The sequence below is a fragment of the Setaria viridis genome, chromosome 2 (genome assembly GCF_005286985.2).
Source record: "Setaria viridis chromosome 2, Setaria_viridis_v4.0, whole genome shotgun sequence".
Taxonomy (NCBI): domain Eukaryota; kingdom Viridiplantae; phylum Streptophyta; class Magnoliopsida; order Poales; family Poaceae; genus Setaria; species Setaria viridis.
Window position 1 is genome coordinate 31,002,547 of NC_048264.2, and position 136,866 is coordinate 31,139,412.

Sequence of the window (136,866 nt, forward strand, 5' to 3'; positions counted from 1 at the left end):
AGGGACATCTGACATTTCTGATTGATCACGGATGTACCGACCATATTGAGATTGGCGAGACGTGCGCGGGCGCCCGTTTCCTCCACCAAAAACTTGAGCCAACGAGTTAGCGCGGGAGTTGGGGCCAAATCCAAACGTGCCCTCAGTGCTTGTGCTTCACAAAATAAGCACGATTGAGACAATTCCCTATTTAACACTAGTATAAAATTAGTGATTCTTTTTTTCCTTCAAAAGTTCAGCCTCCCCTATTTGATAATGGATTCAATTTTCATTTCCTACACGACATTCTGTTCATTCTCCATCCAATGCCTGTTAACTGCGACGTGAAATGACAAATTTGACCCTGTGGTCATCAAAGGCCAGCGCGTGAGACATCATCGGCCACAACTTGAGCTACCGAGGCAGTGCTGTTGACTTCAACACGAACAGCAGCAACAACGGCTCTAGCGGCGTGAACCTCAACGTGCGCTGCCACTCGACGCAGATGCTCTATGCCATCCTGTTCATCCTGATCTCCGCCTCCACAGCCCTTGCATCGTCAGCTGAGCCACCCTCTTGCCGCGCTTCTCCTTTTCGTCATCGCCAGCCCAAGGGCCGTGCCGCTTCCTCGAGCAGGCAAGCAGGGGCGTGCGTCTCCCGGGAGGGCGCATGGTCCCACTTGGACGGCGTCAGCGCCGTCGTCTTCACTCTTGCGTGCGCACGCACGGAGCAGCTGCGAACTCGAGCGGGCGTGAGGGCAGCCGGAGCTTGCGTGCGCGGAGGCGCAAACTTGGCGGCCGGAGTCGGCGCAAGCAGAGGCTCAGGCCGCTGGCAGCAGTGACTGACGGAGGCGTTGTAGATAGTTTCTGGCCGTAGTCTCGAGCTATAGGCGGCGGCAAAGGAGCGGCCGGATTTGCGAGCTGCTGGCCGGAATCGTGTGCTGCTGGCCTGAATCGCAGGCCGCCGGGCGGAATTGCGAGCTTCTGGCTGGAATTGTGAGCAGCTGGCCGAATTTGGCGTGGGGGCGGATGCTGGCCATGAGCAGAGAGATGGTGCCGTGGTTTGGGATTGATTGGAGATTGCGTACTTTTTTTCTTTTTCTTTTTTTGCGTGGTTTGGAGATTACATACGGATCAGTTTTTCACCTTTTTGCTCAGGCAGTCGAGCTGCAAGCCGCGGCGGCAATCTGCGGCGGGGACGGGAGGGTAGGGGAATGGTTCTTTTCCATGAGCATGGTTCTCTGTAAATTTGTCTTTTTACATTGCAGTCAACGGAGAAAACCCAACCAAATGTCATATAGCAAACGAAACTTAAATTTAACTTAGTGTCAAACAAGAAAGGCTGAAATTTTGAAGATCAAGAAGGAACCACTCATTATTAGTGTTAAATAGGGAATTTCCTCATTTATATAGCCAAAGTGATCCCCAGAATTGTTGCCGCACGCAGGAACTCCGCTGAATCCCCGGATTCATCTGTGCAAGGAGAGATCCTCCTCCCTCTGATTGCCGCACCATCTTCTTCCTCGATTGCCACCCGCGGACACCTCTTTCGCGCGTCAAAATCACAGTACAAAATCCTGGTTCGTGCGCCGCCCCCGACAATCCACAGGAGCCCCGCATTCTCGCCGCTGGAGATGCCCCAATCCTTCACCGGTGACGAACCTGACCTAGCTCCAACTTCCTACATCATCCCCACAGTTGAATTAGCTCCCCTACATCTGCCTGGGCCATTCGTGCAGAGTTGCTGCCACCACCGTGCCAAGCCTGGGGAGTTCTTCGCGTTTGGTTGACCCGCCAATCCCCCATCCAAGCCAGTTGGAGAGACATGTATGCATCTATACAATTCTGCCTTCCTCATTCATTCTGGAGATGATTCCCTTTGGTTTAGGAATTAGGATTATTGCTTCACTGTGCATGCATAATTTTTTAGCGTTCGATTAGATTTTTTGCTATTCACTATTCATCCAATTTTTAGCGATTTTCTGTTGGTACGAGATGAGTAGCAGCAAAAATCCGCCTTAGAGCAGCTCCAGCGTATAGTCTTTCCCAAAACATGTGAAGTTGGACATGTCATCTAGGTGCTAAGCCAAACAAAATGGTCTAATGTATAGGCTAAAGCAAAGCTAACCTCATAAGACAAGTAATAATGGGCAAACAAAATATTATTTTATTTGAAGCACCGAGTGCAAAAGTAAGAAGCATAGCTAATGTGGTGCTTGAAAGCAACCCCTCTCCTACGTGAAACTCTAGGGAATCTTTCTCCGACATCTTCTAGTACCCCCTTAGCAACTCACACTGGAGCTGCTCTTACTAATTCAAAATCGATCAGGTTCTCAAGGTCCTGGTTGGGCTATTCTTAATGTCTCGATTCCCTCTATATTAGCAGTCGATCGTTCACTGCAAATCCGGTTTTAGTGCTTTTCTGTTGGTTTGTATTCTTGCAAGAAACTGGTAATTGTTGTTGTATAACTATCATATTAATATAAATTTGACTGCAGCACTTTTATTTTAATATGCTACAAAGTTATTTCAAAATGTGTGTATAGTAAATGTCATTCCCTAACACTTGTTATTTTTTTATGTATGATCGTACAACTCTTTTTATTTAGATATCGATCTGATGCATGAGGTTATCGTGTTTGCCCTGACCCCCTCCCACAACTAACAATTCCTGAGAGCTGGAGAGCTTTAGGGTTTTACCGCTTAATTCTTTACTTGACTAGGTCCTTGTCCGTGCGTAGCAAGATAAAAAATACAATTAATTCTTGGAGAAGCAAAGCAAAAAAAAAAAACACAATGCAAAAAAAAACACAATGTGTATGACATGTCAAGTACCAAAGTAATAGTATCATACGGTGGTTCTGCAAGTAAAGAAATCATAATTGTAGCAAAATGAAATTCTAAAAAACATGAAGAGGATGCCTATGAATTAAAAAAAATATAGCTGGCTCATTGGCCGCTGCGCCACCGTGGCCTGATTCAGGAATTAAAGATCACTCAGGGCAAGGCGCCAATCATGGGTAAATACACTGAATTTTTCCAAATGGTCAAAGCATGAAGTGAGATATGATCTGTTAGCTTAGTATACTCAGAGCTCCCTGCACTTTACCGAACTTCAATGCACATTTGTTTGAGACAATGAAGAAATTCTTCATATTACTTCTGATGAATCCTCTCATATGAATCAAGTCAGAAACTCAAGCGTAAATAATCTAGGGGATCAGAAACTCGCTTCACAGCTCAGTTACTTTTCTCATAAAAATCATACTCGTAAGGTTGTCGTGCATGGACTACAATTGTTCCAAGCGCATAAATCATTTGATAAAATACAATCCAGCTTCAACAAAATATGAGAAAATAGATCATGTTTCAAGTGATGCATCATGTTTCAGGCTACAACTTACAAGACTGAACACACGACTACAATCATAAATCACGAGCTGCTGGTTTCCATTGCAGATTGGGTGTCACGCTTGCCAGGAAGGAATTAACAGAGGGTGGTTGCAGTGATCATCTTAGGTTCCTATTGGAGACATGAGAACAACCGATGTGTGAACTCAGAACCAATGTAGTAACTGAAGCATGCCTGTAATATGATGATTGGTTCTCATATTGATAAAAAGAACTGCGGATGTCAGTTATTGCCAACAACCAAATGAACAATTACTTTTTCTAGACTGTTGCTTCAAACTCTACCCAAAATCAGGATAACAGGAATACAAAAAAAACCTTACATGACTAAGTCATCTGTCAACGTTCATGAGTGATATTATGCAAGTGGTCACAAGTTATCAAGTGACTAAGCACATATTTTCCCAGATCCTGTCATTGATCTTACCATGAAAGAATGGGTAAGAATACTCCTGCAGCTTCAGCATCTTTCTGTTCTCTATCCCAGTCCTGATCAAATGATAATAGGCTTTTTCATGCACCCATCAGCTGATATACATGACTGCATTGAAAATACAAGATCAAATTATTTTGAACAATTACATAAAACAAAAATCAAGATTATAAACAATGAACAACTCCTTCAGGAGCATCAAAGTAAAGAAATTCAAATTGAAGTCTAACTACTTGTCATTCTATTAAGCGGCACAAAGAAAGTCAAATTACATTGCACAGCACTTTCTGCTATAGGGGAATCCTATGCCTTATGGTGAGTTCCAAGCAGAGATATGAATTGTAGCTGCATGTTAAATGAGCAAGAAACAGTAATGAAACAATACTGTCCAATTGTTCCATACTGTAATTAACCTATAAACAAGCATCTTCTTTGCTCTTCCATAGCACAAATGAATTTCAACATCCCTGTAGGATATTATTTGTGTGCTGCATTGACATCTAATCTTTTTCTTCAGAAGACAATGCTTGATGCACTCACAAAACACACACGTTAAGGTGCTGTGCCCATGAGGTCAGAATCATTGTTTTAGCCTCCAGTAAGATGCAAGGGATATTATTTGCAGGAAAAAAGGTATTCCTCTTATTTTACAGGCAGACTGTGCATGATGCATCTAATGTCATTTTGAACTAAAACAATGGCACTAAATTTCTTGTATGCTTCACAACAGACTCCAAAAATAAGCCTTTACAAAGAAAAACCTTACAACAATTTTATAAATCTGAAAACAACATCATGTCAAGATTCGGGCAAAAGTAATCATAGTCTACAAACAGGCGTTTGTGATTCACATGTTCTCTTCAGCATTAGTCATCTTTATACAAAATTGATCAATATGGGTGAATAGTAATGTAATTTAAACTTGAGACCTGTATAGCACACAATGGCATAAGCAAAGCATCATTTTGAAGTGTTACATGCCTACTGTTCAGTATCACATCAGAAAATTTAGATAGTCATTTTACAGAACACCTTACTAAAAAAAGCTGAACATTACCTGGTTTTGATTAATGGGCCTATACCATTTGAAATAACTGAAACTGATTGTATAGTCCTTGTGAAAATAAGTTTGATTTATCTCTATTTGGCAAAAGATCGTCTCGCTTCTGCAAAAGAAGGTACAAATGCAGCTCATAACGCATTGCTAGCATTCTGAATTTTTTACCTGAACTCAATTTGAAAAGATTGTATAAATTCATAATAAACCCTAGGCAGAACTATAAAAAAATGATAATGGTTCTTAACAACTGATAGACTAATTATCTAGTTAACAACTTTGGGTCAACAGCCCCTTCTCTCTCACCAACTTGCACTGCCTGAGGCATCTGCAGAACAAAAGGAAGAACAAGAAAAAAAGAAGAAATTAAATAAAGAAAACAAGAAAAAGTAATATTTGCCTAAGAGGCTACCTAATAGCAGTTAACAAAATGCAAGTGTTTTCTATTTCCCCGAGTTATTTGCCGGCATTATGAGATGCACTGTTGCACTCCCATTCAATTCTAAACAAAGTGAATGCAGATGACGTTGGGGTGTGGTTTTAGTATTTCAAGCTCATCTAAACAACGTCAAACTTATTCAGGCAGGACAACATAGATTCTCTATCGTGCAAAACCAAACTAAGGAAACAACCTGCAGACTTCAGAGCACGCACTTGGTGAGGATTGGCAACCGGAGAGAAACAGAAAGGGAGCAGAAGCGTGGAGAAGAGAAGTACGTGATACCTGAGCAACTGAGGAGCCTTGATTCTTGAAAAATCTTGCACCAGCTTTCCTTCCTTGGTGGAGTGCTGGGAGGTGAGGGAAGGCCGCTGGAGTGAAGGGAGGAGGGGGTCTGGCCCGGCAGGCGCCGGATTTGGCCCCCAAATTCCGGCGGCGGCTAGGGTTTCCCCAACCCCACTAGAATTCAATTCTCCCTAATCCTCCCCCAACTGCTTTTTCTTTCCTCTCCTTTGGAAAAGGCACCCTTTGAACTCCAGTTGGGCGCCAGGATGGAGGCTTCGGACGCCTCGACGGCGAGACAACGCCATGGCGACGTACGGAAGACTCAACTTGATCTCCAACCTGAGCGGCTGCAGCAAACACAAGTAGAAAAGAAAAATAATCAGATCTCCGCGCATAGATCGTGAATTGGGCTCGAGATAAATGGCCATTGGATTGGAGATTCGGGAGCGTGCGGGGTCTGATCTGTGTACCATGGAGTAGACGCCAGCATAGGTGAGGCCCGAGCTGCCTCATGGCGTCGCGTGCCGCCCAGCCGTCCGCTACCGCCGCCGTCGAGGCGCACCAGCGCGCGCTCTCTACGTCTGCCGCCGCCGCCGCCGTTGGGCTAGATGGGATCGAGCTGCGATGAGTGGATGGGGATGGAATGCCGGTGGTGGAACGGAGCGAGGGGAGGCGGCTTCGGCCGAGCGCCGAAGGGTGGAGATGGAGTGAGGACGGCGGCTTTGTCGAGCGGTGGGGGTGGCGGGGGATGGAGCGAGGGAGGCGGCGGCTTCTATTTTGCGAGGGTTGAGCGGCATGCGAGGAAGGGGATGAGCCGATGGATCGCGGATGGGCGGGGGTTGCCGCGTGCGGCGCGTGATGCAGGGGGAAGCGGACGGTGGAGGAACGAGGAGGGATCAGGTGGGGATGGCAACAGGCGAAGAAAATCGGAGGGTTCAAATTTGTTTTACCGCGGGACGAAGAGGCGGAGGGTGAACGACGTTTTAATCTCGGCTTTGGTTTGTTTAGATAGACTGCAAAAGATTCCCAACAGTTACATCTCCCCTCATATTTACGGGGAGGACCCTACTTAACTTGCAATACATTCTAATGACTTGAACTTACAAGCAAAACTATCGCTAGACTCTTCCTAATCCATAACCTAGGCAGGCACTGCTACGCTACAGTACTTGCACGTAATCTTCACGCGGGTACTGTTCACCCATGAACAGTAGCGCTGCACGCCCCCTCTTTGGGCCGACTCTGAGGCCCTACGGCTCATGTAGCCTGGCTAGACCCTCTAGACCTGTAACATCTCCCGCCGGATTTATTAGCACGTGTCCTCACGCTGAGTGGCACCCATCCTTCAATTCCTGCTGGCGGGAGTGGATCAGCTGGTCAACATGTAGTGACAGTCATGTGCTAGGACTCCCTCCAGACCTGTAACATCCCCGCCCCCCAGTTTAACTTGACGCGCTGCATTCTCCTTGTGTTGCCGCTGTTGAGGTTGATGTCGTTGGAGCCACCTTTTATTTCTATAGCCATGCCATGACTCTCTTGTTGAAGCCGAGGTGGGGGCCTTGGTTGCTGCCCAAGGTAACCATGGTGATGTTGAGCTAGGGTGGTGCCCATGAACAGTACCACGCACCCCTCTTTGGGCCAACTCTGAGCCCCGGCAGCTCATCTGGCCTGGCTAGATCCTCTAGACCCATAACACATACATGTCACACAAGTTATCTGAGGCCTTTGATTCACATGATATTTGTTGGGATACCATAACTACGGCATTGACTAGAGAATTATGATTACCATTTATTGATGTCCATGCCATTCTGTTTGTAAAATATCAATTCATTGTAGTCTCAATTAGAGTTACATGCCATTCTATATACTAAAAGGAGATTTGCTTGATGCTATTCATTGTAGTCTATGAGACTTGTCTTTTCTAGTTGCAATTTATAAACTGCATTGACATACAATTTTATTTTGAAATAAACGATAACGTACAGTTTTTTTTATACAAATCTAGTCATCTTTCCTATAATAATATTTGCTACATTTGGCAATCATAATCAAAATTTTAAAAGTGTTAATTGCTGCTTTTGTTTCCTATGTTAGTTGTGCATATGGCCTAAGAATATCATGGCTTTGCCTTGGTATCGTGTTCATACTGTCGTATTGAATGATCTTTGCTAAGGGGACCTTTGTTCTAACTGGTTTCATTGTGTCTGAAAGAACAAATTCCCATGGCTGTTGTGATGAGAAACCTGTAGAATCTTTCTTGTGATATCATTTGATTTTTAATTGTTATTATTGGCATTTATTATGCGTTCTTTATTAAATTGGTCTTATATCAGATCATTGATAATGGTAATGGTGCAGGGTTTCCAAGATTGAGTTCATCATGTAATGTTTCTTGCTATAGTAGTGTTATTCAAGATAAAATGGCCTTTCAAGTATCATGTTGGCTGCAAAACAGTGTCTGTTTCTTAATTTCATAGTTTTTCTTCCTGAGTTTCCTCAAAAAAGGGTTCCAAGCAAGAGGAGAAACAGGAGTTCTGTTCTGGTTGTGATTTTCGTATGTGTTTGCTATTTGCAGCATGACAACATAAGCATATATAGGTGTTGACATATGCGGCATCCAAATCCAATTGATTTGTGTAGGCTCTTCTATTTTTACTGGAGAAGCTTTTTTTTCAACTCACAGGTTTCTGAACTATAGTTTTTTCTTGTAAAATGATTGATCATAATAGGAGACCTGCAGTAGTTTTTTGGCAGAACTATACCGCGGAAAAGGTAACATGTGCATACCTGGGTAACAAACCTTTGAACCCTTATGGTGTGACTCGTAAGTGATACTAGACGTGGAGGCAATTTGTGAGTAGCTTGCAGTTGCATTCATACTGGGCTATTGGAGCATATTATGTTACCACTGAACTCATGATAGTAATTTTATTCATCTTTCACATATCGCCTGTATGTTTATTCTGCTAGCCTCTGAAACTTCCTTCACTTAACAGATTGCAGTTCAAGCTTACTATCCCAAGTTGTTTGTGTCACCTGAATCCTTTTTTGGGTCGGTCTTTGTTTTGTCAGGTTACTTATGCTTTGCATGTGACCCAGCATTCCTATTTACTTATGCAACTAGTGTTGGGTCAATGTTAGTACTAGTGACTGATGACTACTGGTGCTATTAACATCTTTTGGTAGTGTAGGTGCCTCCTTGTAGCTGAATCCGAGAAGCATGTGTTGATTAGATCCGAGTTTGGGCTTTGACTTTTGCTGTTACTCGTACCATTCTGTTTTGTGCTCATTGTGTTATACTGTTATAGCTGTGTGTCTATTAATATACCATGTCTAAGTCCATGAATAGATTACAGAAGAATGTATGTTGTAGACGAATACTAAAAGCAAAAAGAAGGTGTAATCGGTGAATTGTTTGCGTGGGTGTGCTTTAAGACCAGGGAGAATCCATGTTGAACACCACAAACTCTGCAAGTGAATCAAGTATGCGGAATCAGTGAGTACTATAAGTGTTCATGAAATTGTAATATTCCTTTCGCTTTTGCTGGTGGGACGATCATCAATTAACAAAATGAAATTTCTGAAAATTGATATATGAAGATGAATGTGATTCTCTAAACAAATTATGAATGGATTTTGTTTTCTTGGAACCTCTGATAGATGGAGCTTTTTATTCTGTAGATAAATACCTCCTTCGTTACAAAATGTAAGAGATTTTAGTTTTGTTCTAAGTCAAATTTCTTTAACTTTGATCAAATTATAGAAAGATTATATTAACACCCACAATACTAAATAAATGCACTAGCAAGACATATTTCATGCTCACACGTGTGTTGTGTTGTGTGTTGGTAGAGACGAGTACCGGAAAAAAGAGCGTGGCGCGGACAAAGCCGAAATGCAAAGACGCACCCGCGCCAGTACTTAACCGTAGCTGAGACTCTGGCAGATGGATCCCACTCCCACCAAGAGATTCCTAGCCATCTTGGCGCTAATCGTGAATGCCGGCCCACCTCTCAGTGAGGTATTTCCTAGGTAGGGAGAGTATAGCCGTGCAGGATTACGATTACGTAGCAAGGGTTGAACTTCCAGGGCAAAATTGAGGTGTCATTTTTTTAATAAAGATTTGAAGTGTCATCACATGCAGAGGAAGGGGCAGTCAAACACGTCACAACGACCCGCGTTGGACGACCAGAGCTTTGTTCCTCTTGGGTACCATAAAACAGGATTCCAATCGGAGTCTGATCGGATCTCGGCCTGGCCGCCTGGGTTAGTTGCAAACTTGCAATACGGACGGACGTTCCAAAATTAGCAGTGCACGGGGAATGTCAAGCAGCCTCCTCATGCAAGGTGGCGGTGGCGGTGCTGTGCAAATATGCATCGCCAGTGAAGAGGTACAGGAGAGTACTGCCGAAACGGTTCTTTATCTTGAGTATGGGACAGTGTTTATTCGGCTAAGAACTAGAATTTGGCGAAATCAGGTGGCCAGCATCCGGGGGCATAAGGTTCCTCCTTTACCCGTCATTACCAAGCACAAGCCTTTCCTCCTTTTTTTTCCTGTTCAGACGTATTATTGCTAAAGTTTAGCTTATCTAAAGTTTAGCACTTTCACCCATTAGCACTTCCGTTTGGAGATATAGCTAATGGATAGGGCTAAAGTCCATAAAATGTCACTTTTGCCCTTTATCTCCTCACCTTTTCCCTTTCTCTCTCACACTTTTTGTCTTTTCACAAACCATTAGCTCCTCCCCACCAGCTAATGCTTTTTGCACTTTTTAGGGTGGGCTAAAGTTTAGCCCTCCCATTTGGACGGTGTTGGGGATTGCCAAAAAATGACGGTCACCCTCGAGGTCATTTCGCTCGGCGTGAACCATCTAGCATCGCAAAATTATCAACCTTGGACGAAGGTCCCTAACCTCGAGGGGCAAATCTAGTGTAAAAGTCGTGCTAGCCTCGCGGCACTGCTGTAAATTTGATCTCGAAGCCAAGAAACAATCTTTGATGACTAGACTTTAATGAAGCTCACCCTCGATCACCTGAACCTAACCTCGTGCGACGAGTTTTTCTCTATGTTTTACTCAGGGTCATTGAAACGAGCAAGCCAGGATCCAAGGCACGAGGTTGGCATCTTTCCGGCACGAGGTTAAGATGACTTCGAGCACGAAGCTAAGATGACTTCCTTCACCTGAACCTAACCTCGTGCGACGAGTTTTTCTCTATGTTTTACTCAGGGTCATTGAAACGAGCAAGCCAGGATCCAAGGCACGAGGTTGGCATCTTTCCGGCACGAGGTTAAGATGACTTCGAGCACGAAGCTAAGATGACTTCCTTCACCTGGTTGAAGGTGCGAAGACATTAGAAACGTGAAGGCGTGATTTGTGGGATCGCCTGAGAACGTGATTTGCGGATTGCCTAAGGGCGTGAGAAGCGTGACTCGGTAGAGGAGACCAAGTTGCACAAGTTACCTCCAAAAGACATCTGTGTACAATATATTCCAAGAATGTAGTAGTTTAGAGAGGGTAATCGTGAAGAGTAAAGTGTCCTTTGAGACACTATAAAAGGGGAGCCCTACCGCGATGTAAATGGATGTTCACTTCTCAGAGTTGAATCGCAAGTGCTTCCTTAACTTTGTTGTGTACGAGTCTTCTCAAGATTTATTTCCCAACAGACGGGCTAATGCATAAAAATGCTAATCTTTAGCACTTTCACTTGTTATCAATTGAATGCAAACAGACCCTTACACGCTCCACACCGCGAATCACGAAATGAACGGTATCAAAAAGCGACCCCGGATGGCGGCCGATGACACTGGGAACATGGAATCTATGGAAAAGACCCTGAAAGCCTGCACTGGAGAGTGGAGAGGCAAGCGGAGGCCTGCTGAACACGTGATTTCTAATCCTTACCTTCATTTTCCTTTTCTAAAAAAACCCTTCATTTTGTCTCTGGCGTGTTTGTTCAGCTAGCTCTTATTTAAATAGAAGAGTATTGGAATAGAATGAAAAGGATTGAGCAAAAAATGAACTAATATCCCATCAAATTTCTCCAATTCCACTTCAATCCATTATCCAAACAAACTTGAAAGGGGGAATCACATGTGTTCCCGTTGAAGCAGCTTGCTCTGCTTGGACTGTGTTCAGTATATGAGATGGTTGTTGTACTGTTTTTAGCGATAGTGTAAGTTCTGATGACAAATTCAGCAAACAAAAGGATTGTTTCATTCACACTTTGGCGTTATATGCAGGCAGTTAGCAGCTGCAGGCTGCAGCAGCATCATGCATCGTTCACGGCCCATCAACGAGGTAGCAGATCAGCACGTGCAAGCAAGTCGGCTTGACCAGGATTGGGGGGAAAAAAACGAAATCAAGGAGAAGAGGTGAAGAACCTAATGACGCTGACTTGCAATGGATTCAGTACACCGCTGACATCAGATGCATTCATCATTTATGTGGTGTTTACCTCCATAGGGATGCATTCATCATTTGAAGAACCTACGGAGTAGTAACGAGTCATTACTGGATCGTCGAACGCGTATACCGATCAAGTGTAAAGCGAAAGGCCGATCGACTGATATTACGCAAGTACTCGCGGTCAGCTCCTGCGATTCCTGGCTGGCCCTTCAAAATGGCGCGCGTCAGGTCAGGGGCAGGGCAGCCACGGTTGGTGGGCTTCCAGACGGCTTGGCTGTTACTGCATCTTGTGGACAAAGGCTCCGTTTGTATCCGCTTATAAGCGTCTTATTGGTGGAAATAAGCGAGAATCCCGCCAAACGTTTTTTTTATTTCCACCGATTCACGCTTATGTGGTAAGCCGCTTCAACGATTTAAACTACGAGAAGCGAAAAGCGAGGAGCGAGAAAATCTTCGCTTAGATTATAATCTAAGCGTGATTAGGAAAAGCGTATACAAATAGAACCAAAACGGCAATGATAACTTGGCAACTGGGACGCACCTTTCAGCCGCTCAGTAGGTCCCAAGTATCGGTGACTATTTGAGCCAACCGTAGGAGTGAAGTCTCTGCAGCTTCCACGTTTCTTTTTTTGAAAGCAGCTTCCACGGTTACGGCGTTACGCCTACCTCCTGCGCGAGTTTTATAAAATCGCTGCCCTCGCAACCGTGACCCACAATTGCCGTCGTTAGTGTGACTGCAACTTTAGCAGCCGTGTTTGCGACCGTTTGATCAGAACGTGAGGGACCAGATCTCGCTGCATCTCATACCGTTCATGACGGTTGCCGTTGGAATCTTGCTGAGCATATACTGCTCTGCGTCACCTTTTCTTGTCCATGTGGCACCGATCCGAACCGTCGCTCTTCATTCCAGTGGTAGAGATTGCCTGCAGCAGCAACTTTTGCGGTTGCCGTTGAAGCTGCACAGAAATTCTCAGTCCGCGCCCTCATACATACAACTATCCCCTCGACCCCTCCGCCTCCTTGTATAAACGCCGGCACCGAAGCGGCCAAGCACGCACCCCAAAGTCCCAAACCCTCACCTCAACTCGATATCAATCCTCCGCCTCAGAATTCCTCTTCAGTCTTCACGGCGCGCCCTGACGCGAAGTCGCTGTTGGCCGCCTCCCGCCGAGCTCCAACTCCACCAGCCGGCTCTCGCCTTCGTGGTCGTCCTCGACATCGCCGACGCCGAGCTCCTCTTCCGCAGGTTGGTCTCCGAGCTCTTCCTCGTCGTCGGGCGCCAGCCAGCCGAAGGATCTCCCGAGATGGCGCTCCAGCTTGGCCCAACTGATACGGCCGGACATGATCCGGCCGGATCCGCGCCGAGATCACCGCTCCCCCTCTTCGCCGCGCTCTGCGTCGTCTTCTCGGCGGTGCTGCACGCGGAGCCGCTCGCCGCCGCCGTCGCCGATCTGCATCTCCAACCGGGCGTCGTCGCCGGCGCCGTCCTCTCCGTCGTGGCTTTCTTCAATCTCGCCATCCTCTCGCTCAACTTCATCGTCGTTCGCCGGCCAGCCGCCGCGGGACCCACGACCGCGACCGCGACCGCGACCGCCGGAGCAGCGCCGGCACCTGCCGCCTCTGCATCGAGATCTCCGGTCGCCTTCTTCATGGGGCTCTGCCTCCTCATGGGCGCGGCGCTGCACGCGGAGCAACTCGCCGACGCCGCCAAGGAGTACCAAATCCACCCGGTCGTCGTCGTGAGAGTCGTACTCGCCGCCTCCGCGCTCTTCCACTTGGCAATCCTCACCATCTACAAGTCCCTGGCGCGCCATCAAGCCGAGGACGAACCGAAGCAGCTGCGGCGCCCTCGAGGACTCCCTCTGCTCCCGTTCGTCGTCCTCGCGCTCGCCATACCCACGGCGGCGTCCGCGGATACGGTCATGGCGGCAGGAGCGACCGATCTCCCTCAGGACGCTTCCGTTTGGGCCTTACTGGCCCTCGCTGCCTCCTTCAACATCGCTATTGGCTCTCTGTACTGCTTCGTCATAGCTGGAGCTCCGCCGCCCGCCGCCACCGATGTACAGCCACGGTTATGGTCCAAGGCGGCCGGTGCCATGGTTTCCTGCACCATTGCCGCTGGTGTGCTGGTATCGTGCATGCTCCTTGCCAGTGGAGGTGCAGCAGGGGCTATTATAGCAGCCCGCAGTTGAATTGGGTGTGTATGTGTATATCAACTTGTTATTCTTGCTAGCTGCGGTAACAATAGTAATGTAGTAATAGTAGCTGCCCGCAGTAGTAATGTAGTGATAGTAGTTGTTGTGCTGGGTTTCCACTGTGTTCATAAGCTGATGCTAAATTGTGATAGTTCTGGTACTTCTTGTAACAAGTTAGCAAACAAAATCCTTGTTTTGCACACAGTTTCAGCATTTTTAGGTAGCAGACAGCATACTTTGTGCTCTATAGTGCTCTTTTGAAGATTGAGGAAAAAAAATATATGTTTGATTTCCAGTTCTTGATTATATTTAGTACATTACTAACTGCTGAGCATGCTGAGAAATTTATTACTGACCAAGTGACCAGTGACCACACCTCTGAAAATGCAGCTGCAAATTTATTACTTACTGCACCTCTGAAACACAACTGGAATGAATAGTTGCGCAATACGGAGCCAAATCTAGTGCTTTGTACTGACCTGGCTCTTATCAATAAGAATCAGGGTATAGTGCTACAAGTAGAGTTACTCAATTTGATACATAGGATGCTACTGAAAATTGAGTAGTAAAGAGTCCTCCTAAAACAAAAGCAAGAGTGATATAACATGTACACGCCATTCTTTATCCAGTATGTTGCACATTCACTTGATAATTTCTACTAAGGTCTATACTCCAAGGAAGAAGCTTGACTATAGCTTTTATTCTAAAAAATATTAATGTACACAAAGTTTCTTAATTAATTTTGCATGGGTATGGGTGAAGTGGTGACTGAGAAGTAGCAGAGGACTCCCTTTTGAAGAATAAGATTCTCAGCAATTTTGCTTTACACTCCCTAAAACTTCTTAATGCAATAGATGCTGTCAAACTGTACTTTTACTGATTATATATCCGGCAAATGCAGGCTGTTACTCTACGTTTTAAGGCCTAAAGCATCTGTGTTGTCATAGTGTTGATTAATGTTAGGGAGTTCATGTTTTGCTATGTGCTTAGCAAAATGCTGCAGAAGGGGCAATTGATCAAGATATGATTTGACCATTGGCAATCATCATTTAGCATCATACATGGCATAAGTTATCGGTTCCCTGTGATCCAGCACAGTAATTTTGGAAACAACTGCCAAGCCAGAACCAGCATTAACTACAATTGTGAGCATCAGTTCATTGAGGATGACATTCTCTAGATTAGAAGGACCAGAGGAGAAATTTTTAGTAGGTCTTTTTCTAATTGCAATTTACAAGTTTGATGACTTGCAAAATTTAGTTCTAAGAAGGCATAAACCACTTTTCCTCTTAGAGTAAATTTTGCTACTTTTGCACCCATATAATTGGAAATCCTAAAAGCATTTAAGCTTTTTATTCCCTATATGTGCATAGACTGGTAATATTTCCATCTTTGCTAACTGGGCCCATCTTCTGGCTTATTTCATTTGTCTTTTTAAGCAAATTCTCAGAATTCATCTTTTCCAACCTGTAGAATCTTCCTGATATTATTAAGTCTGCTTTTTAGTTATTATTATTGGCCTGTATATCAATGCACCTTTACAGAATTTTTCATCAGATGAAACCATTTGATCATGATAAGGTTGCTAGTTTTCCAAGTTTAATTTCATTCTGTTGTATCTCTGGACTTTCTCTGCTATTATGAGTTGTTCTGGGTTCTGGATAAAATGATATCTCTGCAGTTTATGCCTTTTGAATAGTATGTTGACCATATCAGTGACTGTTTCTGAAGTTCCGTACTTTTTCTTCCCCAGTTGATCAGTTTCATCCTAAAGGTTGCAGGAATCCATGTTATTAGAGTAGAAACTGAAGTTTTGTTAGGATCTCTGTGTATGATTGCCATCTGTTGCATGATAGCATGAATGTTATGGTAGATGTTGATATACGAGGCAGCTAACTCATTTGTGAAATTTCTTCTGTTTTTATTAGAGAAGCATTTTTTTAACTCACATGTTTCTGAATAATTATTATTACTTTTCTTTAAACAAATATGATTGATCAGAATAGAACGACCTGCAGAATATTCAGAACTATCAACTATTCAGTGGAAGAGGTACCCTGTGCATAGCTGGGTAACAAAACTTGAACTATTTAGGTGAAACTGGGCTTGGCAGCACCTTGTGAATAACTTAAGAGTCACATTAGAGCCTATTTTTGTCACTTCTTACTGCGTGATATCTGTTCAGATAGCTTCTGAAACTAACTTCTGTCAACGGGTTGCAGTTGTGGCTTGCTGTGCACAAATCTGCTGATGGAACCTGGTTCCTTTTGCCGCGGTCTTCATTTTGTCAGGTGGCATATGCTTGCCCCTTTGAGGCTTTGACCCAGCATTCCTATTTATTGATCAAACATGTATTTGCTCGAGGTTGCTATAATTATCTGGTGCTACACACTATCAACATATTATTATAATGTCAGCTCAATTTACATTTTTCACCTACAAAATTTCTAGTTTCCAGATATTGGACAAAAGAAGAGAACAAAACACTAGAAGCTTTGCGCAACCTTTAGATACATTTTCTTGTATACAATTTCTTTGAGCCAAAAACCTTGCAAATCCATAAGTTACAGCCTTATAGGTTTGATGAGAAACAGAAGTTCTGATTGTTACTGTGTATGGTTGCTAGTGTTGCATGACAGTATGCGCATGATATGGGTTTCCTAAAAAGAGGCATTATATAGGTGCTAAAATATGAATCGTCCAACTTATTTATGGCTCTTCTACTTTGATCGGTACAAGCCCTTTCTATCATTTTTGCCAATACAAGATCGATCAAAATTGAAATAACGGCAGATCATTTTCTTGGCAGAACTCCACAGTAAAGAGGTACTTTGCACACACCTAGGCAATAAACCTGAAAGTCTGGTGGTGGAAAAGGACATGGAGGCACTATATGTAGCTTGCATTCTTTTGGGGGGCTTGCTATTATTCTACTGCTGAATGCATGATATCAATGGTTGACATTTCAGTTACCTTACTTACCTACTCTATGTTTATCGAGCCTCTGAAATCTCCTCTGTCATTAGGTTTCCAGCTGATTCTTTAGTCTGCAAAGCAGTGGCTTGTGACCAAGCAATCTAAGTTATGCTTGGTACCTGCGATCTGGCATCCCTGTGCACATATAGATATGATTTGGCCGATCAATCATCATTTAGCGTCATAAATGGCATAATAAGTTATCGGTTCCTTTTGATCCAGTACAATAATTTTGGAAACAAATGCCAAATCAGAGTCAGCATTTAATCTATTATTATGAGCATCAATTCATTGAGGATGACCTCTAGATTAGAAGGATCAGAGGGGAAAGAATTTGGCAGGTCTTCTTATGAATGCAATTTACAAGTTTGATGACTTGCAAATTTTAGTTCAAAGTTATAAGCATTTTTACAGCTACCTATTGTATGTTTGTTCCGATAGCTTCTGAAACTAACTTCTGTCAATGGGTTTGCAGTTGTAGCTTGCTGTGCACAAAAATCTTGATGGAACCTGGTTCCTTTCTGCGCTGTCTTCATTTTTGTCAGGTGGCATATGCTTGCCCCTTTGACTCAGCATTCATATTTATTGATGGAACATGTGTTTACATTTTACTCGAGGTTGCTATTATTATCTGATGCTACACACTGTTAGCATCTTCTAATAATGTCAGTTCAATTTACATCTTTTTACCTACAAAAATTTCCAGTTTCCAGATATTGGACAAAAAAGAGAATAAAATACAAGAACCTTTGTGCAGCCTTTAAATATATTTGCTTGTATACAATGTCTTTGAGCCAAAAACCTTTCAAATCCTCAAGTTACAGGTTTGAGGAGAAACAGGGGTTCTGATTACTACTGTGTATGGTTGCTAGTGATTTTTTTTTTGGGGGGGTAGGGGGGTTGGGAAGACCTGTATGGTTGCTAGTGTTGAATGGCAGTATGCGCGTGATAGGTTTGTGATAGGCTTCCTAAAAAAGAGGAATTTGTAGGTGCTGAAATATGAAGCATCCATTTTATTTGTGGAATTTCTTTACTTTGATTGGAGCAAACCTTTTCTATCATTTTTGCCAAAATTGAAATAACCGCAGGTTTTTTTTCTTGGCAGAACTTGAGATTCAAGAGGTACTCTGCGCACATCTAATAAACCTTGAAGTCTGGTGGTGGAAATGGACATGGAGGCACTTATGTGTAGCTTGCATTCTTTTCGGGGACTTGCTATTATTCTACTGCTGAATGCAGGATATGAATGTTTGACATTTCAGTTACCTACTGTATGCGCATCGAGCCTCTGAAATGTCCTCTGTCATTAGGTTTCCAGCTGATTCTTTAGTCTGCAAAGCTGTGACCAGTGGCCAAGTAATCTAAGTTATGCTTGGTACCTGTGATCCGGCATCCCTGTGCACATATAGATGCAAACCTTGAATTTTAATGGTGAAACTGTGCACTTTGGGAGCAGATTGCATCCTTATGTGGGACATATCATTGGACTGCTGAACACGTGATTTTTATTCCTTTAACACTTGAGTTGCCCCTTGTATGTTTCTGTTCTGCTAGCTCTATGTTGTTTCCTTGTCGACGAGGCCTCCAACTTGGCCGGTGTGGTCGTGCAGAACGAGTGTCGCCGTCACAGTCAGAGGCGGCTCTGTCGATGGCCACCGTCAGGTATCAGTCCACAGTTGAATTGCGTATGCGCGAATTGCGACATGGTCTGTTTGACTGTTTGCTGTATTAGTGCTTCTGTTACTGTGGAAGCTGCTTGTACGGTGTTCATATGCATGATAAATTGATGTTGCTGCTGTACCGCCTTTAACATTTTTGCAAGTTCTGGAGCCGAATTCAGCAAATAAAAAGGACTTGTTCATGCATACACTTTGTCTTTTTGTAGGAAGCAGGTTTGGTGTTCCTTTGTGATCCTTCTCTAGTTCAATAGGCCGCAAGCAGCTGCAGCCTGCAGCAGCATCAGGCATGTGCAGGAACATCAACGAGGCAGTGCAGGTGCAAGCAAGCAGCTGTGAGCTGCAAAATCTTGATTCAAAACCGGCAGAGTACTTTCTTTCAAAAAAATTGGTACAGTAAAAGACACAATTAGAGAAGGAAAATATGACCTCAAGTAGAAGAACCTACTACTATTCAGTTGCATACACTCGGTAAACACCAGGCATCAAGAACGAGCAGATACTTTATCGTTCATCATCAAATTAATGCATATGTTAGTCTGTTATACAATGCCATCAAGCATTGCCCCGGGAAAAAAAAAACACTAGCAGCAAATGACCTCAGTTTCCGATTCAGGATCATGCTGTGCAAACCCACGGCGAGGAATGTCCGCAGCCACCCATATTGTCACCCACAATCTTCAGGTTCTGGACACCCGATCTCTGCCAGAAGAAGCCGGGGCTCAAGAAACAAAACTGGGGCCACCTGTCAGTCAACTGAAGTAAAGCAGGGTGAGAATTTGCAGAGGTTTTTGCACAGCTTTCCGTTCATACCGTACGATCGGAAAGAGGAAAAGGACAAGATTCGTTCATGCTCGAGTGCATCGTCATCCTACACGGGAGAGATCGAAGCTCCAAAAACCTCCCAAGTTTCCCAATCCGACGCTTTCCCAAAGCACCCGGCGGCGCAGTTCCCCAATGGCATCGGACGGCGACCTCGTCCTCATGGAATCCCGACCCGCCGCCGCCACACCGCCCCCAATCGCAGCGGCACCGCCACCCGCCCCCGCCGCCGCCGTCCCCGCGGTACGCTCTCCCCTATCCCGCTACGCGCGTCTCGCGTTCCTCGCGCTCGCCGCGCTGACCTCCGCGGCGTGGTTCGTCGAGCCATTCGCGGCGGCCGCCGACGGGCTCCGCCTCCCCTGGCCGGCTGTCGTGGCCACCGTCCTGCTCTTGACCGCGCTTTTCTACGCTTCGGTCAGCCTCCTCTGGTCCTTCTTCTTGCCCCGCTCGCCACCCGCCGCCACCGCGGTGGTGCAGTGGGAGAGGGCCGGGGCGATCGCCGTCGCCGTCATAGTCGCCGCCTTGGGGATTGCGGTCGCGGCCGCGGCCTGCATTGTTGCCGCCGGTAGATCGGCTTATGCGTACGAACCGGCTCGCAGCTGATATACACGGTGGTGGTTTCATTCGACTGCGATTTATAGATTTTATATAATAATTTTGTTGTGATTCACATTGTGGTTTCTCCACTGATACATTTGGGTAGAGTCTACAGGTATATAGAGTGTATGTGCAACATATATTATACAGTTCTGTGAGAGATAGGTATTAGGTAGCGTTTGATGGTGGAATCAGTGAGGAAGAGTATTATTGGTCTTCGTGACAATGTAATGTTGTCTTTTTTCACAATAATCATTTAGCAAAATGAATCTCTGAAGAAGTGCAGATTGAGGGGGTGTTTGGTTATTTAGAACCTCCTAAAATTTTTGTCACATCGAATGTTTAGATACTAATTAGAAGTATTAAACATAGATTAATTATAACACCAATTGCACAGATGGAGGCTAATTTGCGAGGCGAATCTATTAAGCCTAATTACTCCATGATTTGACAATGTGATGCTACAGTAAATATGTGCTAATGATGGACTAATTAGGCTTAATAGATTCGTCTTGCGAATTAACCTCCGTCTGTGTAATTAGTTTTATAATTAGCTCATGTTTAGTCTTCCTAATTAGCCTTCGAATATTCGATGTGACATGAATTTTAGTCCGGAATAAAGATCCAAACACCCCCTGAGGAAACAAAAATATGTTCAGAGTTTGCTGGTTATCTTCAGTTCTTACTGACTACTGAGCATCCTGAGAAATCTATTAATGACTTCATCTCTCCAAACATAACTGAAATGGATATTTCATATTTGTGCATTACATGAACAAATCTAGTGCTTTGTACTAGTGACCATGCTATTATTCTCTCAATTAGAATAAGGGTATAGTAGTACAAGTGCAATATATGTGCCCTAAGGGGCAAAAACAGAGCTACTCCATTTGATAGGGTAGTATACTCCTGAAAATTGAGCAGTAAGAGTCCTTCTAAAACAGTTGAGTTATAAAATCTATACACTTGAAAAAATATGCCATTATTACCCAGGATGTCGAATGAATTAATCTGTACAATCACTTGATAGTTTCCATTAAGTATTAAGGTCCATGCTAGGAGCTGATTATACTTTTGATTCTGAAAGATCTTAATGTACTCAAACTTTCTTGAATTCATTTAGCATGGTATGTGATGAACTGGTGAGTGGTGACCCAAACTCTTGTTTGAAGAAAAGTATCCTAAACAATTTCGCTTTACACCCCCTAAAGTTTCTCGATGCAAGATGATGCTGTGGAACTTAATTTATTTTACTGATGGTATACCCAGCAAATGTCAGGCCATTACTCTACATTTTAAGGCATAAAGCATCTGGCGCTGTCAGTGTTGATTAATGCTAGGGAGCTCATATATCTGCTATGTGCTTAGCAAAAGTAAGAAAATGCTGCAAAAGTGTCAAATGATAAATATTTGACATGCATGACCCTTGGTAACCACCATATGATGTCATACATGGCACAAAGTTGAAGGTTTCCTTTGATCCAGCACAATAATTTTGGGAACAGACGGCAAATTAGAGCCAGCATTGATTAGTAAATTATGAGCATCACTTCATTGAGATTATGTAACATTCTGTTTGCAAAGCATCAATTCGTTGTGGTTTCAATTGGAGTTAGATGGCCTTCTCTAGATTAGAAGGATGAGAGGGGGAGGGGGGGGGGGCTATAAACATTTTTTCCATTTTAGAATAGTTTACTACTTTGGAATCCTAAAAGCATTGCTGCATTTTTTTTTACTATTTGTGCATAGACCAGGAATGTTTCCATCTTAACTGAGCCCATCTTGACTTTTGACTGGTTTCTTTTGTGCCTTTTTATGCAAATTCCCATGATTGTCATGATCAGTTATCACTAACTAATCTTTTGCTAATCTTCTTTTGGAGTTGTACTATTAAGTACCACAAGGAGAACTCATTTGGCATGGGTATGTGGTAAATTGGTGACCCAGAAGTAGTAGAGCACTCCTTTTTGAAGAAAAAGAAGAATAAGAATCTCAACAATTTTTTACACTCCCTGAAGTTTCCTAATGCAATAGGATGCTGTGGAACTTACTTCCACTGATTGTACGTACAGCAAATGCAGACTGTTACTCTACATTGTAAGGCCCAAAGCATCTGTGCTGTTACAGTGCTGGTTGATTAATGCTAAGGAGCTCATGTCTTGCTATGTGCTTACTGCTTAGCCAAAGTAAGAAAATGATGCAGAGGGGAAACTAATCCAGATTTGATTTGACCGTTAGTAATCATCATTTAGTGTCATGCATGGCACAACTTATCAGTTCCCTTCAATCCAGCACATTAATTTTGGAAACAAATACCCAACCAGATCCAGCATTTACTAGAAAATTATGAGCATCCCTTCGATCCAGTACCGTTCTGTTTACAAGCATCAGTTCCATTGTTCTCAGTTCAGCATTCTGTTTGTATTAAAAGGACCAGAGGGGGGAATGATTTGAGCATTTGGCAGGAGGTATTTTGCTAATTGGAAAGTTTTGATGAATGCAAAATTTAGTTAAAGAATCTACAAACATTCCTTTTCCTTTAGAGTAACTTGATACATTTGGCACTCATATAATTGGAATTCTAAAAGAATTGCTGCATTATTTTTTATTTGTGCATAGTCTTGGAATATTTCTTTCTTGCTTAGTGATCCCTCTTCTGTCTCCATCCATGTCTTTTTAAGCAAATCTCTATAGTTGTGATCACAACTCCTTTATTGCAACCTGTAGAATCTTCCTGGCAGTATCAAGTCTGCTTTCAAATTACTATTGGCCTGTATATCTATGTTTCTTTTTTTTTTGTACAGAATTATTCGTCGAATGAGGCCATTTAATCATGATAGTGGCGCAGGTTTTCCATGTATGTGTTATTCTGGATAAAATGCATTTTTCAGTGGAACATTGTCTTTTGAGTATTTATGTTGAGCATACGTCAGTTTCTGTTTCTGAAGTTTTATGCTTTCCTCCTAAAGCATCCAGGTTAGAGTAGAAACAGGAGTTTAGGTAACGATTTTTTACGTGTGATTGCTATCTGTTCCATGACAGCATGAGCGTTATATTGATATTGATATGTGAGACATCTAATTTACTTGTGGAAGCTCTTCTATTTTCATTCTGGAAGCTCTTTTCAATTCACATTTTTTGAATTATGTCTTTTGCAAATATGATTGATAAAATAGATAGATGTGCAGAAAACTTTGTTGGCAGAGCTATGCAGTGGAAAAGGTAATGTGTGCATATCTGGGTAACAAAGCTTGAACTCTCTTGGTGAAACTGGACATGGAGGCACCTCACATTATGTACTGCTATACTGATGATATCTGTTCATTGACACTTCAATTATCTCCTGAATGTTTATTGAGCTGCTTCTGAACTTCCTTCAGTCAACAGGTTTTAGTTGAAGCTTACCATCCACAAACCTATTGGTGTAACCTGGATCCCTTTTGCGGCGGTTTTTGTTGTCAGGTGAGTTACGCTTGCCCATTTGACCCAGCATTCCTATTTACTGATGCAACACTTGTTCAGTCCAAGTAGATATTGCTATTATCTGACACTATCAACATCTTTTGATGTGTCAGTTCTATTTACAATCCTTTCGCCTGTATAATTTCTAGTTTTCCAAATAGTGGACTGCTGAATGTCACTGCTGTTGTTGACGTATCTTTTGTTTGTTCGGGTAGCCTTAGAAACATCTTCTCACAGTCACAGGTTTGTGATTTATGCTTGCTATCCTCAGAAGCTGCTGATGCAACTCTGACCCTTTTTGGCATTCTTCGTTTACCAGGTGAGTAATGTTTGCCCCCCAATGTAGTATTTTACTGATGCAATGTGTGTCCAGTCCAGCTCGCTATGGTGCTATTAGTATTAACGGACGTCATCAACATATTTTTATTCTAGTGTCAGTTTCACTTTACATTATTTCCTTGTTCCATTTTTGTCATTTCACCTATAAACATAAGCTCATGGTAGTTTTCCAAATATTGGACTGGAAAACGATTAGGAAATGCAAGGAACTAGCCACTTCACCAAACCATTTCCTTTTACACAACATCTTTGTGCAACAAACCTTGCAAGTCCAAGCTGGACTTTCATCACACTATTCTTGCATACCCTGTACTTTCCTAACACCTAACATCCACTATCGCTATCAAGAAGAAAAAGAAACAAGAATCGCAATCTCCGAACTAATCCAAGCCAATGTGACATTGTGTCACATCTCTAGTAGTATGTACACACACACACCCTTTTTAAAAAAATCCTACTCGTCACTTCCCGCTCCTGCCTCCTACGCCCCCCTCTCCTGGCGGTGGCTGGACGCCCTCCTCTGCCGCCGGATCGCGCCAGTGTAATCGTCACCGCCGACCATCCCATCCCGGCTGTGGAGCACAATGCCGGCGTGGATCGACGAGTTGGGGTACTTCTGGCGGTGCCTGTCCTGGTGGCTCTGGTGCTGCTGTGGCCGGTGCGGCTTCTTCTCCTCGACCTCCACCTTGACGCCCACCACCTTGTCATCCTCCACGCTGATGGTGAACACGAACGGGCCGGCGGGGAAGAAGTCGTCCATGCCGAGCACGGGCTCCAGGGCCTTGACCACCTCCCGCATCGTTGGCCGGGACTTGGGGTTCTGGCTGAGGCACTTGTAGGCCACGATGGCGGCCACCTCGGCGCCCCTGCACGAGTACTGGCACTCCAGGGCCGGGTCCATGACCCTGTACAGCCTGTCGGGGTGCTTGAGGTACGGCCTGGCCCAGTCCACCAGGTTCTGCTCCCGCGGCCGCCGCGCCCGGTCCACCGACTGCCGGCCCGAGAGCAGCTCCAGCAGCACCACGCCGAAGCTGTACACGTCACTCTTGGCGGTGAGGTGCCCCGTCAGGATGTACTCGGGCGCCGCGTACCCGTGGGTCCCCATGACACGCGTCGTCACGTGCGTCTCGTCGCCCTGCGGCCCGTCCTTGGCCAGCCCGAAGTCGGACAGCTTGGTGTTGTAGTCCTGGAATCACATCAGTATGGAGGAAGATACAGTTAGGTGAAAGATCACCAACTTTTCGAAAAAAAAAGAAAGATCACTTGGATATGCAGATGTATACTCGTATACGATGCATCGAGATATTAGTGGTCTCTGCTAGGACTGTTCACGTACTAATAGACCGTGGGGTACTTGTGTGGGATAAGCTGACAGTTATGGTTCGGATATTTTGGTTAGGTGGATGATGTGAATGTAGGATAGACAGCCAGTGATTTTCTCAAGTTTGGCGTGTATCCAAGAATCTTCCGAGCTCCAATCAGGGTCAAGGCTGCCCATAATGTACGCTCTAGCAAGGTGTAAGTTCAGAAACGTGTGGCGCTGCTGGATGCTACTTACTCAAATGGTCACTTGGGTGACTCAGCGGTCAAAAAGGTTAAAATTAAGATTTATTTCAAAGTTAAAAAAGTTTATACATGCTATGATGGAACTTGGCCCCCCAGACTTTTCATTTAACCTTCCGTTGAGCACTTCGATTATTTTATCGATCACCGGTGTGACGTGTGTCAGCCTATCCCGTTTGTTGGTAACTAACGTTTCCAGATGATGGTGAGCTTGCATTTCAGAACCGCGTCTTTCTTTGGGCGACTGGCTAGTGCTGGGACGGAAAGTACTACGAGTGTCTGACGAAAGCGAAACAGGGAATATTTGCTCACCGAGTCGAGCAGGATGTTGGAGGCCTTGAAGTCGCGGTAGATCACCGGCGGGTCGGCGTCGTGGAGGAAGGCGAGGCCCTTGGCCGCGCCCACGGCGATCTTCATCCTCGTCATCCATGGGAGGGCGCCGTTGATGCCTGCAGCGAAAAGGACGTTTCGGATGAGTTTCCTCCCCGGCATTGACCAATATAGGCAAGCAGGAAATAATCCTGATATTTTTTGTTCCCGACATGAGATCTGGCATCTAATTTAATAAAGAAGTAGTTGTTCCTCTGGAAGGCACATTACAGTTCACCTAGCCCTATGACTTTCCACAAAGGAAGCAGAGACTGGAGGCAGGGGACAAAGACTATCAGCGCTATGAGCTTAAATTTTCAAATTGGCAATTTTCTTTGCTTGTTGGGCTCAAAAACGACCGAATTAGCACGCCAGACGACCAAATTGGCAAACTTGAAGCGGAAAAAGGAGCTCACTTTTGAAGAGGTGGTTCTCCAGGCTCCCGAAGCTCATGTACTCGTACACCAGCATCCGGTGCTCGGCCTCGTAGCAGTAGCCGATCAGCTTCACCAGGTTCTTGTGCCTCAGCTGCCCGAGGAAGAATACCTCGGCCTGCCCAAATTCAGCAAACGATTAGCGTTCCGATCCGACCGAGCACGTGCATTGTCGTGGGAAACTCTGTTCCGTGGCGGCGCTCACCAGCCACTCCTTGTGCCCCTGCGTGCCGCCTTCCAGGTCGAGGTACTTGATGGCGACGTCCTGCGCGCGCAGGCCCGGGCGGAGGGCCTCGTCGACGGCGCCCCTGTAGACGGGGCCGAACCCACCGCAGCCGAGGTAGTTGGCGCGGGAGAAGTTTGCCGTGGCGGCGCGGAGCTCGGCGTACGTGAAGGCGTGCAGGTTGGAGCCGGAGAGCGTGAGCGACAGGTCCTCGGGGGACAGCATCTCCGACGAGCTGAGGCTCGTGAACGACATCCGCGACGACGACCTCGGGCTGTCCTTGCCCCTCACCTGCCGCCGCCGCGGCGTCGAGTCGTCGTCCTCGACCGCCGCGCTGCCGCCAACGCAGCACAGGTACGACCTCCAGTTCTGGGCGCCGGCCATGTCGATCGAATTGATCGAGCTGAGGAATGCGATTGAGCCGCGCGTGCAGAGCAGAGGAGAGGATGAGCTCAGGGGAGGTGGAGGCTGGAGGGACCGGAGAAGAAGAGAGGAGGCTTGGCCGCTTGGGGGTTGGGGAGAAACGCAGGTGTCCAGGCCTTTATATAAGCAAGCACGCGCGGCCGGGGAGATGGCAACGGCCGGCACCGGCTCGCGCGCGTGGCCGCGCCAGCACAACCCCGATGGATGGCAGCCGCGCGCACGGATGGGCTTGACCCCGCCCCCGCCCTTCTGGCGCACACCGCACCCACACCTACGACTACGAGCTCGGGCAGCAACAGCAGCGCGGCGAAACCAAAACCGCGGGTGATGTGACGGCCGCAAACAGGGGACAACACAGGGAGGAAACAAAAGAAAACCCCACCACTAGACAACAACCCCGCACGGAGGCGTGTGCAGGGGTGGTAGCTGGGGGACGCAGCGGCGTCGTCACCGCTCGTCCGCTCCCACCGGCCTCCCAGGCTGCAACCGGGTGAGTGACTCTGTGAATGTGCTGCGCTGCGCCACACCTACGAATAATTGAATGGTCTAGCGAGCCAATAGAAAGCTGTTTTTACTGCCCTGCTACCGCTACCGGCTGATCGAGCGGTTTCGTGCGACGGCAGCCGTGGATTTATGCTCGTTTGGGGGCAGTAGTTTGTGTGGCTTTGCGGCTAGGTAAAATTAATCGCATACGATGCTTTGCAAGTTGTGGGGAAGGTGAAGTGAAATATGGGAGGGGATATGGCCTAGCCAGCTGGGGCATAACGAAATTGTCCACCGCCGCCGTTGTTTAGCCCGGATGAAGCCATAGGGGTAGTGTTAACGTCAGAACAGTTTTGCAAGTAACCTACCTCGATCATGCTTCATCACTGGTACGATGATGGGGTACTGGTCCAAGCGCTACAGAACATAAGCTAGCTGCTAGCACTAAACTAGAGGTTGGGGTCAGCCGATTGGAGGCTTTGTTCGTGTGCCGCCTAACCTAATCCTAGTACCAACTTGGAGGGGCCGGGCCATGGAATGTGATTCCTGCGTATCTTTATCTTCAGATCTCTCCCTTTCTCTCCGTGTGCTCGAACAAAGGAAACGCTAGCGGAAAGTCTACAGCAGCGCGCGCGTCGTCAGTCGTCACGTGTTGCATATCCCTGTTGGGCAACCGATGTTTTTTTTTCTGCTTTTGGGATCTTTCTGTCCCTGTCCGAGCGAAAGGGAGGGGGAAAACCTACCCTATCCTAGCCCTTGTTTAGTTGGCCAAATTGGGAGGTGCCAAATTACTGTGCTGGCACTGTAGCACACTGTAGCGTTTTGTTTGTATTTGTGAATTATTGTCCAAACATTGACTAATTAGGCTCAAAAGATTCGTCTCGCAAAGTACAACAAAACTGTGCAATTAGTTTTTAATTTCATCTACATTTAGTACTCCATGCATATATCGCAGGTTTGATGTGATGGAGAATCTTCTTTTTGCATAGTGCCAAAGTTGGGAGTTGGGGGTGAACTAAACATGGCCCTAGTATCCTTGCCAGCGGAGCTAGAGACATTTCTTTTTTATGGAACGCAAGCTAGCTACAGACACTGCAATATGCCCAGTATCTGAATTCTGAAACACCCTACACACGAGATCTCTCTTCCGGTTATAGAATTGGGGAGGATAATATTCTGTCCACTCCTACAGAGACAGCTCAATGATGAGGCCAACACATAACAGTTGAGCATGCAAGAAGCCCATGCGGTGTTGTGGCAGCAGCTGTATGCCTGTATTGTCTGTCCACGAGTTGGAACTCAACCGATTTCCCAAGATGTTTGTAGGATCAGGGACGGCCGGAGCCTGACACGTTTGCGATCTCCGTAGGAGAGATCTGGGACTGGATTATTCTAACCCGTACGACCTTCTTCAGGTGCAGAGAGAACCAAAACCAATGATTCCTGTCAGGAAACTTCTTCCAGGAAAATGTCAGGAAAAGGAACAGAAGCCACAGGTGTTTTTTCGTGCACCGGCGAGGAAAGAAACGTTCCCGTCAGCAATGGGCCGGTCTCTCCGTTTGCACAACTCAGCAGCTCGACTCGCAGCTAATCAGAAATGATTCGGTACTTGAGGCTGGGGCGCGCCAAGTGGCTGGACCAGCGTTTTACTCTAGCCGATTCTCCACCTCCAATTCCAGGGTCTTCTTTCACGTTTCCTGCCGAGAAGAGGTTAAAATAGACGATTATAAGCATTCTGCACAGAGTGGAATTTCTGACTAAGTAGGGTTTGCGGTTTCCTTTAAGCATCAACACAAATTTTTTTTAAAAAAAAATACATGGCACGTCGTCATCATCCAGTCGAAGTTTCACAAGTTTTGCTGGTCCAATCCTGATCAGGGATAGGTGGGGGGTTCTTCCATGTGGAATTTCTTACGGAGGCACCGATTTGAAAATCACCCCACGAGGCGAAACATCTAGAAGAAAATTAAATAGTGAAAATGAAATCGCATACGGCCATGATAGTAGGAGGATCATCACGTAGAACTCGCTGTCAGAGTCTTAACCCCGTGATCTCGCCATCGCTGTCCACTAAATATTTCTGCACACCGCAGCCGTCCGAACAGAGCAGAGCCTCTAGGACCAAATATACGACGCTAAGATCTGGTGGCATGATGATAAAATTGATAATGATGAGTTTCATCGAAGCCCCTGAATTTTTCTGCTGCGGCGAGTATGTGTTTTTAATGGAGAAAGGGCCCGCCGACCAGACACGCCGGGCGATCAGCTGAACACGTACGCCGTTCGTCCCCCATCATCCTTGTTCGGACACCAGGCAGGCTGCAGAGCCTCGACCAGTGATAGAGCTCGGCAAATTCAACTCACCCCACCAACGAAAAGCAAACCCCTCTAGATGCGGTGAGCAGCGCCCTCGGACGACCAGGCCACCCCCCGGACGCCACAGCCCCCAGCGCGGCAGCGCCCCTGAGCGCAACCACCGAGCGCACGCACGGGGCACGACACGAACGAAGCTGCGTGTGCGTACGCGAGTGGCGTCGGCTCGCCCGTCGCTTCCACGCCCGATACGTGGCCGACCGCGCCGGCCCGCGCGGCGGGGTCCGAGTCCGACCGGCTCTGAGGCGGGGAGGCGCGCCACGTGTTGGCTCGGCCCCGACCGACCGACCGACCCCGCCGGGGGTCTCCGGCGCCGACGGCGTTGAAGTAAAAGGGCAAAGGCTGCCGCCGCGCGATCCGATCCCTCCCCCCACCCCAACAGAACGCGTTTTGGACTTTTTGGGAGGTGACGAATCGTGGATCGCGTCGAACGGATGGATGGACGGACGCACCGCACGTGGAGCGGAGCCGGCGTTTTTCAGGTGGGGGGCGTCGTCGGGTTTGTGATTTTGTCCGTTCGCGCTCGCGCCCGTGGCTCCGTGCTAGGGCCCCGGCGGGCGGCGGCCCATGCCCGTGGCCACGGCCATATTTTCCACGCCGTCCAGGTGAAAGCGGCGGACAGCAGGGACAGGCTCGCCCAGGGAAACGTTCAGGTTACGCCGGCGATCCTGATACGACGTGTCGCTGTCGGTGTCCAGCGCACGCAGGAGTTCGGAGCGCGCACGGCGGGACGCGTCCCCGTCCCGTCCCCTGAGGTGGCTGGGCGGCGGTCGCTGCAAGCGTGAGATGTTCCAGCCACGTGGCTGCTGCGAGACGGCAGCACGTACGGGTTGCAGCCTTGGAGAGCAACCGATCCTACGGTGTGCACGTCACGTGCCTGATGAAGTTACTGTCGAGTGTAGTGTACAACCGTGCATCAGCTCCTCACGCCTCAGTGCCTCACACTCCGCGATCACGCTTTAGCTACGGCCGTGTGTCCTGCGCACTTCGGTGATCCCGGCCGTCTCGTCGCTTCGCAACGAACACAAGGTCCCAGAAATTCTCCTCACCCATGAGCCACCTTCCCGGCCGTTATGGCCGTATCATCCGGCTCGCCTGGTAGCGGAGTCCGTCACGGATCACCAATCGATCGATCGACCTCACCATCTCGACGCCACGGCGAATACATCCGAGAGGCCCAAATCTCGGCTGTTACGTGCATGACGGAACCTTCCCGGAGTGGCAGCGCGGCACGGCGGCATCTGCCTTGGCAAGCGACCGGTGCTGCCCTCACCCGCCGATCAAAATCTTACGTGTAGCCGGCCGGCCCGGCCGCCGCCGTCGCTGTCAGACTGTATCGGAAGCCAGAAAAATATCTCCGGTCCAGACCGGGTGGCCAGCGTGCGTACGTAGCGAGTCTAGCGGCGACCCATCTCTATTTCGCGCGTGAGGCTTGGCGTTTCGTCGCGGGAATTATAAAAAGTGAAAGAACCGGAGATTTTCATGACTTGTTGGAGCGGCGAGATCAGGGAGCCTGCGGAACGGCGGCGTCAGCGATTCGTCAGCTTGAAGAAGGATGAGTGGATTGCACGGGTGACTTTGGGTCATGAAGCAGCAGCACACGAAATGCTACGGGGTATTTGCATCATGCATTCGTAGTGGCAAACAAGCTGACTAATCGTCAGCAACTTCCAGTCTCTCCTTGTTCACTTAACTGTACAAGAGTGGTATGAGAAATCAGAATGGGTCCTTTGGTTTAAGAACTCAGAACGTATTCTTAAATAAAACATAATCAAATGAAGAGATGCATGTCAGCATAAGGCAAGTCTCTGAAATGTGCATGCATCCCTACATTCAGAACTAGAAAGATCCTTCGCCTCTCCTCCAACAGTTTTTTGTTAAAGACTGAATGCATCATGCGTACATGCACTGTACGTAGCCTTGTAGCTATAGCTAGGATGATAGGTTGACCAAGGCTTCATTCATCTCCTTCTCTCTCTTTTTGTAAGAGAGTTGACTGAAACCTTCTAAAATATAAACTAGACCCAGCAATATCAATCTGAAATATCCTAACTGGTACCCCTAAATCCTATGAGCTATTTTATGACGATCTGGGTGAGGCAACTAATCTACTTAAATTGGCCGACCCCGTTCCGAATCAATCCGTTATGGGATTAGTCCCGGTTTCGATTGATTCTTCGTGGGCACATTGTTGAATTGGTGGTTTCAGCCTCCAAGCACCTTAATTATGTCTCAATGTCGACCGACCAGCTGGATGCCTTGCTTGACTGACATTGTGGATATACAGATATTTGTACCAACTACTTCCGCTGACGCGCGCTTGCATGTATGTTTTTCTTTTCCAACTACTGACGTGTACATGTCGACTTCTACTAGAAAAACCATGAGGTTATTCCAATAACACCTCGATCAGGTCATCAGGTGCACAGCGTTTTGCGTCCATCTTCTTGAAGTCAGTAATACGTAAGAGCACACAAAAATTTATTTTATTTTATCTTCCTCGCAACAACTTGATCGGCCATTTGTGATGAACACAGCATGCATCAGCCGCTAATAGAGGCTTCTAATTTCGATAAGATGAACAAGTCACGTTATTGTCCATTAATTTTTTCACGTTTTGGCACGTAGATGATGACCTGTGAGGACTGAGGAGTCCCGGAATAGACTGGCAAAAATGACCTGGATGATGCTAATGCATAAATCACGCTTCCGTAATCTCGTTCGCAGTCTCACGTACCACCGTCCTAGCAACTGTTCTTGTAATAAAGAGCTATTCTGACGGCTTCTTCACAGTTTGCAGAAACTCTCGGGTAAGCATTTTGATGGGGACAAAAATATGAATTTGGAGGAAAGGAAAAGGAATTAACGGGCACGGAAATGATGTAACATAAAACCTATCATTTTCCAAGTGAACTTAGTTCTCAGAGAACAGTGGCTCTTTCTTTTCTGTAACAAGGTTTCTGAAGAACACTGTTCACCAATCCTTGTCACCTTTTCAGTTGTAAACCGAACACTAACTATGATTTGCGATCACTCAAAGTTATCAATGCTCGTGATGCGAGCAGTACTGATGGATGATGGCTAGTTCTGAAAAATCAAGGACCCGAGTTATTACTGAAAAGATCAGGATCCGAGTTTCTCATACTTGTGGCATCACGACGAGATCCCATAGTTTAAGCCGGTCAGCATCAGCCGCAAGGAAGCAAACGTAGTACCACGCTGACCTGAGCTCCGTTTTGTTTGTAAACTGCCAACTGGATCTGCAGATGAGGCGAGAGTCAGACCATGCAAGTTGCGCAAGAAAACCCCGGAAAATCGCGTCATTTCTTCGGCAGTTTTTGCTGCGCGATGCGCACGCGCCGCCGCCGCTGGTTACGTTGTGTGATCGAGCTAGAAGAGGCTGGGGCAGTGACACCATGCTGAGTTGATCCTCGAGTCATCGTACAGGAAGGAGCTCGTCTCGTTGCGTTTCTCCGCCCGGGCAGGGATGCCATCACCGGTTGCTTTCTGTGTTTTTGTTCTTGCGATCTGCGGTTTCTTGTGGGGAGCTGGAAACTCAAGCCGACCTGGAAGATTAAGCGTATAAGTCAGAACAAATTAAGGCTCGCCTTGACGAAATTTATGCATGTGGGTTGAGGACTCGGCAGGGTCGTCGCGAGATATTTTTGAAGTTTTGGTGACTACTCCATCCGTCCAGTTTTTTTAACTTTTTTAAATTCATACATTTTGTTATGAACTTAGATATACCTTACATTTATCTATGCATCTAGAAAAACCAAAACGAACTCTGATCAATATGAGACTCTGATCAATATGAGAAGCAGTGTGTACTTACTCAGTAATCAGTTCGAGAACGGGAACCGCAATCTGCAGAAGGATTACGTGAGTTCTGAGGATAGAATGACGCCAACCTGACTTAGCTTGGTGAGTTGGTGCAATCCAAACCAAATATCTGACTCGTTTCGTCTTCTTACGAAAAAAAAAGAACTAGATTAATTGTCATGTGGTCAATGTTCCCTGATAGACTAATCTGGAGCTGTATGAGGCAGGCGAGATGAAAGTGATTGGGCCCTTCTCAAGTCTACCACATGGCATATATAAAAGGGGGTTCGAGAAGTCCCTGAGATGGAATGGAAGCCTGGTTTGGGAACTGGGATTAAGCTAGTACCTCAGCAGGCTGGGGAGCAGGACCTTTTGTTCGTTTCCTCCGATCCATATATCACCTTCAGGAGCTGGATCAGGATCAAAGCATGCGAGCCATTCTTGCATCGGACATGATATGGCGGCAACCCCGCGTGCTCTGAGAAAGACATTCGCGCACATGAGAAATGCAAGCCGCGCGCAGCTGTAATTGGGTGAGTTTCTTTTTTTAAGTGTCGTAGCTAAGATCTGTATGTCTTTTGCCTTTAATTTATCTCTTCACGAGCTCCGCCACCCGTTATTGATTTATTGTGGTGCATTTCCTTGTGTTTCACACGGGAGTTTATGCTATAACAGCTCAGGGCTGCGTGCTGCATCTTTTAGATTATGATGAGATACTCCTGGCTGTTGCATTTGGATCACGTAGAATCGAAAGTTTGTTAGAATAATCAGGCGCAGAAGACCATGAAATTCACGCCAACTTTGTGCTGGGCTGTAGTGAAACAACAGTTTGAGGATCAGAGTATAAGATCCGTGCGCGTTTTTGTTTTTTATGCGATGCGAGCGCGTGCAAAAAAAAAAAAAGACAGATTCATGTGTGTTGATTGACTGTCTTGAAATAATCCTGTGCAGGTATGAAACATGCCGTCCTGTGTATGCGATAATGTTTTTTGAAAAGGCCGTATGATAAATTCTAAGAACATTGAAAGGAAATCTTTAAACAGTGTGCGTTTTCACGTGATTTGTACTTCCACACGAGATTTCGCGCTTGCAAGGGTACCAGTACGACGATCTTCGAATCTGAGCTTCCAAGGCTGAAGATCGCATATCATTCTTTTTGTTTGAGAGCGTGAGAACAAGTGAAATACATTTTTCAAAGATGATTGAGGGCTACAAATCTACAGTATATTATCAATTTGATTTAGGCCCATTTAAACTTCTGGGCTATTTCTATAATGCTTTAGTGTTTTGCTCCGGACACTCATGATTGGGCCAAAGGCCAAAAATCAGAATGGGCAATGGCAGCCCAATCTACATGGCCCATTTTTGTCTAAATAAAGATGGCCCACTAGCAGGTGCCTAAGCGCGGGCGATATTCGTTTTCATGGGCTTTTGTGGAAAACAAAGCGGAATTTCCATTTCTTCGTCACACACTCACACTGTCACACAGAAGTACAGAACAGCACAGGTTCCCCTACCCATCTCCAGGTGTGACCGTGTGAGCCTCAATGACTCTGCAGCAGATGAACACCTTGGCTCTTTATCAAAAAAAAACACCTTGATTGCCTGATTAGACGTGCTTGATTGCCTGCTCGCCTGCACCCACGCTACCTTGCACCGATCAACACTTTGCCAAAAAAATTTTACGAAACATGAGGGATGAAACCCTGCTGGATATATATTACTCAACAAAAGAACAGTTAAATTTCCAATCCTCTTTTACTCGAACGATAATCTGAGTAAAAATGATCTTAAAGCACAACATAGCACTATGAATTGACAGGTTAATTCCTTTGAATATCCAGTCATTTCTTACCATCCAAATACACAACACATGAGGATTATGATTTCCATAAAAAACTAAACTTGAAGCTGCGTTCTGAAGCTGTTGAGATGGTGTAAGGCTCATCTGACAAGTTGACACAGGCTTAAATTGATCCAACATTCTTGGGTAAAAGGGCATTCTAGGAGAAGATGGAACAGGGTTTCTTCCTTATTACGTGGACACACTTTGCCACTTTCCTCTAAAAAACACTTTGCGGCCAGCTCGATTAATAAACAGTTCGACAGAAACTAATTGACAATACCAATTGAGTGCGATTTTTTTTCAAGGAACATAGGAAGAGACTAGTCCAACATATGCATGTGATGGTATCCAACATCCTGGATTTTTTTTCCTTACGGGTTTTTTTGTTTTTGGCAACTCTCGTCACGTCCGGGAAGAGAGTAGCTCCTGGGACTGTAGAGTTGTTTTCACTATGCCTAATCGTACATGAACTGAACTGCTCGATAAGATAGCTCCAGCAAACTCCCGGACCACCTAAAACATCTTATATTGTGGGACCCAGTATGATGTTTCAGCCTTTAGGTGCATTTCCCTACTCAAGGAAAAAAAACTCATTGATGCTGAACTGCTCTCCAAATAAATGGCACGATGTGCTGACACTTTGATGGCGACCCGGTGGTGTTTGGATACACCCCACTAAAATTTAGCACCTGCCATATCGGATGTTTGATGCTAATTATGAGTATTAAATATAGACTAATTATAAAACTAATTGCACATGAAGTCTAATTCACGAGACAAATCTATTAAGACTAATCAGTCCATGATTTGATAATGTGGTGCTACAGTAACCATTTGCTAATGACAGATTAATTTAGCTTAATAGATTCGTCTCGCGAATTAGCACAGGTTCCGCAATTAATTTTATAATTAGCTTATGTTAGTCCTTCCAATTAGCATCCGAATATTCAATGTGATACTGCTAAAATTTAACAACCCCTTAGCGTCGGCGTGTCAACGTTGCTACTCCGCAAATATCTCTGCCATGGCTGCGGAATATCGCCGGCAACTCGCTGGCCGGCGGCCACGCGTCCCATGAATCTCGATCGCACAGTGCGGAGCCCTCTCGGAAGACGCAGCAAGAGAATCCACTGATCCACAGCAAAAGGGCACGTCAACATGGACACTTGTAGTAGTGTCCGAGACGGCGCTCCATCCCGCTCCGTTGCCGCCGTCACGTCGTTCAGTGTCCATTCCATTCGCGACGTCGTCATCACGCACGGCCGATGAGAGCCAATCACGAACGGCTATCCCACACCTCCGAGGGAAAAAATATCTTCGCATCCCCTGGAACTGGACTGGAATGGAATGGATTCATTGCTGCGTCATCTTGTCTGTTATATTACCTCCACTGGCCAATCAGCATATCCTCCCCCGACCCCAATCATGCAATCGCCCAATCGCTTCTTGGGCTCCAAGCGTCACCAGTGGCGTCACGGTTATAGTTTGGTACTTTGGTTCACTGCAAATGCAGGGCTTCCCAGGTTCAAATTTCGCTCAACACGTGCAACAGGAGGAGGATTCCAAGACTAGTGGCACAACAATCGTCTGAACATAATCTCAGGCTTATGCTGCGTTTGGAACGCACGGATGTTTCTTGATTTTTCAGAAACTAATCTTATTTACCACTCCATCCATTTTAAATTATAGTTCGCTCTAATTTTATTCTAAGTTAAACTTTTGTAAATTTGACCAGTTTTGTGTAAGAAAACCTACAACATCAAATTAAATTCACCGAATTCACCATAAATATGTCTTAACTTCAATTGTTTGGTATACTGTAATTTTATTATATTTTTTATAAAATTAGTTAATATTTAAAAGAATTGATTTAGAACAAAACTAAAGTGAAGGGTGGTACGGAATTTTTGTGCTCTGCACATGTACTTAGGTTAAGTTGGACGACCAAAACTCCAAGCTGTTGAGTCATAATAAAAGGATCAAGAATAAAGTGGGTCACTGATTATTTAGATTTCGGCACAAAATAGTGGGGTAGGTTAAAGTACACAAATTATCCAAAAATGAAGGGGCCCAAAGGAGTATATAAGACCTGGCACCCAAATCTGCTCGCGCCCGCCGGCCAGTGCCTATCTCGCCTCTGCGGCTCAGCCTCACTCCCTCTCAACAGACCCAGTAAAATATTTCCCATTCCGTCGGCGAGATGGCCCACCGCCGCCTGCTCGCCCTCGCCGTCCTCGCCCTCGCGGCCACCGCCGCCGCGGCCAAGTCCGGCTTCGCCGAGTCCAACCCGATCCGCCCCGTCACCGACCGCGCGGCCTCCGCGCTCGAGTCCACCGTCTTCGCCGCGCTCGGCCGCACCCGCGACGCGCTTCGCTTCGCACGCTACGCCGTCAGGTGAGCACCCCGGTCGTCTAATCCAACGGCCCAACCCGCCCGCCGTCCGCTCTCCCGTCGCGTTTCTCCTGACCGCACGAATTGACCCGCCGGCGGCGGCGGCGGTGTGTGACGCAGGTACGGCAAGAGCTACGAGAGCGTGGCGGAGGTCCACAAGCGGTTCCGGATCTTCTCCGAGAGCCTCGAGCTCGTCCGCTCCACAAACCGGAAGGGCCTCCCCTACCGCCTCGGCATCAATCGTAGGACCTTGACCTCCTCCTTCCTCCTCGTCCAATCTGCAACGCGCGCTCCAGCGCAATCCCGGATTCTCACACGTTTCTCATCCGTGGCTGATTTTTAGGCTTCGCGGACATGAGCTGGGAGGAGTTCCGCGCGACCCAGCTCGGCGCTGCGCAGAACTGCTCCGCCACGCTCGCCGGCAACCACCGGATGCGCGCCGGCGCCGCGCTCCCGGAGACTGTAAGTTACTGCTGAAACTGCTCGTCACAGAAAATCCCCTATCGTATTGTAACGTAGCGGTTTGCTCCCAAACGGGCGGGACGAGTAGGTTGCAGCCAGGTAGGTACTGTGATTTGTAACCGCATGAGTCACATGGGAGACAGGCTTGCGTGGGTTCAGTTTGTTTAGGCTTTAAAAGGGAGTTTGTGGTATGAAGCTTGTGAGTGGCTGCAGGATTTGCTCATTGCTTTCGTGCTGTGTGGTGTCAAGTGTTTGGCTATTTGCTCAGCCGGCTCCACCACGATGAGAAATGTCTTTTAGCCACTTTCATCCTTGGTCCCGGCACATGATGCAGTTACTCCTCAGATGACCCCTCTTTCTATCTATGTCAACTGAACTTCCCTACAGCTGGTTGTGTCTCCGTATTCCAAGAAAACTGCAAAACTGTTTAGTGATTAATTGACTAATTTGTATGGAAATGAGGTGGAATGGTAGAGTTCATGCTTGTCACTTGTTAGTAATTATTTTAAAGGATATTGGTGCAGCAATTCTGTCATGCATCGTACATGTAAGGTTGTGGTCCTTGCAGTTTAGATCTGAGCCATGCGAGGTAGTTACAATTAAACAATTACAATTAGTTTTGGATGCTGTAAATTTTAGACATTCTGCGAGATATGTGTGTGATGTTGCTCTGGCTGTTGCAGAAAGACTGGAGGGAGGATGGGATCGTGAGCCCAGTGAAAAACCAGGGCCACTGTGGATCTTGCTGGACCTTCAGGTAACTACTGAAAAATCAGCACCCTCTTTCCCGTTCTCTCATTTCGTATTGTTCTTAGACAAAACTGGAGGAAGAGTTTGTCATTACTGCTGTGCCTTCTTCCACAGCGCACTAAAAAGTAATCGTATAAGGGAATTATTTCTGTGATGGTTGTTTGGTGCATCCTTACTCTACTAGTAAAAGGTGCCTATGATATCCGACAGGAAGTACTAATTGGAGTCTGCATCCAAATTGCTTGCATGGGCCTCGTGTCCTTTAAATTGATCGTGGTTTTGAAAGTAAAAAGGGTGGGGCAGTTTCAAAACATGCTGCTTCTAGTAAAGAATTTAAAACTACTTTAGGTGTGGTCCACCTGTCCAGGATGGGTGCTGATAAATATATCTATTGGTGAAGCTGATAATTGCTTGCTGTCAAGAGTAGTAGTTCAGATCTTTCACCACAGAAACAATCACAAGACTATTTAAAAAATATATTTTTGAAAGAAAGAAATGATTAAAAATGTTCAGCAGGGGGATTAAACTACTGCACTCGTGAGACATGCAGGCAATTAAATAATTGGATCAACCAACCAACCCGTTCTGTTGGGCTATGCTTTGCTTTCAGATCTGTTCCAGTAGTCAACCCATGATTATTTTGTGAAACTGTTCATGTTTCCTGCCAACTAAATTCATTAGCAAATAATAGTTCTAATTTAATATTGCCAATGCATTATGAAGCTTTGTATGCATACATGCTAATGCATTATACAGTATTATCCTATAGTGCAAGCGCAGAGGTCCGTGGAGACTGCTACATAAATTACACGAAAAAATAATCAATTAATATCTAAGGAAAATTAATTGCTGCAATGCAAGTCCAACTGGCCGGTTGATCTGAATACTTTTAATAAATTAACATATTAATGAGAGCCGTTATACAGACCAGAGTCTCTAATAAAGATGCCAGTCTGATCCCCTGTAAAAGTTTGTGTTCATGGATGATATCCTTGAGGGAGTGTATTCATAGTGAAAAGTTAAGTCAGTATCACTCTAATTTTGTGCTTTGCAACATTTTTGTGTCTATCTTCTCCTTTTAGGACAGAAAAAAATCAACAAATCACAATGCAAATCTGGTAGACACAAAGTGATAGATAGATAGAGAAACAAGATCACTCAAGAGATAAATAGACACATCATATTCTTAGTGTCAGAGTATTCTAAACTTTCAAGGTTACTTTGTTTGATTACTCCTTTATTCATGTCAATTTATTCAGTGGTAGATGAATAGCATAAAGTTTTTTATTCTGAGAGTTGATTTGTAGTTTTGATTTTTTGTGATTGATTGGTCTGTATTTCCCTTCTGCTATTCCTGAAACTGAATAGATATCATTTTTGCTATTGGATTTTTCTCACCAGCATCCAGTTCCAAACTGTTGCCAAAGATAGAAATGATATTGGACCACAGCTTCATGGTGAAAAGGAATCCATGTCAAGAAACTGTGTTAGCACTTATACATCAATCCTGAAATAACCTACAATCGTATTATCAGATTTATTCCTCACAAACAAAGAGGCAAAGGGCAAACGCATGTAGGGAAATTTCATAGAATGTTGAGGCACTGTAGTGTCAACTTCTTCTAAACTAACAAAAATAATTAAAAATGAATCAATATTTCAGGGACATACCACAAAGCTGATATATATTGCTAGCTTTTGATGACATTATTGGATGGTCATGTTGCAGTTACAAAAATAAGAGATAAAGTTCTTAAGCATTTGAATATAATTCAGTTATTTTTTAAGCTGTCTACCATTAGCCATTTCTTATATTTCCTATTGCATGCTCTTTTTGCACTTTTCTTATCTGCCGTGCACAGAAATGGCCATCTCAGCATGCTTTCTGAAAGTAGGAAAAGGGGGTAGTGCAGACAAAATAATTAAATTCCTCTGATGCTTATTCTGGCAGCACTACTGGTGCACTTGAGGCAGCATACACCCAGGCAACTGGCAAGCCCATCTCTCTTTCTGAGCAACAGCTTGTTGATTGCGCTGGTGCATACAACAATTTCGGATGCAACGGAGGCCTTCCATCCCAGGCCTTTGAATACATCAAACACAATGGTGGTCTTGACACTGAGGAATCTTACCCATACCAGGGTGTAAATGGAGTCTGCCATTTCAAGGATGCAAATGTTGGAGTCAAAGTTTTGGACTCAATTAACATCACCCTGGTGAGGAGAACCTCATTCTAAATTTCAATTGAGTGTTATCTACAATGAACTATTCTGAGTTTGTACTTATTTCTGTTGTTGTGGTAAGGGTGCTGAGGATGAACTGAAGGATGCTGTTGGTCTGGTTCGCCCCGTTAGCGTCGCCTTCGAGGTGATCAATGGTTTCAGGCTGTACAAGAGTGGAGTTTACACTAGTGACCACTGTGGAACTACTCCAATGGTTAGTTACAATATCCTTGTGTCATCAACCTACGCTACTATTTGATTTGCTTATGTAGAATTTGTCTTTCAATTGCTCCTATCCAATCACGTTAGGACTTATTTTTAGATGAAGGAAGTATAACTTCCAGCCTCTGCACCAACTAAGTATACACGCAGCTAATCACGTTAGGACTTCTTGTTATCCAGTTGCTTTGATCTTAAACTATGAATTCTTTTGGCATCACTAGGATGTGAACCATGCTGTTCTGGCTGTTGGCTATGGTGTCGAAAATGGTGTCCCCTACTGGCTCATCAAGAACTCATGGGGCGCTGACTGGGGTGATGAGGGTTACTTCAAGATGGAAATGGGCAAGAACATGTGTGGTAAGTATTCCATATTCACTTCCATAACCTCTCTATACAAAGAGAGATCTTGCGTTTCAGAATGTGGTGCGCTCATGACATGATACTGACCTGACTCAAAATGTTGCAGGTGTTGCTACTTGTGCGTCGTACCCCGTTGTTGCGGCATGAGGCTCGCACGGATTGCCCCATGGTTTGCTTGGCGTCAATAATACATGTTTAGCCGGAGCATGGTGATAGGTTATATAAATACCTTGATGTGAATAGAAAATCGTGAAGGGAATGAATTAGCCCCTGCTTGTACGTCTCTCCCGTATGGTTGTGTAGGTAGATTGTCAGCTGGGGGTTCCAAACTACTCATACTATACGTGTCCATGCTATTTTATTGAGACGAAATTACCATTAATCATGGTACCATATGCAGATTATTGATCGTCATGTTCATGTCTGAATTATCTTCATTTGGGTTCAGTTCCTCTACATTGTTTTTCTAGTGGTTCGTTTACATTGTTTGATTTGAAAACGAGCTAGATAAAGGATAGAAATCCGGCTTTTATATCCACATGCAAAGACTAAGAAAGAAAGCTAGAAAGACTACGCTTCAAACTTCTTCTACTACGTCCTTGTTTCAAACTTGTTTTTATTTGTGCATCAGTCATCCTTCATATCACTCGTCTACTTCGAAACTTTGATGCTAGAATCATCCTCAAGCACCCCACAACATTCCCACCGAACACAATCGTCAACACAAGAGAAGTCACGACGGTAAGAGCTACTTACGGTGAGGGAAGCAACACCGTACATAGGATCCCCAGTAAGAACTACTTACAGTGAGGGAAACAACACCGTACATACATAGGATCCCCAAACGACGTCTCCAATAAGGTCACGACGTTGGAGACGCTGCCGCCACAATCGGCCAATCAAAAGCCGACCAACCGGAATAGAGTTTTCACTGGGAAATCCAACAATACCACGGCAAGGCCTTCGAGAAGAAAAAAGACGCCTGACAACGCCACCATTACCGACACCAGCATATTAGCATATACTAGGGTAAAACCTTTTCGCCTGGTAATTCTGCACAGTTACAATCCACCGGAAGCGCCCGACACACCATGACCACCGAAGGCCTGCTGCTAGGACCACCCAAGGTGGTGTTGAGTGGGTTCTTGGGTGCAGAGGTCCGTATATAAATTCATTCCACTATTCCAAAAGTTGTCTTATTAAAATAAAAAATAAAAAGTGGGAGTAATATGGACCAACAAACACATACGGTAACTTTTGCATGTCGTCATCAAATTGACGTGCCTACGGTCTACCCATGTGAAACAGTAGCTGAACGATTTTGGTCTATATATTTATGCATCCGCTTAATGAGCATTACGAGCGACCAAATTTGAAACCCGCTGTGAAACAGAACACGCAGCAAACCCGTGGAAGGATGCCTCTTCACCTCCCGGCTGTTCGATCGGTTCCCCACCTAAGGGAGGTGCCCCTTCGTGTGAACCAGCGCATCTTTTCACCGCGGTCTTTTTACCACACTCAACCATATATTCCTGCGTCTTCGACTCTTCGTTTCATCAATCCTGGCACCGTCGTCGCAGTCCCAACATCCACAAGAGGGCACAGCACTGATCCACACCAAACTGGTGAGTTTCTTGATTCCTACAAGTCCTGTCAAGCTCCCCTTCTTTTCTTTCTGCTACTGGATTTTGCGAAGTCCTTCCGTGAGTTCGTTCTCTGACACATCCATCCACCGCATTGAGATCATCAGTCAAGCCAGTTTTCGTGTTACAGTTTCATTCCATTCTGTTGAACTCCCTTTGATTTTTTTTTTCTGTCAAACGAATTCCCTTTGAATCTTGAAATGTTGCGTTGGCCGTGGTTCGTGCTTCGATCGTTCGATTGTTCAGAGCACCAAATCCTGAATTCCTGGTGTTCATGTGACATGTGTCTGACTGACATGAGCGGTGAGTCCATAGGCGAATTGGGGGAGTAGAAACTGTTCAACTCCAGCTGGTCTCGGCCCGTTGGGCCTGCGATCTGCCGATCTCCGAGCCTTGCGGCGTAAGCCATCGTCACCACCTTACATTAGCGCCGACTTAACCGCGATTAACTGGTTGCTTAACTAAAAGCTTCCTTGCTGGGAACGGCACCTGGCCAATAAAACGGCAGGAGATCCTACAAAGGCCTGATCAACTCAGTCGTCGGCATCCAATCACTCCCATTTGCGCGTGTCAGTGAGAGTGGGTCCCTTGCACCTTTGGTGTAAAAAGTCCAAATCGACTCTGTTTTTCTTGGAAACATTTTATTCTTTTTATTATCCTCCCCTCCATGTGATGTGACGGCTTCCTCTGGATCTCGCCCTTGCCTTGCCGGAGAAGAAACACAGCTGTGACCGCGACTACTTAACAGGAAGCCATTCTCACGCCGCAGGGCCCAAGTTAGCAAGCACTCAGTTGCGCCGCCGTTGCCTTGCTTGTTCTTGGATTCTTGTTGCAGCTAATCGCTTTAGGTTGTTATTACTAGCATGGATTTTCGTTGATTTTTCGTCTGAAATAGAAATCGATAACAACAAAAAACTCTTGATGACGATTATATGTTCGGGTTTTATAATCTTTAATTCACAGCATATAACAATCTGTATCCGATGAACGGGTTTTGATGCTTCCCTTGTTCAATCCTGGCAGGGACTGCGACTATTAGCCCCTGATTTTGACCTGCCACGATCAAGCTCACTTCTTGACGGAACCAAGCTCAGTTACCAGTCGAATCATGACGAGAAACGCGTGGTCCGTGCTGCTGATTTTGATCTGTTTATGGGTTTGCCCTCTGAGGACCAGTGGATTCTCATGGAACATCTTCTCCTCCTCGTCGCCGGGCTCGTCGGCGAAGGCGGCTAACCAGCGCGCTCCAATGATGGAGCTAGATGGCGCAGTGGCCGACTTCACCATGGACGGCGCCAACAACCCGCGAGGGCTGAAGCTGCTGGAGAACGCGCAGAGCAAGCTCGCCGGGCCGAGGAACTGCTGGCAGGAGGCGTACCGGAAGCTTTTCGCCAGCTGCGGCGACATCATGGCGGATAAGGAGAGGCAGTCACGCCTGGCCTGGCACCTCAGCAGCTGCTTCCAGGAGGACTCGGGGCGGCCGCCCTTCCCGTCCTGCGCCGAGGGCTCCAGGATGGTCCATTGCCGCAGCCGGCTGAGTGATTCCGAGGGGAAGGTGTTCCTTGAGTTCTTCCTCGAGACCAATACCCTGTGCCACCAGTTGCAGTAAGTTTTTCTCTCTCTTAGTTTTCCATTTTCAAATTAGATTTTTTTCAGTAATAAATCTGTCTGGTTGATTTGTTCAGGGCTGAAGCGTTCAAGCACAACACAGAGAGGCTCGTCAATGACCTGACAAGGACATCCAAGTCTGCCGAGGAGAAGCTCGAGGTGATCGAGGAGAGGTCAGATCAAATTATTAAGGAGTCTGAAAAGGTTCAGGACAAGATATCATCGATCGAGGAACAAACCGACCGTCTGGCAGAGACGTCGAAGAACGTGGGGGAGCAGATCAATGACGTGCTGGATCACTCGAAGGCCATCTTTGAGCAGTCCAAGGTGATCGCCAAAGCTCAGGCAGCCCTCAAGGAAGGGCAAACGGAGATGAGGGAGAAGATCGACGCAGGCATGGCGCGCGTCGAGGAGTCGTATGCGAGCCTTGGTAAAGGGATGGATAACCTGAAAGAGGAGACAGGATACGTTAAGAGGGAAATAAAAAGTGTTGGCGATTCAATGTCTTCAAAGATGCAAGATTTGCAGAGCAAGGCTGATGATATTGGGAGTGTGGCTGGCAAGTCATTGGAGAATCAGATGCAGCTGCTGGATCGTCAGAGCCGGACCATGGAAGGATTGAATAATCTCCACAGCTTTCAAGCAAAAGCTCTTGAAGAAAGCAGGTATTGTATTTGTGTGCTGCTCATTTTGTATTATTGTTCATGGGCGAATTATTAATATACATCTGAAAAAAAAAGATACTGATTAAACGAGCATTTGCAGGGAAACAGTTCAGAAACTTGCGCAGTTTGGCCAACGCCAGCAGGAAGAGCTATTGGCCCGGCAAGAACAGATCCGGCAAGCCCACGATCATCTCATCCAAAACTCGCACTCAATACTGGAAGCACAGGTTCTTATCCATCTCATTCTGAAAAATCTAAATAATTTTGTCCCATTTGGGTCTTCAAATCTCCCACCTACTTATTGAATTTTTCACCCGCAGGAAGAGTTCAGAGCAAAGCAGGCCAACATTTTTGCCGCTCTGGATAAACTGCACATCCTGCACAACGCCATCCTAGCCGAGTCTCGCTTCATCAAGGCATTCTTCTTCTACTGCTGCATCGTGTTCCTCATCTACATGCTCACTAGTGCAAAGCAAACGTTCAGCATCAGGGGCCAGCTCTACTTTGGTATGATTTCATCCCTGTAATTCACAACTTCTATGCTAGAGTTAATTTCTACATCAGGTGAATGCCCATTTTTGCTGACATCCATGTCTGCCCCGTCAGGTCTTTGCATCACATTAGTCCTGGAGATTGGGCTGATCAAGATCGGCGCCGACGACTTCGACAAGCAGTTCTGGATCATGTCCAAGGTGTTCTTGGTCAGAATGCTGTTTCTCGGGGTCGCCACTGTCCAGATCCTTCACTCTATATTCACCTACAGGTATGTCAGTATGTGACAAACGAACTGCATATTCAGAATTTCAGTAGCATGTTGACCAAAACCGTTGCTGCAATTTTAACTTGCTGATTACCCTTCAGGGACTACGAGGCGCTGAACCACCGGCTCCTCCAGACGCTGGTGGAGAAGGTCCGGGCGCTGGAGAAGAACGCCGGCGGGAGGGCGCTGCCGTACGACACGGAGGAGAGCGAGGGGAGCCTGATGGATTACTCGTGGGTCTTCGACGAGCTGGCGGACGAGGTGGACAGCAAGGTGGATCCGAGCTACGTGTTGCCGCCGGTGCGGCCGCCCCGGACGTGCCACGAGGTCGTGTTGCCGGAGGAGGTCGGCGAGAACTCCATCACCACGTTGGTGGGCCGGAGGTACAATCTACGGTCGCGGAAGTAGGCGGTCAATGTCCTCCATTGTAGTAGTTTTTGTGTTGGGAGGAGGCCTCTTAGGTGCCAAATGAGATGTTGACGAAAATTTGTTCACACGATGTTTTAGCATACTGTGATGAAGCTACGATCCCGAAATAAAGTTACGCTGGATTAATATGCATTGTCAAAATCTGATTGATTCGCCATTGTTGTTCTAACGTTTGTTGAGTTTTCATTCCCACGCTTCTTGTGAGAGATGATGATCTTTTAACAGGAGAGAAGATGCGTTAGAAGGGCCCAAGGAAGGCCTGAGTTTTCTCTACCTTTCAACGGCCCAGAACGAAAAGGCCGTTGAAGCAGCAGTCCATCAGTCGCAGGCCGAGTTTGACATGGGCCCGTTTCCTACCCAGAAAAAGGCTCATCAGTCATCACGAGCTCACGACAGGTCGACGGCAAACCTTTTTCCTCTAATAAAAAAAACGACAGTAAACTTTTCGCCGCCAGCTACTACGACTGTCGCTGTACGGGTTGATACTGTTAGAGTCGTAGAAGAAAATACCGTACCATCTCAATCGAGAAAGCACGAAGATAAAAGCTATTTGCAGGCACCAGTTACCAGCTTAAAAATTCAACCTAGGCAGTCAAAAAAGTTGACCCACATGCAGCAAGCCGAACTGCCCAGACCTGAGCCATCGCGCTCCCCAATCCCCATCGTACTATTTCCCAGTTCCCACACATTTTCCCCGTATACCACCATTCACGCCGTACACGTACACGTCTTGAGTTGCTGGTACGCCACGGAACGGCACGTGTAGCCGGGTCATCCCCGGCCAGTCGGCAGCCGCCACCTCGCGCCTGGTCCCCGGCCCCCGGCCACGTGCCGCCGCCGGGCGCGGCCGCTCCAGGAGCGCGCGCGCCGCGTGTCCCGCCGGAGCGGCACGGCCGCGAAGCCCGAGTGGGCAACGGCCGCGCACGCGCCGCGAGGTGCCGAGGTCCGGACCAGAGTACCATACGCCCATACCGAACCGTTTCGTCCTGCTCTTGCGTATTGCGGTCTTGCCCGCCGAAAACGGAAAGGAACCGCTTCGTCATGCTCCAGGACAAGGACTCATCCATGTTCTGCGAGCTCAGAAGAAAGAAGAAAAAGGTCTCCTCCAGGTTCTGAGAGCTCAAAAGAGTGAGAGCTTCAGGTGTTTCCTCTCGTAAAAAATCTCGCTGGTAGCTTCGTTTACTCACTGTCATACGCCACACTGCAATAACTCTAAGTTCCGTAAGTTCCGTTTGAATGTCGGTATTGGAAGACTAGACTTTGGTATTGAATTTAACTCAATACCAGATCGGACAAGTTTTGGAAATAGCTCACAATACCAAAACGATTATTTAGATGCCTATAAAATTGCTTGAAGGAATTCAACTAAGCTTCAAATATCCAATCTTATTTGGATATACATATAGTAGAATTGGTATTGGCTATCTTCTTCTCTCCGGATCTCTAAGCGTGAATGCATACATCCAAATGTACAGTTTGAAAGCGGAAATTAGAATAGTGGTTTACGGTGATTGGGTTCAGTCGGTGCCAACAAACTTATTCTTTAATTAACGCCTGATGGGAAAATTTGCCCTCCGAATCTCCGGGGCTTCTGCAACTGCCTATGGGAGTTTTTGGGCGTGCAGGAACAGTGGATTAGAAAATGACCACCACGCCACTCCACACTCTTCTGCCTTCTAGAGATAGTGGAGTAGCACCTTCTAGAAAATCTTTTCCTATTCTTTTTTTTTGTGCTGATATTTGCTTCGCATTGCTTTTATCACTATGATAATGGCGTATTATATTGGCATCACATCGGCCATCATTAGCTGGGGGCAGGGGACGTGAATGAAGTTTTGGATAGGGCGAACTTTAACAAAGACGCGTCTCGGTTTGTCCAATGGCTTTAGGCGTAAAGTAGGTTACAGTAACACCACCATGGATGTCATTACCCATTTCTTTTGGATATAAAAAGCCGCTACCCGAGTAGGCGTCTAGTCGACAGACCTACTTTGCAATCGCATCACAAGTAAGATTTCTACCACCAAATTTTATTCTGTTGGCAAAAACAAATCTTTCCAAACTCAGACAAAATTTACGTCAAGAACTTATGATTGGCCGTGGAAACAGGTGCCACTACCACTTTAGGATTTACCCCCGATCGTGGGTACATAGATCGCAAAGTCGGTGAAATATGAAGTGGCAAATCTTCAGTTGCAATGAATTGGCAGTTACTAATTGGAGATGAGTAGTGCAGTACGAGTAGTACCAATGAGTAAACATAAGGTCAAGCCTGCACCAAATCTAACCAGCTCAAGCAGTTTTCTTAAACTCTACTTTAGCGAGCTTGAATTTATGTCCTTGTTATAATTTTGAAATCTCTCGAAGTTCAGGGAAAACAACAGCTAGAATCTTTGATCACTCTTGCCGAGAGGACCCAGCAAAAAAGGGCCAAAATTCCGGCAACCCGGTAGAAGATTCTTCCGGGAGGGGTAGTTCCGACATTTCGGAAGCCAGCCGCCTTCCTATAATTAGCGAGGAGGGTCCCAGATTCTTTCTCTTCACGCACACGCAGCAGCCGAAGCGACGCAACCCAATTTAATACGCGAGGAGAAGAGATTTCCCCATTTCTTGGCTTTCTCCTTGCTCTTCCCGCGAGCGCCCGCCCCCAAATTCGCCCGCCTGATCGCGCCGAGCTCATTTTCCGGCGAAGAATTCGTACTCTGCAGCTTTGATTTGCCTCCAATCTCAGCCGATTTCCACCTCCAAATAGTACAGCTTTTTTTTTGTGGTTCGATTCATTGTTGTTATAGCAAGTAGAACACCAAATTCGTCGACTTCATCTCACCGAGATCAAAATCTTGGCACCGAATTCTGTGCCCCACCACGGCTTCGATCCCAATCCCGTCTGGTTACAGCTCGGAATTCCCACTCCGAACCGTTGGACAATTTGTGGTAACTGCAAGGAGTTTTGAGTTCGGGCGCTTCGAGCTCGTCGGAGGCAAACCGGATTCCGGTGGCCATGTCGTTACCCGCGATTTCCCTGTACACTAGTCCGCCAGCTGCGGTCTACTCCGAGTTCGACACGAGCTCCCGTGGTTCGTCGCCGTGCACCACCGCCGCGCCGCCGCCGCCGGCCGCCTCCCACCGTCTGCCTGCCGGCGGCGGTGGCCTCTCTTGCCTTTTCTCCTCGCCAGCCGCGGCGGCTGCGCCGCCCCGCGCCCCGGCTCACGACGAGCTCGGCGCGCTGTGGCACGACAGATCCGACGACCTGAGCGTCGGCGGCGGGGGCGGCTACTCCTACTCCCACTCGTCCTCACCGCTCAAGTGGCGGGACCTGCACCACCACCACCACCACAGCCCCGTATCGGTGTTCCAGGGTCCGTCGTCCTCTTCGCCGTCCCGGAGCCCGCCGGCTTCTTGGCTCGCTGGCCGCGACCGCGACCGCCTCTTCGCTGGCTTCGTGCGCAACGCGCTCGGCTCCTGCGTTGACTACGCGCCGGCCACCAGCCCTCGGCCGGAGGTCGGCGCCGGCGAGCTCGCGTTCGAGCTCGACGAGAACCTCGCGGAGGCGAGCCCAGCCTGCGAGCCGTACGCCCGAGAGCTGCTCGCCAGTGCCCAGGATCGCCACCGCATCTTCCACGAGGAGGTCGTCGTGAAGGCCTTCTTGGAGGCTGAGAAGGCTCACCGTGGCCAGGTCAAATCACAAATTCCAACCTCTAGCTGGAAATTGTCCGTTCCTGGATAGTTTTGTGCGTTAGTTACTGATTTTTTTTCTGCTTTTGTTCTGTCATTAGACGCGGGCGAGTGGTGATCCATACTTGCAACATTGTGTGGAGACTGCCGTGCTACTGGCCAAGATAGGCGCAAACGCAGCGGTTGTCTCGGCTGGGCTTCTGCACGACACCATTGACGATTCATTCATTGACTATGATCACATCTTCCACATGTTTGGTGCTGGGGTTGCTGATCTCGTGGAAGGGGTACGTGTTCCTTCTCTCTTGGATCTCGATCATTTGTTTTAGTGGGATTGGAAAGTATTGTAATCAAGTTGTTGGCTGAATCAATTGAAATTATTTGATCTCAATTATGATGATCTACTCCCTATATATATATATATTCAAGTCAATGATTATGTACTGAGTTCATTTAACTTGTATTATCTTATAAGCACCTAATGAGAAATGATCCATTTGGATCAACCCAATGTGTGACTTTGGTGATATGATGTGAATTGTTTAGCTAACCACTATAGCACATTGTTTAGTTTCTTGCATTGTTCCTACAATCACAGTGTCAATATATTTTGTCAATTTGCGCTGAGTTGCTTGCATTCTTTTGTTGGCATGTCCATTTGAAAAGTTCACTTTTATCTGGCACTAAGTTCTCTTGCTAGCTCCATTGTCCTTATGGTTTTTGTCTGATTTGTTCAGGTTTCCAAGTTAAGCCACCTGAGCAAACTTGCTCGTGATAACAACACAGCAAGCAGAACTGTTGAGGCAGACCGCTTGCATACAATGCTTCTTGCAATGGCAGATGCACGAGCTGTCCTAATAAAGCTTGCAGATCGCTTGCATAACATGGAGACCTTAGAAGCTTTACCTTTGACCAAACAACAAAGATTTGCCAAAGAGACCAAGGAGATTTTTGTGCCTTTGGCTAATCGATTAGGGATTGCTAGCTGGAAGGACCAGCTGGAAAATCTTTGTTTCAAGTATTTGAATCCAGAAGAGCACAAGGAGTTGTCATCCAAACTTACAGAGTCCTTTGATGAAGAACTAATTACGTCTGCTGTGGATAAACTTGATAAAGGTCTGAGGGATGCTGCTGTATCATATCACAATCTTTCTGGGAGGCACAAGAGCCTGTACAGTATTCACTCCAAGATGCTAAAGTATGCCAAATTTGCATTGCATATAATTTTAACTGTTTGATAATGAAATATTTTTTTGTGCATTTGCTAACTGAATTTAGTTAAATTATCAGGAAGAACTTGACAATGGAGGAGATACATGATATACATGGTCTGCGCCTCGTGGTTGAGAAGGAAGAAGATTGCTATCGAGCACTTAGTGTTGTTCATAAATTGTGGCCTCAAGTCACTGGAAGATTCAAGGATTACATTTCACGTCCAAAATTAAATGGGTATGCCTAGACAAAAAAATTCAGTTTGTTCATTGATGTTTGCTTGAAAGAGCACGCACTGATTTGCTTGCTACAGGTATCGATCATTGCACACTGTCGTCATGAGCGATGGCGTTCACCCATTTGAAGTCCAAATTCGCACAAAGGAGATGCATCTGCAGGCCGAGTATGGATTTGCTGCGCACTGGAGGTACAAGGAAGGTACCTGCAGGCACTCCTTTGTGCTCCAAATGGTGGAATGGGCAAGATGGGTTCTTACGTGGCAATGTGAAGCGATGAACAAAGAGCGGACTGCGTCGCTTGGCAGTAGTGATACTGTGAGGCCACCTTGCCCGTTTCCCTTGCATTCAGAGGACTGCCCTTACTCATATACCAGCCAATGCAACCATGATGGACCCATATTTGTCATCCTGCTGGAGCATGATAAGGTTAGCCTGGTTCTTTTTTATTTTGTACATGGTTCATTGCAAATGTTTATGTTTGGACCAGTTATCTGACGAACTTTGCACCGACAATTTCAGATGTCTGTCCAAGAATTCCCGGCAAATTCAACCGTGATGGATCTTATGGACCGCATCGGCGCCAACAGCCCAAGATGGAGCCCCTACAGCATTCCCATGAAGGAAGATCTGCGACCGAGGGTGAACCATGAGCCCATAAGTGACCCGAACCGGAAGCTCAGCATGGGGGACGTGGTGGAGCTGACTCCGGCCCTGCCTCACAAGTCCCTCAGCGGGTACCGGGAAGAGATCCAGCGCATGTACGACCGCGGCGGCTTCGCCCTCGCAACCCGGGGCGGTGGCTCAAGACGCTGCTGACAGTAGCAATTCAGTGTAGTTAACCTGTTGCATCACCATTGTACCATTCAAAATTCGTTGTAAATACATAGGCTAGGTCCTAGTACTCTACAGCCTGGTGGGTTCCGAAATTTGTGGCTGGCCTGCGGTGGATTTTGCACCCTGGCCTTGAACCCCCCGGAGGCTGCAGTGTGTAATAGTAGCAGAAACGTTGTGTAGAGCTGTTCGTTTCGTTTCAGGTTTCTCCCAAGATCTGTGGAGAGAATGCCGTAGCTTCAGCTGTCCTTGTTTGGGTGATTAAGATCTTGTGATGTGATGCGCCATCAAGCATTCAAGCTCTCGTGTGAGGGAAGCCGTGACATCAGACTTTGCCGGTGGTGTCTGCACGGCGTCCAGGCACACGAGCTGTGTGGACCAGAATCTGGCGGTGTCTGCTTCCCCGGTGAGGTGTAAGTTTCTGAAGAATCTTCCGGTGTGGGAGAGGAAGGTCGGGGGTGCGATTGGGATCTCCCTTTGTGGCGCTCCATGAATCTCTCGCCGTGGGAGCCACCGCGCTTGTACACGTGGTTCGGTGGGGCGCGGCCCGGGGTTTGTGTCGCTCTGCCGCGAAACTTTCCAAAAGTTTTTGGTTGGTGGCGGCAGCGGCACCCGGCGTTGAACGTGGGAGGGGGACGGTTCGGCTGGCGCCGTTGCTCACGGCTCTACCGAATCCTGCCAGGCTACCAGCAAAGGTGGACTTGTGGGCTTGTGGCATCTCGTTCTGGAAGCACACGAGGCCTAGTGGCAGTTAAAGTTCGTTTAGTGATGTTAGTACACTAATCTCACTCTCAATTCTTCACTGACTGCAGGCCAAGCAGTTCATTGGCGATTGGATTTCACTCTCCGAATCTGTACGGCAAATCGTCGGCGGCTAACCAGTATCCTGATGAGAATAGTACGCAGTCAGCGGATAAGAACGGGCGCGGTCGCCCCCTTTGCCGGCTACAGGCTACAGTTGAGGCGTAAACGTCTCGCCTCTACGCTCGCTACGTCTCCTCCACGTGGAGACGGACGGGACGGAGCGGGGCCGACTGCCTAGGCCGGAAACAGGCAGCTTTCACGGCGCGATCGCCGGCCACTTGCGAATTCCGCGCGCGATCGCTCGCGGCCACGTTCGTCGGACCGCGCCGGGGAGGTGGCCGATAGGGAGATTTGGGTGAGGGTTTGTCGCGTGCGGGTCGAGGAAATCCGTGGGAAAAGCCGCTGCCTCGCGCGCGGGTGCGTGCGTGCATGTACCTCGTGTTACAAAACGCACGCAAGGCCGCAAGGTGCCTAGCTTGCTGTCGCGATCGGCTCTTGCGTTTGGCAAGCGTATCGTGTATGTAGGTGCAAGGCCCGGTTAGAGAGTCTGTACTCCTTTTGCAAGATGTGGAAGTTAGGTCAACGGGGGCTGGGGCCACGGGCACGACGAGCACTATACGACTTCGACATGGTAGTGCTGTTTTTTTGTTCTGGAAACGTGCAGGATAGGACCGCCCGGGCCACCAACTGTAACCCACCACCCTTGAACTCAAAACTGTACTCTAGTGTCCCCCTCGAGATCTCTTACGAAGAAAAGGTCCAGACCTGGGATCATAATTCAACTGCTTCTTTTCTAGAGCAAAGAGAAGAAAGTTTGAAGAAATTGCGCCCGAAGTCTTTTTTTTTTCTTTTTTCTTTTTACGAAAATTGCGCTCGAAGTCTCGATCGATATGGCCAGGTTGTGCAACAAAAAGGAGTGGGAAACCATATCAACTGGGCCTCTGATATAGCGTGCTGCTATCTGGGGATATTTAAGTTGGGCCGAAGGCTCAGAATGTAAAGAGGACTTCTGGGCCAACAGCAAGTGCAGCGAGAAGAAGAGTAAGTAGTAGCAACAGCTCCCCCTCAACAAAAAAATTAGTAGCAACAACTTTGAGGGGAAAATTCTATATAGCTTCCTACACAACTTCTGGTGTTTGAAATTTGTGCGGATTAGGCCCTGTTTAGTGAACCAAAATCATGCAGCACTGTAGCATACTGTAGCGTTTTATTTGTATTTGTGAATTATTGTCCAAATATTGACTAATTAGGTTCAAAAGATTCGTCTCGCAAAGTACAACAAAATTATGCAATTATTTTTTAATTTTGTCTACATTTAGTACTCCATGCATGTACCGCAAGTTTGATGTGATGAAGAATCTTCTTTTTGCATAGTGCCAAAGTTAGTATTTTGGGAAGGCCTTAGAATGAACGAGCATGAGTGCACATGGCGGGAGAGTAGGCAGCAGCGTTCTGGGGGCGTTTGGTTACTTTTGCTTATTTTTAGCACGTGTCACATCGAATGTTTAGATACTAATTAGGAGTATTAAACGTAGACTATTTACAAAATCCATTACATAAGTGAAGGCTAAACGGCGAGACGAATCTATTAAGCCTAATTAAGCCTAATTAATCCATCATTAGCAAATATTTACTGTAGCAACACATTGTCAAATCATGAACTAATTAGGCTTAATAGATTCGTCTCGCCATTTAGCCTCCAATTATGTAATGCGTTTTGTAAATAATCTACGTTTAATACTTCTAATTAGTATATAAACATTCGATGTGACGGGTGCTAAAAATAAGCAGGAAACCAAAACCAGGCCAGAGTGCAAGTCCGCATGCTGCTGGTCACACGGATGAGTTGGCTTGTCACGTGGATGAGTTGGCTGGAGTGATTCCTTTTTGGATTTTGATTTTGAATCCATTTATCTTGCAAACGACAAATTCTTTCTAAAATCCGTTTAAACCATGGTGCTAATTAGAATTTATGCAACAAAACAAGACCCAATATGAATATATTTTATTTTTCTGCTTATTTTTTTTAAAAAATCAACATTTCCAACAAAGCTAATCAACATTTTCGTTACATTATTTCAACAATTAAGGCAAGAACTATTGAAATTGTTTTCCTAAACTATTGAATTGTGTTTGAAGAAATATTGAACCTAATCTAACATTTCAAATGTATTGCTCCAACATTTTAAATATACATGTTCAATATTTTTTTATATATGATTCCAACATTTTAACATAAAATGTTGAACTAGTTCATGGAAATTGTTGAACTAAGTTTGAACAAATGTTGAATATAGTATTTTAGAATGTTGACTATATTTGTTTAATTTTTCCAATATACCGTGCCATAAACTTCTTAGCAAAAATAACGAAATATTGAGCTAGCTTAAAAGAGAAACAAATGAAAGAAAAACATACATGCCAGCCACTTCTGTTATTGCTGCAGTAATTTGCATATACAATGTCAGTTTTGTATTCGCATGTTGGTTGCTGGCCTGCTACCCTTGTCCTAATTTGCTGCAGTTGTGGGCCGCCTAAAAGCGCCTAAAAAGTTAAAGACGCCCAACTGGACCACCGGACGGGGGGAGTGATTGGTAGTTTGGGCCCGATGGGCTTTATAGCTACGGAGCTTAGGGGGCGTTTTCTTCCACTAACTTATTTTTAGCACGTGTCACATCGAATGTTTAGATACTAATTAGGAGTATTAAATGTAGACTATTTAGAAAACCCATTGTATAAGACGAATCTAAACGGCGAGACGAATCTATTAAGCCTAATTACGCCTAATTAATCCATCATTAGCAAATGTTTACTGTAGCAACACATTGTTAAATCATGGACTAATTAGGCTTAATAGATTCGTCTCGCCGTTTAGATTCGTCTTATGTAATGAGTTTTGTAAATAGTCTACGTTTAATACTCCTAATTAGTATCTAAACATTCGATGTGACGGGTGCTAAAAATAAATCAGTGGAAGAAAACGGGGTCTTAATGAACTTCTAGAAGTTAGATAGGAACCCCTTTGAGGGTCCACTGTCACCTGAAAATCTGAATGCTTGTGCAAGTACGAACTTGCTGTCAGGCTAACTGTTCAAATTTAAAAGTTGAAACTAAACTCTGGTTCTCTTATCAGCCAGAATGAAACAAGTTTACAAACCAAGTTGAAAGCAACCCATACAAATTTGATAAATCATCTATATTCTCTTATCTGTTGAATTATGTGTACCTTGAAATGTCCATTTTATACTTGCAATCATGACTTTTTTATTGTGTGCACTTTACTTGAATACATGCAACACCAAATTATAATCATCAATAAGGATGCTGAGGTTAAATCATTTTTAGGGCCAGTTTGGCAGGGCTCCGGCTCCGGCTCCGTGCGCTTACCGAAGCACGGAGGAGCCGGAGCCGCACCAAACGGCATTGACCGCGGAGCCATTTTTTGGCACATTTGGGAGGAGCCGGAGCCGTTTTAGGCCTGCATGGAGGAGCTCAAAAAAGTGGCTCCGCGGCTCCGGCTCCGGCTCCGCACGAGGAGCCCCTCGCGAGGAGCCCTGCCAAACTCGCCCTTATTCTGTCCATGTAACCTTTTCTTTCAGGAAATATGAGATTTTTTTGAGATAACAATTTGAGGAACGAGGAATATGTGATTGAATTTGAGCCAAATGGGCTCGATCTGAGCTAAGCCTGAGAGCATTTGTGGGCAAGGACTATCCGCAGCCTGCCATGACCCAAAGTCCACGGATGTTATATCTCCAAAGTTAGTTTTTTCAAAAAAAAAAAATCTCTCAAAGTCCCGATCCGTTTACGTGCTAGAGAAGCAGGGATTGTCCTCCCATTGGAGGCTTGGACCCCTTCCCACTTCCTCTCGTCCTGCCACCCCCTTCCTGACAGCTGTCCCCATGTCCATTCCCGACCGCCGTCTTTTGCATCTGGACGCGCGGCCTTGAGGTGAACTCCATCTTCTCTATCTCTCTCCTTCCTCCTCCCGTACAAGATCTGGTTTTGTTCCATATGATTCTACGAATTTCTAGAATTCGATATAGACCTGCCAGATGTGGATGTTCAGATCTGATTAGTACCATCTTATTTTTGCACTTGTTCTATAATCTATTACATGATCTGAGTGAGAAGTTCCCACATATACGTTTTGCAGAACCTAGCACTGTGACTAGTGGCAGATGCAAAAATTTACAAACAGGTGTACATAAATATTCATATTTTATTTGTAAATATATATAGTTTAATATGTGATTTTACAAGCGAAATGCCTATATTTTAAAATAAAAGTAAATATTTATTAACTGCTCACTAAGAAACTAACAAACGTTTAGGAGCACACATGCTTTATATGCTTTGAGAGCGCAAGTTCATTGGTTATGTTGAGCTGCCTCATTTGGGTTACAACTCATGACACATCTCAACAGTTCTCCAGAAATTAGTAATCGATAATAATATAATTGTGCTAACCAAAATTCAAAGTATGGCTATTGCTCCCATATGACCATATTTATTTATATTTATTTTGAACATATACACTTCCATTTTTATATATAAATACCAATATATTTTTCTTTATAAAATCTATTATCTAGAAGCATCTTTACGAGTAATAAGCTTTACATGATTTCTATATTATCATTGAAGAATTATATATCTATTTAATTTCAAAAATATTGTAGAAGTATTCTTTGCGAGGTAAAGATTTTTGAGTTGACAATCGGCATGTTATGTAAAAATATAAATATTTTTATCCAATAAGGAAGGATTACCATTTATAATTTCCATTGGAATAAATGATGTATATATATATGCTGAAATATTCTATAACTTTACCAGTGTAACATACGATGATATATGGGAAAAATCATTTTTAATGAAGTTTATTTTTTCTGATCGCTTCTCTTAGGTATGTACATGTGTAGTCAGTCCCCATCTTTTGCAGATCAAGGTGCTAAGATCATCCAATAGCTGCATGATCAATGGTGTTATTCGCGTAGGCACCTATAGAGGAACCGATAATGTATATACTTATGGTATTATGGAGACTCGCTTACAACAACACAAATTTTACTTTTGTTCTCATTGATGGTGCGAATGTATGTGATATTGTGACCCATCATATCCGAGCCTAGAATGGCCTCCTTCCTTCATGTACATCCATTTGCAGATGTTGCGGTGTTGATGAATGACAACATTAGGGTACCCGAACATGGAAAGATAAATAACTTTACATTTAGGATCATACAAATAAGGAAATATATGAGCATGAAAGAATGGAATTATGTGAAATGAATCCTGTGTAGTCTACATTGCTTCCTGCACCCTCGTGTGGTGACCAAATCCATCATTTCTCAATTTGGATGAAAGAAAATGGGACACGGGCGACGCACAATAATAGGACATGTTTCCAAAAAAAAATGAATATCCAATACCATGAAAATTTGCCAAATTTCTTAAAATCCTAAATCCCAAAGTTGATGGGTTAAGACTATGGGGATCGGTTACCTTTAGGGTCTTGATGCTATCATTGTTGTTGATGTGTCCATTATGGCTCCACAACCACAACTCTACTCAATGAGCTCAACGAGCTCTCTCATATACATGTTCTCTGTATACAACCTTTCTACTATGTGGCATGCTGCATTGCACGACTACCTTGTGTGCACCTCCGGTACACTTTAGGTCATCATCGCTGCATATGGATATGCATCCAATCCCATTCATTCATTACCATTCGGCAGCTTCCATCGCTCATACACATAGAAAAATGGACAAGAATCCTAAACCCTAACAACTTTCATCTTCTTCCGATCCATTAGGCTTCCCGACACTTGCCAACATTGCAGGCGCATGCATACTCCTTCGATGGGATCTCCCGTGGCACCAAAATATATGTACACATGGATAATTTGATTTTTGGATTCAATAATTTTGAACTTTTGAGAATTTCTAAAGTTATGGGGTCTTACGATTCCTTGAGTTCATGTGTGTATTGATCCTCACGGTTCCTTTTGAAAAGTTCTAGAAATTTAATACATTTTCTAATTACAAATTGCTTTAATTTTGTGTTCTGTTTCGTGCTTGCCTTGTGTCATGGCTCGCGAGCTAAATGAGATGACTTGAGCTGCTAATGATCTAAGTTGAGGTAGTTTTTTTCTTATTTTATTAACAAGGCAAGCCGAGCCAGCTTGTAAGTCTAGCCGTGAAGGCATGAACCATAAAAAATACGTCTTTGCTGAAAGACACTAAGGGCTAGTTTGGTTTTGAGAAACATTTGGCAGAATGGCTTCTCATATTTTCCGTTTATAGAATGTGCCCTTACGAATTTGACTTATTTGTACAAATGAGTTTTAATTTTTTTCTTAATCTATAATGCAATTTCATATATAATAAAAAGATTAGTAAATAGATTAATGGATATATTATATAACCCCTTGTTTACTTCTTTCTATTTACGACATGATACCCTTTTATGTGTTTTTTTTTCACAGCAAATTTTTTTCTTCTTGACGCTCCGTTCTTTTCCATTGTTGTCCTTATCTGCTCAACCACGGCAGCGATCCCTCGTCGATCCGCCGCCATGCTTATATTGGCGGCAATTAGCGCGCTAATTGGTGAACCGCAAGTGCACATATCAGTTGTAACTTTTCTCTTAGAGTATTTCCCAAGGTTTATCAATCCCTAGACAAGTGGATTGCTGGCTCTTACTTTATACCAATCTTGCTAAAAAACTGAGTAAATGTATTGTATAGAGAGAGAAACTAAACTAAACAACAGAGATAGGCACAAGGTAGCAAAGGTTAACATAAAATAGTTAACAGAGATAGATATAAGTGCCCCCCCCGGAATCTAGGTTCATAAGAATATGCATCTACTACATAGATGGGTGCTGCCCTCACTAGCTATCACAGCGGTTACGTGCTCGCTCGGCTTTTTCCCTCCTGCATACTGTCACTATGCAGGGATAATAAACCACCTTGCTCACACACACTATATCAAAGCATCCACAGAGTTAAGCTAATCACCACGATTACCAGAAACTCTACTAAGAACATATGTTGTATAGAACAAAGATCTCATATATGTAAACGAAGCATTGCAACGACATAGACCATGATGTATTAATGGAACATATAGCAGTTACATATCAAGGACCATATCAACCCTAGGGATGAACAGAGGTTTGACCCCATGATCTTACACATATTGACACATAAAGGGGGCATGGAACATGTGGAGAACATCCTAACCGAAAACAAAGACGAGGGGAGCCATGAGAGCCTCAGGCCGATCGGCCTGGGTACCATAGGCCGATCAGCCTAGGGGTTTCCTCCCTCCTCTTGAGGTTCCCTTCGACGCCGGAGCTCTTGATCAAATCTAAATCTTATTCCTTCTCTTGTGGCGGCGGTGGAATGTGATGAATGGCCTCTCTCTCGCCTCCTCCATCTCCCTATTGAATGTCCTGGGTATTTATAGTTGTCAGCGTCGGTTGGGGTGCCTTCAAGGTGAAGTATCTGGAGAAAAACCCTAGAAACATCGTGGGCTTCCTCCTGGCAAAGGGGGTGACGATCGGGACTGAAAATGGGCCAGGCCGATCGGCTTGCCCTCCATAGGCCTCCAATGCCTGAGCGCTTCATACGAAAGCTGTAGATCTTTTCGAGGCATGCAAAGTTCAGCTCCTCCTACGGGTCTGCAATTCAATGTTCGTGTTTGGACCTTTCAATATCCAAAGTCCAGACTCAAGTCCAACTTATAGAAAAACCCTTCATTTATATCGTATTTCCTGTGATTTTGCAATATGGTCCAAAACAAAACACATATGTGAACATGCGGTTATTTCAGGTGCCAAGTGGCGGGTTAGTATAAGATTTAGTCCAAAAACAGCACTTAAATGGCACTAAAAAGGTAGCAATAATGAGCGCCAACAGCTTCGAGCTTGGCATCCCGCTCCCATCACAGCAGGCCGCATACTTGCTCTCTCGCCGACCCGCTCTGGGCCCAGGACACCACTCCCTTGCTGCCTCGCTCCGGCTCCGGAGCACCACTCCCTTGCCACCCACCTCTGCTTCAGTCCCAGCGCGTCGCTCCCTCGCTGCCCTGCTGCACCGTGGTGAGTGGCATTTTGGCCGCGATATTTGTAAACTCGAGTGGGCAGTTGGTCCTTGTGCATGCGGGGAGCTACCTTTTTCGACTCCACCTCCCGTGTGATGGCTCCACTGTCAAAGAGGAAGCTTATTGCCTTGTCAGCCTTCTATCTTAGCTTACATAATTACATTCTTCAAGGTACTTGTCAGGTTTGGACTAATTGACGTTGTAATTTAGTTATTCATAGAAATTTATTTGGAGCCTTTTACCGGACCAGGCAATTTCCTTTTTATAACATGCTACTTTATAATTATCTAAAAGCTACTTTATAAGTGGTTTATGATTTGGACTTTGGACTCTTTTAATTTAGCATTCCGTTACTGCACCATTTTGCTTTGGGTGAACCATATGTAAAAATTGAGAATGAGCCTCCTAAGATTTTCCCAAGTGGCCCATTATTTCCAACTGACCTACTTCCTTGGTTTATTCTGAAAGCTTGTTCTCAAAATATTTTACATCTTCTAAACTCGCATAGGACAGATCAAATTGAGCATGAACATACCATACCGCTAACCGAAGTGATTGACATTTGAATGATCGGTGTACGGAACATAACGCATCTGTTCAGATTAAATACAAATTTGGCAGTACAGATCACTTACCGTAAGAGACACACACAACAGCTAAATGGGTACAATCTTGACGGAGCACGTCCATCCTCTCCCTCTCGTACATCATCCTCTTGCACCCTTGCTTGGTCTGCACAGCAGCTGAGCGAAGCGCCGCCGCCGCCCCTAGCCGCGCCCGAGCCTACCGTGCGCGCAGGAGAGAGAGAGAGAGGGGGAGGGGGATCAATCTTTGCTGGAGGAAAACAATGGGGAGGCATCGCTATAGGGCCGCCGAAGCACCCGGAATCACGGCGAGTCGGTGAGCTCTCAAGTGCGTAGAGAGAAACATCCGATACTAGAAGACACAGAGCTAAAATGAAATGTACAGAAGTACCAGGGATTAAATGAAAAATGTACTGCGTGAAGGATATAAACGTGAATCACATGTTCTTTTTAGGGGTGTACGCGTAAAATGGATAGCAAAAAGTTGCCCGTCCACACCTTCTTTTACCTGTCCCCGACCTGACTCCAACCGGCTGCTGGACCCCCGCCGCCCAGTCCGTCTTCTCCAACCCGACCGGCCGAGCCGCCCTCCCCCTCCTCCCTCGCGCCCGCGTGTGCCTCGCAGCTGAGCCCCTCCTCCCCGCGCCTGGACTCCGGATTTCCTTTTCCCTTTCCTTTTCCTTTCTCTGCTCCACCCTCTCGGCCTTATTACCTAGCGGCGACGACAAGGCGAGCAGCCACTGCCAGGTTTTTTGTCGGCCGACCATCTGCCTTCGTCGGGCGCCGGCGACGAACATCCCGACAGGTACGCCCACCTATTCCCTTCCCTTCCTGCGGTGCGAAATCAAACCCCCAAACCCTGATGTATGCTATTTATATTTGGATCTGACCACGTATTCTTCTAAACTTAGAATTTTTTTCAAGCAATTATCGGGTGTACATTTGTACACCCATGTCCTAAACTGGGTCCGCCCCTGGCTGTGACCCCCTACCATTGTTATTTGGGAGCTAAATAGTTTTTTTTTTGAAATGTTATGATACTATTTTGTCATTTTTTTTGAAGTAGAACCATTTTGTCATATTTCAGTTCTTGTTTAGCTATGGAATCCTGTCGTATTTGTTCGCTACTCCTTCCTATTTTTTAAGGAGGTTTTTATAATGTATTGGTGGTTTGTTTAAACCAGGCAGGAGCCTGCGGTAGGCAGTTGGCACAATTATCAGAGAGATTTGGGGGTTGTCAGGTTTCAGCCCATTTGCAAGATGCCTCCCCACAAGATCGAAACCGGGCACCAGGATGTGGTGCACGATGTCGCCATGGATTACTATGGGAAGCGCATCGCAACAGCGTCCTCGGACAACACCATAAAGATCGTCGGCGTCAGTGGAACCTCACACCAGCAGCTGGCCACCCTGAGCGGGCACCAGGGGCCAGTCTGGCAGGCCGCATGGGCTCACCCCAAGTTCGGCTCAATGCTGGCCTCCTGTGGCTACGACGGTCGTGTGATCATATGGAAGGAAGGGGGCAAACCTGACGAGTGGGTTCAGGCGCATACTTTCACTGAGCACAAGTCCTCCGTCAACTCCATTGCATGGGCGCCTCATGAGCTTGGGCTCTGCTTGGCTTGCGGCTCATCTGACGGGAACATATCAGTATTCACAGCTCGTGCTGATGGAGTTTGGGACACAACGCGCATTGATCAGGCACATCCAGTTGGCGTGACTTCGGTTTCTTGGGCTCCGGCAATGGCCCCTGGTGCTTTGATCACTGCTGGACCTTCTGGTCAGTTTGAGTATGTTCAGAAACTTGCATCTGGTGGCTGCGATAACACGGTCAAAGTCTGGAAGCTGCAAAATGGAAGTTGGAGGATGGATTGCTTCCCTGCCCTTCAGATGCACAAGGACTGGGTGAGGGATGTGGCCTGGGCTCCAAACCTTGGTCTTCCAAAGTCTACCATTGCCAGCGCGTCTCAGGATGGAACTGTTGTGATCTGGACCGAGGCGAAGGAAGGTGAGCAATGGGTAGGCAGGATTTTGCACGACTTCAAAACCCCTGTGTGGAGGCTGTCATGGTCACTTACTGGGAACATTTTGGCTGCTTCTGATGGTAATAACAATGTGACCTTGTGGAAGGAAGCTGTTGATGGTGAATGGCAGCAAGTGACCACTGTTGAGCCATAGATGTTTAGAATGCTTGGTGTTTCCAGTAATATTGAGATTGTTATCTAATTTTGCTGTATGATTGTTTTCCAGATCTGGGCTTTGCTAACATCATTGCTCACTTTCTTCCTTTTCGTAATTGCTGTGCCGCCATGGTTGGATGGCAAGCACATTTCTGATAAGAATGATCATTTGCTAGAATGGAAGCAAGATATTTGCAGTCATCATTTTTCAGTTTTTCTATCGCTTTTGAGTATGCCCTGCAAATTGTCAAATCGAATGTGACTCCATTCTTAGATTCCTAATAGATTGTAACCATTGTCTGAAGGTACTAAAGTTAGAATGAAAGTTATCAAATGAAATTTCAAAGTGGGCAGGGAATTGAAACTGGGGCAGGACATGTTGTGTACCAAATTTCAAGCCAGCTTTGATGTACTAATATTTACCTCAGTCACTACATATATCATCATGTGTCGTTTCCCCCATGATACTTAATTGAGGGAATCCTGTTGATTATCAAATATATTGTTCTTGCATTACACAAGCCTGTGTGTGCAGATGGATGATCTGTTTGCTTGCAAATTTGCAATGGAACACCGAGCACGTACCAATAGTTTTGTTTACAATTTTGCCCATTTGTGTGAAATTCTCAAAGCGAAGTTCTTCCACTGTCCCTTGAACCATCAGATCATTGAAGAACCTTATTGACCTGTCATAAAATCTCTGGCCAAACCAAACACACATATAGGCAGGAGGTAAGAAAACACAGAATTGGAACGTGATGCCAACGTTATGAAATCGCTGTATGGTCCGATTCAAAGTCCAGACAATTTTCCGCTATCCTATCCATGGTTGGGCGCGTGGCGCGCCAGCTGACCTGTATGGAGGCTAGCCAACCTTCTCTTCTCTAGGTAGGACTCTAGGCGTGACCCGCCGGCCGGCGCACAACATGCCATCGCCGTCGCCTCCGTCCGCGCGCTTCGCCACGGGGCTCCGGCCAGCACCGGCCGGCGTGCGCTCCTCCCCCATTGGTTCGTCCCCATACTTTGCAGCCCTGCGCGGCCTCTTCTCGCATCCCAGCGCCTCTAGGGTTCTCTCCGTATCCTTCCGGCAACGGCCGGTGGCGTCGCCCTTCGCTGGAAGGTCGCGCCTGCCGAGCGCTGCGCGGAGCTCCGGAGACCCTGCCGAGGTGATTTCCTCTGCATTTACTCGATCTTAGTCAGTGGTGATGTACGAATTTTGTTTCGGCTCGTTGGGTCGGGGACAGTGCTCGCTCTTACCAGAATTTCCAATATACTAAAGATGTACGTGCTTTGCATTCGTATTTGTATTTAGAATAAGGTTGAATGGTTGATTGCATGTGGAGGATTCATTCTAGGCTCTAGATTTTAGTTTGTTGATGTGGCCAGCAATTTGTAGAAGAGGTAGAATTCTTTGTGAAAATGTGAAATCATATCTGACAGTATGGTTTCAACAGTATGTGAAGTCAGGAATCAATTACTAATTCTTGTAGGTGGAAACAGCATGTGCAATGTAGGCACCATTTGATTATCCGCTTCCTGGTTGGTAATCATGTGAACTGTTAAATTTCCCTTTACAAGAGAGGTTTAACAGCATGCTCTGTTATTTCAGTTGTGCTCATATGATGTGAAACTGTTGGGGGGCATAACTGGGTTTTTGCTACTAAAAATGCAATAGCTAATGATTTGTGTGATATAGCGTTAATGAAGAGGGTTGAGTTGTTTGCAGTTGCAGACACACTAGAGTAATAATCTGAACATGCATGTAGTGAGGTTAAAAGACAATTTTTGTGGTGTGATGTGTGTAGAGCCACTCCTTGTGCTTCTTTGATTACCAAGGTTAATTCAAGCTACATTCTGTGTAATGAAAAACATCTTCCAACCTTCGGAATGATGCTATTGTTTCAAACATATGCAGCACTTCTGCAATGCGGGTTTCTGTTGTTCTTTGTACATTTATGATGTTCCTGGTAGAAGAAAATTCCTACGATGCATGCTTATGTTTGTGTAAACCTGCATACAAGTTTAAGTAAACTGTGAACTACTTCCACCAGTAAAACCTCGATGAAGGACTTTTCAAAAGAAACTTTGATGATGAGATATTTTAGAGTACATTTGAGTGATGTTACTTAGAAACTAACTGGGCTGCATTTCATTGTTAGATCAATGTGGATAATGTTGAAGGAACTAGGCAGTCACTAGGAAGTTTCACTGGTATGATATTTGTGACATGTACAAACTTAGCTTTATCAATTCATTTCTTCATAGGCCTGATTTGATCTCCTGTTTTTCCCCTGTACAGGTTCAGGAAAGGATGGGAAGGAGTCAACCAAAAGTTTCTCATCTAAAGAGTATTCATATCTCACTGTAAATCCAAAAACTAATAATGACAAAACTATTAAGGTTTATGCTGTCTAGGCCTCATGACATAACTTTTTAAGGTTCATACTGTAGGACCTTACTGTTACATTAGAACTTTTTTAGTAGAAATTGAGCTTGCGCATCAAACTAATATGCCCTCAAAGGGGCAGAAGGCCTCACAGAACTAGAGAAGTTGGTCTTCTTGGAATTATCAGGCTACACACAAACATTAAGCAATGTTTTAGTCAAAATTTAATTCAAATAAAAGTTGGCTGCGGGTGCATTTGCTCAGATGAAAGGTTGGGGGCAAAATATGTCATTTAGAATCCAGAAGAGTGGAAATAATAATAATTGGTTATGTAAGCACTTTTATGGATCCATCTTGTTGAGGCTGATTACTAGGAAATTTCAGAAGTCATTCTCATGAATAGTAAAACCTGTCCAGGCAGTGACATATTCGATTTACTCTTTCAGTCTTATATTACAAGTGGCATTATTGATCATGTGTTTCTGCCTGTGTTGCCAGGTTGCTAGAAAAACTGAAGAGATATGGCGCTGCCGGTGTTCTGTCATATGGATTACTTAACACTGTCTACTATGTCAGTGCTTTTTTATTAGTTTGGTAAGGCATGCATGGATATGTGACATCTTACTGCTACAATATGTGGACGTTTATTTTCACTGGGTACAATACTTTTTTACTACTTCAAACTAGCCAATGCTTTGCTAATGAGAAACAGTCTATGGAACTCATATAAGAAGTTTGCAACTGCATAAGCATTGGGTAGAAAATGAATATCATAATGGTTTGCGTTTTAGGTTTTATTTTGCTCCTGCTCCTGGTAGGATGGGCTATGGTGCAGCAGTGGAGAGGTAATGATTGCAAATTATCTTTTCCTTTTTACACTGCTTTGCATGTTCCTACTGTAATATCCTTTTACTTCCTGAAGCAGATTTGTTAAATTAATGGCGATGGTGTGGGCTGGCAGTCAAGTTACAAAGATTTTTCGAGCAGGAGGGTGAGTCAAATACCTAACCTATAAACTTCAATCGTTAGGTTAAAATTTGTTTCTCATATCCGTGTAGTAAGTCTAGATGGAAACGGATTTTTGTTCGCTGTTACCTTGAGGAGCATCTTGAAGCATATCTGTTCACATTTCAAAGAATATAGATTACATGTCCTTTTTTGTGTGTCTCAGGGCTCTTGCACTGGCTCCTTTTGTTGACAGAGGGTTGAGATGGTTCACAGTCAAGTTCAACTTCAAGTCGGAAGGAAGGGTAAAATACTAGATCTTTGCTTAATTTTTCCTAGTGGGCATCCGTTCATATTTGAGCAATCTTCTTACGTGTCTTTGCATTACTCTCACTGCTATGCAGGCTTTTGCGACAATTGTAGGGTTATGTTTTGGAATTGCTGCCCTCCTGTTCTTTGGATTGACAATACTCTGGGCATAGTGCACCTGCTTTGCTGATGGATAGTGAGGAATCATGAAGAGATGCTGCAGAATCGATACTGATCCCGACCAGTAACGCGCCGATGACAACTCTGCTAATAACGTTACATTGGCTGTTCACATCTTGTATGAGCATGTGTTTTTGTGACTCGTCAGTGACCGCAAACATCTTGAGAATGCCATATTCCTGTAAGGTCCTATTAGGCGTGTGTTCATACTTGGCAATTTTGGGGAAACCAAACAAGTTATGTAGTGGGATTTGATTGCTACAAAACCTCCAAGACAAGCAGCAGCTTGATAAGCTGGCGTCAGGCTTCGCCGTAACTGCTGTAGACTACGAACTTGCGGTTGTGATCAGCAGCTGCCGTGTCCAGCAATATCTGCAAATTTGGCATGGCTCCAGCTCTGGGTGGAGCTGCTCCACTCCAGAATTTCAGGTGGAGTCAGATCCACTCCAGAATTCCAGAAATAAGACGGGATGTTTGGCTAGATGGGTACTCTCAGCTCCAAAAGAATTGATTTCAGTGTTGATTGCCATTGTTGCCCCCAATTCAGGCCCCACTTGTCATCCTCTCCCCCTCTCTTCCTCCTTTCTTTTTCCCCCTCGCTCTCTGCCGTTGCCCATTGGTCACCGTTGCCACGGTCGCACCTAGCTCCTCCCTCGATCTCCTCCTCACTTCCGGCCGCCGATCGATGGAGAACGAGCTGCCGGCGTCAGGTGCCCACAGCGTCAGCCTCAACGTCCTTTCTCCCCGCGGCCACCGCCTTGGACCCGCTGTTGCCACCGTCCCCGCCGTCGATGGCGGCTGCCACCTGGGGGAGTCCTTCGCCTGCAACTACTGCCACCGCAGGTTCTACAGCTCGCAGGCGCTGAGCGGCCACCAGAACGCGCACAAGCTCGAGCGCACCCTCGCCAAGCGCAGCCAGGACATCCTCGCCGCCGTCGCGTCACCGTCCTCATCCCCGCCGCCGACGCCGGCGCCATCGGCCATCGTTTTCCATGCTGCGCCACCGAAACACAACAACAACAGGGACGACGACTTCCTGCAGTAGGCAGCGCCACCGACACTGAGCGTCTAGATGGACATGCAGGATGGGGCGCTGACACGGCCGTCGCGGCTGATGGCGGCTGTGGCCGCCTCGGCCTCGGCCACGGCTGGAATGGGGATGACGTCAACACTCGCCCCTTTCAATGGCCTCACCACTGCAGCGACCAGCATGGCCGGGGCCTTTGGTGCCGGTGGCGGGATGGTGCGGCCGACAGCGGGGGGTTGCAGCCGGCGGCGGGATGCTGTGGCTGGTGGTGCGGCTAGTGTGGCCGGCGGCGGGGCTACGGCAGCCGACGGTGCCCAAATGGCGCTCTGCTGTTGACGGAGGAGGGAGGCGCCGGATGGGGAAAGGGGACGGGGAACAACTAGTAGAATAGAACAAAACGTTTTTTCCATAACAAGTGGTATCGGTGGGTAATTATCCACGAACTCCACGAGGAGGTTCAAAAGAGTGGTTTCTGAAGCAGCAAAAGAGGTGCTCCAAAACTCCACCTCCATTTGCACTACAGCTCCATGGAGGATTCTAGGTATATTCGATTGCATTGCTAATTTTTCACTGCTGCTTCTCTTCCTCTTCTATGCACCTGACAAATCTTTTATCCGATGTATTAGAACAACTCGAGAAGGAACCACACAGTTTGGAAAATTTGAGGTATATTTCCTTTAATTTGGATCCTTCTAGTTCGATTTTGTTGTTCTAATAACAATTCTAGGAAATTAGTTTCTTTACTTGGTCTCTTTCATTCTTGCTTTGGAACTGAACCAATCTGGGATATTTGTACGCAATCAATCTCTTACATTTTCCTGTTTCTTTTTCTTTCATATATTTCCCCATTCTTTTTTAAATAAATATGGTAGTCCCTTTAAGCTCTTTTTTATTTAGGTCAAGTTCATGTGTTTTATTCATTATTCATAGAAATCTAATCTGGTATATTTGTTTAAATTTCAAGTAGACAGATTTGCAAGTGCTTTCCACGGTAATCTCTCTCTTCATATACCATTTCTGTTATATAATTTTTATAATTTTAATATATGTTATCTACAGTGGTTTAGAAGATGTGAAAATTTCATTTAGTACTGTAAATAAAGATATACTTTAGTATGGTTTCTAGTCTTCTTGTGTATACTATATAATTTGCGGGCAAAACGTATTGAAGTAATTTGTTTTTTTGATGATTATATAAAAGATTATTATATATTGTTTAAGTTCGCATTAGAGGTACCGGTGAGGTACCGGTGACTGTTGCAAAGTTGTAGACCTTGATGACCCAGGGTATATACGTAGGCTGTATTTTAATCTAATGGGTTTTCACCATTCACAAATTATTTATTATTTGGCTACCTATAGAAAAAATATTTGCTAGCTGTTTAATTTATTTTATGCTATCCTATGATTTTGGTTGTTGGCTGCTGTTGAATATAGTTCCTTTTTTCTTTTTTTGTTGTAATTGAAGCTTTGGTTCCTGACAAGTAATTTCCCAGCTATGTTAAATCCTAGTGGATTTATTCAACAACTATTCAGTTTATCCACACACTGATTTTCAAGCTAATGTAATTTCATCAAAGGTATTAGTAACTATAGGACAATTAAATACTTTAGTGGCCTCTTATTCCTATAATTGTTATACCAAACCACTTACATGAATTTAGTCGCTAAGTCACGGTTACTGTAAATTTAATAACTATATTCTGTAATTTTTAATCTGGGTATATTCGAAGGATGTTTTTCATATGAGGGTTTCCACTATCCCAAAAATATTTGCTATTTGGCTACCTATAGAAAGATATTTGTGCAATTGCTTAATTTGGTGTTCCCTATTGTTATTATATACATGTAATTATATGGTTCTTTTGTGTTTGCTGAATTTTTTATATTTGATTATTTTTATTTTCAATTTGATACATACTTGTCACGATCATGAATCTAATTGTTCTCAAATTTCTTTTGCAAAACTGTGTTCTTGGCGAAAACTCTTTTGCTAGGAGAGCCGTTCTGATCACTCATGACAACATGTGCTACCTTGGTATCCATGATGATCATCAGGACTTTTTGGTTTTAGCTTGGTCCCAAACTGATAAAAACAACAACAGGTGGATGACCACAATTCGTGCTTTAGAAAGTTTGGTTGGCCATAAGAGACTTTCGTTGTTCAAGGTTGCAGTTGATCCAGCTCGCAGGTTTGATTTCATTCTCTACCTAGATAATCAGATCGCAGAATCTATTCATGCTCGCTATGTTGAAGTTGGGCTAGAAAAGATCTTCTTTGACTTGGTGAGGAGTATCAAGTATTTACCTTTTTACGATGATCACAATCAGCACCATAGGGTTTTGAGGTGGATCTAAACAAGTCTTCTCAGCACCTAATCAAGCATCATCCAGACATGTTGAGTTCAAGAATCTGAATTATCCAATTACTATACGTAGTTCTTTTAGATGGCTGCTGTTTGAAATCTAATATATGATGAAATCTGAACCATATATTAATATGGAGTTATCTAGATGCAGCATTCAACTTCTTTTGGTTTTGTGTAATATGCAAGTAGCAAATGTTGCACCTATATGTCTGTAATGCTGAAATGTGTGGAATGCTGAATATATGTAAACAATTTACACTATTGTAATATTAATGGTGGTTAATATGTTAAAATGTTGCCTTTTAGATTTTCATTCTTCATAAATTTTTATCCACTGAAATATGTCTGAAGTAGACGTCTCTTCAGCAATCATTTTTCATTTGACAAAAATGCAACAACAGCATTGATTTTTCCTGTGCAGTTTCTAATCGTCTGACATCGACTCGGCAGTCCAAGAGTATGCATTCGTATTCGCTTCTCCGCATTCACTGCATCAAAACAAGATGAATCTATATCTCGCTTCTCTGCCGATTTTCATTGCTTTCTCTCATTGTTAACTGCCAACGCAAAATTTAAATGAAAGGAAACTATTCAATGTTTTAAGGCTGCATTGGTTGATTGGCAAATTCTGAAGCATATACTGAACCATCTCACAGACTCCCAAAACATCATAGGGAAGATCGCCATTCTGATCTAATTTCTCCTGTAATAAGTAGCCATTTCAATCAAATTTAATTTTGTTTCTTTGCAGCAGCCCTAAGCATGTAAACCGTCGTACTCCGATACTAAATATGGTAATTATAATAGGGTTGAAAGAAAATTTTCAATAATTTATAAAATATCGATCATGTGACTAAACATTATCAAATTTTTAGTAAAAAAATATTTCAATTAAATTTATGATAAAAGATATAGAAAAAACCAGGCCCTGTCCACGCGCGCGTATCGTTCACAGCCAGTAGAAGGCGTCGAGCTCCTCGAACGCTCGAACTGCTTCAATGCTGCCGCCGCGGCATAGACGCCGGACGTCTTGGCGCGCTGTTCATGAGGCGGGCGGAAGAAGATGCCGAGCAGGCGAGCAGCATTGCACGGAAATACAACACCACAACGCGCCGCGAAGAGCCTTGGACTTGGGCACCCCGCCTCCCCCGCGGCACCCCTTCACCTTCAACGCCGGACACGGGACGCGCGGTGCCGGGCCTGGTTTCGTCATACTCAACATGCATGCGTGATGATTACATTTGCGTGCCGCGCGTCGTTTTTGTTCAGAATCAGATTTGCAGGTAGTGATGACACCTCGGGTCATTCAGAATACTTACACTAAAAATTCCTACCAATTTGTCTAGAAAAATGTCCAGTATGCGGACAGCAACATTTTTTCCCTCTTGCTCTGAAGAGAACAGAATAGATCAATTGTGCTCGCTACCATTAAGCAGTAAATTTGGTTGATTCGTGTGTGTTGTTGACGAAGTGACCCGGTTGATTCGAGGAGCACCTCAATTAAGGATATGGGCCTGCGACCTACCTTGGAAACACCCATTGTTCCACCGTGAACCGGCGCCACGGATGTGCACACGCTACGCCATATGCGCCTGCCCTGCCACGCTAGCGAGTAGCGGCTGAACCTGGTCTCGCCGGCGCGCGCGTCTTCCGTCGTCGTGACGAAAGACGGAGCCGTTCTACAGGTGTGGCCTATGGTAATGCCAGGCCCTGTCAGCGCGCGCGTATTGTCCGAGTCAGTAGACTTCCAAGTACCGGTACAGGTCGCGGAGGTCTTCGTCTTGGGGCCCGTTTTCTTCCACTGACTTATTTTTAGCACCCGTCACATCGAATGTTTAGATACTAATTAGGAGTATTAAACGTAGACTATTTACAAAACCTATTACATAAGTGGAATCTAAACGGCGAGACGAATCTATTAAGCCTAATTAGTCCATGATTTGACAATGTGTTGCTATAGTAAATATTTACTAATGATGGATTAATTAGGCTTAATAGATTCGTCTCACCGTTTAGATTCCACTTATATAATTGGTTTTGTAAATAGTCTACGTTTAATACTCCTAATTAGTATCTAAATATTCGATGTGACACGTGCTAAAAATAAGATAGTGGAAGAAAACGCCCTCACCTCGCCTCTTCCGTCCAAGGTTAGGTCCCCCTCCGTCGTCCGTGTCGCGCTCACGCGCCGCGGGCGTCCTCGCTCGTCGTCGTAATGGAGACGGGACGCGAGGTAGCGATGGCCATTCAGATTTGCAGGTAGCGATGATATCTCAGCCTCTCAGGTCATTCAGAATGCGCAATGTATGTTTCAGCTGGATAGCCTGGATGGATGGATCGGACCGGCCAAGTTCTGCATTGTCTGATCAAAATCGAACTCGGCGTTCCGGTCGGGTGCAGTGCAGACGGGTGTTTTCTAACTTGGCAATTCTCCTAGAGCTTTGCTGCCCACAATAGATAAAATGGGTTCTGCTGTTTCTTTACGTGGTCGCTGTGGGAAAAAAAAATCGCGTTGGTTGGGAACAGACTGAAATCAAATCCTACATGACTTGCAAGTTGAACATACGCAATCGGACAGCAACTATCTTTTAGCCAGGGCGGTATTGAAGACAACGGGTTAGATCAATGGTAGTCGGTGCTACCAAATATTACGTAGATTCGCTGGATCTGTCTGTTAGTTCACAGTGTGTGATCGTGACATGGTTGATTCGAAGAAGAGCACCTCATGACTCTGCAACCATGATAACGCCCACCGTTAGTTCCACCACCAACCGGCGCCATGGATGTGCATTCTACGCCATATTGCACGCTACGAGCATCTGGCTCGTCAAGGCGCTGCGCGACGCCCGGACTAGCTAGCGTTGGACCCGGTGCGAGAGGCGCCCGGCAGGCCGCCGGCACATGCACATGCGCGCGCGCCCTCCCGAAGCGAAGAGCCTTGAAGCAAGCAAGTCCCGCTCCCTGACCGGCAACCGCGAGGCAGCGCGCCCACCCGTTCGCGGCCGGCGGCCCCCGTCTCCTTCATCAAGATGGCCTCGTTGCCCGGCGCTGGCGGTGAGCCGCCGACGGTCCCGGCGGGCGGCGGCGCAGGTCCGCAGCCAACTCTGACTCTGCCTAACGCGGCAAGCGGATCACAACCACTGAACAAGAACAGCCAGGCCGGCCGTACCGCCCAACGATATTTCCGGTGGAGCCCAGTCGGCAGCCGCCCACACATTCTCTCTCCACTAGTATTCCTTCTGAGAAGGGCGGCGGAGGAGGGGTGCACGGCTCATCGGTACATTCCGTTGGGACGACGACTTGATCAGAATTAAGAAGGTCCCATCAAGCAATAATTGGCCCCAGAAACTGGCGGTGCGGGATTCTTGATCGAATCTGATCACAGTTCGATCTCGACCTCCGATCCGGGAAAAAAATAAAAAATAACAGAAGAACTAGATCCACGTGACCCCACCCCACTGGATCGTCACGCATCCCTTGCATCCCAGCCAGCCAGTAGAAACAGCTCCAAACCCCGTGTTCGTCAGCTCATGCAGCGTTGCGATCCAGTTGCCCTCTGGTTACATTCACGCGGCAACGTCAGCTGAACCTTTCCGGCCGCCGCTCGGACAAACGGTTGGTGCCGATTCCTGCCTTTCGCTGACAAGGCAAAAAAAAAAAAGAGCGGAAAATTCCGCGCCGCGTTCCACCAGCTGAGCCCGCGAGATCTCAGTATTGCCTCGCAGGAAATGGAAATCTGCACCTGCGTACGAGCGCGCGCCGACGCGTCCAAATGGCAGGACCGTAATTGCCGCGCCACGTCTGACCGTTTCCGTGCGGCCGCCCCGTCCCGGTCTCCCACCACCACGCGCCTCCCGTCGCCACACTCACACTCCTCCCCTCTCACTTCCCCACCGAGAGCTCCATTAATGGCGCCTCCCCTAATCTCGCCATAATAGCAGTATCATCATCATCAGCAGCAGGCAGCAGCAGCGGAGGCACAAGATGTCGTAAACCACGTGGGAACAACACTGGGAGAGCTTGCGCCAGTTCTGGAGGTTGCGCTGACGCTTCCCCACATGGGGTACCAGCCCATGCACGGCGGCAGCAGCGGCACCGCCGGTGCCGGGACCTCAGGAGGCGGCGGCGGGGGCGGCGCGGACCACCTCCACCACCACCACCACCACCAGCGCCTGCACAGCCCGCGCGTGGCCGGCGGGGGCTCGATGACGCGCCGGGCCAACTCGTTCAAGCGCGGCGGGGGCGGCGAGATCGAGCTCCAGATCGGCTCCCCGCGCTCCCCGAGGTGCGACGGGCTGGGGAGCCCGCCGGGGGACGCCGCGGAGCCGTCCGGGAGCGGCGCGGGCCCCGGCGGCGGCGGCGGCCTCCTACACCACCACCAGGGCCAGCAGCACCACAACCTCCGGTTCCGGCTCTTCAAGCGGCCGGGCTCAGGCGGCGGCGCGGTCGAGGCCGGCCTGGGGCTCGGGCTGGGGATCCGGGAGAGGAGGAAGCTCGGGAACATGCTCTTCCTCGCATTCTGCGGCGTGTGCTTGCTCCTTGGCGTCGGTAAGATCTGGGCGGGCGGGTGGTTCGTGCTCCCTGGCGACGACAAACACGCGGATTTGCAGGTATGGGAACGGGAAATTTACCTGCGCATTCAGATGCTATTTCGCAATTTTTTTTTCTTGATCAACTGCTCGTTGTGTTTCGTTGTGTCCGATGAGAGCTGCAAATTTTTACTCAAGTGTTCTTATCCGAACTTGTCACGATCAATAAATGATGCTCGCAGCCTACTAGTTAGTTCAGTTGCTTGCAAGCTCGGGGTCTCCAAACAGAAAACATCACGAATTTCTGAATTCATTTGTCAGTTGCCACTTTGCATATAATTTATGATCCTTGTCATTCCCAGTTGTAATATTGCATTTCCACGCGATGGGATTATGACCGCAACTATGGTGAGACCTGCTCTCTGGTTTTGTTCTCTTAGTTTCGATACTACTCTCTCCGTTCCAAATTGTAGGTCGTTTTGGCTTTTAGGTGCATAGATGTTTGTATGCACCTAGACATACACCTATGCATACAAACATCTATGCACCTAGAAAAGCTAAAACGACCTACAATTTGGAATGGATGGAGTAGAAATTAGTGTGATGAGCTGGTTGAGAGATCTAGGACACTGGTCTAGCAAAAGAAAAAGAAGAAGAAATTAGTGTGAAGAAGAGGGTTTGGAATTTATCTTCTATGGAACTTCTCAGATAGGCATGGGTGAGAAAACATGTGCACTTTGGGACAGTTTCTGTTTCACAATTGCTGAGTCATCGACTAGCTTGCTTGCTAAGAGAACGCTAGCTTTGCAGTACTGGCTAATGGCTATTGAGAGTTAGTTGCTATAGGGTGTTTGTGCATCTTCCTCTGTCAAGATACCCTTATGTCCCATGTGCGCATTTTTTTTTCTTGGCCATAGTCTTTACATGCCCTAGGTGCATATGGTAGCTAATACGATTAATCTGTGAACTGATTGTTTGGGCTTATACAGTGAGAACTCCTTATTTAATACTGCTCATAGCAAGCTGCAACCATTTTGTTATTTCTCACCATTAACTGGAGCAGTGCCCTTATGTTGCTATTTAGTCAGCCAATTAGCCATTGTTTGACTTCTCTATTCTCTACACAGAATAATTACAGGAGCTTATGATACTTTAAACCGCTGGAGCATCATTGATCTAATCTAACCATCTATTTCTAAGGGTACTTTTGTTATTAGCTTGTCAGTTTCTCAAAAATGTCCTTGTTGAGGAGCTTTAATATATCCAATTAACAGTCCATCCCCATGCTGAGCAGCCTCCTATGCCGTCAATCCAGTCCTTCTCTTGAGTCTGCTTTTCTATCAACTGGGTTATATAAATGACGGAAAACCCTAATCCATTGGGCCATTGCACTGGCTCAGTCCTGCCGCAACCCATGTGACCCCACTGCAAAAAATGGACCACGGTCGTTGTGGATGTTCCTCTTTTGCTGATCTTTACCCACAGCTTCCTCTTCCTTTGTTGCCGCTGGCTGTGCACAGTGCATAGAATAGCAACATTGCCTGTCCACTTTGAGAGGAAGACGAAGACCCTGCTTCTTTCTGCTTGATGGGTCCATATACCCTTTTGGCATCTTATTAATTATCAAGACCATTAAGCCGAATGATGGGCTCAGACACTAGGATTCCATTCAAAGTTCAAATCTGCATCCTTATATAGATTATGGCTCACCCTAACCTAAACAAGGTTAGCCGAAAACGGTGTTTGATTGAGCCAACATGCAAGGTGGTCTCGTGCCCCTGCCTCAATCCAGTCCGCCACCACCCACCAGCATTAGGAGGAAGAGGAACTCTAGGAAAGGGAACGAAGAAAATTAAGAGGGGAAAATTGGTTCTATAGCACTGAAAGATCGCGACTTCCGTAAAATACCACCAAAAGTGCTCAGCCCCGTAAAATACCAGCAAAAGCTGCAAACTTGAACTGAAACTAGCATTCCGTTAGTTTTGACACAAACGGTGTTAACCAAGACAAAAATACCCATGATCCTTTCAGCGGGGAACCAGAAAACAAACACAAGAGCGGAGCTACTAATCATACAGGCCAATTGGATGCTAGGGAGCAGGCCTGCCGTCGGCCGCCGCGCCACCCATGGTGCTGCCCTTCCGCGCCATGCGGACGCCTGGGCTCAAGGTGCCCGTTATTGCGATGCGCCGCTGCCCATAGTTGTGGTGCCTGCCGCCCGAAGCACTGCATGATAGCATCAATGGGAGGAAAACACTGCAATTTGTTCCCATGGATGTACATTGAAGCTAGTTCCAGATGATGCGGCGAGAGAACTGATAACGATAAACTTCTGCACTCATGTCTTGTTACGGAGCCACCAATCCAGCAAGGTCTTCAGGAAATCCACAAGCAAACTAGCATTACGGTCTTACACGAGTGGGGGTCTCAAATTGATGCAATTTGGGGGTGGCACACAGCCCTCCGCTCTGTCCTCCATGCATGCAGCAGAGTGGAGCTTGTGCTTGCGCATGAGGGAGGCAGCACTGCTAGCGGATAGCTCGCAGGGAGGGTGGCATCGCCCTTGGGGAGAGCTGGAGGGGGGTGGTGTCGCGGCGGCCGGTGGGTGAGGGGCGGCGGTGCTCGGAGGAGTGTGGGAGGAGCGTGCGGAGGAGAGGAGCGGCATCTAGATGAGGTCGCTGACTGGGAGAAGGATCGATCCCATCTCTGGTCTCCGGAGGATAAGAAGGGTAGAATGTCATTTTAAGTCAGTTTATGTAAGTCAAAGAGATGAAAATGAGTTTTCAGTGAATAAAATGTAATGGAATGATATTTTCAGTTAACATTTGTAACTTTTGATGGTATTTTACGGGGGCACGCTTTTTGAATGGTATTTTCCGGAAGTCGTGATCTTTTAGTGCTACATAACCAATTTTCCCAATTAAGAGGCTCCATGGGAAATAGGAAAATGATGAGCACGCGAATAGAAATTAATGAGAAAAGCCAAATGGATAAGAAAGCGAAAAGGTTGAAATTATAGGTAAATAGAAATGAACAAGAAAGCCAAATAGAGTTGCCTTTACTGTAGCTAAAATTATAGGTAAAGATTGTCCGGGCATGGATTTCTTTTCAATCATGTTATATTGTTATGTATGCTCTGAGCTTAATCAGCCTATCGTCATTGTTTGAACATTTCATGAAGTTTCTATAATTAACCCAAAATTATTGTATGATCTAGATAATACATTTAGGAAATAGATTGTTTGGTATTATAATGTAAAATGTCTGCATTTGTACATGTTTCTAGGATCTCTCTGTCTCCTTCTCCAGAGATAAAGGGCATCAAGTTGATCATCACTTTGGATTCATGGGAGGAAAAGAGAGTGACAGGACTTTGATGACAGTGGAATCTAGCATTGGTGGAAGAGAAGAAAGTGTGGCTGAGGCTAGTAATATATCTCTGCCTAAGTGCCTAGACCTGTCCTTTGGTCGGCAGTGATTTGTGGAAAGTAACTTTTTTTTGGTGCTTCATGTAGGCCTTTGATGTCTGGTCTCAGCCAAGCAGTACAAATTTTAGACAATGCATTGTTTCAAACTCCCATAAAAGTAAGTTGGTTAGTGTGGCAGTAATATGTCTAAGCTTTCTAGTATGGCAGTAATATGTCTAAGCTTTCTTCTGGTGTTTGTTAACATGATTTGGTCTCTTGTTCTTAATTTTGTAGAGCAAGATTCTCATACAAATGGCTACATCCTCATAAATGCAAATGGAGGTTTGAATCAAATGAGATTTGGGGTGCGATTACTTTCCTGTGGATCAGTCTTAGGTTGCTATCTGTATTTGATGGCTGATATCTGATGGCATTGTCATCCACATTGCAGATATGCGATATGGTTGCTGTTGCTAAGATCCTGAAGGCTACACTGGTTCTACCTTCACTTGATCATACATCATACTGGGCAGATGACAGGTTGGGGCTTCAACCACAAACTTCTTATCTCTAATCCATGCTAGACTTGTCAATCAATGCAGTCAATGTACTTTCTCATTTCTTCATTTCACTAGTGAATTTAAGGACCTTTTCAACTGGAGGCACTTCATCGAGTCACTGAAAGAAGACATTGATATTGTTGAAACGTTGCCCACTGAATACAGTCAAATTGAACCTTTGGCTAAAGCTCCGATATCTTGGTCGAAGGTTGAAAAAAGATATCTGCTGATAATTTAAATTGATAAATGATGAAAGCACTCACTAACTATTTTATTCTGGGCAGGTGAGCTATTACAGAGATGAAATCCTCCCTCTTTTGAAGAAACACAAAGTCATTTACTTCACACATACAGATTCTCGCCTGGCTAACAATGGCATTCCGAGTTATATTCAAAAATTAAGATGCCGAGTTAACTACAGATCTTTGAAATATTCTCATACAATTGAAGATCTTGGTACTACCTTGGTTTCAAGGATGCGTCAAGATGGAGGCCCTTATCTTGCTCTCCATCTAAGGCAAGACCCTTTATCTCAGGATGCTTTTATTTTGAACTTTTTTTGCTGTTGTTTTCTGTGTCTATTTAGTGCAATCATTTATTTTTCTTAATTACAACTATTTTCCTGTACTGTTGTTTTATAATTTGCAACAATAGGATGATTGGAATCATAATTTGCGTATCTCCAAAATATTAAATGGTAAAGGTTGCACTGTATGGACAGATTACCTAAATCATTGTGCTATATCAAAGCTAGCAAAGATGGAATTACTATGTTGTGTCTTTACAATGGAACATAAGTGAGCTTCGGAAACTGCAAATGCTGTGGGTCTCTTTGTAATGTTTTGTAGATAAATTGAATTGCATATATGAGTATATGGTGGATGATCTTAAATAGGCATGCTGCTTGACAGATCTTTCATGAAACCATCTTCTCAACCAAAGTTGGATTGCTTCAATCATTAATCAGTATAAAAATTTGTCATGAAATTTTAGCCATAAGTTCTTGAAACTGCAGCATCAATATTTCTACAATATAATGGTGCTAAATTTTGAAAGCTTTTTAAGCTATTCTGGCGAAGCTGAATCTTCACTTGCAATCCTTAAATAACCATACTAATTACTAAATGCAGCTTATTACTGAACTCTCTAGCTGCGCCCTAGCACATTAAGATGGTAAATCATGCATTAACAAACTGTAGTATTCATGCACAAAAGTAAGCTGCACTGATATTAAATTATACATTTCAGGCTTCGCTCAATTGGTTAATTTGTATCAGTTTTGGTATTTTCCAGGTATGAAAAGGACATGCTAGCTTTTACTGGTTGCAGCCATAGCTTAACATCATTAGAAGACGAGGAATTGCGTAAGATGCGTTATGAGGTAAGTCACTGGAAAGAGAAAGAAATCAATGCTACTGAGCGAAGAAGTCTTGGTGGCTGTCCTTTGACTCCAAGGGAAACTTCACTTTTACTCAAAGGATTGGGTTTCACACGAAGCACCAGAATTTACTTAGTTGCTGGTGAAGCTTTTGGCAATGGAAGCATGAAGGCTCTGTTGGATGATTTTCCCAATATTTATTCTCATTCTACACTGGCAACAGAAAAGGAACTTGCACCCTTCAAAAACCATCAGAATATGCTTGCTGGTCTTGACTACATTGTGGCTCTCCAGAGTGATGTCTTTATTTATACTTATGACGGAAATATGGCAAAAGCTGTACAAGGCCATCGACGTTTTGAGAACTTCAGAAAGACTATTAACCCAGACAGGTAACACCTTCTCCTGTTAGTAGTGCAACATGTTACAGTCGATTCTATTTTGCACCAAATGAGCGTACACCCTAGTGATATGTGTTACAAACAAGTGATTGAAACAGTTCTTTGAAATAGTCTTTGTTCCGAGTTCCTCCTTTTTTTTTTCTTTTTCTGAATACCTGATTCTTTGTCCTGCAGGATGAGTTTTGTGAACCTGGTAGATGAATTTGATGAAGGAAGAGTGCCCTGGGATATTTTCAGCTCAGAAGTGAAAAGATTACACAAAGATAGAATAGGTGCTCCATATTTTAGGGAGCCTGGTGAATTCCCAAAGCTAGAGGAGTCTTTCTTTGCAAATCCCTTGCCTGGCTGTATATGTGAGAAACACAGCGAAGAATGAAAATGCCTTCGTTCTGACCATTCTTTCCGGGCATCTCTTAAGTCAGAAGATATTGGTCTCTGCTTCCTGTCAGATGCTACGAGCAGCGTTGTTGAGTCATGATCAGTGAATCCATTCTAAATGTCAGTTTGAGGTACAGGGCATCGGGACATTTATTTTCAGCTTTGGCCCTTACTGGAGTTCAAAGCATTAAGGACAGCGATGTTCTGCAAAGCGCATGACTGTCAATCATTTTCACACGACCATGTGAGTGGTTATGCCTATCACATTTGCCGCAATAGGTACATAGAAGGTACATACGCGGAGATTATGCTGACGGCTTTCTTGTAATTTTCCACTACTCTTTTATTTGATTATTAGTGGAACTGCGCAGCTAGATTTGGAAATACAATATTATATACTTATATACAGCTTCAATGCGAGTCATGCAGAAATGTAGCTACAAATTTTGATTGTATCTACAGCCATACTTTCTATACTCAGGAAACAATTCAAACTTAACATGCAAATTATGTGAGGTTTAACTTCCATATCCGACTAATTTGCATGAACCCGTCCTTGCATCCCCAGTGTAATTTCAAACAATGTTTTCCTTTTGTAATATGTAATGTTAATATTTTTCTTAATACAAATATCATGGTTTGATTTGATGTTCTGTATATAGTAACTTGCATCTTTTATCTAAATTAATTAAGGATTATGTCATTATTACAATTCGGGTTTGCTCCAATTTTATCCAATAATGTTTTCATATGTTATCTGTTCTCTACCTAGGCCTCAGTGAAAACTTTTATGATATCACAAAAGTTAGGTTGCAGCAACGTCTTTCCTTCCCCTACACCATTGTTGGTGAAAAATGACCCAAAAGTGGGCTTCGTCACAACAGCCCGAGAGTTCTTCCTCCAAAGGGGTATCCTATTCTTCTAACGGTCCAAAATCGAGATCACCATAACAATAAAATGAAAAGTAAAGAAGAACATTAAATGGCATTGATTTTCATTTATTTCGGACCAACCATCCCATCAGTTACAGTGGCACCTCTATAGGGAGATCAACCACCACAAAGTACAATTACAAAATACCGTTACCCAACAACTAGATTCGAGGAATATTCTAGGGTACAATGGGGAATACGGTCTTCGTACAGACTCTTTCAGTTGGCTCCTCGTACGGCTCCTTCATTCCACGTGGCGGCCAATGTGGTCTTCCGACGCGTGCTTGGCTCCTTTGGAGGTCGAATGATTTTTTGTCAGGTCACCTTGCTCCTCCCTCCTCGGATAACTCTTGCCGAAAATGAGCGGAACGCAACAGCTTCCACCCAGGGAGTCCTGAGGGCCATCCTGCCCCCGTCGTGTTCCGAAGGCCCCTTCGTACTCATAAGGTCCTTCGTTTCCATCATCCTCTTCCCTGCACTCAGAGTTCGCCACAATCAAACAAGCCATCATGGTTAGTGGCGAGAGGACTTCTCCTCCCGAGTGGGATTCCGAAGGTTGTTTCCCCAACAGTAGCCCCTCGTGAGCGAGGGCCATCTTTTCTCTTGATGGGCTGAACTGACGACCCTAAAAACATGGTGCAACCATCCTTCGGAACTTCCCAAGATCGGCCCATTAAGGATTTTACTTTAATACCCTTTACTTATTATTTTTAATGATGTTATTCAATGTCTTTTAAGGCATTTTACCCTCATGACCGCTTTATTCCATCATGCCTATAAATACCCCCGTGTGGGCCCCGTCATTTACTTTTACCGCTATCGCTTTCATTGCCAGAGGTTCGAAGCCCCCTTCGTCCATTGCTTGGGTAACTTCTTTAGTTCTTCGTCCAGAATCTAGTTCGTCTAGTGCTCCTCATGGCTCCAAAGCGTAAGGGTCCTTCAGGCGATGAAGATGAAGACCAAGCGATACGTAAGATCATCGTCTTCGGTGAGAGCCGAATAACTCTGAAAGCATTGTTATGTTGAAAGACAAAATGATGGTCATTTCTGCCAGGGCTCCTGGTTCCGAGGTTATTCCTAAACCTGAGGACAATGAGGTTGTCATCTTCTGGGATCTTCTTTTTGCTGGTCTTCGCTTTGGATTGGATCCTGTTGTCGTGGACATACTTCATTTGTTCGATATCTACCTGCACCAGTTGACACCGAACACACTTGTTCGCCTATCAATTTATATCTCGATTTGTAGGACTACCAAGATCAAGGCTTCGGCCGAAGGATTTGCTGCTGCCCACAAGGTCCACCACTAACTGAAGTATCTTTTGGAGGACGAAGATGGCGTTGTTGTTGAAAAGGAGGCTCAATTTGGATGTCTCAATTTCGTCTCTGCACAATGATTACAAGGTTGACCTTCCTCCGTGCTCCAAAGTGGATGAATTTATCTCAATGCTCCGTCTGTTCGCTTGCAAGTATAGCACTCGCGATATTGTTGAAGAGTATCATATGGTCGGCGTGTGGCCTATATGAGGTGACTGGAGATCCATGAGACTGATTAGGCCAAATTCGATGGCCCTATCCCTTGTCCTGACTAGACGAAGTTCTTCAGATTCACCCAAGACAGTGAGTTCCTTCGTTTACGTTTGGGTTCTGATTCCTTTTGTGACGCTTTGTTGCTTATCGATCCCTCCTTCGTTTTCTTGCAGAGGTAAACGCCGTCAAGGCTGAGGAACGAGGTGACTTCATTCTTGGGGCAGAGTCCCCTTCGGAATTCAAGGAGGTGCAAGAAAAGCTTGGTGGCTCTCGAGGGAATTGTATTTTCTCCTTCATTAACATTGATGCTCTAGTTCATGAGGCGATGAAGAGGAATATTTTGCGTTCGGAGCAGAAAGCTGCGAAGAAGGCAGCCAAGGCCGCAACCCTTGGTAAGACTGCCCCTTCGTTAGCTCAAGATAAGCCTGGGGCGACACAACGTCTTGAACACACAAAGAGGGGATGCTGCCCTGGTTCCAAGCTTGCTCGCGCATTGAAAAGATCTCGTACTGACGAAGAAGCTATACCCGAGGTTGGTGGTGATGAAGAAACCCAGACCCCATCCTGGCAATGGTGTTATTCTTGCCCAGCCTCTTCATCAAGTTCATCCTCCTACTCCGCTGGTTGATGCTAGAGCATCCTCTCCTATAGAGTCTCTCCTTGTTCCGATGAGCCCCATCCAGCCAGAGAGTGATGAGGAAGAAGAAGTGAAAATTGAGTCCTCTACAGCTGAACGAGTTCCCTCTAAGTCTGTTGATCTTAGCCCTCGTGCCGCGGAGGGGGAAGCTCCAACTCCTTCGGAGTCATCTACTTCATCATTTTCTTCTGGAACTCAGCATTCTACTACTCGATCGGTGGCTGCTTCTGGTAGTCATGATTCTGAAGAAGAAGAGGATCCTGAAAGCAGTGGCATCTTCTTTACCCTAGAAGACACGAAGGTGGCTGCCCTTCGTCTCAATGCTTCGAATGATTCTAAACTTATTGGGGGCTAGATCGTCGACTTTTTGCCTCTTCGGAGCAACGGACATGAGAGGAAATTTCTCTCCGAAGCCGGCGATAGTTTCTGCTTTCCTCACGAAGAAGATAGGTTTGGTAATCTTGATTTGGGGACGATAGTGGAGGCTTGTGGGGATCTGTCTCTTAAGATTTTTGTTGCTGCTCGATGTATTTCTCGCAAAATTTCCAAAGATTAGGAAGATGCAACCTCGTCTGCTGAGGTTGCTGCACTACAAGCTCACGTTGTTGAATTGGAATCCCAGCTGGCTTCGGAGAAAACACTCAACGAGCAGGTATCATCTGACAAAGTTAAAGCCGACGAAGAATTTGCCAAGGCTCAAGATAGGATCAAAACTCTGGGTGAAGAGCTTAGTCGCGCCCTCTCATCTTGTGATGCCATGAAGAAGAACATCGAGGTGCCGACGAATGATTTAACGGAAAGAACTGGGGACCTTGAGAAATCGCAAAAAGATTTCTCTAAGTACTGCGCTTGTCACGTCAGGGGTGCCGAGGGTTTGCGCAATGACATAATTTGATCCCTCGAATTCTTTAATCGGACTCCCCTCTCGTTCAGCGTTGGATCTTTGTTCGTTCTTCAATTTAATGATTGGGTTAGTGTTTGCGCTGAACTTTTGTGCAAGAGTGGGAAGATGTATGGGGAACTTAGCGCTGCTATCGGTGTCCGAGCCCTTGCTCATTTTATGTGTTCCTTGTTCCCCTCGGATGTTCCTTCGTCGGAGAAATCACTAAGTAAGAACGACGTCTGTGTTCTTGGAAAGTCTTCCCACGTGTGGCCTTCAAACATGGAGCTTTCTCCTGAGCACATGCCTACTCTTCCAAAGAATATTGCGAAGAACTTTATGATGAATTTCTTCAAGATGAGGGGTGGACAACTTGCTTGTGACGAGTCTAAGCATCTATCTGACCATGTTTGCTTCATTTCATTTATATATTTAGCTTTCTTGCTTACTCTTCGTACTCTTATGTTCCCTTGCTCTTTGCTTTTGTAGCTGTGGTCTCACCTTCAGGCAGATCTTTCTGCCGGCCTTCGCGAGAAATGTTCTGAATGTTCTGGTGCCTCGTCTTCCGAAGGGCTTGAAGATAATTGGATCCCGTCTCTTTGTGACCCTGAAAAAACAATTGCGCTGCTTGAGGCCCCATCAACCAATGTGGATGCAGCAACTGAGCCTTCTTTGTGCGAAGTCCGTGAAGCCCCACCATTTGATGTTCTGATCTCTAATATGACTTCATTTACTCCGTCTACTGTGCAAGCTTCCCCCATGAAGGATGCTTCGAATGTTGCTAAAGTTGACCCTTCATCCGCTGCTGCAGGTGCCACTACTTCGAGTGGAGCTTCTGCTGTAGTTGAGCCCCATCCGGAGGTGTGATGCCTTTGAGAGCTGAGAGTGTTTTTTCTTTTTTTTCTTTTTTTGAACAATTTAAGTGTAAATGGATTGTAACTAACTTAAACTGATTCCTGCACAGCCCCCCTTGTCGGATTCTGCGCAGATTACCGAAGGTATGGTTCCCATTATGCTATATTACGATAACTACTTCATGTCTTCCGGCATTTGGGAGAAATTTCACGCTCATCATCCCAACATTTCTTTTAACGATTCCTGGTCTTACAAAATTCATAAATACAAAGAGCGTAACTCCAAGGCCAAGTATTTTTTCTCTTGATTTTCTAGTGACCCCATTAGGCGTTCTAACACCCTTCGTTTTCGCTCCGCTACACGCGCCATGCGGCGCATAGAGAGGATAGCTTTAGATCCCTTTAGCAGCACTACTGCCGATCTTTTGGATCCGAAACCTGAACCCTTGGACAAGTGGAGATAACATACAAGTGGAGAATTCAGCAAACGCTTCGTTCGAATAGAACTCTGATGCTCCCTTTTTTCCCTTCGGGTGCAGGGCGCATGCCTACCAATGAAGAATTATGAATTATGGCCGAAGGTATTGTTGATGTTGCTGTACTTTGTGTATTGGCCGAGGCCTGTGAACTTGTAATGAATGAGGACTGAGCTGATGTAATAAAAACAATGTATTTCCCTTTGGGTGATGTAATTTGTTGCTTTACTTCAAATTATGCCTCTCATGTTTTATTATTATTATTATTATTATTATTATTATTTTTTGTGTGAGATGTATTTGTGTCAAAGACCTTCACTTTATGCTTCGAAACTCCCCCCCCTCAGGTGTTTGGCGCAAAGGAGTGAGCATTAAAACAGCATGAAAATAAATGTTCTCTTAGCCCTTCGCGGCTTTTACTCTTTCACCGATGCCTTTCTCTAGGTCCCTCGGGTATCTCATTCGCTTCGTGCGAACGTGCCGATGCCTTTCTCTAGGCCCATCGGGGTATCTTGTTTGCTTCGTGCGAACATGCTGATGCCTTTCTCTAGGCCCATCGGGGTATCTTTCATTTTTCCACAATGCGACTAAGTAAACGGTGTCCCCTCGCAGCCCTTCATGCGGAGGGGGGCCATCTTTACTTAGCTTGGTCGTGATCAACCTCTGCACCGAAGACAACGCCGCTTCATATCGCGAAGGGGTTGATTGCTTCGGTGGTGTTCGCCTTCATTTCGAGGGTACCTTGTTTATATTTCACAAGGGGTTTACATGGGTGTCCGCCTCGTTAAAAACCTCACAGCCCCTTGGACCACTGTTGATCCTTGAGGGCTTCCCACGTGAGGAAAAGAGTATGGTCCCTTCAAAATTACATAAGGGAGATGAGCATAAATTACAATGAAAAAGAAAGTAAGAAAAATAAAACTCCTAAAATAACTACTACTCTTCGTCCATTCTCAGACGAAGTACTTTTGGAGCATGTCTTTGTTCCACGTGTATGGGTCTTCCTTGCCACTCAGGCTTCTTAGTTTGAATGCCGAGGTGTTGCTACGAATAGTCCTTCCCACTTGCAGCTCATTTTTCCTTTCATTTTCCCTTTTGGTACCCTTTGAAGGACCATGTCTCCTGATCTGATGCCCCTGTATTTTATCTTCTGGTCTCGCCATCTCTTCGTCTCTTCCTGGTATTGCTTGAGATTTTGTAATGCTTGCATTCTAACTTCTTCGATGTTGTCTACTGACACTCCGAAGTCTTCATGTTTTGGTTCCTGTTCTATTCTCCAGGAGCCCAACCTCACTTCTTCCGGAGTCATTGCTTCCTCTTCGTATAGCAGTTTGAATGGTGAGAATTGTGTTGTTCTTGAGTCCTTCGTATTGTGTGACCAGATGACCCTCGTCAGCTCATCTACCCATTTTCCATTTGGTAGATCTGTTATATTCTTCTTTATGCCTGCGAAAATGACCCCGTTTGCTCTTTCCATAGCTCCATTTGACTGTGGATGATATACTGATGCGAAACACAACTTTGTACCCAACTGGCGGTAGAATTCTTTGAAATCATAACTATCGACTATTACTTCGTAAGGCACTCCAAAGTGGCAGACGATGTTCTACCAAAAGAACTTTAGGATAGTTCCGGGTGATGTTCTGCACTGAATTTGCCTCTATCCCCTTGGAGAAGTATTCTACCGCTACAATGGTGTAGGATAAATTTCCTTGTACAGTGGGTAATGGTCCCACTATGTCAATGCCCCTTCGTGCCAAGGGCTAGATCGGAGGTATCAGTTGTATCTCATTTGTTGCAATCTTGGGGCATGCCTATGGTAGTCACAACAATTTCGAACTACTTTGTGTGCATCTGCTACTGCTGAAGGCCAGTAGAAACTCTGCCTGAAAGCTTTGTTGACCAATTCCCTTGTGCCAATGTGATGTGAACACATTCCACTGTGTATTTCTTGCAACAACTCTTTGCCTTCATCAATGGCAATACATTTTAACAACTTAGTGCAAACTCCCTTTCTATACAAGTTCTCCCCCCTCATACAATAATTTCTCGCCCGAAGTGCCAATCTTTTTCCACTCTTTTCATCCTCCAGCTCATAATACCTATTCAGGAATGCGATGATGGGCGCTCTCCAATCTTCGTTGTGTATAGGATTCATGAACTTGATAGGTGGTTCGTTCGTTCGTGTTTATTGACTTGTGTGACAAAGTCTCATAGAATACATCAAGAGGTAAGGGGTCTTTTGATGCCGCTGCTTTTGCAATAATGTTAGTCTCTTTTTTATGGCCCCTCGGCAAACTCTTTACTGTGAAACCGAGGAAGTACTTTTCCATGCTTCGTACAACTTTGAGATATTGTGCCGTATCTGGGTTCTTTACTTTGTAAGACTTGTCCACATGTCCTGATATCAACTCTAAATCTGTTAGGATCACAACCCCTTGTGCGCCTACTGCCCTCGCCTTCCAAAGGGCTAACAGCAACCCTTCGTACTCTGTTACATTATTGGTGCAGTTGTCACAATTCAATCTCAATGCATATCTTAGCTTGGTGCCCAATGGTGACTTCAGCACTGCTAAAGCCATTGTTCCCGCATGACAGTAGGCTCCCATACTGGACCTCCCACACTGGTTCGGTAATTGTGCCTTCGCTCTGTGACGATGCTAGCATCCAGTCTGCGACGAAGTCTGCCAATACTTGCGATTTTATGGCACTCCTCAGAACGAAGTTGATGACATGTTCTGCCAGCTCTGCAACCCACTTCCTCATTCTTCCATTTGACTCTTTATTCTCAAACATGTCCCAAAGAGGATACGAGGTTGGCACTGTTATGTTGTGACTTTGAAAATAATGCCGAAGCTTACGCTTAGCCATAACCACCATGTAGGCCATTTTCTCCATTTCCGTGTAAAATAGCTTCGAACCACTAAGGGCTTTGGATACATAAGAGATAGGAAACTGCGTTAGCCTATCCTTTACCCTTCATTCTTCTACCAACACTGCACTTAGAGCTGTATCAATTACTGCGATGTACAATAACAATTCTGGCATTGCCGGAGACTGCTTTGATGAGCAGCTCCAGCTACTCTTGGAGGAGATGGCTCCCATGGCTCAAGAAGTACCGAGTCAGATAGACCTTGAGTGATCTGCAAAAACAATTGTCTGTAAAACAAGTTATGTTAATGCAATTTGTCTGAAGTCTTGTCGCAATTTTTGTTTGCTTGTTGACATGTTTGAATTCCTTCAGTTTAGTACATCTCACGGACTACCTTGATATTTGCTCGTGTGGTAGTCATGAATGTCCACGCACAAGGCTGCTCCTGGGAGCCTCTTCAAATACACTATGTAGAGTACCTTTAGGATGTGACTCCTTTTTACGGAGCTCTAGCACTCGTGTATCTGGGTAGTCAAACTCTTCAGATGAGTAGACTCTTCTGGACTTCATGAACTGGAGCCTACCTTTGCAACCTCTTTGGGTTGTTTGGGTGCTGTGCTTCGAAGACCTGGAAATTGCAAACTTGTTATTTACAAGCCATGGCTAGATAGACTTATCTAGATAAAGACTCGGATAGTGTAGATAACTCCCAAGTTGTTTAACAACTTCTTTTTGCGAATGCAGTCGGTGGACAGAATTGTCCAAGGAGTTGAATAGCTCGAGTTTGTATGGGCAGACTTGCTTTTGCGCAAGTTGCTGCTATCCAACGAGTTTGATAACCCAAAAGAAGTGTGTGCAGACTTGTGAATACAAGTTGCGAATAGGCAGAGGCTAGTCTTTTGCGACAAAAAATGACTCTGCTTTATTAAATTGTAACTATACAACTATGGCTGATGGCCAATCTACATGAGTATGTAGACTATGGGTAGAATCAACACAAGTGTTCAATGTTCCACGAGTTGTTGACTTCTTCACCAGTGAGAGTTTGGAGCCTATACGACCCAGATCCAGTGACCTCGGAGATGATGTAAGGACCCTCCCAAGGCGAGTTTAGTTTGTGCAGCCCATTGGTATCTTGAATACGCTTGAGGACCATGTCACCTATGTTGAACGAACGTTCATTGACATTGCGATCATGATATTAGTGGATTCCTTCAAGGTATCTTGCTGACTGGACGAGTGCTGCACAACGATCTTCTTCAAGTATGTCTAAGTCTAGACGCCTTGTTTCTTCAGCTGCACCTTCCTCGTATTGCTCGACTACTGGAGATTTCCACATGACGTCAGCAGGAAGGACAACTTCTAATCCATAGACCAGGAAGTAGGGTGAGTACCTCGTAGGCTTGCACAGCTGTGTGCGAAGCCCCCAGAGGACACTAGGTAGCTCCTTGAGCCACTTGCCACATTTGGTGTTTCCAATGTCATGTAGTCTCTTCTTGAGAGCTTCTAGTACCATCCCATTGGTGCGCTCAACCTAGCCGTTGGCCTGCGGATGAGCGACGGAGACGTACCGGACATCGATCCCGTTGTTCTCGCAGTACTCCCAGAACTCGTGATTGTTGAATTCGAGCCTAGGTCTCTGATAATGCGATCGGGGAAGCCGTAGCGATGGACAATCTCGTCAAGGAAGTCGAGTACTCTGTCTGCCTTCAAGTAGGTTACTAACTTGACCTCGATCCACTTGGTGAACTTGTCGATCGCCACCAGTACTCCGTTGAAGCCTCCGAGCGCTGTAGGCAAAGGACCAATCATGTCTAGCCCCCAGCATGCAAAGGGCTAAGAGGGTGGTATAGCGATTAGCTTGTAGGCAGGGATGTGCTACTGCTTGGTGAAGGATTGACAACCTTAGCACTGGCGGACTAGTTCTTCAGCATCATTGAGAGTTGTAGGCCAATAGAACCCGGCTCTGAGAGCTTTGCCCACAATCGTTCTTGAAAATGCGTGGTTGCCGCAGATGCCTTTGTGATCTCCTCCAGTATGTCCTTGCATCTTCGCATGAGACGCACTTCATAAGTATTCCTGATGAGTCGCCTCATTTGTAGAGCTTATCTCTGACTAGAACGTAGTTCTTGCCACGCCGTGAGACTTGCTCTGCTTCTGTCTTGTTGGGAGACAGCTTGTGCTCCTTGATGTAGTTGATGAAAGGTACTCGCCAATCTATACCGATCATCATAATTTCCCGGTCTTGCTCATTATTGCCTCGATCGGTGGTTTTAGATGGTGCCGGCTCCGGTATGGATGGCTTCTTTAGTTCATGGATGAAGACCCTAGCTGGGACTTGGGCACGAGTAGCTCCAAGCTTAGATAAGATGTCTATAGCTATGTTGTTGTCACGAGCCACGTGATGGAACTCCAGACCAGAGAACTTGTTCTCCAGCTTGCACAATTCAAGGCAATACACGTCTATGTTGTCTTTGTGACAATCTCACTCGTCATTGACCTTGTTGATGACTACTAGTGAGTCAGTGTAGACCAACAATCGCTTGATTCTCAGTGAAACTACCAGGCGGAGCCCATGCAGGAGCGCTTCATATTCAGCTTCATTGTTGGATACTTCCCAGAAGATTTGTAAAACGTACTTGAGTTGTTTGCCTTTGGGAGAGATTAAGAGTACTTTGACGCTAGCTCCTACGAGCTTGAGCGATCCATCGAAGTACATTACCGAATGCTCTGGTCATTCTGCCGGTGCGGGTACTTGATTTTCCCGCCATTCTGCCATGAAATCGACCAGTGATTGTGACTTGATGGCAGTCCTTGGTTTGAATTCTAGGGATAAGGCTCCAAGTTCTACTGCCCACTTGGAGATTCTTCCTGTTGCATCTCTGTTGTGGAGGATATCTCCCAAGGGGAAGTCTGTGATGACGGAGATGCTATGTTCTTTGTTTTGGAGTCTGACAACACCTCGCTAATGAAGTAGACAGGCTTCTGTACTTTGTATACATGGCCTGGTTCTGGTCTTTCTACCACGATCGCGGTGCTGACAACATTTATAGTTGCGGTTATATAAAGCAGCAAGTCTTCATTGGGAGTAAGCGCCGTGTTGACTAGTGGCTTTGATAAGAAGTCCTTCAACTGTTGAAGGGCTTGTTCCGCCTCCTCGGTCCACTGAAATTTGTCTTGCCGCTTGACTAGTTTGAAGAAGGGTAGACCCCATTCTCCAAGTCTTGAGATGAATCTGTTGAGGGTGCCATGCATACAGTCAGCTTCTGGACGTCCTTGATGCACGATGGAGCATGCAAGTTGGTGATGGCAACGATCTTCTCGGGATTGGCCTTGATTCCTCGACTGCTGATGATGAACCCGAGTAATTTTCCGAAGGGTACACCGAACACATACTTTGTTAGGTTCAGTTTCCACCGGTATGCTTGCAAGCTTGCGAAGGTTTCTTCCAGATCCGCAATGAAGTCATCAGGATTTCTGGTCTTTACGACCACATCATCCATGTACGCCTCTACACTGCGGTGTAGCTGGTACTTGAAGTACTCCTGGATGGCTCATTGATATGTGGCACCTGCATTCTTCAACCCAAAGGATATTGTGGTGTACCAGAAAGCTTCATACGGGGTGATGAACGTGGTCTTGATCTGGTCTTCTTCCTTGAGGGCTATCTGGTGATGCCCAAGTAGCAATCAAGAAAGAAAAGTAGAGCACACCTAGCCATTGAGTCGATGACTTGATCAATCCTAGGGAGCCCGAAGGTATCCTTTGGACAATGCTTGTTGAGGTCGGTGTAAGCAACACACATTCTCCACTCATTGTTGTTCTTTTTTCGTACCAAGACGGGGTTAGCTAGGCACTCTGGATGATAGACTTCTTTTATGAAGCAAGCCACGAGTAGGTTGGCCAACTCTTTTTGATGTTGCTTGGGCGAATCGACGTAGTCGTTGTCACTTGGGCATAGCTTTGGGATCCATGTTTAGGGAGTGCTCGATCAACTCCCTGGGCACCCCCGGCATATCAGGCTTCCATGCGAAGATGTCTCAGTTGGCCTGGAGGAAGCTGACGAGCGCGTCTTGCTATTTGGGATCTAGCCCTGAGGCAATCAAGGTTGTCTTGGAGCTGTCGCAGGTCTCGAGGTCGATAGCTTTGATATCAACCTCTCCTACCGGCTTGACCTTGGTTGCCCTCGACTTCTTCTCTAGGATCTCGAATTCTATCGGGGACAATTACTTGGAGGCAGTGAAGACTTGCAACATGGAGTTTGGCATCTGAGTAGTTGATGCTAGCTCCACTGCTTCTGTGTCGCAGTCGTATGATTTCTTCAAGTCGCCGCGCAGGGAAAGTACTCCCTTGGGTCCCAGCATTTTGAGTACGAGGTACACATAATGTGGGATGGCCATGACCTTGGCTAGTGCTAGTCTTCCGAGGATGGCGTGATACGAAGTTACAGCCACCTCAAACCAGATGTACTCAGTCTGGTAGTGATCCTTGGTCCCGAAAGTAACTGGCAAAACCACGTGACCAAGGAGTACAGCCGCATTACCTGAGATGATCCCGTAGAATGGAGAGTTCATCGAGGTGAGCATATGTGTTACGTCGAGGCCCATCTTCCTCAAAGTCTTGGCGAAGAGCACGTTGAGGCCACTGCCGCCGTCATGAGCACTCTTGTGAGGTGGGAGCCTACGACACTAGATCCAGGATGAGAGGATAGCGTCCTGGGTCAGAGAAACTAGTCCACTGATCCTTTCTTGAAAAGGTGATTGGCACCTCGGACAACTTAAGGAATGTAGTCGTTGCTGGTTCAATGGACATGATTTCCCGGAGGGCTAGTTTTTGGGACCGCTTGGTAGCAGTACCCGAAGTGTCACCGAATATGACGTTGACGGTGTTCGACGGGTTCTGAAATTTGTCGTTGTCGTCCTCTTCTTCATCTTCTTTTGCCTTTCCCTTGTCTTTTGCCCCAGAAGGTTTCGGCAGATCTTTTATGACTCTGCGAAGGTTTATGCAATCCATCACAGAGTGCTTGGAGTGTCGGTGCCATGGGCACTGCTTCTTTAGGAGCTCCTCGAACGAAGTCCTTTCTTGCTTTCCGCCGCTCTTCTTGGAGGACTCGGACACTGCCGTGACAGTGTTGTCTAGCTTCCTCTTTCGATTTTGACCACTCGAGTAGTTGCCTTGGTTGTCATTGGGGCGATCGTTGTGGTTCTTATCATGGCATTGGCCATTACTTGGGTTGTTGTTGTTCTGACCTCTGTTACGACTAGATTCAAACCACTCGATCTCTTTGTCTTCTTCATCCGCCCAGGCTTGTATCATGGTCTTGAGAGACTTTATGTCCTCCGGGCATCTTCTGCCTAAGTCTTGGAACATCTGGCGGTCATAGAGACCGTTCTGGAAGCACTCTATGGCATCCTTCTCCGTCATGTCCACGATAGTGGCTTTCTTGTCAAAGAAACGGTGTAAGTAACTACAAAAGGTTTCGCCTTGTTGCTGCTTGACTTGCGATAAGTTGATCCTGTTTTCGGGGTGTTGCATTGCTCCGACGAAGTTGTTTGTGAACGTCGCCTTTAGTTGACTACACGAATCGATGGAGTTCCTTTTAAGAGACTCGAGCCAAGTGAGTGACCCCGCCTCTATGCAGATGGGAAGTCGATGACTTTGGTATCGTTGCTTGAACTGCTAGCGAGTAGCACCTCAGCCATTGGACTGGGTCTTGCTTGCCGTCGTATTTATTGATACTCATAAGTTTAAACTTGTCGGGTAGAATCATCTTGCGCACTCGATTTGAAAAGGTGGGAAACCTGTCCGTGTCTTCTCCCGAGTAATCAACTTCTTGTTCTTGTTCGTGTTCGTGTTTTGCCTGGTCTCCGAACTTGTGCTCCACGTATCTTCATGCCTTCGCCCACACGGCATGGTCAGGCAGACCCACCTTACTCATAAATTTACACTATGCCATCTTCATCCTTGTTTTCACCATTCCAACTGCACGATTCATTATCAAAACGGTTGTGCCTCCTTTTTCTTTCTGATTTATCGCATCGCTGCTACCTACTACTCTGCCACCATCACCTATTTATTTTGTAGTGCTGCCAGTTTTGATTCAGACATCAATGATACCTAGCTACTTGGAGGTGAGAACAACAGCGGCGAGGTGGATCTTTCAGCCAACGTTGAAGGATCTTTCGGTCGATGTTGAAGATAGAAGTTGAGGTGGTGGAGTTGGAGTCTGGTTAGAAGCCCGAGAACACGAAAAATGATGAGCACAAGTACAAATGATGATTAGTATACAACATTGATATTTTAGTACAGGAGCCACGTTTTGATGTTAGGCATTGTTGATTTGAGCAAAAAGTTCGGTAAGAATGTTAAATAACACAATTGAGTTAGCACTAAAAATCAGAAATTGCCACATTGTAGATTACCTTGTTGACCCTCCAAATTCTGACGTTCAACGTTTTTCCTTTTTCTTAGTCCCAGGTTCCATGCTTTAGCTATGGTGAGAAGAGAGTTGCTTAGGATTCAAAGAAGTATTTATAAAATCATGACCGCAATGATAAAACTTCTAACCTTGGTGGACAAGATATAAAGAGACCACTAACCTTCGTGAAAAGGGACAATTTTGGATTGAGACATTTCTTTGGTGGTCCTTCTCCTCCTCTTTGGTGGTACTCTACATAAAAAATAAGGAAAAAAATCCTCAATTGACATTGTAATATAATATAATTCCATCTATGGCTATGAAAAAAATTGATCGTCCGATATTTATGCCTTCCATGACATTGACGTACATTCTATTAGTGGATACACTCAATTTCTCCCATGGTCAATGTGAGATTTTAGATGTAAGGATAACATGCCCTTGCCTAACCGCGTTATCCTAACATCATCCCTGCTCAATCCTACCTCCTTGATCTCTCTTTCTTTTATACCTAAGAAATATTGTGGTGGCAAGCAATGGGCTCAAGTTGTGGGTGGGGAGGGGGTGGAATTGGGAGAAGCGGTTGTACACTTGGTTGCCCACACATGGTGACATGGCTTGGTTTATGCATGAAGTGGTAGCGTATGCAAAGCGGGCGGTGTGGCATAGCACATGGGAGAACATGGTGGCCACATAGATCTTGCAAAGATGGGAGCACGGGAGTCATTGGCCATGAGGAGCCCTAGTGAGCTTTGTGGAGGAGGCTGTAGTGGGCTTGGTCATGGGGAGCTGCACTAGGCTAGGTGGACTTTAGTGGCCTCAGGCTAGATGCCTACAACAGGCTCAGTCGCTTGACAAGCTTAGCCACCAAAATTCAATAGCATTGGAAATGGTCTTTTTGAGAAGTTGCTTGATGGAGTGAGGGTCAAGGAGGTTACCCTTCTTTGGGGTCACCTTTGCTAGTGTAGCCTCCACGTCGTTGCTTACCATATGCACTGTTGCTCTGCAAGGTTGTTGACAAGGAGGAAGTGGTGGGAGACAGAACGGGCACAAGAATGATGAAATAGTAGGGCATGTGTGTTTATGTCAGATATGTCAATGTCTCAATGACGGTTGGGCATTGGTGGTATTGGGACTCGGCTCATCGGTGAGAAATAGGAGTTGCTTCTTTGTATACTAGGCAGTTATGCTACATAGATAGTAGGTGGACTAATGGGAGACCAGGAATGCATCTCTAGCTAGTGTGTTGTGTCATTATTGTGATTCCAAAGATTCAAGCCATGTTTGGAACATGTAATTCTCAATACCTAGGGGCATGAAAACCACTAAACAATGTTGGAAGGAAATTGCAATATATTTAGGTATGTATCAAAAGTGGTTTATAAGGGCAATAGTGTCTATTCAAGTAGCACTTAACATCCAACCGGAAGGCAGTGTCAGAGAAGGCATAAAGGTTAGACTCAATGTAAAATAAGGGAAATTTGCAAGGCCATAGAGGAAAGCACATTTTAATCTAGTGTAAAATCAGGGAGGCAATGGGGTGGGATAGGCTTGCAGGACGCTGCCTGCCCTGATCCGCAAATTCGATTCCTTGCCCCAACCTTGATATGCTTGATGGTAGAAAATCTAGCCCCCACAAATCCTCAAAAGCCACTGCCTCGAGGATGACCGGTGAGGTGCAAGTAACAAGTATGGCCATGGGGGTGTGCAAGAATAGTCGACGAGGTAGAGTACGACTAATGGCATCATGGAAGGAGAACCTCGATGCTCATGGTGCCTTGCATGGATCACGCATAGTGCATGGTGGTAGCCGACATATGATGACTCAATGAGGTTGGGGTTGGATAGGGCTAGAGTTTCTTTTGGAACATATTTGGACGCATGCAGGGGCTATTGTTGGGCTGCATTTGGTGGGCCAAATTTACAATTGACAATGAACACCAGGTTCCCAATGCAACACCGGGGGGAAATCAATCATTGCCCCCCCTCCCCAGTACAATTCAGCCCCACCCCATTAACTCTGTTGGGAAATCTAGCCCCATTATCCCCACCCCATTTGGGGCAAACCCCCAACCCCATGGGGAGTTTTGCCATCTTGAATATCTAATAAGGAATTCTCTCATAAGAAAAGGACAAGAAATCAATGAGCATGTAGTATTATTTAGGAAGCTATGCAAAAAAGAGTAAATATAGACAACTTGTTACCTCTCAACCTTCATAGTTGCTTTCCCAATCTATGTACCTAATTGAGTCTTGTATTTGCTTGCCAAGAATATGTTGTCTATTGCCTTATTTGAGCATGTGGCCACTAAGGAACTCATCTATGCAAGGTTTCAAGCCAAAGAAGAATATTATAAATTTGATCTTTTCCCTTTATTTTGTGATCATCAATAATCACCCCTTGTTGCCTTCAAGCCCACCGTCAATCGGACCCAACCTGTTGTAAGCATGTAGGTCCACCCCGCCACCAAATGCACTAGGGTTGGGGAGAGAAGAGGGGTGCGGGAGATGTGTCGCTTCGAATGAGAAGAGTGTGTCATGGACCTAGATTAGTCTGACATTGACCTAAAAGTAGTCATGGATGGAACTATTTGGTAGTGAGAAGCGTCGCATAAAAGGTTGATAATGTCTCATATAAGGAAGGGAAAGTTTTTTCATGTCACAGAAGGAACTATGCCAGTTATGGATTTTTCTAGGGATGTAAGCGGGCACAGGCTCACCTGCCAGCCTGCAACGTCTGCCATGCAAAAATGAATTTGCGGCAATGCACATGCATTTTTTATGTGGGCTCAAGTAGTCACCGCCTGCAAAGCCCTGCGGGCTTAGCGATCAAGCCTGCAACACCCGCACAAAGCTTGCAGGTCCGCGCAACACCTCAGTTGTGCATGCATCCACATTAGCGCCGCAGTAGTGCCGCTACCATCAATCCATCCCACTTTTCTATCGATTGATCTCTGGTGCATGCATGCTGGTCGATTGATATCTGGTGCGTGCATGCTGGTCCTGCCTCTCTTCTTCCTTCTATAGTGGCCGCCATGTCACTATCGCACAGTCCTTCAACAAGCGCATGATGTCTTGCCTCTCTGCTTTCCCGCCACCATTTCCGGCGAGTGCTCTCCTCATCAGCCGCGGTCCGCTCCACTTTTCACAAGGTTGAGTTTTCTACTTGTGGGATTCCTGCAGGTGTCTTCAACCTTGGATTCCATGTTGCATTAAAGCTCAGGAGTTGAACGCGTGCAGGCTCCAGCAGGCCGCATGCTTCTTATTTTCCCCCTGCAAAGCCTAGCAGGATATTGCCGTAGTTGGAAACAAGTATCGATAGGCTCTGGAGGAACAAGTAAACTATCTAGCGGCTGATGTGAATGCCTGCGGAAGGTCCACAGGTAGGACCACCTGCATCCTTAGATTTTTCTCATTAAGCAATGCCTATAATTGAAAATCTTGCTGACCATGCACTTATATAGGTCATTTATGTATAGAACATAGCAATACATCTATTGTCATCAAGTTGCATGTTCAATACCCTCTCATGTGGGTTTCATCTTAAACTACCCTGACTTGCTTGGGACTAAAAGACATTCTTTGTTGTTGTTGCTGCATGTCCATTATCCTCCCGAAATAGAAGGTCAAGAAAATAAATAGTAGCACCTTCCTAGCTATGCTAATTTTATTATAATAACTCAATCATTTAGTCCAATGGTACCTGCAGAACAAGTAAATGGTTATGCAAAAAGTTGCAAGACAAAAGACATATAAAACAGAGTGTGAATCATCACCGCATATGCCTTGACTAAAGCACCAAGTAATTCATAATAAAAAAAAGGCTTGTTTGGTTTGAAGAGTATTGAAGGGGATTGGAGGGGTTTGGGAGAGATTAAATCCCCTACAAGTCAAAATCCCTCTCAATCTCCTCCAATCCTCAATCTCCTCGGGGAAGCGATTAACCGAACAAGGCCTAATTAGGAATTATCAATGTATATTTTTAATTCACTAAGTGATTCATTCATTCATTGAAGTATGAAAGTCAAAATATCATTTTTCTTATGGTGGAACAAGATGTAAATCACTACCAAAGAAAAGATGATTCAGAGTTATAGAGTACTAGTAGTTGGAAATGCGACTCAGCAGATATTGAGATGTACAAAGTGCAGAGGCACCCTACGTGACTAAATACATAATGGTTTTTACATCTAACTCCCCCTCTCAACAAACTCTTGTTGAGATCTACAACATGCGATCTCATGTATGAAGCAACTCCAATGTGCTTGGTAAGTTCATGCTTCACGGGATCTTGAGAAATACTAATCATAGCAGTGTTGTCAGAGCTAGGACAAAGGGGTTGGTGTAGTAACTGGCACAGAGAAATCCTCAAGTAGCCCACCGCTCAACCTCAAGACTCAAAAGGAAAATGCTACCAGCTTCTTGGTCTTCCATGCAATCAAGGAGGAGCCAAGCAAACACAATAAGTAGAGAGAGAGAGAGAGAGAAAGATCAAAGAGATCACTAGCTTAAGAATATCACAGTACACTTGAACCTTGAGAGAGCAAGAGGGAGGAAAGAAAAGGCCATGAGAGAAGGTTCCATGAAGGTATAACATAACACAAATGCAGTAAGGATAGTGGACCTAAGTTGGAGAAGAGAGAAACCGACCTAGGATGTGAATTGGGTGAGAAATGTCAGGATGGGTGATCCCAAGATATACAAGTCTCTTGACAAGGTGACGATAGCGTGTTTACCAACAGTGTGGTGATAAGTGAGAGCAGAACAAGAAAGGGTATCCTAAATGTACTAGTCCTATGAAAGGTACGCACCATAAGAAATGGAAGAGACCTCAATATCAAGGGGGTAAGGGGACCCAAGTCATACATCAAGAACTTATCATGAAGATGTTTTTTTTTTCCAAAAAGTCAAAGAATTGAGAATCATCACCGTACCCATGATAGAGAAGAAGTGATTGACCACTAGGAGAGGTGTTAACAAAGAGAGAACATGATTGTGGTCACAAGGCTTATCATTCTCTTCTTTGTATAGGAAAACCTTGAGGAGAAAGGCCAAAAGAGAGGGGATCATGAAAACGCCGGATGTTAGGAGTTGAAGTGGAAATGAAATTCTTGGGTGAGGAAAGGGTTGTATCAGGTATGGTGTGCCTGGGTCATGATTGAACCGAGGTACCTAATACAAACTTATAAGGTTGAACTAGTAATAGACAAAATTAGGAGAGCTGAGGTTAAGCACCAGCTATATCGAAGCCTAGTGCCAAGAAAAGCCCTTGATGAAAAGTGGAAAAATTTGGATCAAGCTTTGCTCTCAACCCAAGATGAGGTGGAGCCTACCCTGACACACGGGGGGGGGGGGGGCTCTCATCAGGATATTAGGCATACTCACACCAACATAGGTTGCAAACCGAAAGGGATAACCTATTTTATAGATATCCTAACCTAATGTGAGGATTGGACTTATAACAAGACCTTTTTTTGTGGACATGCCAAGGATCTTGCTTCAAGACACAAAGGGAAAGTTACATCCGACAAACAATGCCATCAACTATCTTGGAGGCAGATGCGTATAAACCTGCTCCTGCAACTCGCCATTAGTTAAGGTGGTTTTAACCTCAAGTTGAGAGATGTACCACTATTGAATGAGGCAACAATAATTAGAAGAGTTGAAATAGTGGCCATGTGAGCAAAATGAGCAAAGGTTTGCTATCATGACCTTTCTCATACTGGAAACCACACACTATAAGACGAGCCTTATGGTGCTTGAGAGAGCCATCAAGGAAAATCTTGACCTTTTAGACCCACTTGAAGGTAATGGGAGTGATGCGAGGTTGAAAGGGGGATAGGATCACAAGTGCAACTATGCTCCAAACTCGAAATCTCCTTAGCCATTGCACGCTACCACCCTTAGCAAATGCCTCCTGATAGGTCGTGGGCTCAACCAGGGCAGCAACGCTGAAGCCATAATGCATAGGAGGATCGAGGGTGGAAGCCATAATGCATAGGAGGATCGAGGGTGCTACAATCAGAGAGATCATACCAAGAAGAAGAGTTTTGAGTATTAGGTCCAAGGAGGGACGAAAAGGAGCCAAGTGGTGAAACATGCGGCTAATGATGAATATACTCATAAATGACCTCCCAATGAGAAATTCAAGAGGTGTAGAAACAACTGGATGTGGAGGAGAGGGTGAGGAAGGTAAGGGAGAGATAATAGCTGCTCGGAGGGTCGATGACAGCTAGCTAGTAACTAAAGACTATGGCAGATCAATGGAAACCCTAAAACTCTGTTAACATGTTAGGAATGCAAGACAAATATATTGCTATGTACAAAGTGCAACAAGCACCCCACTCTAGTGACTAAATAATTATATGTAAAAAATACAATATGACTAAATAATAATATGTAAAAAATACAATACAAAGGACCAACATAATTCTGAAGAATTAGTAAGAAACACAAAGGCATAATATGATCTAGCATCTCAACTTAGTACTAGACAAAGGAAAACAAACCAATATGTCACTTTGCATTAAAGCAAGATTATTAATTCTTTTTTAAGTAACTTCCCATGTTCCTCGTAAGCATAAAGACTACGACCAGTTTCACTAATGTAAACAAAAACAATACATATGTACGGTGATTTTGCTATATAGCAGCTATTTTTTTTCCACTCCCCCTTTTCTCTCTCTATTTATCTGCACACATCATCTCAAATTGCCCTCCTACTTGGTTGCATTGAACCTGTGCCAAATAAACCAACAAAGATGTGCAAGCTAGAGTTCTTTCAATTTAGCACGACAACTAGTCATAATGATGACCAACTAGTCAGACCACTATAGTTACATCTATATATCCTAACTGTGGGAGTTTGCAGCCCCTCCTATCATCAAATGCCCGTCCCAGATCCAAATGGTTATCCCCCACCTATTGTCATCTGCCATGGCTCCCCATCCCTGTCCTTGCCTGCCTACCACTCCACATCAACAATGTCACCAAATCAGGCAATGGTGCTATGCAGCTCTAATACCTATGAGAATGGTCATTCCATTTAGTTAGACATTTAGGTCCAAAGGGCTAATCGTCTGGCTGGCTATGGGATAGTAGAGTTGACATATGGTGTTGGCCACCTATTTTTTTTGCCAACAACAACAATATAAAAGCACTTTCGTACAAAAAGCGGATGTAAGGGCATAATGGACCACTCACTTTTGGACAAAAAAAGGGGGAAATAGGAAATAGATGGGAATATGTGGAAAATGAAAAATAAAGCAATTTGGTCTACTAATTTTGGATTCTGAGTGGCATTCCTCTAACTGCCATGTCCCAAAGAAAACAATTCCAAGTGACCCTAACAAGCAATTTGCATTCTTTCAATTGCAGCATTTTAATGTAGAACAGACCATATATACACATAAGGTATACCCAGGAGCTTGCAAAAAGTGAATCTATCAGGTATTCATACATGGTATATGAACATTTGTAACTATCCGTACTTATGCAGATCCTTAAAGAAAAAATTCGAGCGGCCATCATACCCATAGGAAATACAATAAATGAACATTTGCTAATTGAAGTAAAGATAATTTACCTTTGCAAAAAGACTTGGGCATGAGGTGAAGCTCTTCTATTGGTATTTAACTCGCTTAGTATATTTTCATTAGACCTTGAGAATTCATCATCAAGAATAATAGACATTGTTCGAAGCGATGTTGCTTTAGATAAGACCAGTTTTATAAAGCACATCTCATTTGACAAACAGGAAATGTCATTTATCGTCACAACCTGAAGGCTGCCACACATCCCATTTGTCCATTGTGTATTCTGGAATTCTGTGTTTGCTTCAGTTTCCTGCTCTTGATCCCCATTAATCTTGAAAGAAGAAAACCGAGAAGGTCAATCAAAGGAGACAACATGACAACTTCCAAACAAGAAGAATGTGATCATCTTTAAGTCAGCATTCATACCGTTATTTCCAGTTCTTCAAGGCTAGGAGCATTCCTTAGCAAGCAGAAGGTTGCTAAAATGGAATACAATCCACAAAAGTGGGTGCAAAGAAACAAGCTCCTTAGATTGAAAAATTTGTATGGAAGTGTTTCCAGTAAAGTGTCATCACCCATTTTCTAAAAAAAAGAAAGTAAAGGGTCATCACCGAAGTGCTGAAAAACAAAAACTATTAACAACATGAAACTTGATGCATATGTAAACTACTTTGCAAATCCTGTTTGCTTCAAATTGTAGCTACCAAAAAATATAGTGTGGAACTACAATGTTTGTATGTATATCTACTGCTACATTGCAAACCATATAAACAGTTCGATTAATCGTCTAAACATTAAACGGAGGGTGTCCGGCCGTCTAGTGTTTCAGATAACATTGACGATAGTCGACAGATCTACAAATTCTACTCCATTGCGCTTAATATAATGCAGTTCCATCAGTTTGTACCATGATTTATCACAATTAACAGCTAATAATAGGGAGATGAGATATAGTAAAATGTACCGGTAGGTAGAATGTTGTGAGAGTGAGCTTCCTAGCATGAGCAACTCCGGCAAGGAATTCTCCCAAATCACCCTCGTACATATAGGTGTCCAAATCAATGGTAGCGTTGTCGAGACGCGGCAGCCCCCCAAATTGCCAGCCATAAACAACCACCGAAATGATTGTCAGGCTACGGAGATTGGGCGCCTCAATCACGCAACCCGCCAGCTCCTTGTTAAGGATATACGCATCAGATACCATGAGAGCATCAAGCAAGGGCGACCCACGGACGATAGCCTCCAAGTCCTCGATCTCTGATAAATGGGCATCCACGAGCTCGAGGTCCTTGAGCAACGGGAAGCCGGCGAATCCCACGGGCCTGGTTGGGATGTCGCACCTGTGCAACTTGAGGGTCACGAGATGGCTAAAAGAGTAGATCGAGGAGCGGATGCTCAAGAGGCAGTCGTTGCTTCGGAGGTCCATGGACTGGACGTCCCGGAGGGACAAATCAATCAGCCAGTCGTCGACGCGGCACGCGGATTGCGAGTTGATGCGGATCGAGAAGTCCGGGATGCGGCCGGCGTAGCGGCTGAGGACGCTGTCGACAATCGACGGAGGCGTGCCGATGCCGTCGCGGAGGGAGAGGGAGAGCGTGGGGAGCGACTCCCAGCGGTGCCGCCAGGCGCGGCTGAGCGCGGAGGTGCGGACGACGTCGCGGAGGTCGAGCCGGGTTAGGATGCTGCCGTCGACCACGGCGTCAGGGAGGGATGACAGCGCGTCCGCCGCCGGCGGCGGCGGCGCGGGGGGCTCCATGCGCCCCAAAACTCTCTCTCTCTCGCCTAGAGAAACTGAAACGGCAGTCCACTGTCTTCGTGGTTTAGGGCAGTGTCAGATGAGGTGACGACTCTGCTCACGCAATCGTCGGCCGGTTGCCTTCTGTTACACGCCTCTTCAAACGCCGGGGCAGGGGGGAAATGGTAGTGAAAGCCCAGACCCGGCCCAATGCCCCAAAAAACATGAGCCTAGGCCTGGCTTGAAGCCCATGCGTGCAAGACAACAGTTGGCAGATTCAGTTTTACCAGAATGAACATCTCAACTCTGAAAGATACAAACAGTAGACAAATGGCATTTGAAGACAAAATTCGACAACAACATATCAGTGACATGATTTAATTGAGAGCATCATGTATGAAACTCAAATTTTCGATTTTCATAGTGGATGAAGTTTGTAGTTCGGTAGCAAGAAAAAGATTATCAGAGTGACAAAGGGGTAGTAATAATGAAAAACCTACAATGCAAAGGATCGACATGATCACATGACCTTTAGAGCTAGTTACAAACACAAGTGATATGATCTTGCATAGCAACTTAGCATACAAAGAAAAACAGTCTGGTATGTCTCCATTCCTCCAAACAGAATCAGCAAGGTTTTAAATATTTTAAAAATAATCTACTCTTCCTTGTCCTCATAAGCATCAAGACTATGACCAATTGACCACTGGTATAAGCAAAAGCATTACATACAGAGATTTTGTCATAGACCGCACAAAGCCCTTGCAATTTTGCAATATACCAGTTAATTTTATTTTCCACCACTTCCCTTTCTTTTTCCTATTTATAAAGATCCCACTTCTCAATTGCCTTCCTCGGTTGCACCTGTGCCAAATAAACCAACAAAGCCAACCAAGCTGGTGTTCTTGCACTCCTAATTAGTAGGACAACTGGTCATGATGATGACTAGCTAGTAAGACCACTAATTGCAATTCCAAACAGGTACAATGAAGCGATCAGGGAATCAATTTTCCACATCTCCAAAAATGAATAGAAAATGCTGACTGAACCTAATATTCCCCCACTGAATCTGCATAATGAAAACAGATTGTTTAATTGTACAGTTCATCCCTTGAAGCAGATGAACTAAATATACAGAGCGCCACTACATATCTGCTAACTGGCCGCCATATATAGTAGCAACACCTAAAGGTTAGCAGAAGCATATGCATGAACATACATGAAACATGGCACTACAGATAACAGTTAGCAAACTCAGTGCATGTTACAGAACAAAGGTGACAATCTGAGTTCCAGAGTAGAAGTATGTAAAACATAAAATACAGAGGATCGAGACTTGGATCTGAAGAGAAAGTTACAAACCGAAAAACATAATATGAGCTAGCATATCAACTTAGTCGACATGGGAAACACAGATATGTCGCTAGTCCTTAAAACAAGATCATGGTTTTTAAATTTAACAAAGAGCCTACCTTTCCCGTTCCTCATTAGCATCAAGACCATGAGTTATATATGACCAGTTGACCACTAGTGTACACAAAAGAAATGCATACGACGATTTTGTTATATATACTGCACAAAACACTTAGAGCTTTGCTAGATACTAGTTCATTTTATTACCCACCACTTCCCTTCTTTTTGTTTCCCTGTTTATCCATAATTCCATATCCATACACCTCCAATTACTCTCCTGCTTTGTTCCACCAAACCGGTGCCAAATAAAACTACAAAGCTTATTAGCAAGCTAGAATTCTTGCACTCCTAATTATTAAGATAACTAGTTATGATGATGCCCTGCACTCCTAATTATTATGATAACTAGTTATATATGATGATGCCCAACTAGAAAGGCAGCTATTGAAATTATTCTGCTCATGCCCCCTCCTCTCCCTCACCTAGTTATGATGATGCCCTGCACTCCTAATTATTATGATAATTATGAGGTATGCCCAGGAGCTTGTAAAAGATGATTCTATCAGGTAGTCATGTAGATCCTCAAAAAGAATTCACAATACGAAAATTTGCTAATTGGAGTCAAGATAATGTACCTTTGATAAAGACTTGGGCATGGGATGAAGTTCTTCGATATGTATTTAGCTCACTCAGCTCAGTGCAGTTCCAATAGACTTTGATCTTCTGTCACTAAGAATAATAGACATTGTGCGGAGAGCTGTTGCTTAAGATAATACCAGCACTACGGGAAGCAGACAATTTGCCGAGTGCCACAGGCACTCGGCGAGGGCACGAAAACACTCGGCAAAGGCTTTGCCGAGTGTAACACTCGGCAAACAACACACGGCAAATTTTGTGTCGGCAAAGACTAGTTTGCCGAGTGTCAAAACACGAGCACTCGGCAAACATTTTGCCGACGGCCAAAAAACACTCGGCGAAAAGATGTACTCGGCGAAATACGCGCTGACGGCATCGGGGGTAACAGCGGGTTTGCTGAGTGCCAGACGGGAGGCACTCGGCAAACACCGGGTCTTTGCCGAGTGCCAACACTCGGCAAACAGGGGGTGTTTGCCGAGTGTCACGGAGTGGGCACTCGGCAAAGCCGGCTTGTTTGCCGAGTGTCTTTGCCCCTAGCACTCAGCAAACAGAGGGTGTTTGCCGAGTGCCTTGTCCCTGGCACTCGGCAAACAGGCTGCGCATGCACCTGGGAAATGCACGTTTGCCGAGTGTTAAAGCCAAAACACTCGGCAAAGGCTCCTCTTTGCCGAGTATTACACTCGGCAAAGTGCCCAGAACCCCCCCTTTTTTCCCGTTTTGCCACGTATAACGGACCCCTCTCAATTCACAATACACATCATCATAGGCATTTGTAATAAACAATCACATGCATAATTCACAACCACACATAGAAACATTATTCATAAACACCACAGGCATAATTCAACATAAGCACGAAACAATCCATAAATCCAAGTTGAAGTCACAATTTAGTTTCAACCAAGTCTAGTTCCGTGGAGGCCAAGGAGACCACTGCGACAAATCTTGATCTTCATTATTCGAAACCGCTGATTGATTCTGCACATAGGATAGGACATTCTGAGCTAACATCTAAAGTTGTCAAAATTAAAGTATTGAATCTAAAGCACAATGTGTCAAGTGACTCACAAGAGTAGTCGTGGGTGGCTGAGGCGGAGGGAACATCATCGGCGGTGGCGGAGGCAAAGACTGACCCATGCTCGAAGCAAAATTCTGCATGTACTAGAACATCTACTCCATCCTAATCCGATTTTCTTCCTCCATCCTCCGCCGCATGTCCTCCATTTGCGCCGCCATCTCTTCTTGTTTCTTCCTTGCTTCTTCCACCTGGGCCTACAATATTTCATTGCAATGTTATAATGCAAAGCTAAAGTATAACAACAAACGAACGATGAATGGAAGAGAAAGAACCTGGAGAGCCTCCATCTGGAACTATGCAGCGGTGGGTCGTGGCCGTATCGCCGGGCTCGAGTCCGTGCTCCTAGCTCGGATCTGGGAGAGAGTGGGAGTAGAGGCCGTGTCGATGACGCCGTCGCCAATCCAATATCGGCCATGCTTCTTGCCTCCTCCCACCCTCATCACAATTTCTCCATCAATGTCCTCGGAGCTCGGATCGAAGTCTGACCCGTGAACCTCCCTAGCCATCTTTGTATACTCGCTGACGCGGCTGTGTATGCTAGGGTGGCTGTACGCCTCAGACGGGTCGTCAGGGTTGAAATCGATATCGGCCGTCGCCTTGCCCTTTTTGGAGAGCACCCATGCCTTGAGCTGGGAGCAAGGTCGGCCATCATGTGACGCCGACTGCGGCTAAAAATACAAAATGATTAGGAATTATGTAGAACTGAACGTTACAATAAAGAATTGAAGTTGCGTACCCATTTTTCTCTATATTCATCAAGGCTTAGGCTGCCTTGATGGTGTGGTGCAGTCGGCATCTGCAAACGCCACTGTCGGCAAGCAAGGTGGTTCTCCAACCACCCGGGCTCCAACCACACGTCGACCATCCTCTCCCAGCACGGCATATGCGCACGACACCACCACGGAGGCACCTACATCATCAAGCATGTGACATATGAAAAAGAAAATGAGCCTAATTAATCTTAAATAGTAAGTATCAACGTTCTTTACTTACCCTCATGAATTGGTCCTTAGTCAAGTTCATTGTTCTTGCCTCCTCTTTTCTAACCTTCATCTGTCTGTATTGAGCGTGGAATTTGATGATGGCCTGGATGCGCACCTCGTAATGCATGTCCTTCACGAGCTTCTTGGCGGCTACATCACAGACGGCCTTCGCCTTGGCCTCGAATCCCTCCTAGCATCTATAGAAATCCTGCATATAGACGCGTATACAGTTATTATTTCAATAATGTCGAAAGTAGGTGATGTATTGAGCAATTTAGTACGAGGAGTACTTACCCACAGCTCGGCCTTGACCCGCTCCGCTATGTTGGGGAATCTCCTCTGTTGACGATCAGGGACGTTGGGGGCGGCGACGTAGTGGTCCCACGTGTAGGCCGGCTGCTGCTGTCCGGCGTACACCACCAAGCCAGGGAAGTGAACCCTGCACAAAAGGCCAAGGATCCCGTTGGCCTTATGGTTGTGGTCACCCCCACTGAGCTTAATCCAACTCCTGCACAAGTCATTAATATAAATTATTAGTTTTTGTAACTTTCAACATAAGAACATTATTAAGAATATTTAAAGTTACTTACTTGGTCCCAACCGGTTTAATCAGCGGGCGTAAATGCTCAGGTATCGGCCGCTTTGGGAGGGATGAGGGACCTCGCAACCATATCTTGGACTGGGCATCCCCTGCCTCCCCGTCCTCCTCCTGCTCCTGCTGCTCCTCCACCTCTGCCTCCTCCTCCTCGTCGTCCCCAGAGGCGTGTGCGGAAGGTACCTCCTCCTCCTCCTCCTCCTCCTCCACCTCAGGTTCAGGCGACGGGGGGCCTCGCCGCTTTACCCTTCCCTCGAGGTCTCTGGACCACCACCTCCTCCTCCTCCTCCTCCTCCTCCTCAACCCTAAACGTGACCCTGACCCTGAACCAGTCCCTGACGCGGCCAGTCTCTCGCAAATCGACGTGAGCTTCCTCATACCGCCCACCATTGCTCAATGACCTGCAATTAAAAAGAGTAAACCAGTCAGCATAGACAAACAAAACATAATTACAAAGATATGAAAATTATAATTAAATTATAACTAAATTAGTACGAGTCATACATGTATTAGAAATAATCATCATGATCGGGATTAGCTGGATCATAAGTCTCATCATCACTATCACGCGTGTCGATATAGTCAAGCCCGTGCTCCGAAGGAGGAATGTCGTCATCATTGTCATTAGCTAACTATAATCGTTGAAGTAATTCTAAGTCCTTCACATTCTGAACCTCGTCTCCACCGTCCTCTGCAGCAACCCTCTCGTTGTCTACTTCCATTCCGATCGCTTCGGTTAAATCTATCACAAACCTCCCTTCGAGCCCATCTTCTTGGAATAACTCTCCTTCGTACGTGTCGGGGTCTATATTGTAATCTTCATTGTTTGGTACAGGTAGTTTACCGTGTGGCGATACCTTGTACACAACATCCCAACCCTTAAGACGGCTGTCGGTTTGGCACGGGTATGACAAATAATAAACTTGCGTGGCTTGTTGAGCCACAATATAGACATCGTCTCCTGGTAACCTGGATGACTGTCGAATTTCGACTAGCCCAAGATTAGGTGCCCGTCTCACGATAGATGGATCAAACCAATGGCATTTGAATATAACTGGATTAAGAGGTTTGCATCCATGAAAAGTGAGTTCGTATATTCCTTCAATTCTTCCGTAGTACTCGACCCCATCAGAGCCTGGCGTGAAAACTCTGGTATTTGTGGTTCTTTGATTGGGCTGACCTGCTCGTGCCTTGTTGTGTGAAAACGATATCCGTTGACGTCATAACCGACAAACGACCTGACCCTATAGTCACAGCCATCGGCAACCTGTCTCAACTCGACATTCATAGACGCATCGGTTCGGCCCTTCTGTTTGAACCAAGAAATGAAATCGGACATTCCATTTCCCGCACCCTCTTTGAGAAGAGTCTCAGCTTCGTGTGGGTACGGTTGCCTTGATTTACGCCAGAATTGACGATGAAATTGCCTGTAACAATGAGAAATATACGTTTAGGCAAGAGAATGGTGACTACTTCGAAACAAGTTTGTTAAGAACTTACATCATGTATGGCTCCACCTTAGATAGGTTGGTCAACACATACAGCATGATAGAGCGTCACTCTTCATGGTTTAGGGTCTTGCGGGTCGCACCACTTGCACTTCCGAGTTGCCCTCGGAAAATGCTAAGGCTCAATTCATCTTCGCTGGCATTGTAACAAGGAGGTGGATTATGCACGCTAGGAAGGTTGTCAGCGTAGTATTTTTATGTGAAGTTTGACACCTCCTCCAGAATATATGCCTCTGCAATGGATGCTTCAATTTTGCACTTATTCTTACATTTAGTTCGAAGAACCTTTTGACATCTCTCAATTGAGTAGCACCAACGACCCTGCACAGGCCCCCCCATTCGTGCTTCATACGGGAGGTGTAGAATCATATGCTGCATTGGATTGAAGAAGCCTGGAGGAAAGATCTTCTCCAACTTACAGAGCAACACAGGCGCCATTGTTTCCATTTCTGCAACCACGGTACGAGATAACTCCTTCGCACAAAGCCGACGGAAGAAATTGCTCAACTTCGCTAGCACCTGCCACACATGCTCAGAGACATAGCCTCGAACCATCACCGGAAGTAGGCGCTCAAGCCATATATGGTAATCATGACTCTTGAGCCCGTTGATTCGCATAGTTGCTAAATTCACTCCCCTCTTCAAGTTCGCTGCATAGCCATCAGGGAACATTAACTTTTGGAACCATTCTAGAACCTCCCTACTTTGGGCCCTCGTCAGAACGAAATCGGCCTTAGGCTTCCTCCACGACTTGCCAGCTCTTGGAGGCGCCATGTTTAGCTGTGGTCTGTTGCACAACGTCGCTTGATCCACTCTAACCTTAACGTTATCCTTTGTCTTGTCAGGAATGTCCATTATGGTACCAAAAATTGCCTCAGGATATTTTTTTCCGTGTGCATTACATCAATGTTATGTGGAACAAGAAGGTCATCAAAATAGGGAAGCTTCCACAAGCACGACTTCTGCGTCCAAGCATGTTGCTCGCCATGTCCCAAAAAACCACCTTCTTCATTATTGACCTCGAGAGCGTCTAACTGAGCACGAACTGCGGCCCCTGTCATCATCGGTGGTGCGGGGTCTGTAACTACGACATCTTTGGTAAAGTTTTTGATGTCTCGTCTGAATGGATGGTCAGGAGGAAGGAATTGTCGATGTTTGTCGAACGAAGAATATTTGCCACCTTTCGACAACCAAATGAACTTCAAAGATGCTTTACATACTGGGCATGGGAACTTCCCGTGAACACACCATCCGCAGAAAATCCCATATGCCGGCAAGTCATGCAGTGAGTACTGGTACCAAACATGCATCTTGAAGTTTGTCTTTGTGGATCGGTCATATGTCCATACCCCTTCCTCCCAAGCACGGAGCAAATCATCAATCAGAGGCACCATGTACACACTCATATTATTCCCCAGATGCTCTGGAATTATCAACGACAAGAATATATTATGTCGTTGAAAGAGGACGCCAGGGGGGAGATTCAGGGGGATAACGAAAAATGGGCCAACAGGTGTACGGAGCGGCCGCCATTCCATAAGGATTGAACCCATCTGTTGCCAACGCAACGCGTACGTTACGGGCCTGTAGAGCTCTTGCAGGATAAATCGCATCAAAGCTTTTCCAGGCTTTAGCATCGGATGGGTGTACCAGCTTCTCAGGATTATAGCGACGGCCGTTTTTGTGCCATGTCATCTGTTTCTTGGATTCTTCAGTCATGAAAAGCCGTTGGATCCTCGGTATGAAAGGAAGATATCGTAGAACCTTCACAGGAATTGCGAGCTACTTTTTCTGACAATCACCACAGTCTACCTCCAGAAACCTAGACGATTCGCACTTCACACAGTATTTTGCTTCCGCATACTCTTTCCTAAATAAAATGCATCCCTTCGGGCAAGCATGTATATGCTCGTATGGCATCTTAAGTGCACGAAGGAGTTTCCGTGCCTCATACATGCTCTTTGGCAAGATGTGACCAACCGGGAGCAGGCTTCCAAAAACTGTCAACATAATATCAAACGCGTCTCGACTCAAACTAAACTGAGACTTCACAGCCATTAGGCGTGCAATTGCATCTAGTTGAGAAACCTTGGTATGGCCGTGAAGGGGTTGCTGTGCCACAGACAACATTTCGTAATAAGCCTTAGCGGTAGCCTCTGGCTCCTCCTCTCTACGTGCTTCTTCGAAGTGTGCTTCATGATAGTCATTTAACATGTCTCCCACCCCGGCATCATCATCAAATTTTTCGATGCGTTGTCTCAAGACCTCCTCTCTCCCACGGTCAGATTCACCATGGTAGATCCACCTGGTGTAGTCTGACGTAAATCTGTTCTTCACCAGATGTTTGCCCATGTCTAGCTTGGTTTGCCGACGCATGTTTCCACATTTGCTACACGGACACCAAGTCGATCGAGCTCCATTGACACTTGCAAACGCCCGTTCCAAGAAAGCATCCGTCTTGTCAAGCCATTCATTGGTCAACGTATTCTGACTAGTGCGACCCGTGTACATCCACTGACGATCCTCCATCCTCTACCATTTAAGCGAGTAATATAAAATTCACATTGCATATACACGTTCCTATATTGTCTACTAGGTAAAGATAGGTCCTAATCCCACCTGAGGATGTGTAGGTGGGTTTAGTATCCATGGTCTACTCCGACCCGAGATAAAATTTCGACAGCACCTCCCCGCTGTTCTCCAAATACACGTCCTTGATAGGAGATTGTGTATCTGGAGAACAACAGGGAGGTGCTGCCGAAACTCTATCTCGGACCGAAATAGATCATGGATACTAAACCCACCTACACATCCTCGGGCTGTCCAAAAAATGTGGACAATTTGAAACAAATACGATTATAGATATGCAAAAATCTGCATATTTCCAACCGTACCTATTTCGAACAGGAGACGCCTAACTAGGTTACGTGATATACGAACATTATACAAAAAGAAAGGTGTAGGATGCCTCACCTTGCTATCCTACAAAGTGACGACTGCTCCTGAAAAAAAATACTCCTGTCAAGTTAAAATTTCGACAGCACCTCCCCTGCACGGGGAGGTTTCCTACACCTGCATCAAATAAAATAGCTCAATGGCCGACAATCACATCTACAACATCACAACGGCCGACTCCACAACAAGCACTGATACATAATGCATGACAATATTTCAAGCATGATAATATTGCATCAACTCACCTAGTGCTGGGATCGGGGGTCGGGCTCGATCCGGGACGGCCGGGGGCTAGCCGGGGGCCGGTCGGGGGTCGGGGGCCGACCGTGGGCGGCCGGGGGCCGGCCGGGGGCCGGCCGGGGGTCGGGGCCGACCGTGGGCGGTCGGGGGTCGTGGCCGGGGGCCGGCCGGGGGTCGGGGCCGGCCGGGGCCGGCCGAGGGCGGGCCGGCGGCGGGACGCCCGGGGCTGGCGCGGGGAGGGCCGGGGCGGCGTCGGGCGGTCGGAGGCCGGCGAGCGGCGCGGGCCGGGGGCGGCGTCGGGCGACCAGGGGCCGGCGAGCAGCACGGGCCGGGGCGGCGTCGGGCGGCGCGGGCGGCGAGCGGGCCTAGGACTTGGGTGGATTAAGGTTCAACCCTTTGCCGAGTGCCCCTGATCTAGCACTCGCCAAAGGCATTTTATGCCTTTGCCGAGTGCTAGATCAGGGGCACTCGGCAAAGGGTATTTCCCCCCGGGAATTTCTGGATCACACTGACACGTGGACCTTGGCGGGCTTTGCCGAGTGCCCCGGGGTTACATTCGGCAAACAAAGTATTTGCCGAGTGCACCTACTGCGACACTCGGCAAAAGGTACCCGTATTGCATGTGCAAAGCACTTTTAGCAATTAAAAGTATATAAAATTTGTGTAAACCTAGTCAAATTCACTAAACATTGCGTATTCCATTTTGTAAGTAATATTGTTCCATTATTTCATGGATTTATAGCTCATATTGAATTTATATCTATTAAATTCATATACTTGCAATTAATAAATAAAAATTATCAAACGGATCCGAAAAATCCCCAAAATTTGACATGAACCAATCTATGTTCTCTATGGCCTATAAAAATAAATTGGAACTCAATGACAAATTCAAGTATCGATTCGACTCAAAATCTTACCGGATCCTTCCAACTTCTACTAATCCTCTCCGGAGATGCTTCGAATTCTAAGCATCATATGTCAAAACTTGTGCGAAACCTTGTCAATTTTTTACCACAGCCTCTGCTTATGAAATCATATCATCTTGCAAAATCTCGTGATTTTCAAACTTCGTTTGTATTTTTGAGAATTAAAAAATCATTTGGCCACACGTTCGTAGTCGTGTTTCCTTAACAAAATGTTCGAAATTTCTTTTCATTTTCCGGGTGAGACCTCAATTTGGACTCACTAACATGAATATGATTTTTCCACTCATATTATTCCATTATTCTAATCACCTGCAGTTCAAATTTGACTTAAATCAACAAATTACTCTAAATTAAATTAATTGATTAAATATAGCAAATAGGTCAATCAATAGTCCACCTTCTACCATGCAGTGTCAAATGCCATACATGTGGAGTATAAAAAGTTTGGAGGGTGGAGGAGGGGAAAAAAAATTTAGTTTTGCCGAGTGTGTCAGGAAACACTCGGCAAACATGCATGTATGCCGAGTGCCCCATGTTGACACTCGGCAAACAGGCATGTATGCCGAGTGCCCCATGTTGACACTCGGCAAACACTGTTTGCCGAGTGCACCTTTCAGCACTCGGCATACATGCATGTTTGCCGAGTGTCCCCCGTCGGCACTCGGCAAACATTTAACGTCCGTCACGGCCTCCGCCCGACGCCGCACGTGCAGTTCACGTGCTCGAGAGTTTGCCGAGTGGTTTTGTTTGCCGAGTGTTTTATGGGAGTTTGCCGAGTGTTTTTTTAGGCACTTGGCAAAGGGTGTTTTCGCCGAGTGTATTGTGTTTGCTAAGTGTTTCTTGGAATACACTCGACAAACGTGGCCTTCGCCGAGTGCCCGCAAAAATACACTCGGCGAAAAAATTACACTCGGCGACTTGACTGTTTCCCGTAGTGTAGTTCTATAAAGCACATCTTCATTTGGCAAACAGCCAATGGCATTCATCTTCACAACCTGAAGGCTGGCACACATCCCGATGGTCCATTGTGCATTCTGGTCTTCTGCGTTCACTTCAGCTACCTGCTCTCGATTCTCATTGATCTTGGAAATATAACAAAAAATGTTAATGAAAAATGATAACATGATAAGCTCCAAACAACAAGAATATGATAATTTCAAGTCAGCATTCATACCGTTATTGTGAGTTTTTCAAGGTTGGGAGCATTCCTTAGCAAGCAAAATGTTGATAAAACGACATGCATTTCGCGGAAGTGGGTTTTGAGAGATAAGCTCCTTAAATTGACAAAGGTGCATTGAAGAGTTGCCAACAAATTCCACTCGAATAACTGAAAAACAAAACGAATTGTTAAGCATGTGAAACTCGATGCACATGCAAAAAATAGAGAATTATTTCATGACTCGTATTATTTGCTTTTCATGGAAGGTTGCTCTCGAATGATGATAAAATCAAAGCGAAACTTTTAACTGTTGGTATTGACTACTAAGTCCTCTTGTTTTCTATCAAAGTTATCCACTCCTACAGAACTAGAAGGTTACAAATGTCAGAAGAAACACTACCCCGATGCCTTGGAATCATTAAGATCAATTCAAGACAAAACACAAAGCGTGAAACGGTCACAGCATTCAATTGCCATATGTATAAGCATCACTTTGCTCAGCACACAAATTGCAATAGAAATTAAGCATTTGAAAAACTACAAATAAGTGCATAAATAAGCCATTCCCCTATAAGTTTTCATCCCACTCTACATGATTCTTGCACCTAAAAGTGAAAACACCTTATGGGGGTGTCAAACACGTATGCTATCCAGATTTACACATTCTACTATATATATGTTGCTTGATGTAATAATGCAGTTCAGCTATTTTCTTATTTTCTACGTTTATTGATCACAGTTAACAACTAGAGAGATAACATTCCAAAACAACTAGGGAGATAAGGTATAAATAAGAAAGATCAAATATAATGTACCGGAGCGTAGCCTGTAGAGAGAGTGAGCTTCCTAACATGAGAAACCCCCGCAAGGAATCCTCCCAAATCATAGTCCACATGGATGACCCAAACGAAGGTTACATGGTCGAGTCGCGGCAGCTCCCCAGTTTGCCAGGCATTAAGACCCATCGCATTGATCGCTAGGGTACGGAGATTATTGGACGCCTCAATCACACAAGTGCCGCCAGGGATTTCCGCACCATATAGCTTCTGGGCATCAAGCAACGGTGATCCACGAATTATAGCCTCCGATAGGATCGCCCCGTCCACCGGGAACATGACTGAGATTAGGTTTAGCTTCTTGAGCGCCGGGCAGCCGGCCAATCCAACTTGGAGCGGTGGGATGTAGAACCCCCACAGCTCGAGGAACACGAGCTGGCTGCAGGAGAAGATGGAAGAGTGGAGGCGGATGTAGCAGCTGCTCCGGAGTACCATGGACTCGACGCCGCGGCGAGAGTTTGCGATCAGCCATCGTCGACGCGGCGTGCAGATCGGTGGTCGAAGTAAAAGGAGAAGCGCGAGATCCGGCCGGTGAAGCGGGCGAGGACGCTGTCGACCGCCGCCGGGGGCGTGCCGGGGCGATCGATAAAGGAAAGGGACAGAACGGGGAGCGACTCCCAGCGGCGGTGCCAGGCGCGGGAGAGCGCGGAGGTGCGGACGGCGTCGAGGATGTCGAGGCGGGTGAGGATGTTGTCAAGCAGGTGCGGCGGGAGGAGGGAGATCGGCGGATCGGCCGCCGGCGTGGCCTGGTGGTTCAAGGGCAAGGGCTCCATGAACCCTAAACCTGTCAACTGTGTCTACTGAGACAGAGAGCGAGTTCCGCGGCGATTTTAACGAGGACGGAAACGGAGATCACCCACTTTTCGTCCGCGGTCTCTCCACTGGGTGAGCCTAGTTGGGCCGTGTTTTGGAGAGGGCGAAATTAGGCTTGCGATAATTTTACATTCCTCCTATACTCCTTTTTGAGATATTGCTAACCCCGCACACCGCGAGGTGTATTCCGCCTATACTCCTTTTTCACGATTGTTTAGTCGACGTTCATCTTCCATTCTTCCTATCCAGTACTAGTTAGTGGCATAGATTGACTTCTCGTGGAGTTTTCTCAATTACACCCTTGGAGGGTGACTTCAAGAGATGTAAGCTCAGCCATGGCGATGGAGGCGAGGACAGGTGGCGAGGCAGTGAGGGCGTCGCTGGAGGTGCGAGGTGAAAGATTGGCTGTCAGGCGGGGTTTGCAGTGACGAAGTGCAAAAATAGAATAGCTAGCACACAGGCGGTGCATGGGAGTCAGATAGCGGAGACACCACCAGTGATGGGCGGAATTAGGCGGGAAATGGCGTCGAGAGGAAGAAGATGAATGCGTCATGCATGTGTCGTGGAGGGTTGGATGCACATCGGATGGATATAATTGATCGATTAAAAGAAAGGCAAAATCCAATTGCCCAGATTTTGGAATTTTTCATAACTTTAGTATTTACTCCAAATTTCAATTGCAACTATTTATGAGAACACCATCGGTTTCTGTAGGCGAGGACGACCCTGTGTGGTGCCATTCCGTGGGGCGAGGGCGACCGTGCGGTGGCGCCCGTTTTGTGGAGGATTTTGAGGTTCTCTTTGGAGCGCTGGCCGATACGAATGCTACAGGAGACGAAGCGCCGACGAAGGTTTCTTGTGGCCATCATATGCTTCGATCAAATTGTGGTTCCTGCAGTTCTCCTTGTATTACATTTGCATTCGTACCGAGATCGTATGAGGTTAGGAGTGAAATTTTGGATTAAAATTTTAAATTTGGTTTCAACTTATAGAAGAACTCGTGACAACCCTCAGTTCAAAAACACTGCTAATATCTCCCTAACAAGGATGATTGCAAAATGTCCTACTTAACGATTAAGAAACGGTAATGCGCTCGCATGCGGACCACCCGACAGGCCGACAAAAACATTCTGGAGCTCAACTAAGCAGGATAATCTACCTGGCCTACTCAGGCCAAGTATGTAATAGTACTACTCCACATGCAGAAAACTGTCTGCAATGTCGTACAAGACATGAGCGTTACAACCCTTAGCAAACTACCGATAGAACGTCAATTTCTTTCTGAGACAAAAGACTACGACAGTTCCTTGGATAAGCCATTTTCTGCGCCTTTCCTATCTGACACTCTGACCTCAAGAAGCTACTTCAGAGTTCAGACAAAAGAAGGGAGCGCCGTCTCATGCAAGTGAACCGATTTCGCACATTCTAGAAATGCACAGAAGATGCCGCCATCTAATAATATCCTGCAGCACCTGCATGAGAAAAGCAAACTGTTTACAATTCATCACACCAACGTGAAGCAGAACAAATGCATAGAGCACCACTGCGTTTCTGCATACTCTAGCAGCAACTCTTAAAAACTCAGCAAAAGCATATGCATAGTTCTAACTGCTTAGCAACCATCGGATGATTCTGTTTAGTACCAAGCACTGAATGTGATTCCCTTTCTACGGGCTACCTCGATGAATTGTTTTATCCACCGTACCTAAAATGGATAAAAACATACAGAACTAAAGCACACAAAATGTTCCTTTGCCATTCCAACGTTGTTCCTATTCCTGACAACATTATTTGAATCTATGACCATGATGATCCAACCCACCCCAGTATGAAGTATGAACAGTCAATAACCTAATCTAATATGAAAGAGAGTAAATGGTGAGCATTTAAAAGAAGGCTTTGAAAAGGGTTTACGTCTGAGTTCAGCCTCCCTATGTTGAATGTCTTTCTGAATTTACCCCAAGACAAGGATTCTATCAAAGCATAGTGGAAAGGAATAATCAAAAACTCAACCTGTCTAGTGCAGATGAAAAACAAAACAGATGTGACCACTTCGGCAAGAATATTCCATTGCAGCCATAGCTGCCTGACTACATAGCAGGTCCCATTCTTCATGAGGCACAGAAAACTTCAGTACAATGTGACAGCTAAAGCCTTATATTTCTCACTTCCGTGAATAGGTAATAGACAAAAGTATATAATGTGAAAATATGCCACAAACTTTCAGAAAATGAAATATGAGATGCACATAAATGAATTAGCATCAAACAAAACACAAAAGATGGAATTTTGCAAACTAAATTCAAGTTTATAATTTCTTACCTTGAAACAGAACCTGAGCTTGAGCTGAAGTGCTTTTATATGTTACCAACTCATGCAGCGGATCCACATGAGACACTGAGCAATCATCATCATGACTAATGGATAATGTGTGAAGAAGCCTAGCTTTAGAGAGAATGAGCTTCATAAAAGACATTTCATTTGGAAGCCAATTGATACCAGTCATCTTCAGAATCTGAAGATTGGCACACATGCCATCAGCCCACTGTGCATTTAGAAACTCCCCATTTGCCTCAACTTTCTGCTCTTTGCCATAATAAATCTTCACAAATGAATGTACAAAAACGAAGTAAGTTAAAAGCAGCAAGATGACCATCAAAGTTCAAACAATGTAGGCAGGAATATCTGAAAGGCAACATTCAAAATTACCCGTATTTTAAGCTTTTCAAGATTTGGAACACTCCTTAGGAAGCAAATCACTAACAAAATGGGGGGCAGTTCACAGAAGTGCATGAACAGTTTCAAGCTCTTCAAGTTGTTGAAGGTGCATGGAAGTGTCTCCAATATCTTAATCCCATTTACCTGAAAAATGGAAAGAACAAAAAAATAATATCAGAATATTGAAGCTGGATGAGAATCTAGGATCATGGATAAGTGTTCCGGTAATTTTCCAGAATGGGGCACAAGCTCATAGATACGATCAAACACGGTTCCTCTTCGGAAGCAACCTTTCACATTATTTAATCTTTGAAGGGGACCACATTTTACTACACCTGAACAACAAGATGACTTTGAGCCACAGCTCAAATGTGCAAACAAGGAGGCAAGCCTATGTTGTCCAAAGACCCGCTGCAATTTAACAACCATAAATTTAGGTTTAAGTAGTGAATCAGAAGGGACTAAAATGGAGTAGCCCAAAAGCCCTAAATTAGACTATAATTGAAAGAACAGTGATGCCAACCAATAAAATATGGATGTTTTTTGGTTTTAATAATAACAGTGGAACACCGTTTCCAATTTCTAGAAACGGAGGATAAACCTCAAGTATACACAAATGTAATACGACTAACGCAAACGACATAATTAGGCTTTAGGCACTAACTTGCAAACATGCTCATATGACTCCTCAGTGTCCTCACTACTGTCCCATCATCCTTTCCCATTGCCAGATCTAAGCATTTTAGTTAACTTCTATTTCAATCCAGCCAAACAAGATACTCGAAGAGATAAAATGAACATTTGGGAAGAGCAGCATATTACTGGTGCATAAAACGTGCAGAGACTAAGCTTCCTAACTTGAACAAGCCCAGCAAGGAACTTGGCGAAATCTCGGCCACCAACATACTCCCACAAATCAATGACAGCAGAGTGCAGGCATGGCAACTCTGCAAAATTCCAGCCATAATCGATATTTGAGCAAATTGTTATGTGCCGCAGATTGTGCGCCTGGATCTCACATTCTATGAAGTCGTCCCCGCCGATACAGACTTCACTTAGTATCAGCTTCTCGAGCAATGGGGATGTCTCGATGATCTCCTCCAGTTGATACTCCCCTTTCTGCTGTAACTTCACATTGGCAAGGCTTAGCACTTTAAGGTCCGGAAACCCCTCGAAGTCCTGGGGTAGCAGCGGTATGTCGCAGGCGAAGAGGTCGATGGAGATGAGGCGGCGCCAGGAGAAGATGGTGGAATGTAGGGAGAAGAACTTGTAGGGGTACGGAGGACTGAGCTCGAGATCCTCGACGCCGCCGCGGTGGGAGAGGATGAGGAGCCAGTCGTCTAGGCGGCGGGCGGAGAGCTCGTCGAGGGAGGCGTGGAAGCGTCGGACACGGCCGGAGCAGCGGGGGAGGACGCAATCGACGGTCCAGAGCGGCTGCTCGCCGAAGGGGGTGGAGATGTCGAGGGAGGGGAGCGACTCCCAGCGGCGCCGCCAGGCGCGGCAGAGCGCGGAGGTGCGGACGGCGTCGCGGAGGTCAAGGCGGGTGAGGATCTCGTCGAGTACCTCCGGAGGCAGAGAGAGCAAGGCGTCGGACGCCGGCGCCGGCGTGGCCGTGGCACCAGGAATCCGGCGCTTCTTGCGAGGGCGACGCGGCGCCATTTCGTCAGCGATCGTGCGGTGCCGCCGTTTTCGGTGGGGAGGATTTGATGGAGATCGGTTCCGGGAGGTTTCCCTTTCTCTGTGCGAAGCGGGGGGTTATGGCGGGAGAAAATGGCGCCAAATGAAAGTATACCCTCAGCCGATGCGAGGATATACACTCGCGCTCGGAGCTGACGTTCCGTGGCTTACATGTGGGGTCCACGCCTGCTTCACTATGGTCTTACGTTGGAGGAACTGCCTCCCTCTTGAAATGGGAGAAAAACAGAAGCTGAAAACCCAAGTCGAAAGAAAGAATTGAAGTACTGCATCAATAAAATAAAAATACACTTTGGTTTAGCGTGGATTTTAGTGCCATCAGGATCATTTAGGGTTTGTTTAGCAGGGCTGCGGCTGTGGTTGAAATGGCTCCGATTGTGTCTCCTCTAGTGGAGCAGCTTCTCTGCTGAAGCTAAAGCTGTTCTGAAAAGTACTTGGCAAAACGGCTTCTCCCGTAATTTTATAAATGGATATGGGAGGTCAGATGTCCAATGTACCATGGTTATGTTTTAACTAGTGAATTGCATGCTTGAATTAGTTATAAATTGGGTTCATTTGAAATTCTAGAAAATAAATGAAAAGGGATTATTATACACACAACTTTTAGTCACAGCACATTTTTTATTAAAATAAAAGAGATTAATATTGAATTATACAATAATCAAATTTCCCTTCTTTATTTCTTTTTTCACGCATCTTTTTCTCGTTCTTGTCCGGTGCCTTTTTTTTCTTTCTTATCTTTTCTATCCGGCTGCTCTTGCTTTCCTTCTTATCCACTGGCCCCTGCTTCCTTATCCGCTAGCTGCTAGAATAAGAGCACCACCACGGCACCACGCACTCCCTCGCAACATCTCTCCGAGCTCCGGCTAGCAGTGCTACTTTCTTCCCGCGCTGCTCTAGCCGCGCCTCATGACGCCCCCTCGTCTCCCTGCTCGGTCCACGCGGTCCCATCCCCTGCGGCCTGCCGCATCTCCGCTGGCGCTTGACGTCCCTCACCGCCATGGACGCGCGGTCACCTTCCTCGTCGACATGGGCTGTCGCTGCTCTTCCCTAGCATGAGTTGTCGACGAGCATCGCCGGGGCAGGGTATTTTCTCTGAGCACCACGGCAGGTGAGGGTGAAGCCGCGGGGAGCCACTTTTCTCAGCTCCCTGTGCGCAGTTCATTTCGATGGCTGGCTTCAGTGCAGCTTCACCCCCGAAGCCGTTTTAGCATGATCCGTTTGGTAGGGCTTCGGATGAAACCGGTGGAGAAGCAACTCCGAAGGCCAACCAAAGGGGCCTTGATCTAAGCCAATCGTACATTCATACTCATACTGTAGGACTCACCAAACTTTCATTTGACTCATGGATAGTTCATAGTTGGATACTCACCTCTGAATGCGCATCGGATGACTGTAATTGATCAATTAAAAGAAAGGTAAAATCCAATTGCCCATATTTTAGAATTTTCTAACTTTAGTATTTATTCCAAATTTCAGTTGTAACTATTTATGAGAACACCATGTGTTGGCGACCAAAATTGATAGATTTGGGTGAACCAATTTCTAAATTAGTCAGACAGGTTTAGTCAGACAAGTTTGGGTAAAATACTCAAAATGTAAATTAGACTTCACCATTGTGTAGCACTCATCAAGACAATCAAAATGAATATGCACAACGTCCGATTCGGAGTTTGGATGAGGGAGTTATGACTTCAGAAAGTTCTGCACCTGAGAAAACCGATCGGACCGGTTTGCTATGGTGATCCAACCGATTTGGTCTGTGTAAACCGAGTTAGGAGTATGAGAAATACATTCATTTAACTCTTTTTATTTCAAATAATATATTATTACATATAGATATTACTAGAAAGAGTTTTACAATAGAAACTATATCGATATCTTAATGCACTTATATTTCATATTACTACCTCAAATCTACCATGTTAAAAGTCCATTTTACCATCTCAACTATTGTGTTGTGTGTATGTATCGGTATTCTGAAAAAAATCATGATAATTCGCTTGTTCAATAACATTGTTAGCATGCTTGCATTATTTAGTGTGTATGATGACTTGTAAAAGTGTATTTGTTAAATTCGTGACAATATGGTGCCATAAAATTTGTTTCTTGGAGTATTCTTCTTATCAGCAACCCAAGCAGCTAATTGTTGCTTCCTATGTGCACTTTCAGCAAGGATAACCTTATCAACTGCAAGCCTAACCTGCAGAGTGTTGTGTAGTATGTACTAAATTAAAATGCATACAACTGATTTAACCTTCAACTCGTTGCATAAATGGTAAAAACTACCTTCTCTGGCAAGTCAACTAAAGGGAATGGACGAGAGATAAAATCAGATAAGATAATGATTTCAAAAGACTCATCATATTCAGGTTCCTGATCACCAAAGCCTCCTTCCCTATATGACCCCTTTTCTAGGCTACAATGATGAACGCACTCTCATACAGCCCATGCACGGTTCAACTGATCCCGCCTCTCAGTTTAGCTACAGGATAACCATATTTTGCCAACTCAGGTCAGGTATGCTCGAGTATACATTACTTGCAAAAGGCAGTCTGGAATTGCATACAAAACATAAGCATCAACAAATTATCAAACTACCAATGGCACGTCAATCTTTTTTAAGAACGTAACACAAACTACAAAGAGCCATTGGACGGGCCATTAGTTACATCTTACTTATGTGACACCACCAAAACAATAAAACGAAGGGAGTATTGTATCATTCAAATGGAACAATTTTGCACATCAAATCCACTAATGCACAGAAGATGCCACTGATCTAATAATATCCCGCTGAACCTGCATGGACAAAACACTAATGTTAATCCATTGCAGCAGCATAAATCAGATTAAACAGTATACAAAACAACATTGAAATTCTGCATGCTGACTATCATCTAGCAGCAACTTCAAAAACGTTAGCAGAAGGGTATGCATAGTTCTTACTGCATAGATAATCGTTCTTTTTTTTTTCTCGAACTAGCAGGAGAACTGCCTATCATATAGCAAGTAGCAACAAAAGGTAAGAATTTTAAAACAAGAAAGGAAAAAAGGAAAGAAAAAAAAAGATTTGCTGGCCTATTTTGTTTTCTATTTGCTCATTAGCTAACTTTTTCCAAATAAGCCGACATGTCAAAACAGCATGCATGTCCCATTTATCATGAAGAGGGGTGGATTCGACACAAAGGGATCATTTCCATGGTTTCAACAGTTCAGGGTTGAAATTTAAACTCCCGTGAAAAATAAACTTTACCCTAATATAATGTGAAATACGCCAAACAAAATATGATGTTCACAGAAATCTTTAGGTTCAAAGAAAACACATCAAATTTGTATTTGCCACCTAATATCAAGTTTCTTTACCTTGAAACAAAACCTGGGCTTGAGCTAAAGCTCTTCTGCATTTTAGTAACTCATTTAGTGGATCCTTATGAGATACTGAGCATTTATCATCATGACTAACAGCTAATGAATGCAGAAACCTTGCTTTAGAGAGAATGAGCTCCATAAAAGACAGTGCATTTGGAAGCCAATCAATACCAGTCAACTGCACAACCTGAAGTTTGGCACACATTCTATCAGTCCACTGTGCATTTAGAAACTCCTCATTTGCCTCAATTTTCTGCTCTTCACCCCAACATATCTTCACAAACAAATGGTAAAAGGGCATTTAGTTGGAAGCAGCAATACAAACTTTAAACATTGTAAACACCAACAATGGGAAGGAAACATTCAACCTTACCAGTATTTTAAGTTTTTCAAGGTTGGGGGTGTTCCTTAGTAAGCAGAACATGAACAAAATGGGAGGCAGTTCACTAAAATGCATTAACAATTTCAAGATCTCTAAGTTGCCAAAGGTGCATGGAAGTGTCTCCAGTATGCTCACTCCATTTACCTGAAAAATAGAGGGGGGAAGAGATAGTATCAGGAGTTTGAAACTGAATGTGAAACAAGAAACATGGATGTGTTTTTCAGTTATCTATGACCAAGGTGGCACAAGCCTACAAAAATAGGGCATGCAATTGAACATGTCTCCTTTATTAAAGTAATGCTTTAGATTATATATTCTATTATGTTTATAATTTTTGAAATATAAGATGACTTCTGACCACAAACAACTAGTGGAAACAAAGGGAAAAACCCTGACTACAAAGAAGCACAGAGAATTTATAAGTTTTCTAAAAGCTCACCAGAGTTTAGAACTAAAAATAGCAATCCTAGTGGCAAAGCAGAATAGAGCCAAATGCACTATCCTAAATGTCCCATATATATTGGAACATAGCTGAAAGAAATAGTATGTCTTTCAGAAAATGTTAAATATCCGGAAATGCCCACAGAAGAATGCATTTCTACAGCCCAAGGAAACCTACTAGCATGAGCAACACGATTAGACACTAATTCCACTGCAGACATGCTACGACTGCTGGCCTATGCTATCCACTTGCACGATGCAAGGCATTTTAGTTAGCTATCCATTTCTAGTTTCTTCGACTTTTAGGAGAAATTAACCATCCATTTCAGTCCCACCAACAAAAGTAGTGATTAGGAAGAGGTAGAATGAACATTGGGAACAGCATTACGTACCGGTGCATAAAACGTGCTGAGCATAAGCTTCCTAACATGAACAAGCCCAGAGAGAAACTTTGCAAAATCTCGGTCACCATACTCCCACAATTCAATGACAGCGGAATGCAGGCATGGCAGATCCACAAGATTCCAACCACAATCGTAAGGCGAACAAATCGTTAGGTGCCATAAATTGGGCGCCCGAATTTCCCATTCTATGAAGCAGTCCCCACCGATGAAGACTTCGGAAAGAATCAGCCTCTCGAGCAACGGGGATGTTCAATGATCTCCTTCAGTTGGTACCCCCCATTCTGCTGCAACTTCACATTGGAAAGGCTTAGGACCTTCAGGTCTGGAAAGCCCTCGAAGCCCGGGGGAAGCGGTGGGATGTGACAGGTGAAGAGGTCGAGGGAGACGGAGGCGGCGCCATGAGAAGACGGAGGAGTGAAGGGGAAAGAACTTGTTGTCGTTCCGATGGATGTTGAGGTCCTCGACGCCGCCGCGGCGGGAGAAGACGAGGAGCCAGTCGTCTAAGCGGCGGGCGGAGAGCTCGTCGAGGAAGGTGTGGAAGCGGCGGACGCGGCCGGAGCAGCGGGGTAGGACGCAGTCGACGGTCCACAGCGCCTGCTGGTCGTACGGGTTGTTGATGTCGAGAGAGGGGAGAGACTCCCAGCGGCGGCGCCAGGCACGGCAGAGCGCGGAGGTGCGGACGGCGTCGCGGAGGTCGAGGCGAGAGAGGATCTCGTCGAGTACCTCCGGGGGCAGAGAGAGCAGGGCATCGGACGCCACCGCCGGCGCCGTGGCATCAGGAATCCGGCGCTTCTTGCGAGGTCGGTGTGGGAGTGGCGCCATTTCGAGGGCGACCGTGCGGTGCCCGGGCGCCGCCGTTCGGTGGGGAGGATTTGGTGGAGATCTCAGATCGGTTTCGGCCTCACGGGGGGTTTTCCTCTCTACGGAGTGCGGAGTACGGGGCTGTGGCGGGAGAAAATGGCGCCAAATTGAAGTATATCGGCGCGGAAACCCTCGCGCTTGGAGCTCGGTCCGTCGCTTACATGTGGGGCTCACTCCTGCTGGGCCCGGATGTCAGCGTCAACATCACTATGGCCTTACGTTAGGGGAACAGAAGCAGAAAACCCAAATCGAAAGAGAGAATTGAAGCACTACATTAATAAATTAAAATACACTTTGATTTAGCTGGATTTTGTGTCATCAGGATCACTATTACGGGTGAAAATGGTGATGGAAATTCCTGGCCGACTGAGCTTCGTTTCCGAAAAAATAATTTCATTTCCAACTGTTTCCGATTCTACCCAAACATAAAATTTGGTATTTCTAATCGCTTTTCACCTCTACACTACATTTCTCGCATAATAGTTGATTTAGAAAATATGGTAAATTCCCGATCGACCCAGTTTCGTTTTCCGATAATGTGATTACGTTTTCGATTGTTTTGGATTGTTTTCATCTAGGCCAATTGCCCAATCATACTGTAACTAGGACATCGCCACTTCATAATTTTAGGCTTTTAGCTCATGAGCATTGGGGTTCTGCTGGAGTTTCTACTCCAATAATACTGACAATGGTATTAGCCTATCAGGGCTCCTCCAATAATCACTGGAGATGCTCTAAGATCGGCTAACTACACTTAAGTAGGCAAAAACGGCAGGCCTCACCAAACTGTCCTCATAAGCTAGACTCATGGATAGTTGGATACACACCTCCAAATAATTGACGATATCAATTGTCCAGTTTGTAATTTGTGCATCTTAATCGTAAGAAAATGAAAGTACAAACCATTCGCATGTCATTACATAAGATGCATCCAGGCACTATTAATGCTATCAGGATCTAAGAAGTTATACAGATTATTTTTTTCTAAATCTTGATCTTTTTTTTGGAGCAAGTCTAAATCTTGATCTTTAGAGCTTAGCCCCTTTACTGCAGCCATGAGCTGCTGCAAGCAAGTTGCATGCTGAACTGCAGTATCTTGAAAAGAATATTGATCTGAAAGACCATATTCTGAAAAGTTTGATACTACATGAAAGTACAAACCTCATTTGCATGTCATTACATAAGATGCGTCCAGGCACTGTGAATGCTACCAGGATCAACCTAAGAAGTTATACATGGTGTTTTTTTCTCTAAATCTTGATATTTAGAGCTAGCCCCTTACTACAGCCATGAGCTGCTGCAGGCAAGTTGCATACTGAACTGCAGTATGTTGGAAAGAATATTGATCTGAAAGACCATATTCTGAAAAGTTTGATTCTACATGAATGAAATGACCAGGTAATGACTTCTTCGCAACTGTTTCCTGCCATACGTCAAAGAAATCTTCCATGATTGCCCTGGATTTTTCGATGGAAGACAGGGGATAATACTCTACCTGCATACAGAGTAAGAACAAAATCAAAACTAGCTTGCCGGCAACCTTGAGCAACAGAAGCAGAAGTAAGTGTGCATGGCAGGCAAGTTCAAATAACATGGTGAACTTTTCTATTATTGCTTTTTGCTCAATTTTTCTCTACTATTGCCAGAGAAGATACAGAAAGTACTTTCAAACTGCAGTCTGCAGTCATACTAGTGAAGCAAGTGAACAGTAGCTCGCACGTTTTCAAGGAAGCAAATACACTAAAGATAGGCATTACTTTGTGTGACGTAATGTGGCATCATGTCACACAAAGTTCATCAAGCTTAACAAAAAGTGAATGCTTCAATTTATAAGAAACTCTATCTCAGAATAAAATCTTTATAAAAATGAAGCAAGTCACAGGGTACTACTAATTATCAACAGAGGATGCTCTACAGGAGTAAGTAATGGTTTAGATTAGCATACTTTCAAGCAGTATTTTGCCAAATCTAAACCTTACAAGAATACAAGGTCACTATATAGCATTTGTTTGATCATAAGAAAAGGCAAAAATCAATCACAGGACTCACATCAGCACAAGAGAAATCCAAGAAAAGAAAACAAATGATACCTCCATCATGATTCCTCTCAGTACTTCAGAATTATTAGGAACACATTTTCCTATCCTCAGGCAGAAATCACCCAGTTGATACTGAAACCCCTGGAGAAAAAAGGTTATATTTAAGTATCTGAAACAATTGAAATTGCATATGAGACTATGAATGTAAAGAGGTTAACATAGGAAAACAGAAAACAAACCAAAATCCAAGGAATCAGACCTACCAACTTGAGTTTTCAAACAATATACACTTTTCATAACCCAATACTTTAATTTTAGTTGCGATTCTGTAAATACTAATTCACATGTGCGCCTTTTGCTGCTTGCTCTTATGACCCAGGCAGTTACCATGTTTAGCCCAAGCCATGCTGTGACGTTCGTCACGGTGGCAAGTTCTCTTACAATTTTAAGCAAGCATAAGATCGATTCCAAGTTAAACATGAAACAAAGATTTGTTTGACTTGGTACATGCAAAGACATAATGAATGCGTTGAGTTTGATTGAAATATCCAGTTCAGTTTCAAGCACATTCGCACGCTATCGCTTGGAAGCGCAAATCCCTAAATTTGGGCTTCAGATCTGAAACCAGAGGGGCAAGAGGTGACCTCGAAGTTGAGGGCGACGCGGGCCTTGTATGACTGGAGCTTCTCCATGACCTGGGGGAACGTGGCGTCGGCCTGGAGGACGAGCTTCGCCAGGCGGACGATGGAGAAGTAGAGCCCCGGGCGCTCGTGGAGCGCGACGCCGAGGAGCTCCCTGGGCAGGTCGCCGTGCTGCTGCCCCTGCTGCCCCGCGGGCCCCGCGGCGCCGCCGTCCCGGGTCATGGCGCGGTAGAAGATGATGGAGGTCTTCCAGCGCCCGTCCTTGGCCCCGCCGAGGGACTCCGCGCAGCCGCACGCCTCCGCGAGGATCTGGGTGTTGAGCGTCGCCCCGGGGCTCGGGTGCCAGTGCATCAGCCTGCGCCGTCGAAAACCGCGGGGGTGAGGGGAGAGCGAGGGGAGGGAGTGAGGGAGAGGAAAGCTTACGAGATGTGAGAGTACGGTACCACTTGACGGGGGGCATGGCGTCGGCTCGGAGGGGCGCCGGCGCCGGCGCCGGCGACGACGAGGGGCGAGAGGGTTCCGGTCGCCGATTCACTGGGGCGGAGGAGGGTGCGGAGACTCGTGGGCCGCCTGGCAGTGGGTAAGAAGAGATCGCTATTACGAGCCAGGGTAGTGGGCCGGAAAGTACAAAAGTGGGCCGAGCGAAGGTGTATCATCCAAATAAGAAGGCCCAACGACGATGTGGCCAGTTACTTTTTCTTTTTCTGCAGCGTGTATTAAACAGCGCGCCTAGAAGGCGGAGCGTAGCCCGGGTGGCTGCTGCCCAGGAAGTTCGCCCAGCCATCGGGTTTGGGATCGGATCTACATGCTTCATCGGGATTCACCGAGATTCTTCTTGCGTTTAGGATTAGTACTAGATTCGTTACGGTACACATGCATGCACATAAGTAGTACTGCACGTCCTCGTGCGTCAGAGGTCTACGCCTCCCAATATTTTTTATAAATGTGTATATGGACGTGCACGCGTGTGTGCACGAGTGTGTTGGTTGTGTGCATCCTTGTTATAAAAAAAATAAATATTAAATAGCGCTCATGTAATTTACGTCACGTGGAAAAGGAAGGGATTTTTTTTGCAAAGTGAAAATGCAGGCTCCGAGGACCAGCTTTCCAAGTTCCATGATCATCCAATGCATTTCACGCCGGAGTATACATATTCACATGCCGTAGATAATAATGTACACTACACCTTTCATTTCAAATTATTATTTATTTTAAATTTTTAGATATATAGATTTTGTTATGCATCTACGTAGCAAAAATTATGTATCTAGAAAAATCAAAATGAATAGTAATTTGGAACAGTATCAAGCGGAAGAGGCAAGATGATAAATAACCGGGCGGCCGTGAAACTGGGCCGATGGGCGACGGACACGATTCTGGCGCCGAGCACGTCTCGGGTCGGCAATTTTTCTGCGTTGCGTATCTGCGTGGGAGCACGCGTTCAGGTACTCGAGCTGTCGTGCCTCGTGCGTATGTAGGAATCCAACGATTCCACGCTCTGCTTTCTGCCATACTTCTCGATCAGACTCGGATCTTGGATGACTCAGTAAGCTGACCGAGTGCTGCCTTTTCTTTTTGATTGGACTAGGCTAACCTTGCAACAGTCGCGTTTACACTTGTCCAGCATTTCGAACCGGGACAAAGCATTCGGCAGATTGATTTGAGCAGGCCGGAGGTCTCAGCTGCCTAGCTCGGTAGCTCCGGCGGCCCAAAGAAATGAAGACCCCCGCACACCCCTAGCGCTAGATGATCAATTCAGTAGATCGTCAAGCAGTTCCCCACGATTATATATCCACCCACGAGGATCAAGGAAGCACACGCATGATTATTCCACCTCGAGGCGTGTGGCACGGCCGGGAATGATGCTCAGGCAGTCGGGCCTCGCGCGGCTCAGTGCAAGGTGGCTATGCTACCTCAACAAAGGATGAGAGCGCCGGCCGGCCGCGGACAGGATCATTGCCTGCCTTTTCGCCCAGGCGTGGTTGCGTGAGTAGTGGCCCGCCCTCTCAAGTCCAAGCCACAATGCGATCTTGTGAAGTACTAGAGCCAGCGCGCGGTGCAAAAATAACTGAAACAAGTGCTGAATGCTAACGCAGAGATCAGTATTCGACACTGACCATCAACGAACAGTAAGCACACACGCCACGCTGCCGCGGCACAGCGATCATCAGCACTAAGCACCACAGCCTCATCGCAATTATAGCGCCAAATGCTTGCAGCAGCTGTGCATCATGCCTCGACCCAAGGCAACCCAAAAGTTTCCAGATGGTCCATCCAATGGCTCCTGTCCAGACGTCCAGTAGTGTGGTTGAATCCACGTCAGTCACAGAGCTGGTGCTCAATTATATCTGTATTTGTTTGTCCTGGCAGTAATCCATCAGCTGCATGCGGTATTCAAGAGCGACAAAATAAAATGGGCCATTTCCAGCGTCGTGGCTAATGGCTCGAATCATGTGTAAAGGGATGCACCACGTACTAACGTATCTGTAGACGGTGACAGATCTACCAATTGCATTCGTGCAGCAGCAGGGAGTTGAGGGAAGGGGACAGGCTCGGAATTCAGCTAGCTTGATAGCTTCGTGTTGTCTGAGGACGACGCAACGAGCGCAATGGGCGGACGCAGCTTTCGAGCATCGATTGAGAGCATCGATTGAGACATATTACGCTGGATGGAAAGTCTATTCTCTGCACAGTGAGATCGATGGATGGATCGTTCTTTGGCGCACCACTAAGGAGCGGTAGCCTCTCGCCAACAGCAGGGGAACGGTGGGTGTGTCAGAATTGCCGCCGGAGCAGAGAATTGCAGGTGTGCGACCTAACTAACCTAAAGCAGAGAATAAGGAGCGGTCAGCTGATCGTTTGGCCAAGCGCGGCTGGCCGCACAACACATCTTGCGTCCTGTGCCGATCCACTATGGAGACTGGACACCACCTAATAGCTGAGTGCAGATACACACGGAGGATCTGGGACCAAACGGCGACATAGCTAGCGCAGCCTAACCTACGACCAAATGCATGGCGACCTTCATCCAACGCTCTGGAGTGGTTGACTTCTATCACCACAACACCGGACTCGCCACGCAAGGCTCTACGAAGCCTCACCCTCTTAATCATGTGGGAAGTCTGGAAGGAACGGAACGCACGTATTTTCAACCGACACGAAACATCACCGACGACCCTGATGATGAAAATCAAAGATGAGGCCTCAGCTTGGCTATTGGCGGGGGCCAAAGATCTAGCGATACTTCTATCACGCGAGTAGTTTCCCTCTTGACCCCACCTTTTTCCTTTTTTTCTTTTTCCTCCCCAATCTTTCGAGATTTCCCCTGTATTTTCCTACTCTATCAATGAAATAGGCACCTCGTGCCCGTTCGTTCAAAAAAAAACAGATGACCACGCATCATCGATCGATCGATCAGGATAACCATGTGGTACTTACTGCGCCCTCTTTTCGCACGCCAAGACCAGCACCAGACCAGCCCAGCACCACCACCACCATGGCAGTGCAGCATGCGCGGGCGGCACCATCCAATGCAATCAGCGAGGTGGTTAATAGCGAGGTGGTTAATGGCGAGGGCGCACCGCACCACTCGTGCCGCCTGCCCATCTTACCTTAAGTGTTCCATAAACAATTGCGCGCGGTAGCGACGTAGCATCTTACCTAGTGCTGGCTGAGTCGAAATAACCCAGGCGGTTCGCGGGGGTGGAAATTGAAGTGGCCGTGTCTCGTCTCGCGCCGCCGTGGTGGGAACTGGGAACCGGCGTCCAAAAGGATCACGCGCGCCCGCCTGCATGCCAACGCGCCGGAGCGAGAGCGGAGCCCCGTCCAATTCGTTCCTGCTCGTTTGTTTTGGCCGCGCACGCGACGCGAGCGTGGTTGGATTAATGCAGGGGAGTGCGCGGACCGTGGCCGTGGGTGGGCGCTCCACGAACCAACCACGACGACCGATCGTGCGCGTGCGGACGCCACATTGCCGGCCGCCCGGTGCGCCGCTCCCACGCGGGCGCGGGCACGCTCTCGAGTCGGTCTCGACCGATTGGCTCGCACCTCGGCAGCTCATCCATCAAATCCAGCTGCGTGCGGGGCCCCACGCGGACGGGGAGCGGCGGGGCCGGCGGGCGCACGTCTCGGGCGGATGCATCGCATCGCATGCTGCCCGGGTCGAGAATACAGACGATGGCGTGCGTGCATATATAGCAGCAGCAGCAGCAGAGAGGCGCGGGGCGGGAAGAAAATTCAGTGCAGCCCGGATGCAAAGCGCATCCGGTGCGCACCCGTCCGCTCGGTCGACGCGTGGAGGCGGAAGAAAATCGGACGGTCGCGCGTCTGGGAAGGCTCCTCGCGGCTTGGCTGCCTGGCTCCTCGCGCGACTGCATGGCTCGGCTGGGAATTGGAATAGGCGCGGCGCGCGGAGGGCATGCATGCAGCATGCTGCCGTGCCTTGCCTATGATTGGCCCATGCATCTGGGCCGCCTAGCGTGGTGTGATTGGCCCAAAGATCACGAAGGGGCAGTACACGTACAGAACTACAGATCCCTCTACGCCTGAATAACTGACAGCGCGCAAGGTAACTGACGCCTGAAGGATTATGGTAGCTACAGGTAAGCGCGAACAATAATGGAGACCGAAATATAAAAGATAAAAGAGGGTTCAACTGCAAACAAA

At 45.7% G+C, this 136,866-nt stretch overlaps 13 protein-coding genes and 3 long non-coding RNA genes across 20 annotated transcripts; 10 read left to right on the forward strand and 6 right to left on the reverse strand.

Annotated features, from left to right (window-relative positions):
- Positions 1-3,295: 3,295 nt before the first annotated feature.
- LOC117845355 (uncharacterized) lies at positions 3,296-6,517 on the reverse strand. 3 transcript variants are annotated; one of them, XR_004638056.2, is made up of 5 exons: positions 6,074-6,517; positions 5,604-5,950; positions 4,880-5,207; positions 3,817-3,930; positions 3,296-3,564 (listed from the first exon to the last, which is right to left on the reverse strand). It is a non-coding gene; the product is annotated as an uncharacterized lncRNA (long non-coding RNA). The 3 variants fall into 3 exon arrangements; XR_004638055.2 differs by having other exon boundaries at positions 3,296-3,501; positions 6,074-6,515; XR_004638054.2 differs by having other exon boundaries at positions 3,296-3,930; positions 6,074-6,514.
- Positions 6,518-13,025: 6,508 nt separating this feature from the next.
- On the forward strand, positions 13,026-14,514 carry LOC140222066 (uncharacterized). The gene has a single exon (XM_072292237.1). It carries the CDS (start codon positions 13,318-13,320, stop codon positions 14,203-14,205), a length of 888 nt encoding a protein of 295 aa, XP_072148338.1. The 5' UTR covers positions 13,026-13,317; the 3' UTR covers positions 14,206-14,514.
- Positions 14,515-20,291: 5,777 nt separating this feature from the next.
- Positions 20,292-26,247, forward strand: LOC117846443 (uncharacterized). Its single transcript, XR_004638300.2, has 2 exons — positions 20,292-23,741; positions 23,979-26,247. It is a non-coding gene; the product is annotated as an uncharacterized lncRNA (long non-coding RNA).
- LOC117846442 (serine/threonine-protein kinase RIPK) lies at positions 24,298-27,331 on the reverse strand. The gene is made up of 4 exons (XM_034727600.2): positions 26,652-27,331; positions 26,429-26,564; positions 25,956-26,092; positions 24,298-25,266 (listed from the first exon to the last, which is right to left on the reverse strand). The coding sequence occupies exons 1-4, from the start codon at positions 27,051-27,053 to the stop codon at positions 24,562-24,564; spliced, it is 1,380 nt and encodes a 459-aa protein (XP_034583491.1). The 5' UTR covers positions 27,054-27,331; the 3' UTR covers positions 24,298-24,561.
- A 6,726-nt stretch (positions 27,332-34,057) lies between these two features.
- LOC117845647 (uncharacterized) lies at positions 34,058-34,577 on the forward strand. The gene is made up of 2 exons (XR_004638109.2): positions 34,058-34,303; positions 34,446-34,577. It is a non-coding gene; the product is annotated as an uncharacterized lncRNA (long non-coding RNA).
- Positions 34,578-37,724: 3,147 nt separating this feature from the next.
- Positions 37,725-42,437, forward strand: LOC117844542 (cysteine proteinase 2). Its single transcript, XM_034725242.2, has 8 exons — positions 37,725-38,010; positions 38,128-38,249; positions 38,351-38,469; positions 39,153-39,226; positions 41,171-41,435; positions 41,524-41,655; positions 41,885-42,020; positions 42,130-42,437. The coding sequence occupies exons 1-8, from the start codon at positions 37,817-37,819 to the stop codon at positions 42,168-42,170; spliced, it is 1,083 nt and encodes a 360-aa protein (XP_034581133.1). The 5' UTR covers positions 37,725-37,816; the 3' UTR covers positions 42,171-42,437.
- A 1,776-nt stretch (positions 42,438-44,213) lies between these two features.
- Positions 44,214-47,254, forward strand: LOC117844540 (protein GAMETE EXPRESSED 1). Its single transcript, XM_034725240.2, has 7 exons — positions 44,214-44,514; positions 44,690-45,271; positions 45,352-45,939; positions 46,040-46,166; positions 46,260-46,446; positions 46,546-46,702; positions 46,801-47,254. Exons 2-7 carry the CDS (start codon positions 44,775-44,777, stop codon positions 47,105-47,107), a joined length of 1,863 nt encoding a protein of 620 aa, XP_034581131.1. The 5' UTR covers positions 44,214-44,514; positions 44,690-44,774; the 3' UTR covers positions 47,108-47,254.
- A 2,401-nt stretch (positions 47,255-49,655) lies between these two features.
- LOC117845471 (probable GTP diphosphokinase RSH3, chloroplastic) lies at positions 49,656-53,327 on the forward strand. The gene is made up of 6 exons (XM_034726517.2): positions 49,656-50,804; positions 50,905-51,090; positions 51,541-52,001; positions 52,094-52,252; positions 52,329-52,680; positions 52,774-53,327. The coding sequence occupies exons 1-6, from the start codon at positions 50,130-50,132 to the stop codon at positions 53,068-53,070; spliced, it is 2,130 nt and encodes a 709-aa protein (XP_034582408.1). The 5' UTR covers positions 49,656-50,129; the 3' UTR covers positions 53,071-53,327.
- Positions 53,328-63,253: 9,926 nt separating this feature from the next.
- On the forward strand, positions 63,254-64,969 carry LOC117844879 (protein transport protein SEC13 homolog A). Its single transcript, XM_034725703.2, has 2 exons — positions 63,254-63,393; positions 63,773-64,969. Exon 2 carries the CDS (start codon positions 63,849-63,851, stop codon positions 64,764-64,766), a length of 918 nt encoding a protein of 305 aa, XP_034581594.1. The 5' UTR covers positions 63,254-63,393; positions 63,773-63,848; the 3' UTR covers positions 64,767-64,969.
- A 505-nt stretch (positions 64,970-65,474) lies between these two features.
- Positions 65,475-68,904, forward strand: LOC117844880 (uncharacterized). Of its 2 annotated transcripts, XM_034725704.2 has the most exons (8): positions 65,490-65,934; positions 66,928-66,979; positions 67,068-67,116; positions 67,653-67,748; positions 67,946-67,999; positions 68,080-68,145; positions 68,326-68,404; positions 68,504-68,904. In XM_034725704.2, exons 1-8 carry the CDS (start codon positions 65,695-65,697, stop codon positions 68,579-68,581), a joined length of 714 nt encoding a protein of 237 aa, XP_034581595.1. In that variant the 5' UTR covers positions 65,490-65,694; the 3' UTR covers positions 68,582-68,904. The 2 variants fall into 2 exon arrangements, with proteins under 2 accessions (XP_034581596.1, XP_034581595.1); XM_034725705.2 differs by lacking the exon at positions 66,928-66,979 and having other exon boundaries at positions 65,475-65,934; positions 67,068-67,132.
- A 295-nt stretch (positions 68,905-69,199) lies between these two features.
- On the forward strand, positions 69,200-71,103 carry LOC117844260 (uncharacterized). The gene is given in 3 exon segments (XM_034725007.2): positions 69,200-69,657; positions 69,660-69,831; positions 71,084-71,103. Coding segments are annotated over 3 exon segments (576 nt in total). The 5' UTR covers positions 69,200-69,273.
- A 4,701-nt stretch (positions 71,104-75,804) lies between these two features.
- LOC117844820 (O-fucosyltransferase 35) lies at positions 75,805-83,165 on the forward strand. Its single transcript, XM_034725614.2, has 9 exons — positions 75,805-76,594; positions 79,800-79,937; positions 80,029-80,098; positions 80,215-80,285; positions 80,372-80,460; positions 80,556-80,688; positions 80,765-80,997; positions 81,774-82,250; positions 82,434-83,165. The coding sequence occupies exons 1-9, from the start codon at positions 76,043-76,045 to the stop codon at positions 82,633-82,635; spliced, it is 1,965 nt and encodes a 654-aa protein (XP_034581505.1). The 5' UTR covers positions 75,805-76,042; the 3' UTR covers positions 82,636-83,165.
- Positions 83,166-95,041: 11,876 nt separating this feature from the next.
- On the reverse strand, positions 95,042-106,681 carry LOC117846135 (F-box/FBD/LRR-repeat protein At1g13570). Its single transcript, XM_072291862.1, has 5 exons — positions 105,733-106,681; positions 105,195-105,350; positions 105,029-105,099; positions 95,694-95,805; positions 95,042-95,503 (listed from the first exon to the last, which is right to left on the reverse strand). Exons 1-5 carry the CDS (start codon positions 106,522-106,524, stop codon positions 95,042-95,044), a joined length of 1,593 nt encoding a protein of 530 aa, XP_072147963.1. The 5' UTR covers positions 106,525-106,681.
- A 480-nt stretch (positions 106,682-107,161) lies between these two features.
- On the reverse strand, positions 107,162-119,634 carry LOC140221911 (F-box/FBD/LRR-repeat protein At1g13570-like). The gene is made up of 5 exons (XM_072291863.1): positions 119,355-119,634; positions 118,815-119,214; positions 118,015-118,167; positions 117,749-117,922; positions 107,162-107,209 (listed from the first exon to the last, which is right to left on the reverse strand). Exons 1-5 carry the CDS (start codon positions 119,606-119,608, stop codon positions 107,162-107,164), a joined length of 1,029 nt encoding a protein of 342 aa, XP_072147964.1. The 5' UTR covers positions 119,609-119,634.
- Positions 119,635-121,911: 2,277 nt separating this feature from the next.
- On the reverse strand, positions 121,912-129,719 carry LOC117842969 (uncharacterized). The gene is made up of 7 exons (XM_072291864.1): positions 128,913-129,719; positions 127,807-127,959; positions 127,547-127,707; positions 124,215-124,293; positions 123,189-124,112; positions 122,343-122,510; positions 121,912-122,232 (listed from the first exon to the last, which is right to left on the reverse strand). Exons 1-7 carry the CDS (start codon positions 129,480-129,482, stop codon positions 121,957-121,959), a joined length of 2,331 nt encoding a protein of 776 aa, XP_072147965.1. The 5' UTR covers positions 129,483-129,719; the 3' UTR covers positions 121,912-121,956.
- An 876-nt stretch (positions 129,720-130,595) lies between these two features.
- LOC117842401 (mediator of RNA polymerase II transcription subunit 20a) lies at positions 130,596-132,794 on the reverse strand. Of its 2 annotated transcripts, none has more exons than XM_034722851.1 (4): positions 132,645-132,794; positions 132,205-132,556; positions 131,612-131,701; positions 130,596-131,016 (listed from the first exon to the last, which is right to left on the reverse strand). In XM_034722851.1, the coding sequence occupies exons 1-4, from the start codon at positions 132,659-132,661 to the stop codon at positions 130,792-130,794; spliced, it is 684 nt and encodes a 227-aa protein (XP_034578742.1). In that variant the 5' UTR covers positions 132,662-132,794; the 3' UTR covers positions 130,596-130,791. The 2 variants fall into 2 exon arrangements, with proteins under 2 accessions (XP_034578742.1, XP_072148339.1); XM_072292238.1 differs by having other exon boundaries at positions 132,625-132,738.
- Positions 132,795-136,866: the final 4,072 nt, after the last annotated feature.

What these genes read in the sequence shown, in the direction of transcription:
- LOC140222066 (XM_072292237.1), top strand. Translation starts at nt 13,318, where the DNA reads ATGGCGCTCCAGCTTGGCCCAACTGATACGGCCGGACATGATCCGGCC.
- LOC117846442 (XM_034727600.2), bottom strand. Translation starts at nt 27,053, where the DNA reads ATGGCCGGCGCCCAGAACTGGAGGTCGTACCTGTGCTGCGTTGGCGGC. An exon ending in AGGGGCACAAGGAGTGGCTG is followed by an intron (nt 26,565 to 26,651) that starts GTGAGCGCCGCC and finishes GAATTTGGGCAG; the next exon opens with GCCGAGGTATTCTTCCTCGG. An exon ending in CCAACATCCTGCTCGACTCG is followed by an intron (nt 25,267 to 25,955) that starts GTGAGCAAATAT and finishes ATGTGATTCCAG; the next exon opens with GACTACAACACCAAGCTGTC.
- LOC117844542 (XM_034725242.2), top strand. Translation starts at nt 37,817, where the DNA reads ATGGCCCACCGCCGCCTGCTCGCCCTCGCCGTCCTCGCCCTCGCGGCC. An exon ending in CTACCGCCTCGGCATCAATC is followed by an intron (nt 38,250 to 38,350) that starts GTAGGACCTTGA and finishes GCTGATTTTTAG; the next exon opens with GCTTCGCGGACATGAGCTGG. An exon ending in ACTCAATTAACATCACCCTG is followed by an intron (nt 41,436 to 41,523) that starts GTGAGGAGAACC and finishes TGTTGTGGTAAG; the next exon opens with GGTGCTGAGGATGAACTGAA.
- LOC117844540 (XM_034725240.2), top strand. Translation starts at nt 44,775, where the DNA reads ATGACGAGAAACGCGTGGTCCGTGCTGCTGATTTTGATCTGTTTATGG. An exon ending in AAAGCTCTTGAAGAAAGCAG is followed by an intron (nt 45,940 to 46,039) that starts GTATTGTATTTG and finishes GAGCATTTGCAG; the next exon opens with GGAAACAGTTCAGAAACTTG. An exon ending in CACTCTATATTCACCTACAG is followed by an intron (nt 46,703 to 46,800) that starts GTATGTCAGTAT and finishes ATTACCCTTCAG; the next exon opens with GGACTACGAGGCGCTGAACC.
- LOC117845471 (XM_034726517.2), top strand. Translation starts at nt 50,130, where the DNA reads ATGTCGTTACCCGCGATTTCCCTGTACACTAGTCCGCCAGCTGCGGTC. An exon ending in AGAAGGCTCACCGTGGCCAG is followed by an intron (nt 50,805 to 50,904) that starts GTCAAATCACAA and finishes TTCTGTCATTAG; the next exon opens with ACGCGGGCGAGTGGTGATCC. An exon ending in ATTCACTCCAAGATGCTAAA is followed by an intron (nt 52,002 to 52,093) that starts GTATGCCAAATT and finishes TTAAATTATCAG; the next exon opens with GAAGAACTTGACAATGGAGG.
- LOC117844879 (XM_034725703.2), top strand. Translation starts at nt 63,849, where the DNA reads ATGCCTCCCCACAAGATCGAAACCGGGCACCAGGATGTGGTGCACGAT.
- LOC117844880 (XM_034725704.2), top strand. Translation starts at nt 65,695, where the DNA reads ATGCCATCGCCGTCGCCTCCGTCCGCGCGCTTCGCCACGGGGCTCCGG. An exon ending in AAAAGTTTCTCATCTAAAGA is followed by an intron (nt 67,117 to 67,652) that starts GTATTCATATCT and finishes CTGTGTTGCCAG; the next exon opens with GTTGCTAGAAAAACTGAAGA. An exon ending in AGTGCTTTTTTATTAGTTTG is followed by an intron (nt 67,749 to 67,945) that starts GTAAGGCATGCA and finishes TTTGCGTTTTAG; the next exon opens with GTTTTATTTTGCTCCTGCTC.
- LOC117844820 (XM_034725614.2), top strand. Translation starts at nt 76,043, where the DNA reads ATGGGGTACCAGCCCATGCACGGCGGCAGCAGCGGCACCGCCGGTGCC. An exon ending in TGTTTCAAACTCCCATAAAA is followed by an intron (nt 80,099 to 80,214) that starts GTAAGTTGGTTA and finishes TTAATTTTGTAG; the next exon opens with AGCAAGATTCTCATACAAAT. An exon ending in TCATACTGGGCAGATGACAG is followed by an intron (nt 80,461 to 80,555) that starts GTTGGGGCTTCA and finishes TCATTTCACTAG; the next exon opens with TGAATTTAAGGACCTTTTCA.
- LOC117846135 (XM_072291862.1), bottom strand. Translation starts at nt 106,524, where the DNA reads ATGGAGCCCCCCGCGCCGCCGCCGCCGGCGGCGGACGCGCTGTCATCC. An exon ending in TTGAAGAACTGGAAATAACG is followed by an intron (nt 105,100 to 105,194) that starts GTATGAATGCTG and finishes TCTTCTTTCAAG; the next exon opens with ATTAATGGGGATCAAGAGCA. An exon ending in ACACAATGGACAAATGGGAT is followed by an intron (nt 95,806 to 105,028) that starts GTGTGGCAGCCT and finishes AAACCTTCGCAG; the next exon opens with AGTCATAAAAGATCTGCCGA.
- LOC140221911 (XM_072291863.1), bottom strand. Translation starts at nt 119,608, where the DNA reads ATGGAGCCCTTGCCCTTGAACCACCAGGCCACGCCGGCGGCCGATCCG. An exon ending in CGCTTCACCGGCCGGATCTC is followed by an intron (nt 119,215 to 119,354) that starts GCGCTTCTCCTT and finishes CTTCTCCTGCAG; the next exon opens with CCAGCTCGTGTTCCTCGAGC. An exon ending in TCTCTACAGGCTACGCTCCG is followed by an intron (nt 118,168 to 118,814) that starts GTACATTATATT and finishes TTTGTTTTTCAG; the next exon opens with TTATTCGAGTGGAATTTGTT.
- LOC117842969 (XM_072291864.1), bottom strand. Translation starts at nt 129,482, where the DNA reads ATGGCGCCACTCCCACACCGACCTCGCAAGAAGCGCCGGATTCCTGAT. An exon ending in TACCAACTGAAGGAGATCAT is followed by an intron (nt 127,960 to 128,912) that starts TGAACATCCCCG and finishes TCTATTTTTCAG; the next exon opens with GTAAATGGAGTGAGCATACT. An exon ending in TACGGGTAATTTTGAATGTT is followed by an intron (nt 122,233 to 122,342) that starts GCCTTTCAGATA and finishes TATGGCAAAGAG; the next exon opens with CAGAAAGTTGAGGCAAATGG.
- LOC117842401 (XM_034722851.1), bottom strand. An exon ending in GCGTCGCCCTCAACTTCGAG is followed by an intron (nt 131,702 to 132,204) that starts GTCACCTCTTGC and finishes TTTTTTCTCCAG; the next exon opens with GGGTTTCAGTATCAACTGGG. An exon ending in TGAGAGGAATCATGATGGAG is followed by an intron (nt 131,017 to 131,611) that starts GTATCATTTGTT and finishes CTCTGTATGCAG; the next exon opens with GTAGAGTATTATCCCCTGTC.